A 144179-nucleotide genomic window follows, 5' to 3' on the forward strand; every position below is an offset into this window, starting at 1 on the left:
GTCTCCTACCTACCCGGTTCCAAGAACATCAGGGCGGATGCCTTATCACGGCAGTACTCCGAGCTGTCCAGGGAGGAGTCGATTCCGACTTCGGTCATACCTCCGAATCAGATCTTGGCCGCCATTCGCACCAGCCTGACCTCTCCCCTGGGTGAGCAGATTTTGGCGGCTCAATCTGGTGCTCCCTCTGGGAGACCCAACGGCAGATGTTTTGTGCCTGAGGAGTTGCGCACTCGGTTGTTGCGAACCTACCATAACTCCAAGACCGCGGGGCATCCTGGAAAGAATCAGCTGTCCTGGGCTGTTTCACGTCTGTTCTGGTGGCCTTCCCTACGTTCCGACATCGCCGCATATGTAGCGGCATGCTCCGTTTGTGCCCAGAGTAAGTCCCCTCGGCACCTTCCGTTGGGCCTTCTGCAACCCATAGCCACCGGGGAGCGCCCATGGTCACACCTGGGGATGGATTTCATTGTGGACCTCCCTGCATCCCGAGGCCATACGGTCATTCTCATGATTGTGGATCGGTTTTCCAAAATGTGCCACTGTGTTCCTCTCAAGAAGTTACCCTCTGCACAAGAGTTGGCCACGATTTTTTCCAGGGAGGTCTTCCGGTTGCACGGTTTGCCCAAGGAGATTGTGTCGGATCGGGGGAGTCAGTTTGTGTCCAGGTTCTGGCGCGCCTTTTGCTCCCAGTTGGGGATTCATCTCTCCTTCTCCTCGGCCTACCACCCTCAGTCCAATGGGGCCGCAGAACGATCCAATCAGGCCTTGGAGCAATTCCTTCGTTGCTATGTCTCCGATCACCAAGACAATTGGGTTGACCTCCTGCCTTGGGCTGAGTTTGCCAGGAACACGGCGGTGAACTCTTCCTCTGGGACGTCTCCCTTCATGGCCAATTATGGGTTCCAACCTGCCGTGTTACCGGAGGTATTCTCTCCCCAGGATATTCCGGCTGTGGAGGATCACCTTTCCGTCCTACGTGCTTCTTGGGTACTGATCCAGAAGTCCCTTGAGGTCTCTGCGCAGCGCCAGAGACTCCAGGCTGATCGCAGACGAGCGCCTGCTCCTTCCTACCAGGTCGGAGACCGTGTATGGTTGTCCACCCGCAACCTCAACCTTCGAGTGCCCACTCCCAAGCTGGCGCCTCGCTTTGTTGGTCCCTTCCGAGTGCTTCGCAGGGTAAACCCGGTAGCCTATGCCCTTGCGCTTCCTCCTGGCATGCGGATCTCCAACGTGTTTCATGTCTCCCTGTTGAAGCCACTGGTGTGTAATCGTTTCACTTCCTCGGTTCCTCGGCCTCGTCCGGTCCAAGTGGGTAATCGTGAGGAGTATGAGGTGAGCAATATCCTGGACTCACGCCTGGTCCGCGGTCGGGTGCAGTTTTTGGTCCATTGGCGTGGTTATGGTCCAGAGGAGCGTTCCTGGGTTCCCTCCGCAGATGTCCATGCTCCTGCCTTGCTCCGAGCCTTCCACGCACGCTTCCCTCAGAAACCGTTCTTTACTCCGCGGAGGAGGGGCCCTTGAGGGGGAGGTACTGTCATGGTCTTACCTTCTTGCTGTTCTCCTTCGTTTGACATGTGCTGGCGGCCATCTTGGTTTCTGGGTTTCTTGTAGCCTCCCACCCTGCGGCTCCTCCTTCCCACTGGGAGGAGCTGGATGCCTAGCTCATATATATAGGAGGTCTGTGGCTTCAGTTCCTTGCTTGGTCCTCCTGTGTTCACATGCTTCTAGACTGCTGCTGCTTCTGGTTCCTGATCCTGGTTTCGTCCGACTACCCTGCTGGTTCCTGATCCTGGTTTCGTCCGACTACCCTGCTGGTTCCTGATCCTGGCTTCGTCTGACTACCCTGCTGGTTCCTGATCCTGGCTTCGTCTGACTACCCTTCTGGTTCCTGACCTCTGGCTTCGCAAAGACTCTGCTTCGGTTTCGCCATCCGCTTGGACTTTTGCTTTACAGCTTTATTTTCAATAAAGCCTTCTTATTTTCACTTATCCCTTGTTGTACGTCTGGTTCATGGTTCCGTGACACCTTTGAAGGAGATCGTTTGATGGTGTTGCTGTGGAGCTCTTGTCCGGCGTGGACTGTCGTGATTGGAAACGCCTTCTCTACTCGTGACTGGATAAGTCTATCTCTGATATAGTTTGTTTGTTGCTGTCTTCCCCTGCTGTTCTCCTAGACATGAGTGATGGTGACTAGTGCTCCCATCGGCCTTTCCCCACTCTAGGCTTGTAAGGGTGACTGAGGGTTTAGGCATCCTGCTCGCCGCACGGGTTCACACCCCGTCTAGGGTATCAGGGCAGACAGGTGCCAGCTTAGGGTTAGTCAGGGGTGGCCATACTATTCCCATCCGTAGATAAGGGTCCCCCTTCCCCTCCGTCTGGTGCGACACGACTGCTGCTGGGGTAGCGGTCGTGACAGCAGTTATATGTTCTAAAACCCTTTTTGGCGTGTATTAGTGGCAAAAATATATATTTGCCGTTCAGAGGTGCAGTTATATGTTCTAAAGCCCTTTTTGGCGTGTATTAGTGGCAAAAAATATATATTATTTGCCTTCAGCAGTGCAGTTATATGTCCTAAAGCCCTTTTTGGCGTGTATTAGTGGCAAAAAAATATATATCATTTGCCGTTCAGCAGTGCAGTGAAAACCGGGACTCATTCGTGATCAAAACGCATCTCCAACATGCCAGACGCCATCGAATGTGAGCATTTGCCCACACAAGTCGGTTACGAAAACGAACTGCAGTCAGGTCCAGACCCCAATTAGGATGACAAGCATGCAAATGAGCTTCCCTGAGACGGTTTCTGAGCAAAAATTCTTTGGTTATGCAAACCGATTGTTGCCGCAGCTGTCCGGGTCGCTGGTCTCAGACGATCATAGAGGTGAACATGCTGGATGTCCTGGGCTGGTGTGGTTACACGTGATCTGCGGTTGTGAGGCCGGTTGGATGTACTGCCAAATTCTCTGAAACACCTTTGGAGACGGCTTATGGTAGAGAAATTAACATTCATTGCACGGGCAACAGTTCTGGTAGACATTCCTGCAGTCAGCATGCCAATTGCACGCTCCCTCAAACGTTGCAACATCTGTGGCATTGTGCTGTGTGATCAAACTGCACATTTCAGAGTGCCCTTTTATTGTGGGCAGTCTAAGGCACACCTGTGCAATATTCATGCTGTCTAATCAGCATCTTGATATGCCACACCTGTGAGGTGGGATGGATTATCTCAGCAAAGGAGAAGTGCTCACTAATACAGATTTAGACAGATTTGTGAACAATATTTGAGTTCAGCTCATGCAAAATGGGAGCAAAACCGAAAGTGTTGCATTTATATTTTTGTTCAGTGTATGTTCTAAAGCTCTTTTTGCCATGTATTAGTGGGGAAAAAGGGCTTATTAGCCGTTGTGTGGTGAAGTGAGAAAATTAGACTTTTTTTAGGTGTTTTAATTTCCTTTATTTATTTATTTGATCTAACAGTATGTCAGACAGAGAAGTGCCAGGCCCTGCACAGGGGAGTGGCAGAGGCCTAAATGGTTATGGCGCAGGCACAAGTCGCAGCAGAGTACCCCTGCATGGCAGCAGGAGTCGCAGCAAGAGGCCTGAGCTCTCGGTGTCATCTAGCGGTCGTGTCTTGACTAGCAACCCAGCAGTGCTTGAATGGTTGAATCGGTCATCCACTTCATCCCAAGTGACATCAGACACCCCCAGCCAAGAGTCAGTGGGTTCGTCTGACACAGCCCTTAGTTGGCATGGCCCTCACCTGTCCCCAACTTGCCTCTGTCCTTTTATGTTCCCTCAGCCAGAGAAGTATTATATGATGTGGGCTCGGCTCCACTATACAGCGAGGATGAGCTACTAGAGGACAATCAGCAGCTACTGGCCAGCTAAGATATGGAGGAGACATCCGCCGCTTCCTCCACTAGGTGGGCAAGTAGTGGTGAGGAGAGTGGTGTGGGAGTTGGTGCTGCAAACTGTCCGGATTCTGACCCAGAGACCATTGAGGAGGACATCAGTGACATGCACACAGTACTCAATGATGATGATGTAGCTGATCGCACTTTGGAGCCGGGTAAATTAGGGGCTTCATCATCATCGGTAGAAGAGGGTGGCAGCTTGCCCATGAGGCAGCGGCGGAGTTGGGAGCGTGGCCGGGAGTCAGCAGGGTGGCAGCAGTAACAGGTCAGGAACCAAACATGCCCGGGGTAGACCACCCGCTTCGCAGGAGCCTACCTGCACGGAAAGTAGTGGTGCAGGGGTTCACGGAAGCAGCGGCGGTAGCAGTCAGTCAGTGTGGAGTGTTGGGGGTAAAATCACCTACTCGGCGGAGTGGCAGTTTTTTGTTAACCCATCAGAGGAGGCGAACATGGCGATTTGTAGAATCTGTGGGCAGAAGGTGAAGCGTGGCCAGGGTGCGAATGTTGGCACCACGGTCCTACATCAACATATGCAGCATCACTATAAAGTGGACTGGTAGAACCGTGGCTCCGATGTGGTGGTCAAGCCTGCCGCAGCAACCGCTGCATCACCCAGTGGCACGCACCTGATTTCATGCAGTCAAGGCTCCACCACCTCAGCCGAAGGAAGCTGTCTGTCCTTTCCATCATCTGCTGGTCCTGATGCTCCTGCTCCTCCTCCTCATCAGTTATTTAGTCAGAAATCAATCACCAAAGCGATTGCTAAGAGACAACAGTATGCGTGCACTCATCCAACGGTGCAGAAGCTTAATGTGCTCCTGGCCAAATTGCTGGTGCTGCAGTCCCTCCCTTTCCAAGTGGTGGACTCTGCACCTTTCAGGGAACTGATGGCTTGTGCCAAGCCGAGGTGGAGAGTCCCAAGCCATCATTTCTTTGCCAAAAAGGCAGTACCAGCCCTGCACACGTATGTAGAACAGAAGGTGGGCCAGTCCTTGAGCCTGTCGGCATCTGCAAAGTGCACGGCAGCGCCGACGTGTGGTACTGTAACTACAGTCAAGGACAATATATGTTCTTTATGGCCCACTGGGTGAATGTGGTTTCTGCACAGTCACACCAGCAACTTGGCCAGGTGAAGACACTTCTGCCTTTACGTTCTCACGCCATTTGTCCTGCGACAATGTTCACCTCTGATTCCTCCTCCTCCACTGTGTCCTCAGCCTCTGCTGTAGGGACAATTCACAGTGCCCCTCCAGCATACCACATGTGCAGAGCACGGCGGTGTCACACTGTTCTGCACCTCGTTTGCCTGGGCGAATGGAGTCACACAGGGGAGGAACTGCTCCGTGTCCATCATCAAGAAATCTAATTCTAACTTTCTCAGTGACAACTCAAAATCTGAACCATGGTGACCGACAATGGGAAGAACAATGGCAAGAACTGGTTGTCAAGCGGTTCCTGAAGTCGTCCACCCATCTGCAAGACATCCTAAAAATGGCCAGGAAACTTTGCATGCACTTCAGCCACTCGTACACTGCAAAGCACACGAATATAAACAATTTCTTGATAATTCAAGCGGACAGGAGTATTCCCCTGTCCAACTTTGATGTCAGCCAGTGCCAGCTCATGCGTGACACCTGCCGTTTGCTCAGGCCCTTTGATGAGGCCATGTTATTTGTCAGTCTCCAGGACTACGGGATGAACAACTTCATTCCACTGCTTCATGTCCTGGAATAGATGCTGGTAAATCTGCCTGGTCAGGGGACTGGAGATGTGGCGCCTAGATCTCACGGCCAAATGAGCCCTATGGGGGCTGAACTGGAGGAGGAGGAGGACATTGGAGCACAAGCAATGTGTAGCGAAATGGGTGGTTTTTCTACACAGGTGACAGGAGAGGAGAAGCAGGAGCACCCAGAGGAGCTACAGGCGATGAGGAAGACAAGGCAGAGGACCCAGACACACCGTCACAGTATGCAGTGGAGATGGAGGCAGGGAGTCCCTCTGAGTCACTTGCACTAATGGCCCAATGCATGCTCACTTGCTTGCGTAGTGACAGCCGAATTGTCACCATTCAGCAGAGTGATGACTTCTGGCTCTCCATCTTGTTGGACCCTCACTAGTGGTCCAAAATCGGGGTCTTTTTTACACTCACTGAGAGGGAGGACAAACTAAACTACTACGTTCCTCTGCTATGGCAGGGTGGGGGAGTAGGACCAATTCCAGCTTCATCAGCAGCAACTTGAGTCTAGAGTCGCTGAGCAGCTTTCTTCACCCGCCTAGTGAAGAAACTACTCACCAGCAGCACATAGACCTGGAGAAGGACCTGAACCAGCAGTTGGTGGCATACTTGGACAGCACCCTGCCACCCCACATTGAAGATCCGCTGGACTACTGGGCAGCCGAACTGGATTCGTGGCCACAACTGGCAGAGTTTGCCCTGGAAAAGCTGTCCTGCTTGGCCAGTAGTGTGGCATCAGAGCGGGTGTTTAGTGTCTCGGGGGTCATAGTTACTCCAAGAAGAACTCACCTATCCACCCAAAATGTGGAAAGACTGACCTTTATCAAGATGAATCAGGCATGGATCAGCCAGGATTTCCACCCACCAATGCCTGATGCATTAGACTAGATAATCCATGATGCCACACCAACACTTTAACAAAAGAGACCGTTTTTTTCTGGCTAACTTCCTCAGCTACTATTCTGATGCTGCCACCCACCTGATGTCACACATCTGATGCCAAGTGCTCCTTCTTTCAACCACCATTCTCAGCTGGTACTGGCATTGCAACCCACCTCCCCACTCTGTCACTGGGTCACTTTGTGGTCTCCTGATGCTGCTGTTACCTCAACACTATGTCACCTTGTCACTCTGTGGCCTCCTGATGCTGCTGCTGCCACCTCCACACTCTGTCATTATGTCACTCTGTGATCTCCTGATGCTGCTGCCACCTCCACACTGTCATTGTGCCACCCAGTGGCCTCTTCCTGATGCTGCTGCTGCCACCTCTGCACTCTGTGGCCTCCTGGTGATGCTGCTGCTACCGCCTTCACACTCTGTCAGTGTGCCACCCTGTGGCCCTTCTCTATACGCTGCTTCTGCTGCCATCTACACACTCTTTTATTGTGTCACTCTGTGGCCTCCTGATGCTGTTGCTGCCATCTCCACACTGTCATTCTGCCTCTCTGTGGACTCCTCCTGATGCTGATGCCCCCTCCAGACTCTGTCATTGGGCTACTCTGTGGTCTCCTCATGCTGCTTCAACCTCACCACTATGTCATAGGGCCACTCTGTGGACTTCTCATGCTGTTCCCTCCCTCCCCACTTCATGACTGGGCCACTATCGGCCTGGTTGACATCATCATTTATTTGACACTTCTTCTGATCTGTCAGAAGGAGGCAAAAATGAGACGCACAACGGATCCTGTCTATGTAACAGCTGTAAGGCCTGCATGACATGGTCGCTATTTTGCATAAGAATTGGCTTATGATTTGGTAGCTAAAGCAGGAGTCGGTACAAAAAACAGAAGACATGAAAATATTCCATTCATGTGTCATCTCTGTTTTGGATCCACTCCAGTTTTTTTTTGCTTTAGCAATACTGATGGATTACTGACCAAATGCTGAACGAGTGAAGGCGTATGCTCCACAGACAGGATCCGTTTTTTTGGGGCATTGTTCTGACGGATCAGATGAAGGGCAAAATAATTAGTGCCATCAACACAAACTTACTGCTGACACCCTCTCCACTCTGTTGGGGGGGCTCTTCTTGTATAAGCGTTTAATAGAACAGGTTCTGTAAACATCTATGTGGAATCAGCTGCCGACGGTGTAAAAGGAGTGCACTTCTTCTTGACGCTAACATTGACCTGTAAGGCTGAGTTCACACTTCCGTAATTTGGTCAGTTTTGGCCCCGTAACTGCCCAAATAAGTGAAGTGTGCAGTGATTCTAAGAGCGACGCCTGTCATCTAAATGTCATACTGACTCACAGTATTGTTTGTCTACCACAGCAGACACCCTATGCCTGTTACTGCAAGGAACAGTGTTCTACACCACTATAAAGGCTCTCTGCAGCCAGGAAATAGCTGTTTTTTAACGCGATTCGCCACAAATAAATTCGGATCGAACCTATTTTTTTTTTTAATTCGGCAAACCGGCTGAATCAATTTTTTTTGAAATTCGCTCATCTTTACTTTACACTGTTTAATTGGCCCCTGTTCTCTCCCAACAGTGTGGCTAATGCTTCCCTATTATATCCATACACTATCTCTAAGCTGTCTCTGAACTGCTCAATGGTAATATTTTGTAAATAAAGTCTTTCCTAATTACTTTCCCTAGGGCCTGTAACGTCTCTCCCTGCAGTAAGTTCAGTGGAAAATGGAGGAGACTGGGCAGAAGGAGACCTTTTTTAGGGCTTTGACATCACAGGGGCTGGCTATCTGCTGATTGGCTGGCTGCACAGCATTATGGGTGATCCCTAGTTCCCGGGCTTCTTGCTTCATCTTTCTAACATGTGCAGCAGCCATTTTAGAAAATAATATGATTCGTTACCACGAAGCGCGAGGAAATTAGACTTTGTGGCAAATCTAATTTTTTCCTAAAATTTAGATCGAATTACACTTAGTCAACTTCGATTCACTGAACTCTAATTCCCATTAACCCAGCAGTTAGGGTGACCACTTCCATAACCCTAAAGAGGGGAACATCACACGCAGGGGAGCACCCAGGAATTTTCTTTAGGGGGGGTCCGAAAGGCAAAAAAATGCGGCATGTGTAGTGCGCTATGCTAATTGAATTTTTCAAAGCCCCCTTTATATTAAAAAATGCAGGGAAAGGGAGTAGTGTGTTGTGCTGATTCTTTTACTTGGCGATTCTAAAAGGCCTGCAGGAAAATAACAATGCGGCCCCGCCAATTATTAAAAGCCCCTCCTACATATAATAGGCCACTCCCAACAAACACTGTACAGCTGACATTCTATAGTTGCGGCCTGTCTCTACACATCATACGGAGAGGGGAGGGTCTGTCCTGGCTGCACTGCCTGCTTATATAACAAGCTACAGCCAGGAAGCTCCTCCGCTCTCCTCCCTCCCCTGATCCTGCTCAAGGCCTGTGGTTCCCCCCACCATCTGCCACCCGCCCGTGGCCTGCTGCCCCCCTTAACCGTCCTCACCCAGCTCTAAATCCTCCTTCTGCAAATGGCAGGGGGAGGAGCCGGAACATCTCCTCTCCTACATAGCACCTCATACCTCTTACATCCAGTGATGTCACCTTTGTTGTAGACGTTCTCTTTCCTCATCTTCTCCATTCAGACCAGACCGCCATGATGATTTTTTAGCCATCTCCCATCTCTGCAGAGATTAACAAACAGACATTAGTTTCCCACATTTCCATCATCTTCACATCTTCTGAACACCCTTTCCTGCCATCCCCAATACGGTGCCCGCTGTGCCCCCAATACTATACTACAGAAACAGTCCCCCTGGAAATACTACTACCACACAGATAGTGCCCCCCTCAACAATTATTGGCACACAGTGCTCTAAAAAAATAACTGCGCCCAGACACTAATAGTATAAAGATAATGTCCCCCAAAAATTATTGTGCTAAGCTGATACTGTGGCAGGGTGCCCCCCAAAGTAACAGGGCTCCCCAAAATAGAAATAATTCTCTGCCAGAGCACACTTAGTAGTAATAATGCCCCTATAGTGCCCATACTAGTAATCATGTTCCTCATAGCCCCCCAGTATTAGCAAAGCTCCGCATAATACCTCCTAGTACTAATAATTCTCCCTACAATATGACAGTACATGAAATACCCCCGCTTAGTGCCCGCTGTTGAGCTAATGTCCCCATAATGTATGCCAGTATAAAATACCCCTATATAGTGCCCCAGTAAATTCCCTCATAGTGCTCCTCTCCCTTCCCCATAGTGTCCCCCATAATATGCCAGTAAAAAATGCCCCTTCTAAGTGCCACCATATGCCCCAATAGTGCTCCACTCTCCATAGTGCCGCTCTCCCCTATAGTGCCTACCATAATGTGCCAGTAAAAAAATGCCCCCTTAGTGACACCAGATGCCATAATGCCCCCATAATGTGCCAATAAGAATAAAGGCCCCTTTAGAGCCCCCACTTCCCCTTAGTGCCCCCAAATAATGCCCCTATAGTGCAACCAGATGCCCCATAGTGCCATTCTCCCCTATAGTGCCCCCATAATATGTCAATAAAAAAAAAGCCCCTTTAGACCCCCCAGATGCCCCCATAGTGCTCCTCTCCCCCATGGTGCCGCCCCATAAAGTTCCACCATATGCCCCAATAGTGCTCCACTCCTCCATAGTGCCGCCCTCCCCTATAGTGCCTCCCATAATGTGCCAGTGAAAAATGCCCCCTTAGTGCCACCAGATGCCATAATGCCCCCATGTGCCAATAAGAAAAAAAGGCCCCTTTAGTACCCCCACTTCCCCATAGTGCCCCCAAATAATGCCCCTATAGTGCCACCAGATGCCCCATAGTGCCGTTCTCCCCTGTAGTGCCCCCCATAATGTGTAAAAAAAAAAGCCCCTTTAGAGCCCCCATAGTGCTCCTCTCCCCCATGGTGCCCCCCAAATAATGCCCCTATAGTGCCACCAGATGCCCCATAGTGCCGTTCTCCCCTATAGTGCCCCCCATAATGTGTAAAAAAAAAAAAGCCCCTTTAGAGCCCCCATAGGGCTCCTCTCCCCCATGGTGCCCCCTAAATAATGCCCCTATAGTGCCACCAGATGCCCCCTTGTGCCGTTCTCCCCATAATGTGTAAAAAAAAGCCCCTTTAGAGCCCCCATAGTGCTCCTCTCCCCCATGGTCCCCCCCCCCATAATGTGCCAGTAAGAAGTGCCACTTAAAAAAAAAAAAAGAGTACCACCAGATGCCCCATAGTGCCGTTCTCCCCTGTAGTGCCCCCCATAATGTGTAAAAAAAAAAGCCCCTTTAGAGCCCCCATAGTGCTCCTCTCCCCATAGGTTGCCCCCAAAATAATGCCCCTATAGTGCCACCAGATGCCCCATAGTGCCGTTCTCCCCTATAGTGCCCCCCATAATGTGTAAAAAAAAAAAAGCCCCTTTAGAGCCCCCATAGTGCTCCTCTCCCCCATGGTGCCCCCCAAATAATGCCCCTATAGTGCCACCAGATGCCCCCTTGTGCCGTTCTCCCCATAATGTGTAAAAAAAGCCCCTTTAGAGCCCCCATAGTGCTCCTCTCCCCCATGGTCCCCCCCCCATAATGTGCCAGTAAGAAGTGCCACTTAAAAAAAAAAAGAGTACCACCAGATGCCCCATAGTGCCGTTCTCCCCTTTAGTGCCCCCATAGTGCCAGCTCCCCCCCTCCAAAAAAAACAAAACAACAAAAATAAAATAAAAAATACACTGATACTTACCTCCATCAGCAGCGATGCGATGCAGGCTCTTCCAGCCTGTGTCCCTGCTGTGTGCTGCCCGGCTCAGGCGCGCGATGATGACGTCATCTCGCCTGAGCCGGCCTCTGATAGGCTGCAGGCATTAGTGCCTGCGGCCTATCAGAAGAACAGGGGAGGGACACGCCTCTCCCTCCCCTGCCGCAGCACAGCACAGGCATCTGTATCGCTGTCCTAAGGACGGCGATACAGATGGATTAGATATGGAGATGAGCGCTTCCACAATGGAAGCGCTCATCTCCTAGTACTCCCACTGCCCCCCCACCACCGCCGCGGCCGCAATTACATCCAGGGCCGCGCCGCCTGTGGTGATCGGCGGTGCGGCCCTGAAGGATTAAAAAAAAAAAAATTTGGTTGGTTGTTCTAGGGGGGGTCCAGACCCGCTGGACCCCCCCTGTAGGTGCGCCACTGATCACACGCAGGACAGTGGGTGACGATACAATACACAGTATGGAACCATCTGTATAACAGCGTCATTCATATTACACTAGAAATCTACCAAATAAATTATAAAAAAAATCGGTGCCTCCTTGTGATATTTAAAGGCCGAGTACTAGTATATTCCAATGCTGGTCTGTGGGTGGCAACACAGCATTGGTATAAACTGAATATTGTATTCTGTAAGAACACGCTTGTAGTTAGCTCACCTGACTTCTTAATTATAGTCCTCTGGGTGCATGGAAAATAGCTGGAAACTTCAAATATGAAGAAATTCATATCCAGCGCTCCTGTAAGCGGTGTAAAATCTTCTATACTTTATTTCAAAACATCAGCATGAATACATCTTTAATATCTTTGCTTATGCGTTTAGATCTTAGTAGATATGCATTACAGAATACAATGATTGTATTATATCACTTAGGGTGACTAAAAAAAGTAAAAGTAAAAAAACACAAATAAAAAAGATAAAAATTAAAATCACCCCAATTTCTCTAGAATTAAAAAGTGAAAAAAAAAAAAATCATCATGGGCATTATCGTGTCCAAAAATGGCTGTGCTATTAAAATATAAACGATGTAATGGGGGGGGGGGGGAAATGGCCAATTCACCATTTTTTCATCACTTCACCTTCCTCAAAATCGTGCATGCTCCAAAATGGTATCAATAAAAAGCACAGCACGTCCTGCAAAAAATGAGCCCTCGCACAGCTCTGTAAACATAACTATAAAAAAAGTTATACAGATCAGAATATGTCAATGTATTAAAACACAAGAGGAAATATATAAATGTGTCATCACTGTAATTGTATTAATCAAGAGAATGAAGGCAGCGGCTTAGTTTTACCACTTAGGAAACACTGTAAAAACAAAACCCATAAACTGTTGAGGAATAAAAAAAAAAATTCCACTCCATTTGGAATTTTTTTCCAGCTTCCCACTACATTGTATTCAATAGTATATGCAGTTAAAAAGTATAAATTGTCCTGCAAAAAACAAGCCCTCATATGGCTATGTGAACGGACAAATAAAAATGTTATGGCTCCGAGAAGGCAGGGAGTGAAAAATGAAAATGCTAAAATTTCTAAATTGCAGGGTCCTGAAGGGGACAAAGGGGGATAATGCTGCACCTGTGCATACAACCTAAAAAGGAACCGATGTTTTCATGTAGATTTAGATTGGCCCCCAAAATGTATTTCTCTGGCAGTCAATAGGCACCTTAGTTCGGCACTAATTATAAGAATTTCAGCTGTGAGCAAAGACTTCAGCAACCATATAAAATCCTTAGACTGCAGGCTGAGTGCATTTACTCAGGTCATGGTACTCCCGAATGACTTCTGATATTCTTTACAAATCACAGCATGCTTTTTATTATACACCTTAGCTAGTGCAGAACCTCATTTTGAATAAAAAAAAAGCCGGAAAAGCTTCTGCCCAACATTTTATTAAATGAAAGAACCTCAACCTTTTCATAAAGAAGGTTTGCGGTATCTGAAGTGTGTATTTTTCTGCTCCTCAGCAGCTGGGGAACAATGCTTTATAAAACTAACTGCAGCTGCTGAAGAAACAAGGACGGCTAGATTTCAGTTAGCCAGTGGTTGCCATAGAAGAAGGTACTTCCTAAAAGCCATCTGTGACAGATTGCTATTGTAGAAAAAGATGGGTAGCGCTGATGTAGCCACACAATTCACTGTATAATCCCCAGACTCTGTGATGACCAGAATGTGATGCTCCGGTTAGATTCGGTAAAATGGCTCCCTGTTTTGCTATTTATTTGCCTATACACTGCTGCCAATAGTTTCTCAGCCCCTCATACTGTTGCGTATCATTTTCTACCTGTATGTTCATGGCGGTATGTATTTTAATGTAATTTTCCTTATCTTGCAGACGTCTTGTGAGAGCTATTTATTTAGAAAGATATTAGAATGTGGGTTTCGATGGGGGAGGGAGTTATCCAGCTGTATCTAATGGAATTATGATAAATTACAGCTCAGTCAGATCTCTTATGATGTGAAATCAATTCCATTTCATTAACCAGTCGTAGCAGCGGCTGGAATGTGAGTTGCCTGAAGCGGAACGTAGAGCCAACAAACACCGAGCCAAAGGATGCTGCAGAGATTAGTCAAAGAGCCTGCGCGGAGCGGCAACATTCAGAATGACATCACCGGTGTCACGTGGTAAATCTGTGGTGACGAGCACGTCTGTAGCTCAGAGTCATCAGGAGACAATGTGAGTTATTACTTGGGCTGTACAATTCCCAATATTATATTGCAATGTATGACCCACACTAAACTTTTCTAAAAACCTTCTTTTAAAATGTTCAAAATTGCCTAAAAATGATTTTTGTAATGTACTTTATTTACCAATAATACTGTTTTATCAAATAGGCTCCCAAAGTACTGGGTGCTATCAGGGTTTAAAAGCATTATTCTAGTAGAGAGCTGACATGTACAGATTTTACAGAGGGTCGCAAGGAACTCTGATATCTGCATCTGACATTAAATTGAGGCCTTTCAGGGGTTAATCAGGGGGGAAAAAAAACACACACTCACCTTATCCATTTGCTTGTGGAGAGGCCGTCGCAGCCATCTTGATTGAAGAAACCTCACCGATGACGTCACCGCACCCAGTCAGTGCAGTGACGATGTCAAGTTGTCACCGTGCACAAGATCTCTGCGGTCTCTCAGCGAGCAAAATGGATTTGGCAAGTATGCTATTTTTTTTTACCGCCATTTCAGGAAAAATAGATTTGTTACCACGAAGCAAGGAAATTCAGCTTCATGACTAATTACATTTTTCCTGAAACTCGAATCGAAGTCAATTAATTTGACTTCGATTCGCTCATCTCTACAAATAATCAATAGAACAGAATGAGGGAGGAACGACTGCAGTAGCCATCATTCCTACCACATTCACTTTGCTTCGGTGCAAACAAGAGATAACATCCATTGGCGCTTACACTGCCTGAACATCAGGTAGGTATCAGGTAACAGAAATGTGAGATAACAGCCCAAACTGCTAGTATTATCCTAAATCCACCCATGTAACAAAGGTCAGTGCTGCAAGATTACAATGCCAGGCCTAAATAATGGGCATCAGCTATGACAATCAGTTTAATATTGCTTAAATGGAATGCATCACCTTAATTCTTTTTTTTCTTTAGAGATTAGTTTTATTTTCCCATAGAAGATTTTGTTATTTTATATTCGGTATATGGTTATGGTGGCGGTCATTCTGCCTGATATGTCAAGGGCATTCATGGATTAGCTTTACATCAGCCACATGGACTTAGTAAACTGGTGTCTGGAGAGGACTCAGCAACTTCTATGGGAGAATGTTCTAGATATACTCTGTGACCTGTGAAGAGGCTATTGCTCAGGGAGTAGATAATGTAAGCTATGATCATTTCTGACTGTGATTAGTGGATCTTGTGTTATTTATATATACCTGTAGGTGTTACTTTTCAATGCACTCCTGTCTGTGATGATAATGAGATGATTGCTAAGAAATGATTGTTATAGAACAGGAAGAGTCACACAATAAAAGGTTCAGTGACTGGTGTGAAAACTGTAGGATTACAATAACATTTTAAAAATTTGTGTTCTGAAAAATATGTCAAACAATAGAAACTTGATTTAACCCTAATATGTACCACAACATACTCTCACACTGGGGTGCGGAGTAAAGAGTATGGAGCAGGCTCATGCACTGAATCTGCTTCATACGTGGTGGGTGCTGGCTGTATAATACAGCAGACACCTGGCCGTAATACCTGGGATTGGTGATGACGCCGATCCCAGTCATTTAACCCTCATATGCCACAGTCAATAAAAACTGTGGATTCGGTGGGGTTAGGCAGAGGGAGGTGGCTCCTGATGCAAAATAGCTGGGCTCCAGTTGGTTGCCATGATAGTCTGGGGCCATTGTAAAGTTCCTAGGTCATGGCTAACTGCCTGAAAAGCCTGCACAAGGCATGGCTTCTCAGACAGGCAGTGCACCAGCAGTCTATGGGACAAGCAATCAGATCACATGTTCAAGTCCCTTAAAGAGACTAAAAATTACATTAAAAAAAGTTTTAAAAAAATAATAAAAATTGAAATAACCCTGGAAGATGCACTGTCTGTCTGAGAAGCCATGCCTTGTGCAGGCTTTTCAGGCAGTTAGCCATGACCTAGGAACTTTACAATGGCCCCAGGCTATCATGGCAACCAACTGGAGCCCAGCTATTTTGCATATAAAAAAATAAATAAAAAAAAAACATAACCGGTATCGCCATGTCTGAACTATTCGAATCTAAAAATAATTTTGTGTGGTGTATGCTGTAACTGAAAAAAATAAATAAAAACACTTAATTCTTTTGGTCTCCTTGTCAAAGGTGAGGGAGTGTGGAGCGTGCAGTCGCACCGGGCTGCTTCCTCTGCAATATTATAAAGCAATGCAGATGTGCTACTGTGTTTCATGATAATATATGATATTGCTAGATATAGCTTTATTACTATTAGAGATGAGCGAAATATGACGAATGTGACGAATTACTATGTTTACAAAGCACATTTCTTTTTAAGTAGTGGGTGCAATGAGAGGGAGCTGCGATTGCGCTGCTCCCCATCACTCTAACCCTGAGATGCCGCTTTCATAGCTGATCGAGGCATCTGACATTAATATTAAAGTGTAAAATAAAAAATAAATAAATAAAATCATACTTACCTCATCCATTTGATCACGAAGAGCTGGCCACCGCCATCTTGATTGAAGATCCAGAGCGAAATCTCTCGCAGCCAGTGATGACATCACCACGTCGGCCGGCGTGGTGACGTCGTACATCACTGTGCACGAGATTTCGCATGGTATCTTCAATCAAGATGACAGCGGCCGACTCTTCGTGCTCAAACGGATGAGATAAGTATGATTTTTTTGTACATTTTTTACTGCCATTTCAGGGAAAATTGATTTGTTACCACGAAGCACGAGTAAATTCGGCTTCGTGGCAAATCAAATTTTCCCTGAAATTCATGGACTTCGATTTGCTCAACACTAGTTACTATACAAATACATCAGTTATATGAATATAACAGTGGACAGTGTAGAGTCATTGCACACGATGGCATAAGATCTTGCACGGGGGTCCGTGCACGGGGGTCCAGGAGTTTCATGTCAAACCTCTGTTACTGTCTATATGAAACATTGATATTGACTATCATAAAAGATACAATCACAATGTCAATGATGAATGTTATACACATTTTTAAATGTCTAGGATGAGGGTCTAAAAGGACAGTTATGGGGATACAATGTGGCTGACAAGAGTACAACACCTAGAACATGCGACTAGTCCGAGTTTTTTTTTTACAGTTTTCACCTACCGTCTTGTTCTTGTGTATCCTGCATTGGTATGGGCAGAGAGTGAAAAAACTGAATGCAATCAGATTATTGGGTTATTTATTCATGCAGACTCTTCACTTGAGAGGAGGAGGAGAGGTTTATTTGTGTGATAATGACCCAATATGGAGGCCAATAAAAGTCACAGGTATTCCTCTGTCAGTAGTCATTGTCTTATTTGCTTCACGCTATACTTCTTTCCATTGTGTTGTAATTGTATGTAATAACTGCCAATAGAAACGCCATACATGTGAATAATATGCATATTAGTGTATTAGAAAAATCCATAAAAACCTTTTGCTGTATATGTACCTGGCAGGTGTCTATGAAGGTTGCATAAATTCCTTTATACAATATTTTAATAGGCTTTATATGTCTATATCAGTAGGATATGGAATGTATCGCCCTCTATATAGAACTCTCCTATCTTTGTTTTTAAAATAGGACATGTTCTATATTATTGCACGACAGCGGAATAAAGTTTGTCCGTGAATGGATCCGCATCCGACCAGCAAAACAGATCAGAAGCGTACAAAAAACAGTCATGTGCATGAGCTCTAAGTTTAACAAACAAAACTTATGACACAATCTCTAATAGTTGAAATCAAATAGATAATAATGTAATATGATTGCAAGGTATACAGTGTATACCACAGGTTTCTAACACCGCTGCTAAATCACTGGAATGTAATAAGCTGTCCAGCTCAGGTCAGTGACATCTCTAGTTGTTGTAAACAGACTCACCATCAGTTCTTCAGTAAAGCCCCCTAAATAGTCACAGCTTCACAGCACTGCAAATATTCAAGAGTGCTAGAGAAATCTGAACTGAATGCTTGAGATCAATTCTTTTAGGACACTATGGGCATCCCATAAGTCACATATCATAAAATATAAAAAATAAATCAAGGACAACAATGTACTCTAAAGTGTAACATAAGAATATAGTTTGAGAAACAAGATATACCTAAAATACAGATCAGTACTGAAGAGGAATTGGCAGTCTATTGTGAGGCTCACTGGTCAGGATTTCAGGACTTTGCTTTTAAATAAAGAACATAGCATAGAAAATTAGAAGAAAATGTTACCAATGTATTCCCTTCTAAGAAGACTTACTGTATGTATTATGTATATACATTAGAAATGACCGAATTTCTTGAAACTTGTTTTGGGACCAATTTGAACAAATCAGTCCAAAAATTCAAATTGGGTCACAATCTACCTGAATCAAAAGTACTCTAATTGGCCTGAAAATTGGTATATGACAATCTGAGGTCTCCTAGAACTAATAATGTTTATCTTGTCTTCCCTCTCTTTTTATATTTTTCAAAATCCCCCCCATCCTTAAAGGGGTTCTCTGGGAATAAAGAAAATGAAAATACTTAAATATTACTTTATTATAAATATATTCCCAAATACCTTGTATTAGTTAGAATGTCTTGTTTGGCCTAGGGAGTAATCATCAGGAGACACAAGATGACTGCCGTCCTATTAGTACACACTGTCCTAATCACACAGGAGGACAAGTAACTGTACTTGCTCCTAGAGGCTCATTTGTATATATTAAAATATTTTTCTCAGCAATGCAGGAACATGTGAACATAGGACCAACACAGATGCCTTCAGCTGCCAAGTGCAAATGTAACAGGTCAGCCAGTGTCATAGGTACAAATCTGCTGAGAGATTCACTTTAATGCAATCACAGCAATAGTAAATAATGTCAGAGTTACACTGCCATATATAGTTATGGGTAAACACAGGGTAGAATGTGTAAACAAACAGCCTGCTTAAAAAAGCTGTATTGTCACATTTGTTATGCTTTAATTAAAAAACATTCCATAAATTGTTCCTTATTGGGCGAAGATGCCTCCCATTGTTAATACACACAGAGTAGTATCAGAAAAAGCAGTGGCTTGTTCTGAACAAGCCCCAAAAATTCTCCTTTTTGGGGGGGAGCAGCAGCAGCATCAGTGTAGTGTGGAACCTCATGGACAAGGTTTGCAGCTGTTTAGGGGTAGAGCTAGTGACAGCAGAGGGAGTAGCAGCTGTGTTAGAATCAGCTGCAGTACAATATGGAACACAATAAATAGACAGTGGCAGTTGCATCAATGGGCTGGAGTCAAATGGCCACTGTCAGCAATGGCTGCTGAAAAAATATTTCTGCACTGCAGGATTTTGTTGATTTCAGTGCATTATATGAAGCTTTCCACACATGCACACTGACTCTTTGCTTCCCCTCTCTGATAAAACCATGACTTTTCTACCTATTAATTCAATCTACTTAACTAAATATATACCTAAATGAACCCCGGAACCTGGTGTCTGTAACTTCTTTCTGCCAGGACACATTGCACACATGTCTGCTCACATGGCAGGCTGAGCACAGACACAGGCTATCCATCAGCCAATCTCCACCATCCTTCCATCCAGGGCCATGTCATCCTCCATCTTCATTCTGCCTTCACTGATTCCCTCCAATTTTCACAGTAAAATGGCGGGTGTCATTTTGCGTGATTCGTTTGAAGAAAAATGTCAAAACCACGGATTCTTTTAGCAGCAGAATTTTTTGAAAATTTTGTAATGAATATCATTTGTTTACAATCAATTTGCTCATCTCTAGTATACATGTATATATATAGTCACATACTGTATTAAAATATTTATGAGAACAACTTCCAAACAATCCATGGAGTAATGAAAAAGATTTTATAGGCTCTGTATAAATTTCCTATGAATAAGCATACAGTATGTGTGTAAAAAAAGGAAAAGTAGACTGTGCCTCACTGGTAACTGGGAATAAAGTGAGTGATTGTAATCTGTGTACATTGCTGCTAAGTGAATACATTTGTAAATATAATTGACAAATCTTAATTTATCGTGCTCTCTTGAAAAGCTAAAAAAAAGGTGTAGCTATTGGGAGAGTGGAGGGTGCAGTTGAATCAGGAACCTGCCATGTTATGGGCCTTAAAAGGGTTTTCCCATCATATACAATGTCGGGCATATCACTAGGATATGCCTCTAGTGTCTGATAGGTGTGGGTCCCACCTCTGAACGGAGCGGAGAAATGAATGGAGGGCGCACTGCACATGCGCAGCCGCCCTCCATTCATTTCAAAGGGGCCGCCGAAAATAGCCGAGCGCTGGCTCGACTATTTCCGTCTGCCCCATAGAAATTATTGGGAGTAGGGGCCGCGCGTGCACGATGCGCTCCCATTCACTTGTATGAGAGCAGCGCTTGGTGGTGGACAGACCGCGGCAAACCCGGGGTCCTCCAGCCACACATCTCCCAGCTCTGTTCTCCTTGTAGGTGCGGGAACCAGAGGTGGGACCCGCACCTATCAGATAATGGGGGCATATCCTAGCGATATGCCCCCAGTGTATGTGATGGGAATAACCCTTTAAGGCTGTTACTACTGCAATATTAGATAAGTAACAACATAGGCACATTATAGTGTTTCATGTTAACATATGGTAATGCAGTAGGTAGACATAGCCATATTACTATACAAATCAGTCATATCTATAAATATACAGTCCTGGTCCATGATCTTGCCAGGGGGCCCTGTAGCTTTAAGTTAAACTTCTGTCACCGTCCATCCTTATGAAATGCTGATATTGACTTTCATAAACAAAAGATCCTTTCACAATATCACAATGCAATGCCTGGAAGTAAAGAGAAAGATTGGCTCCACACAAGTTTCCTGTGAATTTAGAATATACCGTAGTATGTGTGTTTGTGAAATTGGGAGAGTAGACTGTGTACCTCACTGGAGACTGGGACTGATGTGAGAGATTATAGGTCTGATTACATTGCTGCTAAATGAATACATGTGTAAATGTAACTGATAGGGTTGTATTGAGCTGTGGTTCTCTTCTGAATGAAATCTCAACCTAATGTACTAACCTTACTTTGTGGTCCAATAGTCATCATATAGGGATGTCTCTTCTGTATCTTAGTAGTATGTACTAACAGTGATTTAGATTTAAAGGAGTATTCCAGTGTTTTTTTTAGGCGATCATGCAATTTTCTAATATACTGTACATATATTTCACATTCTGCATGCATACCTTTCTTACATCAGGCTGTTTACCCCTAGACAAAGTAGAATGGTATAGCCCATGTATCAGTCCTGTGTAATGTATCTATGCCCTCACTGGAACATGGCATCAGTAAGCAGCAGTGCTACATGACATAGAGGACACTTTCATGTGATAATTAGATAGCACTAATGGTGGAATCGTGATTTTTATTGCGTTTATTACAGTAACTGTATTACCATGTGTATTTACATGGTTGCCTGTCTGTAGGTGATGTTGTAAAATGGCTGCCTGTCTGTAGGTGATGTTGTCACGTTGGCAATAAAGTTTAGTGTAAAAAACACACATACAAATCTGTTTCTGCAGAGACACTGACAGATACACTGAGGTGCTGCTGTAGGTAGTAATAGTATGTATACTGTACATATTCTGCTCCTCAATACACTACTATTTATCTGTCAGGTAACTGGGCCATTAACTGAAATACAGGTCAAATGATACTTGTGAGGGTCACAATGTTTCGTCCTATCTAGCTCTCCTATGGATGCATTTAATAAAGGTCTGCAAACAAAGTTTTGAATAGATGTATATTAGAAAATTGTTCAACATCCTATTCTCTACATAAATACATGTGATAATTAAAACCAGAATACCTCTTAAAATGGGTATTTCCTTCACTAACATAAACCGTAACGTAATCACTGAGAGTCATTATCCAGGGGTACCACCTATCCTGAGAACAGACAGAAAACGTCCTGCATTTTTGTATTCAAGCGAGTCGCTGCTATGCAGAAAAAAAGGTCTGCCTGTTATTCAGAACATAGCCAATCAGGGTGAGCTGACAAACTCTATGATGCTGATATGCCATAACTTTGAATGGCAAGAGCATCCTTTAAGCTTTCCTTCTGCACCTTTCCATATGACTGCCATATATAGAGAGCAGTGTGCATAATCCTGTACCTGTCCATGGTGCTGAATGTAAAACATCTTCACTACCACTTCACTGCGCTATTCTTTTAAAATGCAAGAACAGTGAGTGTTTCATAATTCAGATATGATTCTTTGGAAAACACGCGTTACATTTTTGCTTACCAAAAGTTAGGTCAGTAATAGAGTTGACTGGCTGATCAATTATTCCGCAATCTGTTCACCATTCCTCTGCTCATTTTCTTACATAATACAGTACATATCAGAAAGTCGCTTATTTGGTTCACATAAGTGCTGTTACTTTACTACTTTTGTGTTATTATTCATTTTTTCACCACTTTAAAAAGTGTCATAGACACTGATAACAAAACAGTTATCAATAGAAAACATTAAGGTATCACTTCAAGCTTGTTATAGTATCACCAAGGAATCCTCGTGATGACTGATTAGACTAAAACGGCATAAAGCTGCTCACACAGGATTTTAGACCACCGTAAAGTGGATGTAGACCATTTTCTGCTGTTGGCGTATTTTCATTGACATTGGATATGTTGAATTTTTTTTTAATGACAAACAACAGAGCATTTTCCAATTAGTCAACTTGTGTGTCCTGCTTTTGCCCAGGTCTCAGGACACAGCAGAGATCTATCTGTGCATTGCTGGCATTGTTTAGGTTTTGGTGTTTTTAGCTTTTTTTGTCATCGTTATTCAAAACAACCTTTTCAAATGAACTATTAATTCCAAACCATTCAGAAGACAGTTCTTTAAGATCACTAGGACACCTTAAATGGATTGTCAGCTTCTGACACCCCTTGTTTGTTAGAAGGGTCCTTTTGAACATAAGCTGATTATAGGGTGATTCCCTGCTGGGAACCTCACCGATCAGCTTCAGTATGTGAAAGAACCTGACAGCAAGTGTTCAAGTCCCTTTTATCGCCAACACAAGGGAGAATAAGCATTACATAGCCCCCCTTGAAATCAATGAGCTGTGTGATGCAGGGACATACAGGACAGATATATCCTACAAGTATGCGCTTTTCACTCAAACTATTTGAACAAGGGGCCCACTAATTCTAATGACTGATATGACGCCATTATGAGAGCTGCTTGTGTAACTGCAGTATACTGTAAATATGATATTTAAAAAAAAAGAGATCTTAAACCACAACCAGAGTTACAATTTACACAATAGATTTGTTAGTGAGCGTATTTAATTAAAGGTGTTTTCCGGGACCTTTATTCTGATGACTTGTGGTATCCTCTGGATAGGTCATCAGTATCTGATCTGATCAGCTGTTTAATAAGGCACCGGTGCTCACAGTAGCGCAGTGGCTTTCTCCAGCTTTGCTTAGACCATGTGATGTCACATTCATTGGTCACGTGGCCCAGGCGCAGCTCAGCGGCGATACCATGCACAGCTGCTGTACTATGTACGGCGCTGTGCTTGGTGAGCTGAGAGAAGGGCACAGCGCTACTGCAAATTCCAGTGTCTTCTCAAACTGATGGGTGGGGGGTTCTGGTTGTCAGACCCCCACCGATCAGTGTAAAAGTCTTAGAAAATCCCTTTAATATGCCAAACTTTGAATACAGTAATTTAATAATAATTTATACAGTATTATAATAATTTTTCTAAAAGTCTTTTCTATTTGCAATATGAGATACTCAGGGTTGACTGATACGGGCAATGTGGCAATTGATTTGAAAAGTGTGTGACAGTTTGCTACTTTAAGCAGCTTACGGTGGAGAAACCACTTATGGTATTAAGATCATTACGTGTTTTAATACTGAAGCGAACGCCCCACCACAATGTTTTTCACTTTCTCTAAAACCTCATTTGCTACTCTTAGAAGGGGTGGATGTTTAGCAATGTGGGACACAGGCATATGTTCTGTTTCCTCAGTCTTCTTATGCCTGTCCCGCTGAACCTGTAAAATGTGTATTCAGTTGGTGTATGTGTATATATATATACTGATAGTGATACTTTATTCAAAATAAAAGAAGAAGAAAGAATCAAGACTTAGAAACTTACAAACAATACTATGCAATAAGGGAAATTTCTGCTGGAATTGACCTTTATCATCCTGATAACAAAAATAGATTTTTAGGAACCAAATAATTCATACTAACGTTTGGTACTTACTAAAGGGGACATCCAGGCGTGGCTGCAAAATCTTATGTACAGTAAGTTATCGTTAGGCACTTCTTACCTGCTCTTTATTTCTTCAGTGTTTTTAAGCTACCTTCCTTTATGGCAGAGCTGAGATCAGAGACAGTCTAATGGAATTTGTGGTGGTCTTAAATCCACCTCCTATCCCATGATAGGCTCTGGATGCTCTTCCCCTTGCTTACACTGCAGCTCTGCATGCATATGGTTGTTTCGTATAAGCAAAATGAAGACCATAATGATTATATATAACAAAACATCTAAACCAGAGGTGAAAACTACTATGCTGAGGTACATGAGCCTTGGTTAAAGGGGATCCTGAAAGTCAGTTGCCTTAATATTGTTTGATGAAATGTGTAGCAAAGTATGGGAATATTTGATATATTTGGTTTGTCCTATCTCTCATTTTCCATGGTGAGATGGGGATAAGCACCAGCCATAGAGGGGTAAGGCTCATGTAAATAGCCATGTGGATGGGTGCTATGCTGTTTCTTTAGCTCCCATTAGCGAATGGAAGCTACGCAAATAGTTTAGCATAGCAAACGATGCTGCTTCTGTAACTCCGGGAGTTACGGAAGCCGTGTAGCTTTTCCTGTTATGCTCTTTGTGTACCTCCCATTCACTGTAATGAGAGCTAGGGAAACAGTGGAGCGCCATCCTGTTCGGTTGTTGTTGCCACCTATGGTCTGCACTTAGTCCCATCTTGCCATGGAAAAGGCGGGATGAGAAAAACCCTTTAAGTGCAAATCAGAAGAAAAATAATGTCAATGCCTATATAAATTTCACATGTGTAAGTCTCTGTTCACATTGCCGTTCTGCAATTTCCATAAATTTTGGCAGTACTATTCCTGCTGTCAAAAGAATGGTCGATGGAACTCCTGTTATCAATCGATGTGGTGCACAGGGCACAGTTAGTAGGTGAAGTAATTTGCAATATAGTATATCTGTATTGGTCCATCCCGCAAATTAACAGATGGTGGCCAACGTTTCGGTCCAATCCCAGGACCTTGTTCACGGCCAGGTAAGTAGAAAAAGTATGCGTAATGTAGCGCTTGCGCTGCTGAATGGTGTCGTTCCCCCACTGTATATAACCCATAACATAGTCTTTGGCTGGTAAAGTCTGCAGTTGCTGAAAGTTCCTTTGCTGAAGTCACAATTTACATAAATTAAATTCCCAATTTGGTCACCCACCCTAATATAGTGTAGGATTATTTGGTGTCAGCGGCCTTCTTCCAATAATTTATTTCGCTCTCAAATGAACATTTTTTTTTTCAAAAGTGTTACAGTCTTCATAAAAAAAAAAAAGGTGGTCATTTATTATGTGTTATACAACACTTTTTACATATTTAGGTTGCAGATTTTGTCGTGTTTTGCAACAATCTGTGACTTTAGACTGCTGACACCAATTTTGTGAAGTGGCAGAAAAAGGGGGCGTGGCATGGGCGGGGAAGAGGGCCGGCAGGTCTGTCTCAGTTTATATGGCGTGGAAAATTGCCTTAAACTACGACAGCAAGGGGGCTGGCATAGAATAAAGCATGTCGCACGGCATGTGGCTTCAAGCGCCAAAGTTGTGCCTCTGCATAACTTAGGCGCATCCACCAGCAGCGCAGAGGGATTAAGACCAGAGTATCAATCACTGATCTCAATAAATGTCCCCCTATCTCTGCAACTTAGTAATGCAGCCTCCTATGTACATATATGTAATGTAACAATCTTTAAGGTAATTGTTTACTGGGATTAACTACTTTGTCTCTGAAGAATAACCTTTTTAAAACAAGCCTGTCACCATGAATGTCCAATGCAATCAGCAGGCAGCATGTTATAGAGCAGGAGAAGCTGAGCAGATTGTGCTGTATATACACCGTCGTACAATGAAGGCTGTCAATCATTGAGTAAGACCACCCACTGGACTCCTAAGCCAAGAGAATTTCATGAATACATAACAAGTACCTTTTCCTATAAAGCTATATATCAATCTTCTCAGCTTCTCCTGCTCTATAACATGTTGCCTGCAGATTTCACTGCATCTTCATGGTGACAAGTTCCCTTTAAGCTTTTAAAGGGGTTGCCCCATAAATAATATTCACGTTTTCAAACCAGCACCCGGATCTGAATTCTTTTATAATTGCATGTAATTAAAACATTATTATAGCTACTGAGTTATTCACTGGAATCTATCTGCTGTTTGCTCTATTTCTAATTTCTCTGTCTCGCTCACTGAGACGGCAGCACGTGCTCAGTTCCATCCTTCAACCGCCACTATCTACAGCAGACAGGACGCACTCTCTGAGAAAGGAAATGCCCCCTAGGCTGCCCGCTAGAAATAAATCTAGCTGGGCATCTGGAGCAATGAATGTGGAGATCTCGGGATCCATGTGAGGTACAGTCCTAGTCCCAGTACTAGATTATGTATGATTTATTTTATTTTTTTACATCGATCATGGGATAACCCCTTTAAGTTCAAAAGCTGTTTAGAAACCCAATCTGTGTCAGCAGCGCTCATCACTAAATTGTGGCTCTCAAATAAACAAAATGTCAGCCTTCAACTTAACCTTATCTTTAGTGTCATGAGATGCTCTTCTTTCTGAAATGTCAAACATTCATGAGATCCTCTTCCTTAAGATGTCTGATGTTATACTTCCTACAGAATATCTACAATTTGTGAGCAATGTCTCATTCACAAGTAACAAGTGCAAGAAACAGTGCTGGAATACATAGGAGTTAAAGGATGTATATGGTGAAATGCACTGACGGCAATAGTACAGGACTTCCTCTGTGACTGCTATGACATTGAGCGCTGTTTTATAGCGTCACATGTGAACCATCGCATTGTTTGTCCACAGTGTCTTTCTGTACCAACGGTTGCATAAAATACAATGGTGGTCACCCCTTTTCATATACTGCAGGCTATCTGAAGGTGGGCTCAGATTTAGCACCCAAATTACTTAATTTACCAATTTTTAATGCTTTCACACTGTTTATTTTTGTTTTCAAGTAGAAAAATATTTCTCATACATTCAAAGTGGTACACAAAAGAAAATGAGTGGGATAACGTTTTTTTTTCTGTTTTTCTTCATAGTTTTCGCTCGTATTTTCCGATAGCACCATATCGATACATTCTTAACGTAAACATCCTGAGCACTTTCTTAGAAAGCGAGACCAGAATATATTCATTTTCATATATTTTAAATATATATATAAATATATAAAGAGAGAGAAAGAAAAAAAAAAAAAGAGAATTTGGTGACTCTGTGTTAGCCACTGTGATGGGATGAAATATTTTAGAGTACACTGAGGAGAGTCGGGCATGGCAGGATTTAATAACTGTGTTCACAGATGTAATGATAGACAGGTTTGTGGGAAGAGCAGAAGAAGGGTCTGCAACGCTTCCATTACGATGAATCCATGCAACACAAGGTGCTGTACACTCCTGTGACACTGAATGGGTTATTGTATTATTCATGGAAAGGGCCACTGGAACTCACCTCATTTCTCCAGAGATACATCGTATGATTGAGGTAGGTTCCTCTGACCCTAATAACCTTTGAGGAAACAAAATAAAGTAAAAAAAGACAAAATGTGTATGTGTTGACATTAAAATATGAGTTCAGCTCCCCCATGAATAGTGAATGAATGGAACGATCTAAGAACTACATTTGACAGGGGGTGGCATGGATAAAACCTGTGAATTTCGTGTACAGCTCTCTCTATTTTTGCCCTGATATTTAGTGGAGGTTTGAACTTGTCTTACCAACAGTGATCAGGAGGGCTCCTGAATGCATTAATCTCTGAAAGACAAAGTAGTGAAAGGAAGAGCGGGGATGTGGAAAGATAGGTGCCAAGTGGAGTGAAATGGGATCTAAGGAGATGTTAGGTGTAGACTTGAAGATCATTCTACAACATCTTCACAATGGTGACTATTAACCTTTTTGTTCAGTGGACCTAAAACTTTACCTCTCGTGTGTAAAAACCCTTCATGCATAATTCAACTTAAACCAGTTACATAATATCTGCAATCATTTTATAATACCCTTTCCATTAAAGTACTATTTCCTGATGGCAGGAGACTGTCCTGCTCAAGGTTGAGGTAGCAAGTGAACCTTGTTGTCATCCTTATATAAGGACAATTCACAGTTAATCTAAAATTGGTAGGAGCCTCTGTTGAGGTTGCCACACATTTTAAGACCTAAATGGGAATACTAAATATAGCATAGTAGAATATACAAATATGGCAGCTAAAAGAAGGAGTAGTCTTCAGCCATGGTCACCTTTGGGACTGGTTTGGTCAATGCCACACAGTAAGAAATAAAATTGACTTGCTTGGCCTAGGTGAATTACTTATGAACATTATATTTCATCTGCCATGCTCTTGCCCAAGCTGACAGTTCACCTCAATTTTGTTGGAATATTTTACAGCCAAAATTAGTTTTAAATTTCCTACAAAGTTTTGGGGGAAGAATTTATGTGTTGTAATCTTCTCTTGACTAAGAGACTTTTGTTTATTTGCATGAAAGATTCACTTGACAAATCAATATTTTTTTACTAGTCAGGATTCATCGGTGACTGAATTATCCTTGCCCAGGATGGATCTATCACTGTGACTGACTGCCACCTCTAGAGAAATGTGCATTTCAGCCCTGAAACAGTTAAGTATTGAGAAAAGATTGTACAACAGAGCACCAATTCAATCACAGCAAAGTAAATGAAATATTGATTGAAAGTGTCCCTGAAAAGAGAAAGCCATTAAGAAGGCACAAGAGCCGTGGTGTTCTTCATCCTCTCAGCTCCATCCCCCTTTCTTCAACAAAGCATGAAAATTAAGTGCATTATTCCCAGGAGTTAGGTCTTTGTCCCTGAGCAGATACTGCTGGTGAGGACAGAGATAATGCTTCTGAAAGTGGAACCCCTTCAGTCAGCTTGAGCTGACCTCCATGCAGTTGTGACAGCTTTGCCTAAGCCAAGAGAACTGTTTAAATTATATTCGTCAACGCACATAAAATTTGAGTATTTCCTCATAACCTAAAAGCCCACATTGATGCACATATCCATTATTGGCTTGCATGGTTAATTAAGATAAATACTCTATTTATGGCTGTACCCAAGATGTGGGTACCATCAATGTGAGCACAAACTCCTAGTAGAATCCCTGAGAGTAACCATTGTATTAATCAGCATGGTCACTGTGGCATTCCCTGGGGAAAAAAGCCCTAAACTTATCAATGGCTACATACACAAATAAAAGAAGCCATATAGTAATAATGTATGACTGGCTGCATATTATATCATTCAATATATTATAGGTTCAGGGTATATCTGTGATACAAAATAAATGTATATTTGTATAAAGGAAAATATTCTACCCTGGATACATTTAGTGGGAAGAAGCATTAATGCCTAGGATAGGCCATCAATGTCTGATCCTTGGGCCCTTACAATTAGAAGAATGAAGGGGTCCTGTCATTTATCAGGCATACCCATACTACAGATATCAGGCCCCCACCGATCACACATTGATGGCTTATTCTAGGATAGGCCATTTTTATTCTCAAAAAAAAATATGGTAAATAATGACAATTTCTGTCCACTGGGTATATTGGCCAGACCAGCCCTATGGAAGTGAGTACTTAAGTCTATTCAACAAATACAGATGTGGCAAACATTAACTTGACACTTAGCATGTTAAAGACACAGTTGCAGAAAACCTTAAAGGGTTTCTCCAGGAATTAAAAACAATGAAAATACTTAAATATCATTTTATAATAAATATATTCACAAATACCTTTCATTAATTAGAATGGCTTGTTTTGTCTGGGGAGTAATCATTAGGAGAAATAAAATCGCTGCCGCCCTATTAGTACACACAAAACCTGTCCTAATCACACAGGAGGACAAGTTACTTCTCAAAACTCAGGAAAAGAGCTGCCTCAGCCTCCTCTCTGCTTGTCAGGAATCATGATCCTGAATACAGGTGAATCGTTGTGGGAATGGAGAAGATGAGGAGACATGAGAGGAGGGTGAAGTGTGGCTAATGAACAGCACCTCTTGTATGCAGTCTCCATTACCACAGTCTGTCCTGTCTGTCCTCTCTGTACTTCATGTCTTCTCATGAACTAAATTCCACAGAGATTCAGCTAACGTTCTTATCATCTGTATTCAGGACCATAATCCCTGACAAGTAGAGAGGAGGAGGAGGAGGATGAGTCTGCTCTTTACCTCAGTGTTGTAAAGTAACTTGTCCTCATGTGTGATCAGGACAGGTTTGGTGTGACCTAATGGGACAGCAGCCATTTTGTTTCCCCTGATGATTGCTCCCCAGACAAAATGAGCCATTATAAACAATGAAAGGTATTTGAGAATATACTTATGATAAAGTAATATTTAAGTATTTTTATTTTGTTAATTCCCGGAGTACCCCTTTAACTTGAGTTTATCAATTACTTTTGTTGTGTTAAGTGCAAATTTAAAGGCTATGGACACCTTTGGGGCGATTTTTATGATTGCATTTCAATCATTTCGGGCTAAAAATAATATTTTCAATTGGTCTTTAGTAAAAATGTTCAGCTGTTTTTGAGATACAAAAGTTTTAAAAAAATCTGTCTATATGCAGACTGATGCTCTTGAGTTCCATCAGCTGATGGCTCATATGAAGCCTTATCCCTTACTTCCTGACCTCATGAACACTCATTATAGCTAAACTCTTATCATCCTGATAAAAAATATGCCCTAAATGTGTGTTTATGAGGTCGGGAGATCAGAGATAAGGCTTCACATCAACAGTCAGCTGACAGGACTGAGAAGTGATACTCTGCAAACGGATTGATTTTTAACCCTTGTATCTCAAAAATAGCTGAACATTTTTAATAAAAATTATTTTAACCTGAAATGAAGAAAATGCAATCATAAAAAATTACCCTGAAGGTGTCAATAGCCTTTAAAGTTTGCTGCGACTGTGTATTTAACATGGAAAGCATCACATTAATGTTTGCAATATGTGTAGATATAAAATACAAATTAATTATTGTAAATTTCCTTAAAAAGAAGTGAATGTTTGAGTAGGGAAAATTGTATATAATCATTTGATTTATTACTGGGACTGAATCAGAAATACTCACTGACCTTACCTTAATTTTTTGACTTTGCCAACAACATGAACCAAACTATAATTTTGTATTTCTCAGTTCTTTTTACAAAGAACCCAGCTGTTAAGTTATCAATGCACAACAGACAAAGCGGTGGGTACGTACTGTATGTAGAGAATGAAAAGGATAGTGTCTAGTCTCATGCAATGTGTAGCAGTTAATCCCGTTAGAGCACATGCGTTAAGATGTAATTCTTTTATATAAAGGTTTAGATTCTGTTCCAGCTTCAGTGTCTTATTTTCCTGAGTAAAGTCTTTGCAACGTAATGTGACTTCTTAAGCAGTGTGTATTACAGAATAATTGCCTCTCTGTGAACACTACAAGTATTATATCATATCAATACAACATTAACCACAGGCAGAACAAACCAACACTAGGCCCTTCTCAATGGCAGGAACATGTAACTGAGGTCCTCTGTTATCGGATAAGAGATTGGTGCTTGCTGAATGCGTTTATTTCTTGTCAATCAGGGTCTGAAATAACCATTAGCATTTAAATTTCCTTTTTTTGCAAAGGATCAATTGAGAATTGCTGAGAGCAGCTGAGCGGGCTGGCAGGGTCTCTGTATCCATGGCAATTCCGAGCCAGTCCCAATGGTCCATGCATAGGAGCTCATGCTTGGACGAAATTAGAGTGTGTCAAGGCATAATTGAGCAACTGCCTTACACCACAACTGTGAGCTACAGAGAATCAGAATAGATCTGCGCAGGGATAAATTCTACCTTATAGGAACTCATATTTACTGGAACTTTTCCGTAAGCTTTGAAATCACCAATTAAGGTCTTATAGTATGGCAACTCCACAGGATTTTTTAAGTCCGACCCAAGATTATCTAAAAAGCAAACTGGGCTATGAAAACCGTGTTCTATCAACAATGGAGCAACTCCCTAGTAATGAAAAGTTGCAAGGTCTGCTCACATCTATATACTTAATATCAAGTGCTTTAAGATTGGTTATCACTTGCGAGTGCTGCTTTGAATCCCTTTCCTTGTACTATAGTGCTGAGGAATGAAGGGGTAAGACTGTACAGGAGGGGCTGGGTGCTGAGTCTATGAGTGAAGCTGAGTTAATGGTGATGCTGTAAAGAAGCACATTGTCAAGACATGAATGGGTCGGGCATTCTTTTACAAGACAAAAGCAGCTTCCCATGTTGTTCTTCGCTTCAAGACGTGCTGCTGGATATGATTCGAAATGACAGGCATAGAGACCTTTCTCCGTGAACCACCCCCCACCCCTCTTCCTTGTGGAGAAGTTACAATTGTGGCTCTTTCTGTCAGATTTTTCTAGACTGAGGAAGGAAATGAATCCATTGAATGTACCCAAAAACTACACATAAAAATGGACAATTAACCCTGTCACTGCAGAAGAGGGACTACAATGGAATGTCTTGGAGACCCTCCTGTGCCAGAGACTTACGGGCTGTTGACATGTTGTGCACCTTGTAAAATGACGAGAAGGCACTTAATATTTCATAAAGGTGTGGAATATTATCCGGTCACCTATGATTAGCTACATCTAGGTGGCAATGAATCGGTGAGACCCTTGAGATGTACATGACTGGAATCAATACAGAGAGAGAAATACAAGTTACGACTACTGGAGAAACCTCTTTCAGAATATCTGAATTAATGTGTATTTTGAGGCAACATTTAGGAATGGAGCCACGTGCAATGAAAAAGGCAACATGATGCGTTTGTGCAAATACTAGTCTGACATTTGTTCATGTGCGTTTTTTGGGGGGTAGGGGAAAGAAAGGTGCCTTATTGCCAGGATGGTTTCAACATGCCAACAGTGATGGCTATAAGAGAGTCCATGTAACAGGCTGAAAGGACACTCATCTCTTGCCACACAAAGCCTGAACCGAATGGCACAGGGTTATTTACACTGTGAATGAGATGTATGACTCCCAGAGTCCGTTGGGATAGAGAGATATGACAAAGGGTCGGAAACATTTCCCCCCAAAGTTCCATATAAATAGGTCTCTTAGAAGCCACCTCTCTGCTTCTCACAGCCCTTGATTTTTTAAAGCCTGAAGCAGCTTTTCCTAACATTGTGATAAACTTGCTCTGCTGCCTTTTTTTGCTAAATGAATATGCTGCAATGCACATGGACGCGGAGAACACTGCATGGCTGCTTTTCTCTACAGAGACCTTAACATAACAATAGAAGGACAATGGGAAGGTCTACTGTACATATCTCCTGCTTCTGCCGTCTGACCACACAAGTTAACCAGAAGCAGAGCTCAGTCAGTATTGGATACCACCGACAACATGTCATAAAAGGCTGACGTCTGTAATCCAGCTGGTATCTGGTGACTATAGCAAATGTCTGTAATGCAGCATGTTCATTTTAAAGGAGGAGATCTGAGCATGGAAAGCTGATGACCTGGAGCTCTTGTTGGTGCACCTGCTAACACCAGGACAGTGGGGAAAATAAATCTGATAGGTATTATTCTCTGTTAATGCATTATAAATGAATTGAAACTAGTGACATGCAAGGAAAATAATGAGACGGGAGACAGTGATGGTACATGATGAACAAAGCACATTTATAATGATATGAGTAAATATATTCGCATCATCGGCTAACCACTAGTTACACTGTATTGTCATAAAAACTTACAGAGCTACAGAGACTATTAACGATAAATAACCATTACCAATTAAAACACAGTTGTACGACAGCTTTGCTCTTTCCATTTTAAAAACAAGCAATATCATTCCTTTTTTTTAATATATATCAGTTTTCTCTTTTTGAAAATGTTATTTTTTTCTATAATCAAAGAGAACGTGAAAATGGAAGTAAAGAAAGAAAAGAAAACAAAAAGAAATTGACTTGATCATCAGATTGGAATGGCTGGATCACCCCCAGCTTGAGAAGCCTATGACGCAGCTTGTGAGGATATACAGCGATGCGTCACTAGCCCCTCAGAGGTTGTAGGGCTCAAAACTGTGAACAAAAACTGCACAGGCATAAGGCAGGAAGGTTTTGGGGTAAAGAAACGGATTAGAAGAAGGTTTTAAAATCAATAGATCCACATTTTTCAGTGTCCACCACAGATGGGACACTAATGACTGGTTAAACTAACATGGTGATGAAGGTCTTTTTTTTTTTTAAGTCTAATGAAAAGTAAAACAAAAAGAAAAGAAAAAAAGATCACAGTTCAGAAAGAGAGATGCTGGACGAGAAGCCAGACGAGAGGACATCACAATCATTGTTCAGTTATCAGTTGCACAGGAGGAGCAGCGGAAAATGTCACTGAGTTGGTTATGATGGACGTTATCAATGAATTGAAGTTGAGATGGAAGGAAAACTGTTGTTTGGGAATTTCTCAGCCTGATGATCCAGAGGTAGCCAGCATTTTATTTTTTTATATTTTTTTTTAGTATTATTATTTACTATTTTGTAATTACTGTCTTGTCCATTGAAATTTTTTTTTGAGGTTTTTTTTGTTTTTGTTTACGACTGCATGCATAGCATGAGAAGATGCTGGGTTTATGAACGACCACAATTCTGTGGCTTGGTGGCCCAAATGCAGAGGTTAACATAATGATCTGGCTAGTTGGCACTCAGAAACATGGAGGAGGTGACAAGTTGGAAAACAAAAAAGGCTTACTCTAAAAATAATATTAATAAAATGGCCCTTGGAGGAACCTGCGCTGCGACAGGTAGACACACGACGGAAATGAACACTACCTCAGCTAAACAAGCATGCAGGGAAGTACTGACTGAAGCCGACATAAAGATGCCCCACGGAAAAAGAACATGCAGGTAAACGACCATTGGAGCCTGCGGCGGCTGGTATAGCCTAGCCCCGGAGGGATCAAAAACAGCTAAAAATCACAGATACTGTTCACAGTAAAATCTACATTGACAACACTAAGAGATTGCTAGTGTTAAAATTATACACAATCAGAAGCGTTTTAAAAGGCAACGCCCTCACTAAGTCGTTGCAGATAATGAAACCTCATCAGCTAACAGTTGGCACTTTAAGTTGTCGCGTGTGTGCGTGGTTTGGCTTAGAAAATCCCCAATACGCACACAACACTGCACTACATCTAAAAGGGGAGGATGTTAATGGATCAACTGGTGCATGGCTGGCCAGGTACTATGGGGTCTAATTAAAACCCCAGTCCTACAAACCCCAAATGAAAGCCATTAACATTAATTGTAAACGATTACTGCCTTGTTTAGAGCTTAATTTGTAATAAAAAAAAATATCAAAGCTGGAGGTTGTATGATAGAGAGGAATGCCTTCAAATATTTAGCTGCCACAGCCCCGAACAATGGCAAGTAATAGGTTAACTCATACTGCCATTGTGAATTGTTGCTGAACGTGTGACATTGTTGTCTCTCCAGAGAACGACTGAAAATAAGGTCAACTAAGTGAAGGAAAAAACATGGGTGATTAATGTAATTAAAACAAGATGGGGTGAGAGACTGGGGATTTAAAGGATTTCAGCATGAAGGGGCAGGAGGGAAACCCAATGGAGGAAGAAAACAGACACAGCTCTTGTGAAAACCAAACTTCACCTATCAGAAGAGTTAAATCTGATGGGATCAGTGAGCCATAAATGATAGAAATGTATCCTGGCCAGCCGATATATTCATCGTCATACAGGTTGTTATGAAGACACTGATCTGTAAACTTACGAAAAAAGGTTATTTTTCCACAGTTTTAACCATTTTTAATATATATTTTTACAGTGCTTTTTTTGCAACTATATTGCTTTTAGATTATATATATATATATATATCTCTTTTATGTTTTAATTTAAAACTATTTTTTTTCTTTTTTTTTATTCCAAAACATGTTTTCCCTCATACGCTGCCACCCCAGGGCAGGAAGCATGAGTGAAGTTGGACAGTGCTTTTGATTTTCTTTACTCCCTTTTGTTTTATAGGTAACTCACCCACCCGACCCCCCTGCTGTTTTCCAGCAAAACAGTAGTTCAGTTACAGCGTCACTTAGGACTAATACTGACAACTGTGCGGGTTTCTGAAGGGACCAGCAACACGTGGCTCTGCAGTGCATTACTGGACGCATCAGCCCTCACAGAGATTAAAACCTATGCGTCACTTCATGTTTACATTCAGTTCATTTTCAACTACAACAATGCTGGTAAAATGGCAGGCTTCAAAAACTTTTACTTTTTGACGCGTAAACAATAAAACCTCAACAAGAGAGAGAGAGATAACCTGTCAAAATCCTTCAAATTAACAAAAACTTTTTAAAAAAACAAATAAAAAAACACTAAAAAAATTCCCTCTCTAAAACATCCGCATACATGTATTATTTACAGATGCGCTTTGTCAACACTGTTGCGTTCATTTGCATAATTATATATTAATCCCGACGCGCACTTCCCCTGCCAATAACAAAACGAAACAAAAATAAAATTCAAATAAAAAATAAAATATAAATCGCTCCTGCAAAATACAGTACATCCATGAAAAGAAGAAGGGATAAGGGAGGGACAATTAAGTTAACATCCTGGGAAAGGAAGAAGGACGGAAGTGGGGGTGGGGGGGGGGCAAATTAACCCACTTTCTGTGGGTTGGCTGCCCGAACACCTTGCTCGTAAGTGACTCGTTGCGTGATTAGATACTGGGCAGCTTGTGTGGCGGCTGGTGTGCCTGTTATGGTTACCTTACGGTTTCTGGTACCGGGGACAAACTCCCCTTTTTTGGAAATCTGTATCCTGGCGCCAGTCAACTCCTGATATTCTACCAATGTCTTGCCACCTTTGCCGAGAATGGCACCTACTAGATTTTCTGGCACAGCAATTTCTACTACGTCCTTTGAGCCGTCTGTTGACTTTTCAGTGCCCAAAATGGCGCTAGCAGCTAGTGGGGATGCTGCCCCAAAATATCCATTGGTAGCTGCCGTGGCTGCAGCTAAGCTGCCTAGTGCAAACGTTCCAGCCGCTCCCCCTGCAGTGCCACCACCCCCAGTTGCTTCACTGGCATATGTAGCCAGCAAGTTGGCTGCTGCAGCTGCGGCTGGGTTAGCGCTTGCAGCAGCAGCTGCTAGTGCTCCTGTGGCTGCTGCTTGACTCAGTCCCAACCCTAAAGTGTTGAGGTTGTAGCCATAACTGGCCAAGGTGTTAAGAGCTGATGTAATAGCAACCAGATCATTGCCAGTGAATCCGGATAGAACAGTAGGAAAGGCTGCCACCCCAGCAAGGTTGGCATGTCCTAAAAGCCCTGCCGCTGCAGCAGCAGTAGGTAGAACTTCAGCAGTGTTGGCATATGGAGATCCTGTGGGATTGGAGTTAGCTACAGGTCCGGTGACATTGGCGTAGCTGATGTTCAAACAGCTGCCACTTTGTGGGTCCTCCTGGATCTTCTGCACTATCAGCTCTACAGCTTTGCGGTTTTGTTCTGGCTCTCCGCTTACAGTCACCACTCGTTCTTGCAGATTAATGCCATCTGGTTTTTGGGAAAGCTGTACCCATGCACCAGATTGTTCCATTACTGCCTTCACAGTGGCTCCTCCTTTACCGATGATCAGACCAGCAGTGCTGTTGGGAACGATGATCTTCACCTGTCAGAAGTCAGAAGAACATGTGGAAGAAACCAAAGGAAAAAGAAAGATAGGTGGACATTATATCAATAATAAGAAAAACAGTTGAGTGTGGTGGTGTGTTTGATGAGAGACAATGTCTAAGCAGCATAGTTACTTCACATAGTAGACTGGGACTATTTAATTTATTCATTCATGTCAGACTCAAACAGTGGTCTTCCAAGTTGTGTAGTGCTGCCTCCGATTTTTGACAAAAAGCTATGAAGTGGTATTCTTCTAACATGACTCATATTCGTTCAAGTTACAAAACATTGTTCCACTGCCATATGATTTACGTATTCTGAAATATAACGTTTAGTAGACAGAAACAAAAAGTCTGTTTCTTTGCAATTGTTCCTGTGGTGAATTACTACAGGGATGATACAATATTTCTACTCTACATGATGGTTGATTGCTAATGTGGCTTAAAATGTTCTAAACATCGGAATGTCCAGGCCAGCATGACAATAGGAGACATCACGGTAAAAAGTTAAAGGTTGAGCACTAACCGGGTGGGGAGCAGAGGCAGTACAAGGAGCTACTGACAGGCGCTCGCGGGCAAAAAACACCCATAAATTACAAAATTGCTCACAGGACCAAAAAGCGCAGAGTGTAATTGACTGTAATCTAACACTGTAATGAAATGATTGATCTAATTAGCTCTGCTTGGTTATCAGTAGTGACCTCGGCATGGGGTGGAAGTTGCACGATTGTGCTTGACGCATGCTATGCTTGTAATCAAACTGGAGATCTTGTAGTGATTTGTACTGGGTGTGGAGCAACGTGCAATACTCAAGCAATCTTCAAGGGCCTGGTAACTGTTTATGTGTTCTTTATATCTCAAAGAATAATATATTCACTGGTAAATCACATACCATTGGAACATACTGGGACAATATTACTTGTTGAGTCATATTCTTTCATGTTGTCCACAAAAATAAGGATACTAAAATCATTGTAATAAATTATTTTATGAAGGTAGATACCAGATGCCTCCCCCACAGAACTAAGGAAAACAATTTCAGGATACACTACAACCTGTTAATTCACAAGAAAGCATTCGCTAAAATGCATTTAAAACACTTTAATCACTACTGGATAGTTATTTGTGATAAGAACCTTTCAGAAAATGGAAGCCAGCATATGTGCAGACGACAAGTCTATCACATTTTATTGGACGGAGACTGAAGTTGGCCAACCATCACATGTGTATGGGAGCCTCCTGACTCTCCTCCAACGGGGGATGTCGGGGGAGTGAATGACGGTTTTCAATATGCTAAATCCTTTTGCTTTTGGTGAGATAAGCCAAAAACTGCCTGTGCAGTCTCCCATTACCAACACATGCATGCCTGGCCGAGTGGAGAAGACATGTCCATGGGGGGTTAATCTCATGTGAATGACCGGCTTTAGTCTCATAAGGACAGCTAGTTTAGTGTCTAGATCTGGTAATTGAAAACTCATCTGACTAATCTATTTAGGTCACAAATATGTGTGGTCAACATTGAATCACTAACACTTTACCGGTCTCTGTTTTACACAGAAAACACAAAGTTAATATAAGAGTTGAAATTATTCTAATAAAAAAAAATATAAAAAATTAAAAATAATGAAAACGTTGCAGAAAATAATGGAATTAATGGATCATAAGAAAAATGTTGTAGAGTGAATGGTAATAAATATGTTATACAGCGTAAACTACTGATCCTATACATAATGGACAATATACCGTACAACTAGGTATATATATCACGTGATCATTTCCAAAAATATTAAATTATAAAATTTAATGTAACTTCACTGTAGGATAAAAAAAATTATTCTAAGAAAGGAGATTTGCTACGGCCTTTGGCCTCATGCACACGACCGTTGTTGTGTTCCGTTCCGCAAAATGGAGTTCCGTTGTTCCGTGATCCGTTTCTGTTTCCGTGTGTCTTCCTCAATTTTTGGAGGACCACCAGACATAAAGGAATGTAAAAAAAAGTCTAAGACAGGTTTGCCATGCAAATGATAGGAAAAAAACGGCCGCGGACGAGCGGACGCGGATGACAATCTTGTGTGCCTCCGCGTTTTTTAGCTGTCCCATTGACTTGAATGGGTCCGCGAACCGTTTTCCGCGAAAATAATAGGACAGGTTATATTTTTTTGACGGACTGGAACCACGGATAACGGACGCGGATGGCAAACGGTGCATTAGCCGAGTTTTCAACTAACCCATTAAAAATCAATGGGTCCGCAGAAAATCACAAAAAACGGCGCAAAGGACACGGAATAAAACAACGGTCGTGTGCATGAGGCCTTGTTTACACATCAGTGTTTGATCAGTGATTTCCATTAGTGATTGTGAGCCAAAACTACAGACTACTACAATGAAAGATAGCACATCGGCAATTGATGGCTACCGCAGCCGTTCCGCCATAATTTCGTTCTATTCATTATTAGCAGCACATCTTCCTGTGTAATCATATAATTGGGCATTTTTCATCCTGATGAAAGGTGACATTGAGCCGACGAACACGTGTTTGCTCATTTATTGGCTGCTCCATTACAGGAGCCAACTATCGGGAATGAGCGTTCATATTATAATTGACCCAAAATCGTGCAGTGTAATAGTGCTTTTAGAACAGCTGCAAATCTTTCCATTATACCTTCTCTCTGTGTAGGCTCCATTCCTGATTTGTCTCACAATCACTGATAGAAATCACTGATCAAACACTGACAGTGTGAATAAGGCCTCAGACTGGTGTCTCCAATTTTGTAAAAAGTGTGCTGGAATTAGATGCACTAAATCTATTAAGGCCTCTTTCACATGGACGTTGCGTGTGAGGGCCGGACAAGATGCTGGTGCGTTGCAGGAAAATGCGCGAGTTTTCCGCGCGAGTGCAAAGTGTTCTAATGCGTTTTGCACACGCGTGAGAAAATTTGGCATGTTTGGTACCCAGACCTGAACCCGGACTTCTTCACAGAAGTTTGGGTTTGGGTTAGGTGTTGTGTAGATTTTATTATTTTCCCTTATAACATGGTTATAAGGGAAAATAATAGCATTCTTAATACAGAATTCTAAGTATATTAGGGATGGAGGCGTTAAAAAAATAATATATATAATTAATCTCACCTCATCCACTTGTTCGCGCAGCTCGGCTTGTCTTCTTTCTTCTTCTTTGATGACCTGGGAGGAAAAGGACCTTTGGTGACGTCACTGCGCTCATCACATGGTCCATCACATGGTCCGTCACATGGTCTATGGTGATGAGCGCAGTGCCGTCACCAAAGGTCCTTTTTCTCCCAGGTCCTCAAAGAAGAAGAAAGAAGACAAGCCGGGCTCCGCGAACAAGTGGATGAGGTGAGTTTAATTTAAAAAATTTCTTTTTTAACCCCTCCAGCCCTATTGTACTATGCATTTTGTATTAAGAATGCTATTATTTTCCCTTATAACCATGTTATAAGGGAAAATAAAAAAGATCGGGTCCCCATCCCGATCATCTCCTAGCAACCATGCGTAAAAATCGCACCGCATCCGCACTTGCTTGCGGATGCTTGCGATTTTCACGCAGCCCCATTCACTTCTATGGGGCCTGTGTGGCGTGAAAAACGCACAATATAAATCTTGCAGCGATTTTCACACAATGCACAAGTGATGCGCGAAAATCACCGCTCATGTGCACAGCTCCATTGAAGTGAATGGGTCCAGATTCAGTGCGGGTGCAATGCGTTCATCTCACGCATTGTACCCGCGCGGAATTCTCGCCCGTGTGAAAGAGGCCTAAGAGTCACAGCCCACGCCCCTCAAGCTAAGCCCTGTACCCTTTTCTCGTCACTTTCAAAAAATCATATATTATGGCACACATGTAATGCACATCATAATATCATAATCTGTTACTCTTTTACTCCACTATTGTAGCATAAAAACACTGATAACTCTCGTGGTTTTAATCAACCGTTTATGGCCATCCGTGGAACCCCACATTGCATTGGTTGGTTCTGGATACTATGATGAAGAAGGTAACTAGCATGTGATATCACAGTCACTTGATAATTATCTACAGTACAGACCAAAAGTTTGGACACACCTTCTCATTCAAAGAGTTTTCTTTATTTTCATGACTATGAAGGCATCAAAACTATGAATTAACACATGTGGAATTATATACATAACAAACAAGTGTGAAACAACTGAAAATATGTCATATTCTAGGTTCTTCAAAGTAGCCACCTTTTGCTTTGATTACTGCTTTGCACACTCTTGGCATTCTCTTGATGAGCTTCAAGAGGTAGTCCCCTGAAATGGTCTTCCAACAGTCTTGAAGGAGTTTCCAGAGATGCTTAGCACTTGTTGGCCCTTTTGCCTTCACTCTGCGGTCCAGCTCACCCCAAACCATCTCGATTGGGTTCAGGTCCGGTGACTGTGGAGGCCAGGTCATCTGGCGCAGCACCCCATCACTCTCCTTCATGGTCAAATAGCCCTTACTTTCAAAGTTTTCCCAATTTTTCGGCTGACTGACTGACCTTCATTTCTTAAAGTAATGATGGCCACTCGTTTTTCTTTACTTAGCTGCTTTTTTCTTGCCATAATACAAATTCTAACAGTCTATTCAGTAGGACTATCAGCTTTGTATCCACCTGACTTCTCCTCAACGCAACTGATGGTCCCAACCCCATTTATAAGGCAAGAAATCCCACTTATTAAACCTGACAGGGCACACCTGTGAAGTGAAAACCATTTCAGGGGACTACCTCTCGAAGCTCATCAAGAGAATGCCAAGAGTGTGCAAAGCAGTAATCAAAGCAAAAGGTGGCTACTTTGAAGAACCTAGAATATGACATATTTTCAGTTGTTTCACACTTGTTTGTTATGTATATAATTCCACATGTGTTAATTCATAGTTTTGATGCCTTCATAGTCATGAAAATAAAGAAAACTCTTTGAATGAGAAGGTGTGTCCAAACTTTTGGTCTGTACTGTATGTCAATTAGTACGTCAATCAATATGGAGGTACCATGCAAATTTAGTTTTTTGCTTACAACTGCATCTGTACAGTATGTGTAAAGCCTAATACTGCCGCCGATTACCTGATGAACAAGCAATTGTGATTTTAAAGCATGCCTAAAAAAAACCTTGTTTGCCGGCGGCAGATTGTGCTGTGTATTCACGATCTGCAGGCATCAAACAACTAGACAGCATGGGGACAAGTGACGGGATAACAATCGCTCCTCCCCAAGTTGTGGTGGAGATCGCTGCATGTAGTAGCAGTGGTCTTCTCTGCTAGCGAGCAGGCGATTGCCGGGAAGGAACGCTTCTTTCCTGACAATCGCCTGCAGAATCGGGGTGTCTAATACAGCCCTTACCAAGTCATAACCAATAATTTTGGCCTCAACTGTATTTGAGCAGTCAATTTATAGTAATATGGTTCAACAGTAACCCAAGTTTATTCCTCTGTAAATGGCAAACTAAAGGTTACCTACTGTACAATCTGATCTGTATATTAGCTTTCATAAATTATACTACCCATGATGATGAGCCCTGGCATGTTGATGGAGCTGTGCTCCCTTATGTGGAAAACATGAAATATGGAGAATGGTACTGTACCTGGCTGGCTCTGGAGATGGTCATGGGGTCTGATGAAGAGGACTTGGTGGCTGGTGGTAATGATGACAATGTCTGCAGAACAAAGCAGGGTCAGAAGCAGAATTCAATCAGCCCTAGTAATAAATAGACCCCTTCACTGCCAGCATAGACTTGTTGGAAAATGATGCGGCAAAGACTTTACTGGCACTGAAGGAGCTAGACCAAAGAATAGCGGAGTAAAGTAAAAAAAGTAAAAGCATTCCCAGGAACAGCAAGGGTGAGAGGAGGATGGATGAGATTGGATTAGTGAAATAAATTAAATCAGTTTCAGCAGGAAAGTTAAAAAAGGAACCATAAACCATATACACATGAATCAAAGCAAATTTGTTTCATAGTAACTGTAAGAGAGACATCAGGAAATATCCTTTCTCAAAAATAACACACTTCTTTTACGAGGGCATCTGGAACAATGTTTTGTGAATGAAGGGGGTATCTAACACAGGCTTTGGTGCTAGGTGAAGGACAACAGTAGCATCCACCTAATGCTGACAGCCCTGTAACATTTCATGTTTACGGTGCCCAGGCCCTGACATGGCACAGCTATGTACCTTATGCAATAAATATGAAATAACATTAGTAAATAAAAGGTAAAAATAAAAGGCAACAAGTACTTAAAAGGTTGTCTAGGACTCTCAACTGATGTCCTATCATTAGGACAAGCCAACAATGAAAGATCAGCGGGGTGGGGCAACAATCCCCACAATCGGTGCTGTACAAGTGTCTCTGGGCCTGATACTGAGGCTCAGTCCATCCCAGTGACTGTGGCTACACTCCAGTACCAGGTACAACTACACTGGAGTGTAGAGCACTATGCCTGGGTGAACAATGAAGGGATCTCCTTGTTCTTCTGTTCGATAAAATAGGCCATCAAGGATAGGTCATCAACTGAAATGATCCTTTAACCATAAATATTACTACAAGTAATTTAGTATATTTATGAGAAGAATTTCCAAAACTATGTCTCTCTCTTTGATGGTCAGTAAAGTGACATCAGATTTTACCTCAGATTTTGTCACAGATCTGTGGCAAAATCCATGGTGGATCTTTCTGCTGCCAATCACGTCCCATGTGGGCATACTAAGTATGCTGAAGCTGCCTAATTATGTAACACTAGGTCATCTAGGCCCTTCTAAAATCCTACATCCTTCAGGTATAAATCTGTAAATTTAGGACTGGAATGTCTCGCTGGATCATGTAAGCCTAGTTAGCGGTATTACATCATAATTATTTCACTTAAAAAATTAGCTAGCAAATCACTTGGCTGGCTCTTGTAATGTTCATCCATTTTTGGGGACGTGAATTTGGCTTAGGGCAATGTTGTGAGATCAACGATAATAACACTCAAACCTGGATTTTAGACACATACTTGTTTGATACGGTCTGGATTAACCGTAGTCTGTGGTTGCAGGATGCTGACTGGTTCAGTTTTAGCCACATTCTGTGGCATTTCTCGAATTTTCTCTGCAATGAAGCCATGGACAGCATTGAGAGCTTCTACAGTGCCTTGGATCAGACAGACCCGCTCTGTGGTACCTGTGAACAGAAGGTGATTTATATTAAACATCTCACATTTTTATTAAGACAGAAGAAAGCTACTTGATCAATATGGAAGTAAAGTATACATATATCGGAGGCTATAAGTAGATCAATTTGCAAGTCACATAAACCACGTTATCGTTGATGTATCACTTTTTTTTCTCTAGAAATAAAAAGTCATGGGGCAAGCAATGCAGTTGGCTACCTCATACTGCACATACACAGTCATGGTCCAGACCTCATTTTTCAGAGACCATTTTGGAAATAAAAAAACCCATCTAACTTGTTGCTAAGGGTAATTTCTCCATCTTTCTATTGCACCAATTTTGAGAAATCCTCCCCACAGACCTTACACAAACAGTTTTAATAGTGAGCTAGAACATACAAGTCAATAGATGAACTTCATTAGAAGAAGTAGTTTACAACCAGTTGATGTATAACTTGCGCATACACAGCACAAGGCTGGAAAGGAGAATCACTCTAGCTTGCAGGATGGATATTCTAGATGTATACTTGCACTCAGAGTTTTAGAAAGACAAACACCCTCAATTTCTTTTGCTGGAAAACAGTCAGTGAGTAGAAGAAGAATTATCTACCTTTATTTTAGTGCTTTTTTGCTGCCATAAAGTGGCATAGCAATTCTCAGCGGTGATCCGCACGCCTGCCATGCTGCCAGAGCTGTGGTTACCATTGGTAATAAAAAGTAAAAGCCGTAAATCCATAAACCCAGGGAAAATGTTGTCATGTTTAAAAGCTTTCAGCCTTCATTAGTGTCTAAAAGGAACAGCAGGGTCCTTCATCATCATCACTAAGCTGACAGGACAGAGCGGCGTATTAAAATGCTGCTGAGAAGTGCTCACGTAAAGCCAAAAAGAAAAAAAAAAAGACATGATAAGTACTTCCCGGACCAGAGTATAAATCAGGAGGACATAATATTTGCCAGTAGAGGCATCGCATCCTCTCTTCTGCTGTTATGCCAAATTCAGAGTTTAAATGGTGGGGGACTTGTGAATAAGTAAATGCCCAGAAAACCTACAATATTAGCTAATTACTGGTATATGGGTGTATGTACCATAGACGGGGCGGATTGGCCATAAACCTTACAGGGAAATTTCCCGGTGGGCCAATGCCCAGACGGCCGCCTGGGTCTTCCTCACAGCTGGCCAGTGGACGTTTTTGGGGATGTATTTTGTGCTGCTGGCAGCATTTGGCTCTGTTGGGGCGGTATAATGTGCCAGAATATGGTATTGCTGGCCCTGCCTTCCATCACTTTGGACCCAACTACAAAACTGGGCCACTTTTAGTATTTGTTCCAGGGCCACTTAAAATTCCCAGTCCGCCCCAACCATAGAGGTAGCATTGGGGCAACTTTGAGATCCTTTGAGATAATGGGCCCCCTTCTCACCTCTTCAAAAGCACCATAACATTACCAAAAATAAGAGAGGCAAACGTCTCTCTCCAACATGGGGTAAAAAAATGTGAGACACACAAACAAGAACTACAAAGAAAAAAATATGGGGTTGAGTCAGCACAACCTGCCTGTAGGTGCAGATCACTATGGCGAAATACATATACAAACGGAAAATGCAAATGTGATTGCACACTGCATCCAGCACTCTGCCCTCCATGCTGGATGAGACATTGGTTTATATTTTGGCCAAAGCATAGTAAGCCACTCACCGCGTCAAGGCCGTCTCAATTGAGTGGTCCCTAAAACAAACAAGAACTAGACCTAGAACTAGTGCTGGGATGAGGGGAGCATACCAACACCGAGAAGGACTTCCCGTTTTGGGGCACTTTTTCTTCTAATGTATACCACAGCGTGAATTTATATAGGGAAAAATATGTTTGAGGTTTATATGATCTCCCTGTGCTTGGTGGGTTTCCTCCTACACCAAAACCAAACCGATGACATTCCATGAATCCGGCCCTAGTGTTTGTATAGGCATATGAGAAATGGGATAGATGATAGTGACAATCCATGCACCGATGTTATACTGTATAAGCAAAGGCAATATCATACAAAGCTCATTGCTTCATCGGAGACAACAGGGCTGGATGATACAACGAGAATCGGCGTCTTATGTTCTTCCCTCTACTTCTCTGCTTTCCTTTAGTGTATGTTAAGCAGAACTGCAGGAGGCCTGATCTTAACCCCTTAGTGAACATGCAAAAAAATAATTAAATTGCATTCTAAGAGCTAGAACTTTTTTGTTTGTTATCAATTTACTTGTATGAGGTCTTATTTTTTGCAGGACAAGTTCTAGTTTTTAATGCACCATTTTGGGTACATGTAATGATTGATTAAAGCCAGCTGTTCAGCTAAAAAACCTGTTGTTGATGTCAGTAAATAGTTAGTTTGAGTGCAGTCGGACAAAGTTACATGTCCGAAATGGGACGCATAACGTGCTGGAAATACACTTGTGTGGACCTAGCCTAATTGTACATGTTATGTGACAATTGCTACTCTAGCAGGTTAAAGGCCTTTCATTTTTCTAATGCAGGACTTGCCAGCATTTTAGGTATTGTCCATAGAAAAAGGACCTTAATTGCACGTCTTAGTATCAGCCCCAATCAAGAACACCCATGCTATGCCGGTGAAAGTAAAACTATGGGCCTCTGCCTCAGTAGCAGCTCCAGATGCCTGAGAGCTCATAGGTGCCAATACTGCGTTATTATCATTTAAATACAAATATAATGAAATCTTAATGTGTCGCCCCAACCACTTAAAGACTCCGAGTCCTAATTGTAACAATTAGCAGGCAAATGGAATGTGCTAATTGTTCAGAGTGGCTAATTGCTGGTGTGTGCCCGTCACTGGATGAAAACTGTATTTATCTTGCACCCCAGCCCCCAGACACCATCCTCTGCAGGGTAAATGATAAAGAAGACATTTTTCCCGTGAGATCCTGTATCTAACCACAAGTCTGAACACTTTTTAACGTTTTCTTGGCAGTCAGGTGTTAATGGAGCTGATCTGTAAAGTCGAGCAGCGTAACATATTAGCGTGCATCACTGAATCAGGCTGCCCTTGATAATCTCCTTTAGAATATTACAGCTACATATCTGGTAAAGTTCAACCATAGTGTTAGTTTTCATGTACACGATTACCATGGTGCCATTTCTGATAAAAGAGGGAAGACAAGTCTCCTAAGGTACTTTTCACATCTGCCGAAGTTCTCTGGATCTGGCACTGCTTGATGCAAATGGAATGCCCGCCAGCCCCATTAAGGCTACTTTCACACTCGCGTTTGGTGCGGATCCGTCATGGATCTGCACAAACGCTTCCGTTCAGATAATACAACCCAATGCATCCGTTCAGAACTGATCCGTTTGTATTATCAGTAACATAGCCAAAACGGATCTGTCTTGAACACCATTGAAAGTCAATGGGGGACGGATCCGTTTTCTATTGTGCCAGATTGTGTCAGTGAAAACGGATACGTCCCCATTGACTTACATTGTGTGTCAGGACGGATCCGTTTGCCTCTGCATCATCAGACGGACACCAAAATGCTGTTGGTGTCCGCCTCCAGAGCGGAATGGAGACTGAACGGAGGCAAACCGATGCCTTCTGAGCGGATCCTTATCCATTCAGAATGCATTAGGGCAAAACAGATCCGTTTGGACCGCTTGTGAGAGCCCTGAACATATCTCACAAACGGAAACCAAAACGCCAGTGTGAAAGTAGCCTAAGTGGAGATTCAGGAAAAATGCGGAGAATCAGCTGGTCACAAACCGCTGCACACGGTTTGTGTCCTACAGGTCTTCAAATAGCACAATGTGCTGTATGCATGATAAAAATAAAAATAAATTACATGTGTGACATCAGTTCTAAATACAAAAAAATAACAAAAACCTGTGAAAAGATGTGAGAAATTGTATTTACTTATATCAACACCTTGTAATATACAAAAAAATGTTGCATACTGATGACCTATTCTGATTGGTGGAGGTCTGACTCCCGGCACCCCCAGCGATCAGCTGTTTGTAGAGAACGCAGGTCTCATACTAGGTGTCATTGCAGCTCCTCCATCCCATTCACTTCAATAGGAAGGAGAAGATGGAGCGCATGAGCGCGGGGGTGCCAGGAGTCGTACCCCGGCTGATCAAATATATATGACCTATCCTGAGGATAGGCCAATACAGGAAACCAGACAACGCTTAAATGGCTAAAATAGGGTTTTCACAAAGCTTTCCTAAGCAGTAAAAATGTCTAATTATACAGCTGCTCCTATATCACTGCAGGTTTGTCATTTAGGGGGTTAAGACATTTGGGTGACGACCTCTGTGGAAGCTTTAATGGTGAGACCCCCAAAATTAAGCTGTTATGGGTGGGGGAAGGCTTGGCATATGCTTACTTAGAAATCAGTGGGCAAACTTTTTCCTGCTAAGGGTCTCAGCGCACAAATGAAGCCTTTCCTAACTGTATGTTCTTTGTGGTTCAGGTGATTAAAGGGAACCTGTCACCATGAAAACGCTAAATAATCTACAGCCATAGAGCAGGAGGAGCTGAGCAGATTAATATATCGTTTTATGGGAAACGTATATTTTATTCATTTAAACTCCTGCTCATTCTGGGCTTTCGCTCCTATCAGTGATTGACAGGCTTCCCTCTATGACTGTGAATACAAAGCTAGCTGTCAATCACTGACAGGACCGCCTCCTGGACTTCAAAGCCCAGAGAGAGCAGAGATACAAATGAATACATTAGGAGTTTTCCATTAAACCGCTCAGCTCCTCCTGCTCTATAACATGGTGCCCGCAGCTGAGACTTGTTCAACGTGGTGGGGTCCCTTTAAATGGGTTTCCAGTTTATCTATTTTTATACAACCTATTAGGAAATTCTGAGGTAAAAGAGGGCAATCCTATTTTCAGAATCCTCATCTCTAGACCAAAGTCAATTATAAAGAGGCCTCCTGCTCTGGATGAGCTGCTCTGTCCTGCACTACGCAGAGCTGCTGTTTGATGAGTCATTTCTCCTGTGGTGGCACTTCAGGCGCCCTGAACCCATACAGTTCTTACAGGTTCCACCACAGGTTACAGCTGATCGCTGATGTTTCCAGCAGCGGGACACAGTTTCATCAGCATGTTGTCAAGGGACCTTTCTAATAAGTACAGTCCACTAGATTATACGGTATACGGCGTTATTAAATGAAATGTTTGATAAAAACAGATACCTGCAATGGGTTTAATATTTCTAATATGTTTATTCGAGACACTCATTTATTGTAAAATGATCTCTCACCACGGTATACAAGCCTCATTTGTTCAGACCTCCTGCTGCACTGTACATCTGATACATTCCGCATACTGGATATGCATTTCAAATGCCTCGTTTTCTGGGTCAGCATCATCTTTTTTTTTTTATAAAGAGAAACATTACTTGAATCTGACAGGTTTCCCTATTAGGACCTCGGCGCTTAGGATATCATAGAGGGAGGTCACAGGACCAGATACCACTTTATTTGTCCAGCTTAGACCACTTTTATACAACCTATTAGGACCTTGGCGCTTAAGATATCATAGAGGGAGGTCACAGAACCAGACACCCCTTTATTTGTCCAGCTTAGACCACTTTTATATAACCTATTAGGACCTCCGAGCATAGGATATCATAGAGGGAGGTCACAGGACCAGACACCCCTTTATTTGTCCAGCTTAGACCACTTTTATACAACCTATTAGGACCTCCGAGCATAGGATATCATAGAGGGAGGTCACAGGACCAGACACCCCTTTATTTGTCCAGTTCAGACCATTTTTATACAACCTATTAGGACCTCGGCGCTTAGGATATCATAGAGGGAGGTCACAGGACCAGACTCCCCTTTATTTGTCCAGCTTAGACCACTTTTATACAACCTATTAGGACCTCCGAGCTTAAGATATCATAGAGGGAGGTCACAGGACCAGACACCCCTTTATTTGTCCAGTTTAGACCACTTTTATACAACCTATTAGGACCTCCGAGCATAATATATCATAGAGCAGGGCTGGCCAACCTGCGGCTCTTCAGCTGTTGTAAAACTACAACTCCCACCATTCCCTGCTGTAGGCTGATAGCTGTAGGCAGACTGGGCATGCTGGGAGTTGTAGTTTTGTAACAGCTGGAGAGCCGCAGGTTGGCCAGCCCTGTCATAGAGGGAGGTCACAGGACCAGACACCCCTTTATTTGTCCAGTTTAGACCACTTTTATACAACCTATTAGGACCTCCGAGCATAAGATATCATAGAGGGAGGTCACAGGCACAGACACCCATTTATTAGTCCAGGTTGGACCAATTTTTTACAACCTATTAAGGAATTCTGAGGTAAAAGAGGGCAATCCTATTTTCAGAATCCTCATCTCTAGACCAAAGTCAATTACAAAATGGCCTCTTGCTTTGGAGGAGCTGTTCTGTCCTCATTTGGATGCCATATAATTCCTTGTGCAGTGCAAATGTGTGACTCCCCCCCCCCAGGAGATAGCCATGGGCTTTCTGACATCAGACCTGCAGAGTTTCATTAGTCCTCATTTACAGGAGAGGTCGCCAAGATGGGCAACCCCTTTAATGGAACCTGAGAGGTATGAGATTATTTTGGATCATGAATTGGGGTCCAGGATCACAGACTTGACACATGTATCTATGGTATATTGAATCATTTACCCAGTTACATTTCTGTATTAAGAACACAAGGATAGACAAGTTGTTTGGTTACACGGAAAAAGGTCAGATGGAAGAACCTGAGAGGCTGCAATGCTATAAAAACTGCTCCTGAAAAAAATCCGATCTTTCTTTCTGCCTGGAAGTCATTGGGTTAATGTGTCATGGTGCACTGCGGGGTTTAACTCCTTTTCATGCTTTGATTCCTGCCGTTATAATCTGCCAAATGCCTTAATAATCCCAGATCGAGGGAGGAGCATTTTATTTTAGTACGATTATGCATGCATACATACATGTGGGATGAATACTGGGACACAGATTAAAGAGATGACACCATGATACATATTAATAAATGATTAGAAGTCATTACTCAAGCACAGTGAAGGGAAATGAATGTGCTTTTACTAAATATGCAGTTAAACGTCTTGGATCAAAAGCTAAATTGTTATATTGATGAGTTCTGCTGCATCAAACTGCATGTAATCAGTGATGAGTGGACTTCAGAACCTATCCAGAACCTGAGCACTGGTCCTTCCGGCACACAATGAATGCCTGCAGCCCATACGTGTATATACAGTCCCCGTCCAAACAGGGGGGCATGGTAGACATGATTTGCAGAGTCCAAATCCCTATAAAAAATGTAGAAACTGAATGCAGAATAGCCATATCTGCTCATCTCTAGGCACACGATATGCACAAGAGGCACTACAGCACAGGATAACCTTTGCAAGACTGTCAGGTTTATATATAAGCGGTTCAGTTTACTTTCTAGAATTCTTTAAGGATAAAATAAACTCAAGAAAAATATGGGATCGAGCTATTTTATGATCTCACCCCTAGAGGGAGGTAGACGACATTCACATGTTTAGAAACCAACTTTAAAGGGAATCTTAGGATTCTTGCATCGTCGTGATTCAAGGGCAGCTCTATTGATGAACACATTTGTAGGTTTCCTTATTGTATGTGCAATAAGTCTCTTTTCTTAGGAGCGGGTGGCGCGCTATGTGTTACAATTTTCATGGTATCTTGGATACAACTCAGGAGGGCCAGGCAGCAAAAAAAGAGATGCTTAGACTGGGTAATCGGAGGAGACGTGGGACTGACAGAGCCTTTTGTGATAGTCTGTCAGCCCTGCATCTTCTCTGCCAGCCTTGATAAATATGAAGCCCTGTGACATCACTATGACACTACCAGTTTCCATGGCAACCAGCCGATCGAGCATTGTGTATTTTCAAATGAGTGACAGAGAGCTAAATATTTTATTTCGCTTTCTTGCCGCTGGAACCTGGCCATCACCATGGCAACCAAGTTTCCGCTGCGTGTAGGGTGATCATCGAAGGCCACGAATCCACAGCCTGGCAGAAAATATTTCATTCTGTCGGTTGGACGGCGGCTAGACGCTTCTTGTCCTAGCTAGGGCAGGGCTACAGGACAGCAGTGGTCGTCCTCTCTCTCTGTTCTCCATGATCTGCACTATGGGGCAGATTCATCAGAACTGGTGTCAAGTAGAACTGGCTTAGTTGCCCATAGAAACCAACCAACCAGATTCCACCTTTCATTTTTCAGAGCTCCTTTGGAAAGGTGGAATCTGATTGGTTGTTATGGTCAACTAAGCCAGTTTTCCTTTACACCAGTTCTGATAAAATCTCCCCCTATATCTGTAGTTTCTATAACCTACTATGGAGTATAAACTACCATTCTGGTTATTTCTACCACTAAACACATTTATATATATTAGGAGTGAATATACCACTAAGGCTTTGTTCACATCCATGTTGGAAAAATGGAGTCACATGGACACCAACGGCTCTGGACAGACCCCACTGACCATAATAGGTCTGTCGGGTTTACCTCATGGTATCTGTCATTTTAACAAATTGTGCTTCTTTGTTCAACATTTTTGATGAAGTTTAATGATTCCGACTATTTATTTATTTATTTTTTAACTAGCATAGCGATGTTACTCAGGGTCCGGGTTATACAGATCTAGGATACACCAGCTTCTACATCCACCAGGCTCATATTTGCCCAGAGGCACACAAAGCATTTTCCGGGCCTGTGAGAAGATCATTTGCAGCATCGCATGTCGTCTCACGGACCATTGCTTCTGGGGGAGAATAATGAGGAGCTGATCACAATGCAACACTGCATTGCACTGCGGACATATCGTAGCCTGCGTGCCTCCGCACTCCACATTAAATCAATACACTCTGTAATACCTGATCAGCTTATATCAGCTGCAGGCCGATACATGGGCACCGAAAGTGACCAGTTACATGGAAACAAAATACATTTTCTGAGCAGAAATATAGATGACAAATCATGTTGATAACTGCATCATTCCTGCAGTGAGGAGAAGGGTTAATCATTCTGCGTTCTGGATGATCTGTCCTATATCTGTAGGATCTGTAGCCTGCTGTGGAATGTAAAACCATAGGGAGTTTCAGGGCCTTAGTTTAAGCTGCAGAACGAGAGGAGACAGCTGTTCCTTTCGGAGCAATCATCATCGCTATAAAAATGAGGGGTTGTTCCTTATCTCCCTAACGCAGGCCTCGTTCAAACATTCACTTTCTTATTCTCCGTCCATCTGTGAGGGGGGATGAGAAGCCTTTCTGATGACCCCTGGCCCCACCTGCCTTTACCTTTTATGAACAATTGTGGACCAAAACAGTTTCAATATTGTGAAATTGAATCACTACTATATAATCCCATTAGTGGACAGCAGCAGTGTGAGGGTCTCTGTAATGTAAGGTGGGGGGAATAAAATATAAACATGCCTACACATAAAGCGCTAATTGACAAAGACAATGTAGAACAAACCAAATAACCAAGTGGTATGTTAACAGACCCTCTTTGATATTCAAACTCCCGCTGGGGAAACCAAAATGTACACCTACTGTGGTTAACGCATGTTCAATGAAGTCAGATGGGTTTCTGAACAGCTATAATAAGACTGGAGGGAGACTGTGCTCTACACTGAGGTCCATCAGATGTTCACTTACACTGTATAGAAATATAATATGCTGGATGTGGAGGTCCAGGGCTGGTGTGGTTACACGTGGTCTGCGGTTGTGAGGCCGGTTGGATGTACTGCCAAATTCTCTGAAACACCTTTAGAGACGGTTTATGGTAGAGAAATGAAAATTCATTGCACGGGCAACAGCTCTGGTAGACATTCCTGCAGTCAGCATGCCAATTGCACGCTCCCTCAAACATTGCGACATCTGTGGCATTGTGCTGTGTGATCAAACTGCACATTTCAGAGTGGCCTTTTATTGTGGGCAGTCGAAAGGCACACCTGTGCAATATTAATGCTGTCTAATCAGCACCTTGATATGCCACACCTGTGAGGTGGGATGGATTATCTCGGCAAAGGAGAAGTGCTTACTAAAACAGATTTAACAGATTTGTGAACAATATTTAAGAGTAATAGGTCTTTTGTGTATGTAGAAAATGTTTCAGATCTTTGAGTTCAGCTCATGCAAAATGGGAGCAAAACCGAAAGTGTTGCGTTTATATTTTTGTTTAGTGTATTTTGACCACTAAATATTAAGACCTCACCCATGGAATCAATGTTTGACCAATGAAGAACCGATCCAATGTCTTACTCATTGTTCAAAGAATAGAAAAATGACTCTTAAGCAGGGTACTGGCTCTACTTAAAGAGACCAGTCCTTTGTCGAGACTTACTGGAAGTGCTTCATGGTATGGAGACTTCTTGATAGTGCTCCATGGGAAAACAATATGCAAAGAAGTGTCTCCTGATAAAAAGAGAACCATCTCACTAGCGCTATCTCTTGGAAGTGGCTCCATATGGATGGATATCTGGTCTGTCTATTTTCCCTTGTCATATTCCAAGACTTGCTAAAAAGTAAGATTTTGACTCATAGAGAGCCACTTTGAAGAAGTGGCGATAGTGAGATGGTTCTCTTTTCACAGAAGACATCTCTTTTCATAGGTACTGTATTGAAAGAAATGCGCTAGAAAAATGATCCTACAGCCTGTGGATATTAAAGGCTCATGAATGAGCAATCACTGAATTGACTGTAGTCATCGAATGACATCTTTTTATACAAGGTTGTGGACACTAATCTTTATTTATCCACCCAGGACTGATGGGCTTGGTGTTTGTTACCCCTTTCATGCCAGTTTATGACCCTTGTGCCACCTTCTACCTTCTCTAACAGTGCAGTACATGTCTAATACTATACAGAGAGTTGCCACCTACAAACAAATGGAATGGAACCAAGGTTGAGCTCCAACATCTAAGCTCCCCTCAGATCTTGAATGGTCGGCCCCAGTGGTACGCCAACCTTTGTGCGTTAAAGGGACTGTCCAGCAGTAAGAATATATATATATATATATATATATATATATATATATATATATATAGTTAGCAGTGGGTTAAAAATAAAAATGAAACCACTGCTGTTCCGATGCTGCTCTGGTCTACACTGATGTCCACCTTCTGGATTCAGCTCAGCCTGCAGGAAATGGGAGGAATGGACTGCTCAACTAAACAGTGGCTCTGGCAGGCCACTGCTACAGTCAACAATGGATGAGCAGGCAACTTTTGCCATTTTCTATGTGTCGAGCTGGAACCAGAAAATAAAGAGCAGTGAGTAGCGGAGCAGGGTCAGAGCGACAGTGGAATGGGTGAGGGTGGGTATGGATTCATTTTTTAATTTTGAACTCTCGGTAAGCCATATATAAAAAGGTTCATACTGCTGGACAATCCCTTTTATGTTTCCTGATCTCATAAAGAATCAAGATTTCTAAGGCAAAGCTTTATCTTTCAAGACAGAAATCAGAAAATTGTTGTTCTCTCTATGGCCCCATTTAATCTGGTAAAACAGCTCTGATAAACTGTTTTTATCAGGGGGAGTAGGTGGAGAGTGTCTGTGTGTGGGGGGGGGGGGGAGGGATTGGGGATTTGGGGGACGGGGGGAGGAGTTGGGGATGAGAGGTGACAAAGGTTCACCTGGATGTGGAAGCGTAGAAGTCTGGAAGAGAAACAACCGTGAGGCAGCTCCCAAACCGTAAAGGTTCAGTACACAGCTGTGAAATAGGTAGGAAAATAACGGTTAGTGATGCTGTCCGGAAAACCGTTATTTTCCTACCTATTTCACTCAAACAGTTTTTATGTCAAGGACAATAATTCCCACAGTAAATACATTACACTGTGATACTTTCTGTCTTAGGGATGCCTTTAATTTGAGGTAACTTCATAGGATTAGTTGTCTGTAATTCTACTGTCCAATGGTTTGTAAACTATCTACAGTAACTTACAAGTGTCTGCATGGCCTATACTCCATTTTAGTATCAAAAATAGATCTCAGTTGTAAAAGCATTTGTGACAATTTACATAAAATGTATATGAAAGTTCAAACAGAATGGGGTCAAGTCCAACCCTTTCCTGCTGACAACAGTTAAAGGTAAAGCATATTGCATTTTGCCGTCTTCGCTGCTAAGAGATGACAGTGCTGAGCGGCGCATATGGAAATCGCAATAAGGTTAAACAGACCCATTGCAGTGGTTGAGAGCAGCACTTTGTGGGTAAGTGCTTGAATCTGTCCCTATGGTTTTACTGGATCAATTTTCCAATTAATAAAACAGAAAAGCTTTGAGCGCTTGAGATGCTCTGCTAATGAAACACAGCAATTAAACAAAGTCTTGCATTTAACCCCTTTGGTGCCAAAAATATCATCCTGTCCAGTAAGTGTTCCAGATTTTGAAGAGGAAATGGTTTAGTGTAATTTTAACAAATCCTTCACGCGGTATATAGACTAGACTAAGGACAAGCTTTTACGCCAAACATTGGACTAGTGATAGTGGTAGTAGTAGTTGTGGTAGGTCTAGTGGCAGATTATTATTATTATTTGTTTTACATGAATCTTATTTTCACATCAGAACTTTAACGTTTACTGCTCGCGCTTTAACACCTGAAATTAGACTTATGGAGATACTACAAAACTATATTGGTTGATAAAGGCATAGACAATATAAAGCCATAGTGTATCAGGCTCATCACCACTAAAAGCCATGCGCTATTGTGGGTAAAATGTGGGAGCCCAGCCTTATTATATGTCATTTACACAAGGCAGATTTATTGTAAAGCACAGATACTGATTTCGCTTCTCACCTACACTCATTTTGCATGCAGATTATGGAGCCAAACCTACAAAAAAAGCCAATATACAGCACAATGATAGACAAAAATTATATGTATATATATATATATATATATATATATATATATTATAGCAGAAAAAATTCCACGGCACCTCCAAGGCGTAAAATAAATTCAGGCTTTATTCACCAGACAAGCGACGTTTCGATCCACCTCCTGGGATCTTTTTCAAGCAGTCACTGCTTGAAAAAGATCCCAGGAGGTGGATCGAAACGTCGCTTGTCTGGTGAATAAAGCCTGAATTTATTTTACGCCTTGGAGGTGCCGTGGAATTTTTTCTGCTAAGTATTTGAAGGGGGATTGCCTTCACAGCCGCTGGCACTCCGCCCATATTGTACATAGAGCTGTGCTGCCCAATTGCTATATTTGTTATATATATATATATATATATATACATACAGTACAGACCAAAAGTTTGGACACACCTTCTCATTCAAAGAGTTTTCTTTATTTTCATGACTATGAAGGCATCAAAACTATGAATTAACACATGTGGAATTATATACATAACAAACAAGTGTGAAACAACTGAAAATATGTCATATTCTAGGTTCTTCAAAGTAGCCACCTTTTGCTTTGATTACTGCTTTGCACACTCTTGGCATTCTCTTGATGAGCTTCAAGAGGTAGTCCCCTGAAATGGTCTTCCAACAGTCTTGAAGGAGTTCCCAGAGATGCTTAGCACTTGTTGGCCCTTTTGCCTTCACTCTGCGGTCCAGCTCACCCAAAACCATCTCGATTGGGTTCAGGTCCGGTGACTGTGGAGGCCAGGTCATCTGGCGCAGCACCCCATCACTCTCCTTCATGGTCAAATAGCCCTTACTTTCAAAGTTTTCCCAATTTTTCGGCTGACTGACTGACCTTCATTTCTTAAAGTAATGATGGCCACTCGTTTTTCTTTACTTAGCTGCTTTTTTCTTGCCATAATACAAATTCTAACAGTCTATTCAGTAGGACTATCAGCTGTGTATCCACCTGACTTCTCCTCAACGCAACTGATGGTCCCAACCCCATTTATTAGGCAAGAAATCCCACTTATTAAACCTGACAGGGCACACCGGTGAAGTGAAAACCATTTCAGGGGACTACCTCTTGAAGCTCATCAAGAGAATGCCAAGAGTGTGCAAAGCAGTAATCAAAGCAAAAGGTGGCTACTTTGAAAAACCTAGAATATGACATATTTTCAGTTGTTTCACACTTGTTTGTTATGTATATAATTCCACATGTGTTAATTCATAGTTTTGATGCCTTCAGTGTGAATCTACAATTTTCATAGTCATGAAGATAAAGAAAACTCTTTGAATGAGAAGGTGTGTCCAAACTTTTGGTCTGTACTGTATATATACACACACACACACACACACACACACACAAAAACAGCAAAAAAGAGGCAGCATTCCAAGTCAGGTGAAGGGTGGTGGACCTGCTTTTATTCACCCCAACAGCAATGTTTCAGCCCAACACAATGAAGCCTTTCTCAAGCCTCACCGTGTTGGGCCGAAACGTTGCACTTGGGGTGAATAAAAGTGGGTCCACCACCCTTCACCTGACTTGGAGTAGTGCCTCTTGTTTGCTCTTTTTGACATTTGGACCTAAAGCCAATGGTCTTATAGGATTTGCACCGCTTACTATTAAAGAGAACCTGTCACCGGGATTTTGGTTATAGAGCTGAGGACATGGGTTGCTAGATGGCCGCTAGCACATCCACAATACCCAGTCCCCATAGCTCTGTGTGCTTTTATTGTGTAAAAAAAACAGATTTGATACATATGCAAATTAACCTGAGATGAGTCCTGTCCCTGACTCATCTCACGTACAGGACTCATCTCAGGTTAATTTGCATATGTATCAAATCGTTTTTTTGGACACAATAAAAGCACACAGAGCTATGGGGACTGAATATTGCGGATGTGCTAGGGGCCATCTAGCAACCCATGTCCTCAGCTCTATACCCAAAATCCCGGTGACAGGTTCCCTTTAACAGCGCTGCTGTTTTTTACTCTATATATTGACATACATATATTTATTTTATTTATTTTTATCATCGTGCTGTATATTGTCTTTTTTTAAGTTTAGTTCTGTTATTTTTGCCTTCTTTGTGATTTGGGGCTAATTTGTGGGATTTATAGTACTTCTAAACGAAATGGTTAACACACTATAATGTCCCTTTTTTTCTGTTTGGTTTTTGCACATAGATTATGGAGCCAGTTTATGAATAGTGCTGCAGGTTGACATCGTGTAGATTATAATCAGCATACAGACCGCAGAACACTAACTTTCGTTGTCTCCATTCTGTCCACACCCACAACATACCATACAATAATCTTGCACAATGCAGGTCCACGTCTTTTACTCAGTGCTTGTATGTGAACTTCTGTACTGCTCTGACCCAATAAAACTACAGTTGTCGAGACAGAGTTATGCATCTATGCTGTAGAGTAATGAATGGTCTACCTCTAAAACGCTTCTCTCCCTGGTTTTCCCTCATGTGCCTTGAACTGACAAGAAACCAGCAGGGAAATCTATGCTGTGTCCTTACTACACAGGGGGATCAGTCCCTTGCTGCCTGCTAATACTCAGAGGCTGCACACAACAGCAGGAGCTTTTCTGTCCAGCTTTTGTTGGCGATCTTACTATGGTTGGCCCCAACATGTAGAGCGCACGCTGAGTTCTCAACATTACAAGTCATGGACAAACAGAAAGTGGTAGCATTAATAGAGCACTGTGAAGCAGTAGACTAAGGACACCGTGCACAGGTGTAGTCCTAACTATGCAAAATGTAAGGAAAGCATCTGCCGTGTGTTATCATCATTCAGAATCTAGCTGCACATTATGGAGTCAGGATCCTGAGGAAGCGAAACGCAAAATGCACGTCGGGGTCTGAACCATACTGGTTGGTATTATTTATTCCACTATGTACTCCCTTATGGTCTTGACATTAGGCACTTTACATTTATACTTTACGTGGTAGTTTGATCCATTCCCACTATTTGTTTGCATCTCCGTCTGCAGTTTAGTATATATCAAGGTCATTTTGTGACCAGTAATATCAGATGTATTTCTTATTGTGGGTATGGTGACCTCATACCAGTACCATATGTTTGGGGGTCTGGGGGATTTTTTATGTATAACATACCAGTGGGGTTCAATTTTTTTCCTGTATATGTATGCTGACGTATTTTTTAACATATTTATTTAAGATGTGATTAAAAAAATATATATATTTTATACCAATAGTGGCTGTGCATTGGTTTTGGTGTGGGAGAGTTCATTTGGCTATGCACAGCGCTTACTAAGTTGTGGTTGGAGCTATTGCAATTTGGTGTGTATTGTTACATATCATAGCATATGGCATATTAACAGTCCCCGAGCTCTGGTCTAGGTGTCCAGGCTGCAGGAGCTAAACTACTTACAGGACATGGTAACCATGTATATGCAAACATTTCTTATATATAAGTAGACGTAGTCCAGTTCCAGACAGCTATCAGGAGGCTACAAATTAAATCCTCCTGATATGGCCACCTGTGTGTACGTATTTCATATAGATCTCATGCTTAGAGTACTAAATAGAAATTCTTCATTTTTATTAGTTGTTGTTTTTTTTCTCCAAACATGCAGCATTATTTTTATTGTATCTATTGCATAACAAAAAAAACCTCAAAAATATACATAGAGTACGTTACTGACAGATCCAGTGTTTTCCAGGTTATTTATAGTGTCAGTCTATACTGCTGGGATGGATTTTCCCATTGTCCCCCAAATGAACCTTGGGTATTGATCCTAGCCTTCTGTGTTTAGTCTGTATGTCAGAGTATCATTACAATAAGACAATAATTTGACAGACATAAGCCTAAAAGCGCGTTATGTAATACTCAGTCTCTAAATGTGACTTTCTGCATAACCATTTTTCTTAAGCATCCACAAGGTGGCGCTAATATTTATCTGAAGCCTAGGATCCTAATTTCACAGACTGCATCCTCACCAGCAGATGATCTTTGCAGACCTCCCCTGCCTCCATCTGCTTTCTCGCTGGCTCTCAGCTATTCTCTGCAAGTGTTTTCTCTCAGATTAGAAGATGCCCTACATTCTGCCCTACTTCCCAATGACACACAGAATGCAGCAGAGGATTTGGAGATCTGAGTTTGCACCCTCTGTTCAGCAGAACACACGTGGGAGGCTCATTTAAAATTTAATGAGTGATAAAGGGTAAAGCAGATGTTGTGATGATAAGCCTATTCAAGTAGTCATCAAAGCCACACTGGACATATTGGGCTCTAATTCAGGTATATGTGCAGCTTTTCCCCATAAGATTAAATTATGCTTCAAATACCAGCAGAAGATTTCTGGTATGCTTCAAATACCAACTGAGATTTCTGGTAAAAAAAAAAAAAAAAAACTGAGGAATGACGCACCATGGAGCTTAAAATTGCTATTTTATGGAGAATGAATGTACTACTATAGAAGACACATGAGGAGAGCTTTAAAGGGGTTGTCCCACGAAAAAATAGTCTACAGTTTTTAAACCAGCACCTGGATCTGAATACTTTTGTAATTGTATGTAATTGAAAATTTAGCATAGCCACTGAGTTATTCAATAAAATGTATCTGTATAGCGCCACCTGCTGTTTGTTCTTATTTCTTTGACCTGCTCAATGAGAAGGCCGCACATGCTCAGTTTCATCCTTCAACTGCCTCCTGAGCTGTGATAGGGAGAGCTGAGACACGCCTCCCGAGCTGTGATAGGGAGAGCTGAGACACGCCCCCTGAGCTGTGATAGGGAGAGCTGAGACATGCCTCCTGAGCTGTAATAGGGAGAGCTGAGACACGCCTCTCGAGCTGTGATAGGGAGAGCTGAGACACGCCCCCTGAGCTGTGATAGGGAGAGCTGAGACACGCCCCTGAGCTGCAGCAGAAAAGACACACCCCTTGAGCTTGATCTAAATCTAGCAGAGCAATGACTGTGGAGATCTGTGGATACCGTCAGACTTGTAGAGACACACCCTACTGACAACTGGAATGGTAACCCCAAGCTGTCAATTTATTCATACATTTCCAGGAGGAGTAAAATAGAAACAAGACACATCATTGTTTTCAGATGTTCCCGGATTGTTAATTCATGAGCGATACGGTTACTGAAACAGACATGTCAGGACTGCTGACAGGTCCTCATTAAGGAGAAATATGGAGGAACGGAAAGTTTACAATCCAGTCTTACTCACTATTATGAGGCTCAGAGCCCACCTTATGGAAAACAAGACTCAGAAACCATTAAATGGATTTTGCCTACAGCGGTCTAATACATAATGTATCCCCCGCAGCTGGTAAACTTGCAGTAACTAAAGAGTGTGTCATCCCCTAGAAATGTGTTCATTTTTCTGTTTATATGCGCTCTTGCTCCAGCGAACAATTTAATCTCAGTTACAAGTCCAAAAATGGTCCATCTAGGGTCAGTTACAATAGCCTGCACTCACATGGCAAGAGATGAGGCTAGGGTTAATATTTGCATGTTTGGCATTAAAAATCTAGTTGTATATGTGGAAATGCATTCAGCGGTCATCACACAATCTGCATTATGTGAGTAAGGCAGACCTGCCTGCATGCTTCGTTTCCGTGATCATACTCTATAAGAGGCGAGGCTCCTATGTTCTGCTTTATCCACGCCATAATTACTATCTCATCTTTTAATAAATTATAATTTTAGATCCATTAAGGTGGTTGTCCAGCCTTTTTTAAGTGATGGTCTATCAGAATATGTTTGACATCTCGCACCCCTGACGATCAGCTGTTCTGTTGCTGAAAGTCTACATTGTAGTGCACAGCACTCGTCATTGCAGTCCTGCTTCTATTGAAGTTAAAGGGGTTGTGTTACGAAATCTACATTTTTCAAAGCAGAACCTGGGTCTGAATACTTTTGCAATTGCATGTAATGAAAAATTCTGTGTAGCCAGTGAGCTATTCAATAAAATGTATCTGTATAGCGCCACCTGCTGCTTGTTCTTTTCCTTATTCTTTTGTCCTTCTCACTGAGCTGGTCCAATGTGCCCAGTGTAAATCTTCAACTACCACCAGCCATATGTTCTGTTTGAAGCTGTGGCAGTTACAGGGAGAGAGCTGCAGCAGAAAGGGCACGCCTCCTGAGCTTTCTGCCTGAAGATAATCTAGCCAAGCAACTGGAGCAGTGAATGTGGAGATCTCTGGATCCATGTGAGGTTCTAGCTTTTTTAGAAAGAGACTATATGTACTATATGATGTCTAATTTTCATTTTTTACATCATTCATGGCATAACTCCTTTAAGGAGTTTTTTTTTGTTTCTGGTATTTTTGGCATCAAGAAAGGCACTGCTTTCTTTTCGCTGTAAAAAAATGGAATCCCCAACAAATCCCATTAAAAGTCAATGGGGTGCATCATGGATTTGTTGGGATCCAGTCAAAAACAGATTCGATATACTAGCCTAATATAAATTCAGCTGTTTGCAGTTGCTTACTATTCTGGTTAAAACAAGGCAGAACAAGTGAGGGTCCCAACTCTGCGGCATCCACATGCTGCTAGAGAGCACAAGGACAGGGGTTGGCCGCATAGGACAACGCAATTAACGGGAGTGGTGTGGGCAAGAGAGCTGGCATAGCGTTAAGTCTGTCGCACAACCTGCTCCTCTACATAACTTCAGCGCTTTCTCTGGCAGCGTAGAGGGACTTGAGACCGGTTTGGAAAACAGTGGCCATAAATGGGTTATTCCATGAGTTATGTGAAAAAATTAAGATTAAGACATCATATAACACATGGAAATATCTTACTAACAAAGTCAGAACCAGCCCTATACCTCACATGGATCCAGAGATATCCCCATTCATTGTCCTGCTAGATCTAAATCAAGCTGGCAGCTCAAGGAGGCGTGTCTTTTCTGAAGGAGCTTAAGGAGGCGTGTCTATTCTGCTGGAGCTCAAGGAGGCATGTCTTTTCTGCTGGAGCTCAAGGAGGCGTGTCTATTCTGCTGGAGCTTAAGGAGCCGTGTCTTTTCTGCTGGAGCTTAAGGAGGCGTGTCTATTCTGCTGGAGCTCAAGAAGGTGTGTCTTTTCTGCTGGAGCTCAAGGAGGCGTGTCTTCTCTGCTGGAGCTCAAGGAGGCATGTCTTTTCTGCTGGAGCTCAAGGAGGCGTGTCTATTCTGCTGGAGCTTAAGGAGACGTGTCTTTTCTGCTGGAGCTCAAGGAGGCGTGTCTTCTCTGCTGGAGCTCAAGGAGGCATGTCTTTTCTGCTGGAGCTCAAGGAGGCGTGTCTTTTCTGCTGGAGCTCAAGGAGGCGTGTCTATTCTGCTGGAGCTCAAGGAGGCGTGTCTTCTCTGCTCTCTCCCTATCCCAGCTCGGGAGGCAGTTGAGAGATGAAACTGAGCATTTGCGGCCTTCTTAGTGAGCCAGACAAAGACATATAAGAAAAAGAACGAACAGCCGGTGGCGCTGTACAGATACATTTTATTAAATAATTCCCTGGCTATACAAAATTTTTAAATACATGCTATTTCAAAAGTAATCAGGTGCTGGTTTCAAAACTTTTGAATATTTTTCTTGGCACAACCCCTTTAATAAATTTCCTCCAAAGTGTATATCTTTTTAGGACTCTATCAAGTAAGGACTAGAGAGAAGATTTGTGTTAAATCATTTTATTCACCCAAAATATATAATATATATTTTATTATATAATATTATGTATATGGTAGATAGATAGATGACAAATATAGAAGAATAGCGGGTGTACTGTAGGAGCAGGTTGAAGGAGCACAGGCACACCGTATAATTAGAACAGCATCCTGCCTCTGGCCTACATATCCTATATACCCAGGGAAATGCACAGAGATTTGAGAAGAAGAAAAAACACTATTGTCACTGAGAGTCTAAATTGGCCTGGTCCCCAGGCGACGAGGGAGTACTATAAATAACTTTTTGGTCTGTTTCCATGATTTTCAAGTGTGCAGAAATGTTTGGTATTATTGCTGCAATTGAAGGCCTGAAAGCTTATGTGAATAGCAGAGAGAATAGCAGAAACATTCACAAGAGGGGTTTAAAGGGCTAAGCAGCTAAAATATCTTCTCTGCCTTTCTTACTTAATATGTCCAAGGGGTTGTCTGGGATAATTAATGTAAAGCTCAATATAACAAAAACAAAACCCCTTTTAAAGAGTCAATTTCCTTTGTCATAATGAATACTCCAGGTGAATATAAGAAACTTTGTAATACATGTTATCAGAAAAAGATGCTTCCTCGCCTCTTCACTCTGCCTGCCTGCCTGCTCACTGAAGAATCAGATGACATATAAATCCTGGGACTTCTACTGGAAAATGACAATTATAGTACTACCATGCTAGGACAGTTTTAGTCTGATCGATTAAATTTACCATAAACCGCCTTCACACATAACTAAAAATAACAGAAGAAAATTGCAGAAGAACTGGTAGAGAGAAGTTCCGAGCCTCTTCTGATTTATAGTATAGTAAATGTATTTTTAATGTGGGCTGTTTCCCCAGACTCGATGCTATGTACTTTACTATGCCTGATAACCCAGAATAATTTGCTAATTTGATTCTGTCTACGCTAGATTATAGGGGGGAGGTTCCGAGAATTAAATATTTATCAGCTGTCCTTAGAATAGGTCATGTATATCAGACCGGTGGTCTGACTACTGGAATCTCTGCTAATCAACTGTTGGAAGAGGCTGCGGTACCCGAGTTCTGCAGCCTCTTTGTCAGCCTGTGATGTCACGTCCATTGGTCATATGGCCTCGATCCCATTCAAGTTAATTGGGCAGAGATCCAATAACAAACAGACAATATACAATGTTGAGAGCTGTGCTTGGTCAACTATGAAGAGGCCATAGTACTTGACCAAACGTTGCAACCCCTTCAAATAGATGATTGTCGGATTCCTAGGAGTCGGGCCCTCACCAATCTGATACTGATGACCTATCCTGAGGACAGATCATCCATATTCAATTCCCTATAAACCCCTTTAGGGTATCTTCACACAAGTAGATTTTTCTGATTCAAAGCTCCTCAGGCTTCTGCTGGGTTTTGCATTGTGAATGGGGTGGTCCATATTCTAAGTGAGGCTAATCCACCAGTGGAAACCTTTTCAACAACATGTCCTTTCTTGGCGCATTCTGGAAAACTGGGTAGAAATAAAACCTGCCTGCATGAATGACAGCGTTGGCGGATTCCCATTTCTACTAGATGTTATGAATGAATTGCCATTAGCCTTCAGTAAGTGTACAGAGGGGTGGTAACCAGCTGGGGGGGGGGGGGGTACCTGCACAGACTCACTGTATCCAATCAGTGCTGCCATTTTCAGTCTGTGCAGGTACACCCCCCCCCCCCAACTGGTTACCTCCCCTCTGTACCCTTACTGCAGACTGCTAGCAATTATTCATAACTTCTAGTAGAAATAATAAAGGAATGGCACAACATACAGACCTAAGAATAGATGCTCCAGAACTGTTAGTACGGGGAAATGCATGAAACTTGGCATATCAGGAGCGGTATTTAAAGGGATTCTCTAGGAATAAAGTGTTTTTAGCAAGTGCCCACAGCCTGCCTCTCTAAACAGTAGATTCATACTTACCTGCTATCGATCACTCCGGTCCTCCACTGTGTCCATGTTCCAGTCCCCCGCATCATAGGCATGGTCACATGCTCCACTGCAGTCAATGACTGGCTTCAGCAGTTACATGCTGCTTGTGGCCACCTCACCACTGAAGCCATTTATTGGCTGCAGCGGTGCATGTGACCATGTACATGCTGCGCCGGATGTCAACACTGTGGGGACCAGAACATGGATATAGCAGAGACAGCGCAGAGGACCACAACAGCGGGGAGCAGGTAAGTATGAATCTTCTGTTTAGAGAGGCAGGCTGCATGCACTCTCCCCGGGAAGAACCCCTTTAAAGTAATTGTAAGATACTTATGTGGCTTCTGACAACAGACCTTTTCACTTCGGGAATTTGCAATAAACAGAAACTAGTGTGCACATTTGTACCCTCTGTAACAACCCACACTGCATCCTCTAATCGGAGGGTCACAAATAGTGCTGGATGGGAATGGGGGGCAGACTTGTTAAAAGGAACCTGTCCCTAGCAATCTCCCTATCCAAATGTTTGCTGTGGTTACTTTTTCTTAACATGCAAATTAGGAATTTGGTGCAATGAGGGCATCATCATTGCTCTAGTTGCACCCAAGCTACACTTCTTTCTGAAGCCACCCCTTTTCCTCATGGCCCATTGACAGGGCCAGGCAGTGGCGCAGAAGCTATGGAGGGGCTGGTCACAGAAAGAAGCAGAGCCCGGTGGAACGAGAGCAATGGTGACACTCTCTTTGCACTAAAGGCCTAAACTGCATATTAAGAAAAAGTATCATAACTTGGGAATGGCGCCTCGGATCAACAAAAGAAGAAATGCATTTTAATCAGCTATGTGTCTATGCAAACAGTTGGCTAGGGAGGTTTCTGGTGACAAATTTAAAGAAATTTCTATGAATGCTCTATTAATCTGAATGCATGCTGCAGAAACAACCCCATTTAGATCTATGGAACTAATGTTCAGTGGAAGAAATTTCTGCGACAAATTGGCACGTGTGAATAAATGCTTAATCCGTCTCCATCAATCAGATGCTCTGAGACAGTCCATTATTCAGTGAGTCTGTGCGGTTGGAGAGTGTCAGTTCTTGAGATCTCGGAGGCTTCTCTTTACTATCTACGATTAACTCTCTTTAGTTTTAGGACACATGCATAGTGCATTATCTAGTATAAGCCACATGTTTTATACAGATGTACAGTGGTCATGCTGAATGTGAGGCACTAAGCCCTGCTGCAGTGACAAACTCAGTTCTGCTGCATCTGTGGAATCAGTACACAGTATACACCGGCACAATTACAATGTGCAGGTAAACAGGATCAGGGTATGGTTATATACACACTATTATTGTCTCATTCATGTAGTGCTTAGAAGCTGCATGTTAGGCCAGTAAAGAGAGGACAGGCTCCCTCCGAAATCCTCTATGCGGTCACACCACTACTCATATTACACATTTAGCTCCTGTGGGTGTTTGGAATGGACTCGAATACTTGTGTCATTGTGGAGCAAATTCACACACACAAACAAAAGCAGATGAGAGTGCAGCTGACATCAATACCAGTTATCATACATATCTAAACTTTCCGTGTGTAATTCAGTCCGCACTCCGGTCAGCAGCATGGTGCTCGCATCTAGGGAAGAAGTACCATATAACCGGCACTCACTGTAGCTTTGCAATTCTTCTCAATTTATTGTCACATAAGGAACATGACATGTGACGCGTTTCGGCTCCATCTGAGTCTCGTCCAAAAGTGCATGTTTGAAAAAGGCTCAGACTGAGCCGAAACGCGTCACATGTGATGTTCTTCATGTGACAATAAATTGAAAAGAATTGCAAAGCTACAGTGGTTCCTTTTCTTTGAAAGTATCTAAACTTTGTCACCGCTTCCTAAAAGTGATTAAAGGCATACAGTACTTGACATTTTTTCTCCTAAACCAATTATCAGGCAATTCCTTAAATGTAAATTCCCTAATAGTGTACATAAGAGAACAACAAGGGCATTTCACCTTCTGTTATTTGCCCATATATCCCCAAGCAAACTATGCTCTACCGCTGCTGTGAACTACACCTCCCAACATCCCCCGACAAACCATGGACAAGAGTAGTGCTGTTTGTGGAAAAATACCAGACCCTTACTGCCCCTCATTAATCCTGGACAACTACTTGAAGGGAAGTTCTACGTGATTTCCATAACTCAGATCACAAACAGGGGACACAGGGGTCCTACCTGTCAGAATCTTAAGTTCTCCATGGCTGCCCTGTTTCCAAATCATTCATGTGATTTTAGGGAATTTAGGCAAGACTGTGTCCTTCTCCGTCAACTTCTCACGTCCGTTCCTCATGTTGCACCCTAGGGCCAGATACCAGCCCTCTAAACCTAAGCCAAGCGTGACTATCACATCCAGGCAGGCTTCCTTCTGAAATAGGATGTTTTTTTGTTGTTACAATTTCAGCAGAAGATTTTTCTTGGACATACTTTCAGCATGATGTCAAAACTATGAGGCAATGGAAGTAAAGGATTCTGGGCAACGGGCATGGAGCTTTGATACAGATAAGGAGGAGCCACACACAAGAATGGCCACAAGCCAATGTAATATGCTCTTTGGGTTACAACTTATTATACACCCTTAACTCCTTCCCTGCCCTGAACGGCTACGTACAAAGCAGAAGCTGGGAGATTACTCTTGTCTGCACGGTGCCACGTGGTCTGAATGGACGGCACTGCTTTCTACTTGACGTTACATCTCGGTTTGATCTTCTTTCACAACCACTTCTCACTATCTCTCATAAGAGCAATGTTCTGATGGCCTGTGCTTCATCAGTTGTCCACACTGTCTTCAGAACTGAAAACCAGCTACCTGACACCTCTTTATCTGCAACCATGTCGCTATTCCCAAATCACCCCTCATGTTTCTCTACTATTTAGCATGTGCGAGATCTGCAATCGTCCACACTGGAATAAAGGACTACCGTCTTAGGCTATGTTCACACTGAGTTTTTGGTCTCCTCTTTAAGGGGTTCTCCCATGATTAATGTAACAAATGAAAATCAGACATCATATAGTACATGACTATCTCTTTCTAACAAAGCTAGATCCAGTCCTGTACCTCACATGGATCCAGAGATCTCCACATTCATTGCTCCAATTGTTCTGCTAATTTAATTTCAAGCTGGCAGCTTGGGGCGTGTCCTTTCTCAGAGGGTGTGGCCTTTCTCAGAGGGCGTGTCCTTTCTCAGAGGGCGTGTCCTTTCTCAGAGGGCGAGACATGCCTGCTGCAGCTGGCGGCAGTTAAAGGATGGAACTGAGCATGTGCTTCCGTCTTAATGAGCAGGACAGAGGAATTAGAAAAAGACCAAAAAGCAGATGGCGCTATAGAGATGAGATTTCACTGAACAACTCAGTAGCTGTAATAAATTACACACAATTACATAAGTATTCAGATCCAGGTGCTGGTTTGAAAATATTAGAATATTATTCATGGGGCAACCCCTTCAATGTATATGCAGATCTATACATTAAACTTTTCATGACATGTCTCTTCATCACCCATAGGTCTATAATGGCATCTGTTAAATAGATCACACATGAAATGCTATTGAAAGGCTCAAGACATGTAAAGGATGCCAGTGACGGATGCTATACAGCGCTATCCATTAGCCACAGCCTATCATGTTAAAAAATGGATACATTTAAAATATGTTTTTTTTACTAGACTTTGTGGGATGGAATAGCATAGTCTATGGCACTACTCCATCCTATTTATAGTGGTATACTGAAGTATACCGACCAAAAGCCTGACTAGTGTGCCGCTATGGACATCATGGATATGTCGGGTGCATCGGCAAGGCTATCCTGTTTTTCCACGGTCTTAAATGGCCGGGGAGGACATATCATATGCACATGATAAATGGCCGGGGAGGACATATCATATGCACTACCTATGATGTTTAAAAGTTGGCTAGTAGTTTTTTTGGGGGGCGGGGGGTGGTCACTGTCATCTACTGGTTAACTGACATGAGAACTATCTGCTGTCTACCCCTCATCCTAAGCATGGTGCAGCATAGGAGCAGGTATACCCCGGCACAGCTATGTAGATATCCCATTCAGGAACTTAGTTGCGTGAATATAGGCGGCCATACTAGTTATCTTCCAACATTTCCAATACAGATGAAACTAAGAAGCAAATAAAAGATGACATTTTAACCAAATTGACAGAAGAGTGGAATTTTTTACTTGTTTTTTAAATTAGGTGGAAATGATCTTTAAATGGCTCAAAAAATCTACATACAAAAGAACACAAGGGTAAAAAGAACATTTCCATTCCTTGGGAATGGAATTCGCAGCAAGGAAATGCATTCAGCGCAGCCATAGTGAAGGTAATGAGGGAAGCAAATAAGTAAGCAGTAAATAGTGAAAGGGAGCAAGATAATGGAGCCGAAAACAAAAGGAGAAGAACTGAAAAGAAAAAGGTCACTTGAAAGCAAGAAAGTGAAAAGAGTCCGGAGCACAGATGAGGTAAGACGCGGAGGGTCAGAGACTCGGGATTTGGCTGTTCTGATTGAAGGCATGGCGGTCCAGGGAAGGAAGCCTGGAAAACAGCAGAGGCAAAGCCAAGGAAATGAAGACAGAAAATGCCTTTAGTAACGCTCATGAAACAAGCGCAGGCCGCTCCCTATACAGCCTGGCCAAAGTCTGCGGTCACTGGTTTGTGGCTGTGCTTGTCTTCATATACATGTGTATATACATTCATTATGGCGTGGTTTTAGGAAGGGGGGGTGGAGGGGGTTAAGTGATTGTGTTCTGGCCAGCGTGGGTGTGTCAAGCTCTCGCTCTCGGAAAGAGTGTTTGAAAGCAAAGGCGGTTGCTGTGGATACCCGGTGCTGTGGCACAACTGCTGCCACCTAATAAAAGTTACCAGACGGGGTTTGAAAGGGTTACTCCATGACTTCTCCTGTGGGTGCCACACATCTGCCCAGCGTTATGTAATAGCGCAAACATCTGTCTGTTCTGCATTAACACTGATTGTTTTCTTTCATCATTGCTCAGCCGATCTGCTGGATCAGAGCGTCTACAGCTTACAGGGCCCTCAGCTCAGGGTGGGGGGGGGGCACTCTTTAGAGACTCCCACGGCCAGTGAGTGAGAGGTCACGCCACACTCAGCTTGCACCTGCCATCAACAAGTAGAAGCATTCCACATACTCATCCCATAGCAAACAATATACTCTACATGCTACAACAAAGCCCACAGCTAAGCCCCTTCACATCTATGATATGTAACATATATGGACAAATGGGCACACGTGTAATATTCCCACTAAATCATTTGAAGGGCATCTGTCAGCAGTTTTGTACTGTATGAAACTGGCTGACCTGTTGCATGGGCTCTTGGCAGCTGAAGACATCTGTGTTGGTCCCATGGTCATATCTGCCTGCATTGCAGAGAAAAATGATGTTTTAATATATGCAAATGAGCCTCTAGGAGCAATGGGGGTGTTGCCATTACACCTAGAGACTCTGCTCTCTCTGCAACTGCTGATCCTTCTGCACTTTATTAAAAGGGCCAGGCAGTGTAAATGCCATCACATCTGGCCCTGTAAATCAAAGGGGAGAGGGCACGGCAGTTGCAAATAGATTGAGCCTCTAGGTGTAATGGCGACGCCCCCGTTGCTCCTAGAGGTTCATTTGCATATATTAAAACTTCACTTTTCTCAGCAATGCAGGCACATAAGAACATAGCACCAACACAGATGCCTTCAAATGTCAAGCGCACATGTAACAGGTCAGCCAGTTTCACATGTACAAAACTGCTGACAGATGCACTTTAAATTAAATGGGAATTGCTACCAGGACAAGCTTATTTATTTAGCCTTTATGTTCAGCTAGAGGAGCAAATAACATTCACAAATTAGTTTCTGAAAGCCAATCACGGGGCTAGCAAATAATTTATCACATTGATTTTTGTGTGCCAAGTTGAATCACACAACACTTCCCTGTAGTCCTGACTCCTTAGACCTCTTTCACACAAGCTATATGGAATGTGTCAGAGTCTGTTCAGTGAAAAAAAGAGGATTCTGCAGGCAAGTTTAATTACCTTTGTGTCATTGCTATAAGTGTTCAGTTTTTTTCAGCCTGGATTGCATCTACTTGCCATCAGTTTGTCATGCTCATGAGAAAAAAACGGAAGAATAACGAACAGCACCACTAAGCCACCATCAGTGAAAAACGGACTGTGCACTGATACTGATACGTCTGCTGTCAGATTTTTTTTGTTCACTGACCCATTGACTAGAATGGACTAGTTATGTGTGAAAAACAGATGAAGACAGAACACACTGCGATTTTTCCTGAACAGACAGATGGTCAGTGAAAAACAATGCTCATGTGCAGATACCCATTGAAATGAATAGGCCGGTGTCGGGTCCAGATGCTATCCAATGTAAAAACAGATGTCATCCCGCTGCTGTGAAATAGGGCTTAGGAATAGGACTCTTCCTGTTTCTAAGCAGTCCTAGGGGGTGGGGATTACATTCTCCGTCCCATGAGTAGCCTTTGAATACTGGTGACCAATTCCTGGCACTTCCGTTGATGAGCTGATTGCAGGGGCTGCAGTGCACTGGAACCAATCACAGCTCTGTACACAGAGTAGTGGCCATGACTGGTTCTGAATGGATGAGAGCTGCAGTAACAAGGTACGGGCACTGCCCAGTCAACAGAGCTTTGTCTGCCCCAGGAACCAGCTGACTGGCAGGGTGCCAGGAGTCAGATTGCCACTGATTTGATATTGATAACCTGGCCTAAGGAAATATCATCTATACTAATGTCACTTTAAGACAATGGGCTTAAAATTGTCAGGTCAGTTTGCTTTTACTTCCCACTGAAAAGATAAAGATCATAAAGGAAACATTTTCTATATGACTCTGCCTTATTTTCGACTTCAGTTTTCCTTCTCTTTTCATAAAACATATGCATTTTTTTTTAGTAAATAGGATATAAAAAATATTTTCCCCCTGTATAGAGAGTACAGATTTTCTTCAGCATAAATTATATGTTAGTTTATACGTTACATATTTAGCCCGTACTCAAAAGAATCCATGCTGATTTCCCTCCCCAGTGAGTTACTGACATTTGTTCTTTGGTCTGATTGACTCTAGTTGCTATAGTAACGTCATTACTAAATTGCTTTTAATATGTTTTTTTTTTTATCTTCATAGTGTTTCTGATTCAATTTGGACATAATTCCAAGCCATACAATTTTTTCATAAAATGTACTTTCAGAGAACTGCTTTTTGGGAAATTATTACTTGTAGCTTTGATCTTCAGTTTTCAGAACTATTTTATAGGACATAAAAATATAAATAGATATAAAGAGCTATGCAAATTCTCAAATACACAGTTGAGTCGCATTAATATGAGCACCAGCTAATATTCAGAGTAAGCTCCATGTGCAGCACGGACAGCAGCTGACGGGCTGGGAGTGGCTTGGTCCTGGTAGGTATCTGGAGCCATGCTGACCGCGGTGCATCCCGCAGCTGCTGGAGGTTCCCTAGAACACGATGATCGAGGTGGTCCCACAGATGCTCAGTTGGGTTCATCATGTATGGGGAATTAGGGGGCCAGGGTAGTACTTGGAGGTCTTGGTCATGCTTTTCCAATCAATGTTAGACATTTCTAGCCGTTTAACATATCGCATTGTGTTGCTGGAAGATCCCATCCGCCCCAAGGAAGACAATCGGCATGCATGGGTGTACGTGGATGGATTCACACCCAAATCATTTGGGAGTTCCTTCTACATGGATGAGTGGGCCCATATAATACCATGAAAACAGTCCCCAGATCATAACGCTGCCACCACCAGCTTGTGTTCTTCCAGCAATGGTTGCAGGGTGTTTGTTCTCTGGTGTTTCTCATCTGACACACCAACGTCCATCCATTCGAAGAAGCAGAAAACGTAGCTCACCAGAGAAGGCAACCCTTTGCAAATCAGTCGAGGTCCAATGCCAATACTGTTGCGAAAATTGAAGCCTTTTCTGCCGAGGCAACATTGTTAGCAAAGGTGCAGTGACCATTCGTCTGCTTCGGGGCCCAAGCGGGGTTCGGTAACTGTTGTTTTAGAAACACATCTGGTGGCCCCCTAGTTCATTTTGGTATGAGCTGCTCCACTGTACATTGCCCGACCTTTTCGTAGCCGACGCTCACCTCTCACATGGTGCTCCTCAGTGTCCAAGTCGCTTATTCGCAATGGTGACATTTGTCCACTCACTATACACTTTCACCCCAACAACACGTGAACAGGTCACAAACTGCACGGTTTCAGAAATACTGCCATCCTCGACCTGAAAAACGATAATCATCTGTTTTTCCAACTCTGATCAATCACCTCTTTTACCCATGACAGCAACGAGGGATTTGTGTGCAGACAGCCTATCACACACCTTATATACCCAGATCACCACATGAGCTACGTGCTGCTGACCTTGAAAGTAGGAAGTGGTCATAATAATGAGACCCGGCTGTTTATATTACTGCACTAAAGGCTTGTGAACACTGTGGTCCTGGACATTTCTCACTAGTCTCAGGCCATATATCTCAGGCCATATATTTCAATGGGAAATAAGATTTTTATTTGGTGTCACACTTTGTATCTATTTGCTTCCCTCCATATAAACATCTAAAAACACATGGCATGATGCAAAAAAAATTAAAAGTTTTAATGTATAAGCTCACTGAATTTACAGGGACAGAAAATTCTAAATAGTGGGGATAGAAAAATAAAAAGGATATGCCTAGAATCTTTACCAGACTTAGAAAATATTGGAATGCAAAGAATACTGAGAGGTATGTGCCCAAATGAAATGTGATGTGAAGTTGATACAAAATGAATTATTTTTTCCCCCATCTCCATCAGTCCAGGTAATAAACAAAGAATAACTTTACTGTACTGATCTGAGTTACAGTAGGTATCATACCAAGTTTCACAATTACAAGTTAATTCACAATACTGCTGACTGCTAATTTCTCAGTACCCCCTGCTTGTTCAGTGTCTGCACAGAGTTTGCATTTAGAAACCTCAGTGTTTGAACCTGATGCTGAAGACTACATTTCCAAGAATGCAATGCAGTAGACAACCTGCATTATATGAGCACAGCTAATGTCCAGGATTAAAACAAAAAAGTCTGAGTTTTTCTAGAAAAAACCTTAGGCTTGTTTCACATACATCAGTTGTGCCTGGTCAGTTACGCTGGACACAACGGATATACATGTACTGCACTTCGCTGCACAGATCCGGTCTCCATAAACTGATGGCTACAGACAGAAATACGTAGCATGCACGGTTTTTCTATCTGACAGTATTTGATATCCGGCATCATAAGTCAAACACTGAATATATGTGAACCTTCCCATAGAAAACTATGGGAACCGCTCTGGCTTTAGTTTCCCTCTGGTGTTTTCTGCACCTCGCCAGAGGGGAACTGAGCCGGATCGCAGGATATATGTAAAGCAGGCCTTAGTGGAAAAAAAATGCTATTAGACACCATCTAAAAATGGCTGCATTCATTTTACAGTTTTTGACATTTATCTGAGCAGCTACACTAGGCACCGCGTTATTGTAAGGCTGATTTGTCATAGGAAACAAGAGGCAGAGATCCATATCCCAGGAAAAAAACACCTACTAAAACTTCCATATGTGCTGACGCCAAGCTTTTCTAGAGTCTTCAAAAGGTAAAATCAACCTAGTTAAAACATTCAGATGGCTAGAGATAAAAATGGTTCTGTTAGGCAGATGGTCCAGGTAAGAAATGGGGCATGATACCCATGTCGGCTTCATTTAAAAATCAATTATTGGAAGGACCTGTAGGAGGACAGTTTCTTAAGCACGCCCTGTTGATTTGCCCATGTCATTCACCCTTGTTGACCCTGGCGTGTGTAGAGGAAACATGAGCTCGGCCTCTGTCCCTTGTAACTAGCTATAAAATGAAGTTTGCATGTGCTGATCTGTGACAGATATTCTGTGGCTGCTATCTAAGCAGGTCTCATCCCTTCCACCACTACGAGACCACAGAGAATGCTTTGTGTGTGCCACATTGCAGCGGGAATGACATGTGGCACAGGTGACATCTGTTGCTCTGACCTTATAATGAGAGATATGAGCAGTGGATTTGGCTGGAATTAATTACTCCCTGATCCTTCACAATGCCCAGGGTTGCACCATTTTTAACTCCATATGATACAAAGGATTACCTCTCTTATACGATGTGACAAATACTAGGGGCATGAAGCCCATCAATCCGATGGCAGAGTGACACAGACAGATGGCAGACTCAGTCCAGCTCACTACATAGCATTACATCCATTGTGCCTGAGCTATACTTATACCACAATGTAAGGCAAACAGAAATGATCCCTGAACTAGCACCGTCATTGGGAAAGTATAAAAATAGGTAAAACCACCAATATATACAATCTACAAATGACTGCATCTAACAACAGACATGCATTTTGTCAGTGACAACCATATCCATGGGGCCCAGCATTCAACCCCTGATGTCTGCTGCCCGGAGTAACATGGGTCTTACAGATTTTATTTGTGGGTTTCCCATTCGCTTTTAAAATAACATTAACTCTATTAAGCTAAGCTGAACATGCATGTTAATAGGGGAATTGGAGGACTATCTACTGGCCAACACCTATATCACCGATATATATGGCCAGCTTAACCTGCACAGAAGGGTGAAAAGCTTCCGTTTAGGCAAAGTGGTTGCAGAAACAGTATCAGACGACGGTGACTGGCCCATTAAACACAGTCTGTGTGTCTGCAGGTTCTCCAGGCCCAACCACTGCTCCCCTGACCCGAACTGACTGTATCATAGTGTTTTATGATTCCATCAGTTCATATCTGATTGTAGGTCTTTTGTACTGAACTCACAGTTCAGTACAAGAGACCTCCTACAGTTCAGGACTTCCCACAGGTCCTTCTATACTCACAATTCAGTACAAGAGACCTTCCACACTTCAGGACTTCCTACAGGTCCGTCTGTACTCATAGTTCAGTACAAGAGACCTCCTACAGTTCAGGACTTCCTACAGGACCTTCTATACTCACAATTCAGTACAAGAGACCTTCCACACTTCAGGACTTCCTACAGGTCCGTCTGTACTCATAGTTCAGTACAAGAGACCTCCTACAGTTCAGGAACTCCTACAGGTCCGTCTGTACTTACAGTTCAGTACAAGAGACCTTCTACAGTTCAGGACTTTCTACATGTCCTTCTGTACTCACAGTTCAGTACAAGAGACCTCCTACAGTTCAAGACTTTCTACATGTCCTTCTGTACTCACAGTTCAGTACAAGAGACCTCCTACAGTTCAGGACTTCCTACAGGTCCTTCTATACTCACAATTCAGTACAAGAGACCTTCCACACTTCAGGACTTCCTACAGGTCTGTCTGTACTCATAGTTCAGTACAAGAGACCTCCTACAGTTCAGGACTTCCTACAGGACCTTCTATACTCACAATTCAGTACAAGAGACCTTCCACACTTCAGGACTTCCTACAGGTCCGTCTGTACTCATAGTTCAGTACAAGAGACCTCCTACAGTTCAGGAACTCCTACAGGTCCGTCTGTACTTACAGTTCAGTACAAGAGACCTCCTACAGTTCAGGACTTTCTACATGTCCTTCTATACTCACAGTTCAGTACAAGAGACCTCCTACAGTTCAAGACTTTCTACATGTCCTTCTGTACTCACAGTTCAGTACAAGAGACCTCCTGCAGTTCAGGACTTTCTACATGTCCTTCTGTACTCACAGTATAGTACAAGAGACCTCCTACAGTTCAGGAACTCCTACAGGTCCTTCTGTACTCACAGTATAGTACAAAAGACCTCCTACAGTTCAGGGACTCCTACAGGTCCTTCTGTACTCACAGTTCAGTACAAGAGATCTGTGATCAGATATGAACCGTCTACATCATAAAACACTAAGCTACAGTCAGTTAAGTTCAGGGGAGCAGTGTTCGGCCCGGGAGATCTGGCAGACAAACGGACCGATCACATTTATGTGCCTGAGCCCTTAGGCCACTTTCACAGTGTTTGATCCGTGATTTTCATTAATGATTGTGAGCCAAAACCAGGTGCGGGTTAAAAGCACAGAACAGATGCAAATCTTTCCCTTATACTTTATCTCTGTGTAGCATCCACTCCTTATTTTGGCTCACAATCACTAGTGGAAATCACTTACCGAACACTGACCAAACATTAATTGTGTGAAAGCGGCCTAATTTTTTCTGCAAAATGTCACAGGAAATTACATGGAATCCATGAGCAATGAATTGCATGCAGTCACATTATTTTCTATGGGGTCAACCTGTTGTAAGAACTGCATGCTGGTTGCTGGGGTTCCACAGAGGTTCATTACAGAACTTCTTCTGTGAGCATTTAATTTACTCGTATATAAAATTTTAAAGATTTCTAAGGCTATTATATCCAGCCTCAAGCTGAACACCTCTCCTCTGGTTCTGTTGAATCAAACTTATATCACCACAGAATGCTATGATGAATTAGCAACAAAGAGGGCCCGATGTTATGTCTGGAGCTCGATGGATACATTCATGAGATGACTTGTCAACATAAAAATTTTTAACAACTATCTATAAGTGGTAATCTCCTTCACTGGGACTTACGAATTTGTATACAACTACAATTTGGTACTTAACACTTTCATGTAATTCTTCCTCTTGGGCTATTTCACACTTGCAGTAGCCTTTTATGGCAGGCTGTTCCGGTGGGGGAACAGCCTGCCGGATCCGAGCTACCGCAATTCCACTGTGGTCCACTTCGGCCCTATTCACTATAATAGGGGCGTCCTGGAGGCCCAGCCGCAGAACGGCAAACATGCTGAGAGGCGGCCAGACAAAAACTATATCACGCTGCCTATTATAGTGAATGGGGCCGGAACAGCCTGTCATTTGGTAAAAAATAAAGGCAAATCTCAAATTGCAAATGCAACAAAACTGCATGAAGCCAATATTAGTAGTTTGATCAGGGGCACAGCTATAGTGAATGCAAGGGAAGTGGTTGCACCAGACCCAAACTCAGAAGAGGCCCTCTCAGGAGGAGGACTGAAATATTTTATTGTTGTGGTCCCCTCAGCAGTTGTAGAGCTTGTTCATATGAACGTGTGAAGCCCATGCCTGTGCTGTGGACCGCAAATCTTTTTGCGGTGCGGAGGCATGGAACGGAACCCCAGGAAGCACTCCGTAGTGCTCCCGTAGTGTTCGGTTACGTGCTTCCGTTCCGCATCTCCGGATTTGCGGACCCATTGAAGTGAATGGCCACGGAATGCGGTCCGCAATACGGCAACGGGCATCCCACGTTCGTGTGAACGAGCCCTTATACAAGACTTTATATACAGTGTCATACAGTATATATGTGTAGAAAATGGATCTCAGAGAGCCATCTTGACTAGTCGTAGGAGTGCGGGTTGCTTGGGAAGAGAGGGTTTGTGTGGGAGGGGGGAGGCCCTTTTCAAAAATTTGCAGTGGGGCCCAGTCAGTTCTAGTTACATCACTGCTTTGCTGCAGTTATGTCAAGGGTTAATTCACAGAAGGCAAATTTGATATAGAAGCTTCGGCGACTGTCCCATTCTTCTGAATAAGGCTTGCAGAAATCCATGCACGTGTTGCACTGTTACACTGTGATTTAGGGTCCATTCACACATCCGTATGAATTACGGTGCGGACCCATTCATTTTCAAAGGATCCGCGGAACGGAAGTGCGGATGCGGACAGCACACAGTGTGCTGTCCGCATCCGCACTTCCGTTCCGCAGCCCCCCCAAAAAATAGAGCATGTCCTATTCTTGTCCAAAGACACGGACAAGAAAAGGCATTTCTATTGGGGTGCTGGCCATGTGCGGTCCGGTGTTTTGCGGATCCACGATTTGTGGACTGCAAAACACTTGAGGACGTCTGAATAGACCCTTATGGAATGGATTTTTACAAGATGTCTTTGGTGTAGCTCAGTCCTCCTACACTAATCTAATCCTTCAAATAAGTGACTAAAAGCTGTTTGATGTGATATTCAGTTATATGTAAAATTACGTCTCGTTCTGGTTAGAATTGAGCTGGAATTGTCCCAAAACATCTATAGAGGAGGAGCCCCTTTCATGACATGGCTTTACTGAAATTCCTATAAATATTTATGTAGTTTAATCAATTTAATCAAAAAGATGTCACTGGAAGGTTCCTGCAGCAAATACATTAAATCAACATAATTCTGTGGTGAGTTATTGCCAAAGGTACCAAGTAAGCTCCCTGCATCCCATCAGCCTGTCAGCACTCAAAGGACAATTTATCAAAAGCTTATTCTTGAAATTAACTTACATGTTCAGAAACATTCTTATAGGACCAGTCAAGAAACCGTGTTATCTGCAGGAAAGCTACTTTGAGTCTCTTACCATTTTCAGAGATGCTGCATGGCATGGTAAGTCTCAATTATGAAGGTGTTTTCAAACCCCCTTGGGGTATGTTCATGAATGGTGTATATGCCTCAGATTCTCTACTGCTGCAAAAATATCTGCAGGGGAAATTAACCTAAGGCTTGGATTTAGCATGTCAAATTTATGCTGCAGATTTCATCCTTTGCAATGCATGGCAAATCTGTAGCAAAATTTGGGAAAGATCTACAGGTACCATGCAAATTTTGCCAAGGATCTGTAATTGATTTTGTTGGGGAATCGTGGCAATATAGGCAGTGGCAATTCTGCCCTAATGTGGTCGTACCAAAGTCACGTGACAACATTTCTATAGTTCTACACATGTGCAGAATGGTAAATACAAGACATTATGGTCACGAGATTAAGGACCCACATTTCAGTAAATATATTTGAAAAAATGAAAGATGAACCTTCAATGTAAACCAAAACCTTTTTCCCAATGTTATGTGGAGCAGATATCGAGGATAAACCCAGGCAAACCTACTTCAACCACTCTCAGTCATAATGGGAAATTAGCTTAAACAGGTAGAAGAAAAGAAAGAGTTGTCTGTATCAACCAGCTTATAACTTATTTTGTAATATAAAGTTTGAGATGGATGGCTGGCATCATGGCAGCTATAAGAAAGGTACTTTATTTGGGATAGGTTGAGGGCGACCTGGGGCCCATAACATCTGCACAAAGTTGTGTCATGATCTATCATCCATTGGAACAATACAAACTTCACCGTGATAGCTCCCACAGGGGTTGTCTCCCAAGGCCTCTGCATGACCAATCTACCTAGTTACAAATTCATACATGCCCCTTTACCATGGGGCATACACTTTTGATTAAACCAGCTCATCTTTGACTACCTGGGCTTTCCACAGGAAAGTTACCAGATGTCTGAGCATTTCCACTACAGTTATGCTACATGGCACCCACTAAAATGCTGGAAATAGAGAAGAGTGTTGAGTATGAAGATGTTTTCCATACGGGACAACCCTTTTTAAAAGCTAAACCATTAAACCTCTTTCAGGTGAGGCTGGTGGGCTCCATGTAAGAACAGGGAAATTTAATGTGCAGAGGAAATAAGAATCTAATCAAAAGATTAGGCCATATTATAAGGACCAGTAATATGGAGCTCCCTGACTTCAATGGGCCTATATTATCCTTCAAAGAATGATATAAAATCTGAGAGAAAAAAGTAGCAGCCAATTCTAGTGCATGCTGTACTAAAGAGGACCTGTCACCTCCTCAAAGAGGTCCTACAAGCTGCACCTTTGCACCACAGCTGTGTTTTTCTTTTACTTCTTCATCTCCCATTCTGCTGCTATTGGTGAACCCAACAGCAGAAAACCATCAGGTTAGACGATCCCAAGTGCTCAATATCAATGGCTGAGGCGACATTTCATATACACTGAGCATTCGGGACCTGCAACCTGACAATTCACTGCTATCAGGTGCCAAAACGAAGGGCACCAATGGTGGCGGAATGGGAGAAGCTAGATGTAAAATAAAAACATTGTAGATAGCGATGATTTGGCTTAATAGGTTCTCCAGTCCATTGCAGATGTGAAAAGTCCTCTTCAAGGGGCTTGTCCCACCTGGGACATTTATGGTATATTTCTAGGCTATGCTATAAATGTCAGCTAGGTCCCACTTCTATCTCAAATTGGGACCCCACAGTGAAGGGAGAACAAGATGTGAATGTGTGGCCTCCCTCCATTCACTGCTATAGGAGCTCCAAAAGTAGCAAAGCAAGCTTGTTTGGTTATTTTTGTACGTCCCATAAGTGTAAATGGGAAGGATGCTGTACAAGAGCGGAAGCCATGCTATAGAGATTAGAGTGAATTCCAGGCTGGGTCCTGCTCCTATCTGGTGTTTACAGCATATCCTAGCTATATGCAATAAATGTCCCACCTGGACATCCCCTTTAATACGGATCATTTAGAAATACTCAGCCTCGGAGAATGAAAGTAATCAATTTTACACGTTCCTTTATAAAAACACATCTAACTAATTGCAAAAAAAGGCACTAAATACGTGTGTTTTTACTGTAATACAGGTGAAATGTTAATGTGTTCCACCTGTAAAACTACTGCTTGGGCCACATTAATTTGACACATTTCACCTGTAAAAAACACAATCTCTGTAAGGACGAGGCCACGCGGTCAGGTTTCTGAATGCAGTTTTGGAAGCCAAAACAAGGAGTGAATTAAAGAAAGAGACGTTGAATCTGTACTTTATACTTTCACTCGTGTATGATCCATGCCTGATTTTGGCTTTCACAACTGAATGCAGAACCTGACCACACGGCCGTACCCTAAAAATGCATACGTTTTTATGTGTTTTTGAAAAGTAACACAATAGCAATCTATAAACCCGGCCTTAACGTTTATGGTTTTCTATCTATCCATCTTATTTCATTATGGTTTGAGGACAATTGTATTTAAAGGGTCATTGTGGACTTTCTACCCCCAACAAATTGGTAGCTGCATCCGAACATCTGTCTGTTCTCTGAAACACAAAACAATGAGCAGAATAATCCTGTAGCCATCATTACCATCACAAGAAAGCACCTGTCACGTCGATGAAAAGCCTTCAGTCATTTACTCTTCTCATGATATATATGTATAAGAGGCTACAAGAGTGGTCTGCAATCTGTTCTCCAACTGTTGTAAAACTACAACTCCCAGCAGGCAGCTTTCGGTTGGCGGACCACTGGATTACAGTCTTCACACTGTGTTGTGGTTAGGCCTTCATCTTTAAGAATCTGCAAAGCTCTGAATTAAATGGTTTGTGCAGTGCAAAGATATTGATGACCGATCCTCAGGATAGGTCATCGATATCAGATCGGCGGGGGACCAACTCTCTGCACCCCCACTGACTAGTTGTTTGAAGAGGTCCTGGCACTCGTACGAGCACTGCTGCCTCTTCATAATTACCTGTGTGCCGTCTCTTGTGCAGCGGCTGCGCAGTGTAATTACAACTGCTCGTCCCAGTCACTTCAGTTGTAATTATATTGTGTCGTCTCTACAGGATAGGTTATCAATATAGTAGTACTGCAGTGATTCAAGGATGGTGAAAAAGTAAAGGCCTACAAATTCTGTAGTGTATGGATAAAACATGGATGGTGTGTCTTTTCAGGATAATAAATTTGTGTTGTGGTTAGGGATGAGCGAACTTAGGGTCCGTGGTAGCGAAATCTATAACAGAATTCTTAGATAACCTGAACCTTGTACGCCAAACTTGAAAACACAAGTTTGCTCAACACTAGTTGTGGTCTCTCAGTTATAAAATACTGAGGCCATAATCAATTAAAATGATTAAAACTGGCAACATTTCTCGGACACAAAAAACATAACAATTACAACATTATGGCAGGATAGTATTGCGCTTAAAGCCCTATTAACTTAAAGGGTTTGTCCAAAATATATTTTTTTTAAAAACTTCCCCCAGCCAGCAATTGTGATCAAATAATAAAAGAAGGCACACGCGCCTATTTCATCCCTACTGCCCCTCCGGTCCTCCTCGCCAGGCTTTGCCTGTATACTCCACATGACCAATGTAGCCACACTGTCCAGTGGTTGGCTGCAGCAGTGTCTGGGGTATACGAGCATGCCACCGCTGCAGCCAGGAAACTGAGGTCACAGCTGGATCAGAGCAGTAGCGCTGGACGCGGCTGGGGATAAAACAGGTAAGTATATATTCTTTTCGCACTATCGCTGGCTGGGGGGAATGTTACAGGTGAGTTTGACAACTCCTTTAAATGGAGCTATCAGACACAACCTATGCGCATGAGTACTGCTGCGTCTGGAACAAATATGGCACAACATTTACACGTTTGACAGTGGAGCTAAGAGCTGCACTTCCAAGCAGCAATCTCCTCCACTGTATGGAGACGAGTGATGGCTACTGCTACACGTTCCTCGGTTCTGGTGAGGAGACGACACAAAATGCTGCCCAGAAGCCATGATTTAATGTGCTGCATAAACGATGAGTTCGCCGAATGAATGAGCATTTTGCTCGTTCATCAGGGGATCGGCCGCACCTTTAGGCCGAGTTCACATGGGAATGATTACCTGCGGATTTTTATACGGTAAATCCGCAGGGTTGTACATTACCAGCAAAGTGGATGAGAATATCTGACTTCTCACCCACACGCTGCATTACAAAAAACACAGCGGAAAAGGAGCGGCATTGCGGATGCCGATTTATACAGTGGATTCACCCTCTGCAATGGAGAGGGTGAGATCGGACGGCTTGTCCAAGGTAAAAACCACATGTAACACATACGGTTTTATAAAAAAAAAATTCCCGCTGGATTTTTAGTCCCTTGTGAACCCCACGTTCACATGCTGTGGATTTTGTTGCAGAAAGCAGAAAGCACATTGATTTCTACAAGCCCCATTCAGGTGAATGGAACTGATTTTCAGTCGCGGGAATTCCTGCAATTTTTCTATCTGGAAAAAGCGATCGTACAAACATCGGCGCGACGATTGTGCAGTGTAAACCCGCCTCTGGACAGGATGATGATGTAAGCAGGGAAAAGGTTTATGCCCAATATAACCTGGGGGAAAATGTTCTATAAAATCTAAAAGATTTGTTTTAATTGGGATTGTTAATTAGCGAGTAAAATAGCTGTAATCATGCGAAACGGAATCTGATGGAGCTGTCACTGCTGGCACGGCTGTGGGTTTGTATATATTTATTAATTATTGTGTTTGATTTGTTACACAGCAGATGGAATCGAAGAAAAATCCTGCACCGTTATTACTTACATCCAGTGCCAAAACCAGCTGTGAATGGAGCCCCATCTACACGGCACGAGGGGTCACTGCAAGTGTCACGCATCCTATGGCTTAAGGGATCCTAATATTAACATGCACATAAACTGCTATTCTGTAGGGGCGGGGGAAGGGGGGGTGCCAATAGCCTCCGTCAGCCCCACAGGAAATCCAGCATTCAGCTTCACACGCGGCTCATTAATGACAATGTTTGCAAGGTTGTTTTGTGGATTTTTACTCTCCAACGAGCCAAAGAAAAAAATAAACTTTGCGCTAATTAAACAATTACTACAGCATCAGTGGCAATCTTGAATTAACCAGCCCCATTCACCGTGCCAGACTACTTTGCCAGTGCCCTAGCGAGAGGCGGACGGAGGATCATATGTTTAAAATGCATTGATCATGAATCTGCCAGGCAGGGAAATTGAAGTAGGCCGATACTGCACTTGCTCTCATATGTTTGGCTGTCAGTCTGGGGTGTTGGCTCATATGATAAAAATCTGTATTTCTTAGCTTAGGAAACCAAATGGGAGCCCTGTAATCACACAGGACCACAGACACCGCACAGCGTGTAACAGGGATATTTAACTTGTAGTGCGGTCCCAAATGTTTCCTTACTTTACATTTGTGGTTTCCTAGACGGGGATTAACCCTGTTATTGTCAGTAAGTGTTTCTTAGCAGGCTTCCCTCCGTGGTCTATGCATAATCTAGGTTTCAGATGTAGATAACAGCATGGGACTGATTTACGGTAATATAATGTGCATCCGCATTAACCAGATTAATAGGAGTTATTGACCACCAGGCTCCAAGACATACGGTAAAGCTTATACCACTGCATTTTGGTCAGCGTCTGTAGTCGAATGACCCAGAAGTGTCAAATCGAACCTGCACTTTGAATTTGCCCCTTGTCTTTAGAGCATTTTCTTTTAATGCAATTATCGTATCAGACGTCAAAAACCTAGCTCCGCTACGTATCATATCATAGAGACTTGGTATTGTTAAGTCAGAGCATAATCAATGCAATGGCCTAATATTGAGGACTTTTCCTCAGGATAGGTTGTCATCAATATCGTATTGGGAAAGGTCCGACTTTCAGCTGAAGGGGTAGCAGCTCTCGTGCGAGCGTCGATCCGGTTTTATAATTACCTGTGTGTTGCCTCCTTTGTACAGGCGGCGCGGTGTAATTACAGCTGCTCCATCCTATTCAAGTGAATGTGAAGAGCAGTTGTAATTACGTACACTTTACATAAAAAAGAGCCTGTAAGCAAAAAAAAGCTGATTTTTTTTTTTACCACTTTTTTTTTTTTAACTTGAAGCTACAACCTTCTGATGCACTGCAGTGTATTATGCCAGTTAGAGCAATTCTGACATAATTCCTACTATGGGGGTCATTGTAGGTCCCCGGCTGCTATGGCAACCCCTCAGCACCCTTTGATCATGTCACAGGACCGATGGGGGAGAGAAAGGGATCGAACTCCGATCCTGGCCATTAATGAAGGATGTCTGCTGTTTAAACATAGTTCGCACTTGCAAGTGATAGCGCTAGCACAGCTCTGAGCCCGCACCACCAACGCATCATAATAGTATACTGGGTGTGTTATCTGCCTTCCTGGTGAGGCAAGGCAGAGTAGGAAGGGGTTAAAGAGTTATTCCCATTTTTTTAATGTTATGGCATAAGGTTAGGAGATGCCGCAAAAGGATGACTAGTGAGGGTCCTACCTCTGGAACCCCTCCGGAAAACAAAGGGATTAACGAGGAGATTTATCAGGACTGGTGTTTCTTGATCCCCTTCATTTTGAAGTGAAATGCACCTCATTTCTTAATGCACACCTCTTAATAAATGAGCACATCTCTGACCTTCTGTGTGCCAGAAAGTCACATCGACTTGCGCTATGATTGACTCCCATTTTTGGTGTCATTTATTGTAAATCTGGTCACCGTTCCTTTTCTCGCTATTTCAGAAAAGCGACAAGAAGCTCAAAAAGGCGCAAATCATGTTGCAACTATGATGTGCACCATAAACGATGGGGCACATTTAGTAAGACCGGCGGTTTAGATGCTGGTCTATACCTGAGTTATGAAGAGGCGCCGGCCTGTACATAACTACAGTGGATACCCCGCCACTTCTAAATGTAAGACAACTTCCTAGCTGTCTCACATTAAGACCATTTTCTACTCCTAAAAGAGACGGCCTGTCCCCTTTTTTAGGCGTGAGCGGGGAAGGACCTTTGTGCTGCAGTCTGTGCCAGAAATACACCAAATTTAGGTGTATTTCTGTTTGATAAATGACTTTTTAACGCCATTTTGTGACGTAAAAGGCTTCATGAATTTCCCCCTATGTTCCCCTCAGCATTTCTCCAGTAAAGCAGTGCCCCCGATGTGCAAAGAACTGCTGCACAGCTCCATTCATGTGAATGGAGACTGATTTTATAGTTCTCGGAATGGCAGAAGGCCCAGCTGCACGGCTGTAGATAGAAAATCTGTAAAGGAAGCCTTCATTCTGAGGATCAGTGGGAGTTCTGATAAAATAATGGCATATCCCAGCAATATCATTTCCTTTGGTGGGAAAACCTGCTACCATCTTGTCCATGGACGAAGGATGTGTATCATAGAAGATTACGAAATGAAAGTCTTCTGTTCAGTTCCTTACACTGGATTTATGGGCGTCTGGAGAACCCTAATAGGTTACGGTATTTTAGTTAAAGGTGACGTTGATTGCTTTGTGTAGAAATGCCACACCGTCAACTATATACTGGGCGCAGTGCTGTCACTGATCACTGAAGAAAGCAAATAGGAATAGGGTGACAGGTTGGTAAAAATTCTGCTGGTCTGGCTCCTGCTAAGATCTGTATACAGCCGCTAGTCCCTGCAGATGAAAAGCCGTCATGTATTCGATGGCATCCTGACAGATAGGCTACCTCCCTTCCTTCTTGCCTCATTAGTTATATACCACAGTCCTTGTTCTGTGCTCCATACCAGTTACATTTGCAGACAGTGCCTCGCTTCTTCACTGTCCCTTCCTATGGATCTATGTCACTTGTCATTATATTTGCACAGCTCCGCGTGTTTACAGATCACAGGAAAAAAACTGGCGATGAGGAGTTTAGAAGCAAAATTCGGAAAAATCTGAAAAAAAAATAAATGAGCATTCTCGGCAGGACGTCTCTCTGTCTTGGACATGTAAAACAATTACAGACGGGGAGGAGGAAATAACTGTGTGAGAACTAAGAAAGACGAGCAAAATATCAAGACTCCTCAAATCTTGGCTGTGGCGGCAGAGAGACAATGTCTTCCCAGTGACATCATTAAATCTGCCATAGCATAGAATTGGGGGTATGATTATTTACTGCCTTTTGTGCACGTCTGGCAATGGACTGTTTTAATATATGGCCTAGATATCAAATGAATATTCAGCAATTACTGATGAATATGGATACCGCAGCACAATTTCCCCGTAGACTATGGCCAGTCCGCCCCTGGCCCAGAGATATTTGAACGATTTATGTCTATGAGCAGCCTGAAGCTGGCCATACACATTCAATAACAATGGTTCATCCGGCAGCTATCACTCCAGTCTACCTCCTAACTCCTCCATACACATACATGTGTATGTTGTTAATTAGGAGACAGGAGACAGCCACTTCCAGACACTTCTGGCGGCAGCCTATTACCTAAGAAGCCAAAAGAATTGAGTGAAAACAGCCACTTCGCTCGATGCTCTGTTGGGGGAATATTAGAAGCTTGGGTGCAACATGAGCAAAGGTGATGCCCTAAGTGCACCAAAGGCAAATTTGCATATACAAAATTATCGCAAACAGAGCCTCATATCAACAAAAGAAAAGCAGTGTTTTAATCAGAAAAACCTCAGCTATGTGTCTATGGAAATAGTTTGACAGATTCCCTTTAAGATCCCCATATTATAGAAAAGTTAGCCAAACCAGACAATTTTGGGGTGATGAGCTATCTTATGCACATGGGGACCTCCCAACTTTCTGACAGATGATGTGGAAGATTTTGAATTTCCTTTGTTCTTAGGGGAGATAGACCACCGCTAGAGGTATCTGAGGATGTTTTACTTCCATCTCCCCATTCAGATTGCAAGTATACTTACATACTGTATGTGTTTGGGAGAAGGGCAGGAGGAATAGATGTCTGCCAAATGAACGTTCAGCCAAGAATTACTGTAGATGTACGGGCACATTTAATGCTACACAGAACTTGGTGAAGATGTCCTGGCTACACATTCAGGTGGAGACCAATACAGTGATGGACCCATTGCCACTTGGAATTTGGGGAGGCTGTCAGACTATTTCAGGAGCCAATCTGAAATGTTTAGTGGCCTACCAATAACTAACTCCACCCGGGTTTGTCTAGTTGTGGACTAAAACAGACGTATAACAATTTCACTGTGTACTTCTCTCAGTTCATTCTGACCTCACGTTAAATAAAGAGCATATTAGGAGAATAACGCAATGAAGGGGTTTCATCTTTTAGGATGGAGTGCGTGTAGTCTGACACGTTTATACTGTTTAGGAATTAATACTCTCTGAATTTATTACAGCAGCACAAACACGACTTCCCAGGATAGGAGACGTCAGCCTTTTCCTGCATCTTACAGACAACAAAACAATAGGCACCAATCTCTGGAGAATGAAGAAAGGACTATTGTGGATGGCACAGAACAGAATATGAGAATGGCACACACAGTCCATACAAAACCACTCTGTATATCCAAAATAATCTTACCTAGATCCTATCAGGGACCTATCAAAGTGCAGACGGTGGACCAATGGGTTCTACAATGTTCTAAATTCACATCTACTGTAGGCGTTATCTGGTTAGGTCATCTCAGTTCAGATTGTGGGTCTCCTAGCTGCTGGAAAGCAACAGTTCATACTGATATCAATGTGCTGGACACTTGGCTCTACCTGATAGGGATGGTCCTAGCTGAGAAAGCCCCCTCTGCTCAAACAATAGGGCAAAGGAGAAGTCTATAACATACAACGCTGTAGAACAGAACAATGGGAGGTGGATTTGTGTCTCTTTAAAACAGATTAAAATGGATCGTGCAGCAGATGCAAGCAGGCCATAGTTTTTTTTTTATCATGTTTATAGTAAATAGAGCGCTCTTTCTATTTCTCTATTAATACTTTATCCTAGTCATTTAACAAAAAACAAGTTTTCTCCTAATGGACCAAATATGCTGCATCATTTGCCAAGTTAAGAGAAATATTCTGCAAGGAATGGAAACCGAAGATAAAGTGAACATTTGTCTTCTACCATTAAAATTTTAAGTTTTTGCCATTTTACGGGACCTGGGACCGTGTGCAGAGGGAACGTGTGATGGTGTTCTGAGATGCATCTCAGTAAGGTGATGTATTACAGAGAAGCTCCTAGAAGCGATGCCTTCAGGGTACATCCACATTGGACGAATCTTGTGGTGGAAAATCCAGGCCAGATCCACAGCTAAATCTGCATGAGTGACACACAATTTTGAAGCGCATTTTACCATCTGCACCTCTAAGGGCTCATGCACATGAGCTTGTGTGCCCCGTGTCCATGCTGTGGACCGCAAATAGTGGTCCGTAAAGCACAGGCACTGTCCAAGTGCACGCCGTTTGTAGATGCAGACCCACTGACGTGAATGGGTCTGCGATCTACAAGAGATGGTCCGCACTGCAAAAAATAGAACATGTTCGGAGGCACGAACCGAAATCCCATGGAAGCACATTGTAGTGATTCCATGGGCTTCTGAGCCTCTGCTCCACTTTACTCCATATCTTGAGGATTGCAGACTGCAATATGGGCACGGACAGCCTGCGGTCTTGTGAAGGAGCCCTTAAAGGTAACATTTATTGCAGAAATCTGCATGTCAAGTTGTCACATGACTAATGTAAAAAATGAAAATCACACATCATGATAAAGCTAGAACCAGCCCTGTACCTCACATAGATCCAGAGGCGTCCCCATTCATTGTTTCTCTAGATTTATATCAAGCTGGCAGCTCAGGGGTTGTATCCGTTCTGCTGCAGCTCTCTCCTGATCACAGCTCAGAAGGTAGCTGAAGGATGAAACTGAGCATGTGTGGCCTTCTCAGTGAGCCAAAGAAAATGAGAAAAAAAGAACTACCAGCAGGTGGCGCTGTACAGATACGTTTTATTGTGGCTATGCTAAACAACACTATTCAGATCTAGACGGTGGTTTCAAAATTGTGAAATATATTTCATGGGACAACCCCTTTAACTGTGGCTTTGGTGCAGACATTATCCTCAGCATGTTGATGCTACTGTAAAATGTTGTGGATCTACCACAAAGACGTCTGCGGCATTTCCACCACGTATGGCCATACTGTTAGGGAGGGATATCTCCCTAATACATTATCTGCTGGAACATGGCAAAATGCCGCATGAATCCACAGCTTCAAGCTCGGCCTGTGTCAGCCCCTTAAACCATGGGTGTTGTATTGTGCTGGGGATTCCCGGCGGGTCTCACTCCCATACACTGAAGGGGTAAAGTCGGCAGCATTTCTGTAACATAAATCTGCAGCTGGTCATTTTCCATTCCAGACTTTTTCTGCTACATGTGGATGGCGTTTGCAAACTTGATTAACATTTATTATACTGTAATTTGCTGCAGATTTAAGGTGCGGAAAATACATCACATCTCAACTCGCCCTGAAAGTGTTGAATGTAGACAAATAACACAAACCAGCTATCAGCAAGTACAACTTGACAAATCTATGCATTTTCCAACTGAAAATGGATAGAAATGCACCTGTATGACATAGATTTGTATTGATGTATGGTAGAAGTGCAGTCCACCATCGCGCCATATGCTGAAAAAGAAAAAGGGACTACTTCATGGCAGCCACAAAATGGCTGCTCTATGGGTTGTCATTGCCATACAATTATATGGGAAAATCATGAATCATGAATTTAACAAGACAGGTGTTCTCCTCGCCAGTCTTGATCTCCTGTGCCGAGTGAGATGCGCATCATTTATTAAAAGGCATGTCCTCTGGGCACCAGAAACTAGGGGCTGGCGTAGGCTTGAGCAATCATTTACACCGGATTCTGACGTAAATGATAGTAAATGGGCAGGACGCCAAGCCCCACCACTTTTCTAGAGGAGCACTAAAGGTGACAAATTATTGTGACAAATATGGCATGTTCTTTAATCTGCGTCTTTTTAGCACCACTTTTGTGGTATATAAGGCTTGGCAACTCTCTCCTTCTGTGGTTTTATGCCTCTCTTCTTCACGTATATATTCACACTGGGCATCACAGCAATGTCAGAAGGTTTAGCCTTCATCTCTGTTAATGTCAGATGGTCCGAGTGTTGAGCATCCAAACAGTGAGTTTAAAATGTACAATCTGTTCACTGGGGGGAAAAAAATGACTTTTCATACTAAAAGGCAGGGCTGTAATGTAAAAACAAACCAAAAAGAGCTGTGCTCCGGTGCAATGTGACCTTGATGCGCACATTCACTATTGTGTATTCTAATTGTGCGGTAATACAACTCACAGCTTATTTTGATTCCAGATCCCCCAGCTGGCGCTTAGTGTCACTTCAGCTGTTCGCAGGCCCCCCTCCATTCCCCGCTCCCCCCACCCCCCCCATCCTTTATACAAGTAGCCAGAAATGACATTCTCCCAGCCAAGCGGGGAACCCACACCTACCAAACACACACATACACATGTTCTGAGGCCCACCCAACACCAGGCTTCCTGAGGAAATGAGACCTCATGCATGTCACCCCTTCACTGCCAGGACAACAAGAAAAGGAAAAACGTATTTCTAACCCCTTCATATTTAACAGCCTTCATGACATTTTTTTATTTATTTAGATCTCAGGCACAATATGATTCCAGGCGGTGTCCTAATGCGAGGCAATGCAGTACAGCATCCCTACTGTGTGCCCCTGTGTAAAATCAGAGGCACGGGAATCCATGTGGTATGGTTCCCAAGTATTGCAGTGCCCATGAGTCCTAAGGGAATCCAAGTGATTTTGGAAGGGATTTGTATGGGAGAGTTGGGGGTTTCCCATTTTGTAAGAGTGACATAGATGAAAATGGATTGTTCCCATTTGCAGTTAAAGGGGTTGTCCGAGCTTTTACTATTGATGACCTATCCTCAGGATAGAAAAGCCTGGACAACCCCCTTAAGCCAAATATAAGGCTGAGTTCACATCAGCGTTCAGCCTTTCCGTTCTCCTGCTCCGTTATAGGTGCAGGAGAACGGAAAGAACGGACGGAGCCTACGAGCCCCAAACTATAATGAGGTTCGTTAGGTTTTTGTTCAAAGGAAGATTTTTGAAGCGGAGACAAAAGTTGTTCTTGCAGAACTTTTGTCTCTGCTTCAAAAATTTTCCTCTGACCAGAAACCTAACGGACCCCATTAAAGTCTACGGGGCCCGCAGTTTCCATTGGGCTCAGTTATGTGCCGAATCCGTCCTTTCCGTTCTCCTGCACCTATAACCGAGGAGGAGAACGGAAAGGCTGAACGCTGATGTGAACTCAGCCTTATACAGTCAGGTCCATAAATCTTGGGACATCGACACAATTCTAGCATTTTTAGCTCTATACACCACCACAATGGATGAAACGAACAAGATATAGTTTAACTGCAGACTGTCAGCTTTAATTTGAGGGTATTTCCATCGAAATCAGGTGAACGGTGTAGGAATTACAACAGTTTGCATATGTGCCTCCCACTTGTTAAGGAACCAAAAGTAATTGGACAATTGGCTTCTCTGCTGTTCCATGGCCAGGTGTGTGTTATTCCCCTATTATCCCAATTACAATGAGCAGATAAAAGGTCCAGAGTTCATTTCCAGTCTGCTATTTGCATTTGGAATCTGTTGCTGTCAACTCTCAAGATGAGATCCAAAGAGCTGTCACTATCAGTGAAGCAAGCCATCATTAGGCTGAAAAAATACAACAAACCCATCAGAGAGATAGCAAAAACATTAGGCGTGGCCAAAACAACTGTTTGGAACATTCTTAAAAAGAAGGAACGCAACGGTGATCTCAGCAACACCAAAAGACCCGGAAGACCACAGAAAACAACTATGGTGGATGACCGAAGAATTCTTTCCCTGGTGAAGAAAACACCCTTCACAACAGTTGGCCAGATCAAGAACACTCTCCAGGAGGTAGGTGTATGTGTGTCAAAGTCAACAATCAAGAGAAGACTTCACCAGAGGGAATACAGAGGGTTCACCACAAGATGTAAACCATTGGTGAGCCTCAAAAACAGGAAGGCCAGATTAGAGTTTGCCAAACGACATCTAAAAAAGCCTTCACAGTTCTGGAACAACATCTTATGGACAGATGAGACCAAGATCAACTTATACCAGAGTGATGGGAAGAGAAGAGTATGGAGAAGGAAAGGAACTGCTTATGATCCTAAGCATACCACCTCATCAGTGAAGCATGGTGGTGGTAGTGTCATGGCGTGGGCATGTATGGCTGCCAATGGAACTGGTTCTCTTGTATTTATTGATAATGTGACTGCTGACAAAAGCAGCAGGATGAATTCTGAAGTGTTTCAGGCAATATTATCTGCTCATATTCAGCCAAATGCTTCAGAACTCATTGGACGGCGCTTCACAGTGCAGATGGACAATGACCCAAAGCATACTGCAAAAGCAACCAAAGAGTTTTTTAAGGGAAAGAAGTGGAATGTTATGCAATGGCCAAGTCAATCACTTGACCTGAATCTGATTGAGCATGCATTTCACTTGCTGAAGACAAAATTGAAGGGAAAAAGCCCCAAGAACAAGCAGGAACTGAAGACAGCAGTAGAGGCCTGGCAGAGCATCACCAGGGATGAAACCCAGCGTCTGGTGATGTCTATGCGTTCCAGACTTCAGGCTGTAATTGACTGCAAAGGATTTGCAACCAAGTATTAAAAAGGGAAAGTTTGATTTATGATTATTATTCTGTCCCATTACTTTTGGTTCCTTAACAAGTGGGAGGCACATATGCAAACTGTTGTAATTCCTACACCGTTCACCTGATTTCGATGGAAATACCCTCAAATTAAAGCTGACAGTCTGCAGGTAAAGCATATCCTGTTAGTTTCATTTCAAATCCATTGTGGTGGTGTATAGAGCCAAAACTCTTAGAATTGTGTTGATGTCCCAATATTTATGGACCTGACTGTATGACATGTATATACTGTACTTTATTACACATTAGATATAGCTAAAGGCCATACATTTTACCACAACTACGGTACATAAGTGAGTAAAATAAAATAAATTAGAGCATGCAGTTAGAGCAAAAATACCCTAAAAAGCACATAAAATGCCACAACCAAAGATACACTAAGTGACCAGGAAATAATCCTGTTTTATTCACATGTACCTTCTTTGCAAACCTCTGCCACATTCTGAATTTGGAGATACCCTTAAGTTGCTAACCCATCACTATACAGCCCCACAGCTCTCATACGAATGTAAGTGACGTCAACCAATTTCAGTTAGCTATGACCGTGACAGAACCACCAACCGGTTAGTGACACCTAAGGATTTGGGACCGATACAAATATACAAGCCATGGTTTCCAGCATGGAAGATTCACCTTTTATGTAAATGGACAATTCCTGGGTCAACGGGCAAGGCTTGAGAAAGCAATTCACTGCTGCAAGGCATTAAAAATGAGGCACGAATGTGCCATATATTACAAGTCATTGGCTATGCAGCAGTATAGCGCTTATAGGAAAGGCACGTACGCTTTTCTTGAATATTGGGATTTAATGGAAATTTGACACGGGACACTAGGTATGACAATGTCTAACAAATTTATAGGGTAAATTACTTGGGATGGTGTTATCATAAAAATGCTGCATATATTGATATGGCCCAGGACTGCTATGTCTACTGCACTTCCCCTATAGATGGATATTTCACATTTATCACATGGCGCACAAAGTAACTAAGTTGATGATATCTGTATATAGCATATAGCTGTTTCATTTTTACGATCAGTCTGCTAGGGAATATAATATAAAACAAAACACAAAAAGCATAAAGAATAGAGCAGCGCATGCGCAGGGCATGCCATACAGATATTAATCAGATTCGGAAACATGGCGTACGTTGTTTCAGCTGCATTGTAAATGGATAGCGCTCAATCATGGACATAGATCTTCACTTGGGACTAAAGGTGTCCATACACATTAGACAGGAGGTGGATGAACAGCAGTTGAACAAACAATGGCACGGCCATACACATTGTAGTCCATATTGGCCATTAGTGGTTCATACTGCCCAAAATTTCAATGAAACTGGGTGATGGACAAAAGAGCCTTCCTTCAAAGACAGCTGAACGATCTTTCTTTGAGCAAAAGATCTTTTTATCCGACTATCGGACAAAAATATTAAACACAGAAGACTTCTTCTCAAGCGATAATGCCATGTCATCGATCAGCTAAAACGGTCGTTCGTTGTTAAATCTCAACTGGCGAACGTTCGTTTTGGTTGAAATCATCCTTTTTGATCAACATTAGACCAATAGGTATGGCCACCTTAAGGTTCAGATTGCTGCCCATAGAGCTGTAACCAAATGCAATAGGGAGGGCAGTATAGATGGTGATGCCCACTTGCCTGACAAGCCACCTGCCCTCAAGCTATGTCCCTGCTAAAGGCAACTCGCAAATTCTGCATCTAAGATAAGAGTCATCAACCATACAACAGCCTAGATTACTGGGATTGCCATGGCATGATGCACATAACAATGTCTGAGCCAAGAATACATTTTGGTTCTTGGTGGAAGAACCTATAATGACACCACTCGGATGATCACAGAAAGTTCCTTAAAGGAACACAACAATAGGCCCAGTACTTGGTCGAGCTTGTCAGTCTACCTCTTTAGCATGTGTGCCTATCCCTTGCATGAACAGTTTACTTGGCATCGCTGCAACAATGAGGCCCAGACATGAAGGGAATGTCTGGGGAATGTCTCTCCTCGTTGGCAGGTGACTGCGCGCATGTTCACGAGGTAACTGTCCCTGCGGATGACCCATGGCTGTGAAATTACAGGAATATCCTCACTTCCAGAAGGGGAGTAGAAGCACCCCAAATTTTGGCTGGGTTCCAAATGTCTAAATGAGACACTCAATCTGACTCCTCCGCTCCAAGGGTATATACGAATATAGATAGTAGATATGTGCAAACTCAATGTGTCTGCAGAAGATTTGTTACGCAGAGCAATCGGTTGCCAACCTTTTAATAACGACGTATGACTCACTCATTGTGCCAAGCGTAATGGCCTGCAAAATGCTTTCTATGCAGTTTTTAAACATCAGTTAAATTAAGTTCATGGAATTAAAAAAACTTAATGTATAGTGAAGCAAATTAAGTTATCCATTTCTGTTACACTGGGAGGACAGCGTCTGACATTGCCTTCCTATAGCTGTGAAATATGGGCGACGGCGATTTAATGGAATAAGCGCTTATGCGGACTAATTCGTCCTTATATACAGAAAGGACGAAAATGGAGTGTCTGGTCTTTGGTGTCGGGAAATGTACCTTCTGAGAGAGTCCGACAGGTGCTAGTCAGGCACTCGTATACAAGTGGATCTGTATGGAGTGAGTGTATCGCATGAACGGTATAATTTGGTTACTATGATAGGATGATTACTAAGGGCTGGAATGGCGGTAATTTAATAGCATGTAATATATGAAGTCTTCTAAAATATGGCTAATGGGTAATTGAATATAACAAAAACTGTCAAATAATGAAATGCAATCATCTATAGTATGCAGAGGAATGCAGATGTAGCAGTGCTGGGTTGGTTATTTTAGCTGGTTTTCCATAGGAGTGCAGGCAATAAATTAAATGTATAAAGATGGAGGAGACTTTCACCTGAATGTTCATGTAAACCCTTTATTCTCCTGCGAATGGAAACCAACAAGGGCAAAAATAGTTCCTGCTACAGTGGAAACAAGAGATGGTAACGTCTGTCATACTATTCTGGTCAATTAGATTGTGGCCAGGAAAAGAGGTGTAAAGGCGCAAGTAGGAGGTTCCTGCCACTTCCCTGTTGGATGGAGCATCTCCTCGGGCCCCACAGGTCAGGGTAACTGAGCCCAGCGGCAGCTGCAGTGAAACCAGACACTGTTCCACCAGCCGGGTCCCAATTACCTGCAGAAGCTTTCTAGTTACATACATCGGACCTCTTCCCTTAACACTGGGTTAATGGGCATCGCTGCAAAAGGGGTTAATGTGGACGCCACTCCTCCATTACACTAAGACACAAGGGGCAGCTTCTTCTAGATGTGCACTGGATGAAAGCTGTTAATGAAAGCCTGGGACATGGCGATGAGTGACAGTTCCCAATCCTAAGTCAACGCTGTTAAGGGAGATTTCCGCACTGCCAGATCTCTCTCTCAAATATGCCCTGTCTCATACAAGGGGGACCTCTTCCTAAAGCTAATTACAGTGATTGTGATTGGTTGCTAACCTTACGAAAATATTCACTTTTCAGAAAACTGATCATATAAATAAAAATGCTATTCAGATTACAGTTTTAATGTTGCTGGATTGACTGTAATGTTCTATAAAGAAATAACATGGGTATTTTAAGTTTTTGCACTTTCATTTTTTACTCTAGGCCTTCCCAGAGCCCTAACTTTTTTATTTTTTACTTCATATAAATGTAATAGGGCTTTTTTTTTGCGGGATTTTCTAATGGCACCATCTACTGTTGCATACAATGTAGAGGGGGGATTGGGAAAAAATGCAATTCCGCCACAGTTTTCTGGGCTTCTTTTTTACGGCGTTCTCTATGCAGTAAGACTGACCCATGGCCTTCATTCTCTCAGTCAGTACGATTAAAGAGATACCACATTTGTATTGTTTTTCTTGTAGTCTAATGGTTTTATATTCTGACCCAAAGAAATTATTAATTTTTACGTCTACGGAGCTATGTGTTGGCTCATTTCTTTTCCAGGCTGTACTTTTTATTCATACCATTTCGGAGTGTGTGTGACTTTTTGAACACGTTTTATTAAAAAATTTTGGCGAGGTGAAGCTACAAAGAAACGGTGAATCTGCCATTTTTTTTTCCCCCTCTATGGGATAGATATATATATTTTTTTAAATGATGGTCATTTTGGGATGCAGTGATGCCTATGATGTTTATGTTTATTTTAGGGAAGGGATGATTGCATTTTTACATTCTTTTAATTTTAAAAGGTCCCCTAGGGATCTTGAACATGTGATCATCAAATCACTTCCGTCATAGGCTCCATTGCATTAGCATTGCAGTCTATGAGAAATTCGCTATGTTCCTATGGCGCCCTTCCTCTCTGCACTTGTACTAAATAACCCCTACCGAACTGTGCTGAATGAAAATCCACTCTGCCATCAAACCCATGCAATGATGCATTATCATGTCTGCTGCTTGCTAGATTTGAAGGTAGTATATAGGACACATAACAGATACTGACCCCCACTCCCCCATTATATGGTGTAGATCCCTCTGATCCATCATATTTCGGACCACATATGGACGTTCCAATCCATATAAAACATGCACTTCACCTTGTGAACAAAGAAAAAAAAAAAATTATAAGGCATCTTCCCATTAAGATGCCACAAAATAGTCTAAAGCAAAAGGCAAATCACCCTGGTACAAAATCACCGTTTCACACTTACAGAATAGCAAAAACGTTCGGCAACGAGCCACAAAACCAGACAAATGATGACCTCACTCCGTACATTGAAGAAATACTGCTACAAATGAGAGGGAATGAAAACACGTAAAAAATCCGAGGGGTGGGACGGGCAGATTTGTGAAAGGACATGACTAAGGCTATATGCACGTAGCCTTACACGAATTTTTTGACGTCCGTTTTTCACTGACAGTCAAAAAAACTGCTGTGTGAATAACCCCATAGACCATTGGTCTTAAAACAGACGTGTGATGGCCGTTAAAAAAATGTACATCACATGTCCGTTTTTCACTGTCGTGTGCATGTAGCCTAATGTTTTTCATGGTTTTAGAACCCATTAAAGTAAAAGTCAACCCTTTGATATAAACAAAAGGTCCCAATGCTCAACACGGTCCTGAATGAGAGCCAGACCTAACAGCAAGTCCTGATCTCTGTATGACAAGTTGCTTCTTCTCACTTTCTGTATACTGCTGGCCAGGGCTCAGAGAGGAGCCGCACATAGTCAGGCTTTCTATCAATCTCGCACACCAGGGCTAAGGACACCCGTGATTGTATTACAGAGCTGGCACCGGGAAATGCCTGTGGATGAAGCAGGGTTGTGCAGTGAAGCCTGCCAGCTGTACGTGCGGCCAAGGTAAAATGTAAACTATGAGAGAGAGATGCTATATTTTCTCTCGTTTCCGAAGAGGAAATCGGATGTGCGGTTTGTGATAAACAATACAGGAGTGCGAAACTGGAGAGCGGAGAGAAGAGTCACAGCACGGCTGTCCTTATCTGTGTCCATGTAGAACAGGAGCAGAGTAATTGTGTGACACGCTTCAAGGAACCCTTTCTTATATCTCGGCATATCAGCTTGCACGTAGATCTCAGCCGGTTAATTGTGTCTGCAAACCTTTGTGACCTAGAACGGGCAAACTACTCCTAAAGGGACCGCTCGTGGGGTTACAGTAGGGTCTACAACTTGGCTCTGCACCCTTCCAAAATGGCCGCGTGCTGGAATCACCTGTGCGTCAGTACAGACTTCTTTTGCACATCACGTGACACTCAGAGAGGCTCTCGATAGATTTCTTGGGGTATCGGCGACAGAATTGGAGCAGAGAAATGCTAGGATCACTGTGTCTGACCGAGACTGCGAATCCGAATGGAATGAAATAATGAAATGAACGGCTATCGATACTTGCGAATTGGAAATGTGCTTTCTCCAATAAATTATGAAGGCATGCTACTAACGGAGGATTTTTCACCACAAAGGAAAAAAAAAAAAAAAACATATGTGAGTACGACTGACAAACATATGCATAATGCTGTAATCCTGACAGACGACTTCACACACTCATGTCAAGCACTTTCTAGGAAACTGGAAAGCCTACTGTTTCTAAATCATCTATGGACCATATGTATCTGTATCAAAAGGGGAAATGGGTTTCCTTTACTTTCTATACAGGTTAACACAATATTTTACCAATTTTTATTATTCATTATATGAATATAAAGAACTATCTGACCCTGATATCACCATAGTGTAAAGCCCAACACTGACATAACACCACGCCTGGTATTACCATATATACAGGAAAATAATAGGAATTTGTCATATATATATATTATTTTTAGATATATATATAAGCTTCAGGATCTTTGTCTTTTATGTACTTTTTGCTTAATTAAATGTTCAGTGACTATAAAAGGACTTTTCTGAAATGGCCACAATTGGTTTTCAAATCAATCACCACAATATACCCATGGAAACAAGAGGGTTAAGTCCCGTCCCCCGACCAGCTGTCACAGAGTGAAGATGCATAAAGTGACTTCGTTTTCAATCCTGATTGTCTAAGTAATATGCTGCAAGGCATCTAAAAAAATCACGTACAGGCAAAATTAAAACATTCATTTTTTTTTGTTTTTCTCTTTCAAAATTTCTATTTTCTTTGGTCTTTTGCTTTCTAGCAGGTTTATCTGTTGTTTCCTAAAGGAGATGAACGCTGGACAGAATTGATCAGAGGGAATACGGGACTTGTACACTGCAAAGTCTATGACGTCATTCCTGCGGAACCATCGGTAAGCTGGACATCGAGGCCATCACTGAAGACCCAAGGCTACAGCCATCGGTTCTACCAACTAAAATTTCTATTTTCCTTGGTCTTTTGCTTTCTAACAGCTTTATCTGTTGTTTCCTAAAGGAGATACCACTGGACAGAATTGATCAGAGGGAATAGGGGACTTGTACACTGCAAAGTCTATGACGTCATTCCTGCGGAACCATTGGTAAGACTTCGAGGCCATCACTGAAGACCCAAGGCTACAGCCATCGGTTCCACCAACTAGAGTTTGATATATATTTTTTATAATGTTTGATATTTCTACTTAATAAAAGAACATCAGACACCAAAAATCATGGAATCGTTTGCTGTGAATACGTCAACAGGTTATTATGACCACTAGACCACTGGGTGGGTCCATGGATATCATTTAAAAAGGAGATTTTTTTTTTACATTTTAGGCCAAAAAGGCTCTTCCTAAATGTTACAATGTAGCATTGGGTCTAAATAGCCAGGTATCGGGATTACATCCATGCGGAAAAAAACCAATAGTAAGAACGTGTTGAATCATCTATAAGGTGAAGCACCCTTCAGATGTTCCACTATACAATGGCACCATACCTGTGTCATTTTCAAAATATTAAAAACAATGTAGTCATTTTTACCTGCAGTCCTATGGAAAAACGACAAAACAAATGACCTGGTAATTGACAATGAGCTGCGCCAAATGACAATCTGTATGTGGTAGACACAATGTGCACTATGTATAATCTACAGCACATATCTCTAGCTTCCAGAACAAAACCCTATCTTCCCCCATTCCAGGACATTACTCCCTGCCGCCAAACCCTTGTATTCAGTAATTTGGACGATGTTTTCTAACCACCGGTTTCCTATGATATTGGAGTACATTTAATACAACCTCATGTATAATGCAAGCAATGCTATTTCATTTTCAGCTGTTAAACAGCAAATTCAATTTGGTTGAGCGCTTCTCTGCCAGATATATTACCTTATTAAATTTGAGCAGCAACCCCCCCCCCCCCACGTTATTTTTTTTTTATCTGCTTATGCAGTGAATTCCCATTCTTGATTCTGTGGAAATTCGGATTTTCAGTGATTATATACACACACGCCGATGCGTTATTCTCAATATCTCGTACATGGCGCATTAGCCCAACCTCGATCCAATGAAATCAATGCTAGACCAGGAGCGATAGGGACAGCGGTGCTACACCTTACAGCAGACAGATGACGACGATGATGATGATGATGATGTGTACAAAAGCTGGAGGTGACATTGTATAAACTGCACTAAAATTCCCCCATTAATGAACTACTCCGTTACCAGCGAAAGCAAGTCAAACCTTCATCTGTAAGGAAGGGGTGAAAACGAGTCAAAAAGTCAGACATTCATACAAAACCGCTGTCAAATATGAATAATAGGAAAATCACGGCGACGTAAAAGAAGAATCTGTCTGACGAGAAAGCAGAGGGAAATGAGCAGCACCTCAATGAATGAGATGGTGGGTGGGGGGGGGGGGGTCTCCTTAAAAACAATGTTTTGTCTGGAGGAAAAGAAGCAGCAAACATTTGCATGTCTTTATCTGATTTCTATTTGCAAACACTGGCAGCAGCCGTCTGGTGAACTTTGTCATTTGCATTGACACTTTACACTGAATATCACGTTAGAAAGCCCATTCTGCATATCTAATAAATGGCATTTCACGACAAGTCATAATGACTGAGACCTAATGTGATTAAAATAGATTCTGCTAGCACAGACTGTATATGTGCCTACGGAGTGACACTCGGCCTAGTGGCTTATTACAGTTTATTCCTCATGAAATTCTTTCTAGTGTGAACATATAATTATCTCCGTGACCTTTAACACTGGATTTTACAGGAGGACACCGCAGCCGGAGCAGCCGGAGCAGTCACAGTCCTTACGCAGAATGCGTTTCCTAATGGTGCAAATACTGCTGTATTGTGCTACCGAATCTTACCTAAAATGTGGTCGATGAGCGCATCATATTTACCAGGTAGGGCATGATTATACACCTATTGGGACAAACCGCGACTATCCGATCTATTCACATACAGGGCTACCAACTGAATCCTCCCACAAGGCTATCCAAAAAACAGATGTAGCAGAGCGGAGTTTGTCAGCAGGAGCTCTATAGTTCTACATAGGACTACGTGCGTTTTCTTAAAGCATGCATACCCAAAGACTTAAACAACAAATTCAGCTCTGCTGCATCTTTAGAACCGTAACCACTGGAGGTTAATATGCTGTGAGGTGTAACACAATGATAATGAATAGCTAGGACAGCCACCTTTCAGCTAGCCAACACAGCAAGGGCGAGAGATGCTATTTCAACTGCCCGTCAATCATGGATGAAGGGCTCCTCATGAGACCTGGTATAAGCTTGGTCCTTACCTGGATAAAAATCTTTGGATTTGGACAGCTTGATTGTGGCTCCCGTCTCTTTCTGTAGCTGGACGATGGTCTGGCCACCCTTTCCTATGATAGATCCTGCTGCGTAACTAGGAATGAGGACCTTTAGGAAAAACTGGCCGTCTTCTGCAAAGGAAAAAAAAAGAGTAAAAAAAAAAAAAAGGGAAAAAAAAAATCAACAGTCAGTTCAGAAAACCATGCAAGTCAACGACGACAAAACCCATCATCCCAATAGCTTTCACATAAGGTATAGCAATGCACACATGAATTTATCATTCTTCAACCAAGACTCAGCTACAGTTCAGCCTGTCACGGGGAGAAAATACATGGCAAAGGATGAGTCCAAATCATAAAGCGGTGGAACATGAACGTACATGTGGAGATGAGGCACCCGAAATGTGTGCTCTCAATGAACCCATTACCAAGTCTCACCTCGGAGCAGCATGTTTAATTTGTAAGCATTAAGAGGTTGCCAAGAGAGAGAAAAAATCTCAGTGTAATGTGGAACGACTTCCACGCTAATCCCAATGTATTTCCTTAGCTTCTTTCAATCTCTCATGATCCTCCTATAAGCTTATTAATTAAAGCAGTTTAAGCAGATTTTTTTCCCCTTATTTCAAACTGATCTACAGCTTAAATCACGGTGATCATGGGTGCGCATGGGTCATCGGGTGGAATCGCATGTGCCCGATCCTGGATGAAAAAACTGTAAAAAAAAAAATGCAATAAAAAAAAAAAGACCCCCAAAATACATAAAGCTAGAAAGTAAATATGGAAGGAGCTGAATGAAATGACAGGAAATGCAGGATGTGATAGATTTTTTAATATATAACAAGTCACTGACTTTGCATAACCTCAACATGTTCCAGTAAATATATATCCCTGTACAGTTTATGATAAAAGTGCAGGTCCATGTGTGATTCCTGTGCTGGGAGCATACATCCAAGCCAAGAAAAAACCCACTGATCTTCCTTGCAATTCCTCAGCAAATGCATTCACCTCTGCATCGTTGCATTGTTATGCCTCCAATAGAAATGAACGTGAAGATGCTGGGACACATCACCAGGATGCAGAAGAAGCACCCCCCAGCTCCTGTGAGCTGAGCCTCTCTCTCTCCCCCCCCTCCCCCAAGCTTACAATTAATGATTGGGGGATACAAAAAAAAAAGGCACGCAGTATTGCTCCAGAAAACCCGGCACTCCAGAAAGGGAAGGTTTGACTTGCTAAATAAAAGGATGCCCAGAAACAATGAGAGGGGACCGAGAGGTGCAGCCACTGATGTGCAGCTGACTGGTCTGGTCCCTGCCTCCTCCATGCATCTTCCAGCACTGAGAATTAACCCCTTCCTTCCTGGAGGAGGGTAAGAGATTGCAGTGTTGGTAGCCCTCCATCAGCGGCGAGGTGATTCCTGCTTCAACCCATAAACCGTAACAGCCACGACAACCTCCCTGACATGTGTCTCCAGAAAACAGACCACTGATAACCTACCTGTGAACCCCCCAGAAAACCTTAAGGGGCGTATGCCTGCAGCGTCTTAAGACAAGGTCTATTGAAATGAGCACAGGTTGAAGATGCCAGACATAAATAAAAAACCACAACAATAACAGAAGAAGTCGCCATTTTGACCATAGATTACAAAGGATTTCTTTGGCTGAGACGCCCCATAACATGATAGATATATTGGGGGGTACATTCAAGGCCAGGGGAAGCGAGGAGCTGTCTCAGTAACTACAGTCCACCCCCTTGCAGGACAGCAGCTGGTGCACTCACCTCCAGTGTTGGTCCTCTTCGTGCTCCCAGCCTCCGGCGGGGCTTCCAGGGGTCTTTTTCTTGAGTCTGGGGGGTCGAGGTCTATGGGGACCCCACTGTGGGTCCCATTTTGCTGGATGGGAACTGCCGCCATCATGTTTGTGGGCTGCAGCAGGCTGAGAGTAAAGGGGGACACAAGGGGGGGCCACAGGCTGGGGAAAGAGGGGAGTGAGGGGGGGACCCCACTACCTGCACTGCAAGCACTGCAAAAGGGGAGCCCCCTGGTGCACCTCCAAAAAATACAGACACAGCAATACAAGTAAGAGGGGAAACAGAGACAGAGAAGAGCAAGGCAAAATAAATAAATAAAAGAGAAGCCAGGAGGGGGAGGAAAGGGATGGAGAGAGGGAGAGAAAGAGAGAGCGAAAAGAGGGGGAGGAGTGCAGGACGGTGGGGGTGGCAAGAAAAGGAGAAGGGGGTGATAGAGAAGGATTGGGGAATGAGAGAAAGATAAAGGAGGGAGGGAAGCGGAGAGGTAGCAAGCAGAAAATAAAGCAAGATGGCTGGGACTGAGAAACACAGAGAAGAGGGGAGGGTGCAGAGTGATGGGGAGGGAAGGGGTGTGTGGAGGTAGAGGGGAAGAAGAAGGGCTGAGGAGGAAAGAAAGGAGCGAGAGCGAGATGTGTATGTGTGTGAGAGAAGAGTGCTGCTGAGTGCAGCCTCAGACTTGTTTCCTCGCTTTCTCTCCTCCTCCTCTTCTCTCTTTTGTTTCCTAATAATCCCCCTGCCTGCTGCTCACACTGGCTCTCTGGTGGCTGGCGCTCGCTCTGGTGATCCAGCGCTCTGTCCTCTCCTGGCTGCCCTCAGCAGTGCCTGTGTGCCTTCAGGATGCTGTGGTGGCACATCCCCAGCATCCCACACAAAGGCTCTCCTACCTACACCTACCTATATAGGTCAGCCCTGGGAGCAGGGACTCCAGGCAATCTCCGGCTCCCATGCTTGGGCCAGATGACATTCTCACTTAACACGTTACTTGCCAGATGGCAACCAGCACATAACACAAGTACTGTATTATCATGAGCAGATCATTAATACTATATATATATATATATATATATATATATATATATATGTATATTTATATGTAGTAAATATTACGAATAACCCGACACCATGTCAATAACGCATGCTACCAGTTATATATATATATATCTATAAAGTACAATGCAGGTTATTCTAATGGAATGAATTATAAACAGCTGCAGAACATGTTATAGCTATATACTTCTTATTATTATATATTTATATACCCTCTCCTGTCAGCTATATACTTCTTATTATTATATATTTATATACCCTCTCCTGTCAGCTATATACTTCTTATGTAGGATATGTGTGTGTGTATATATATATATATAACATCAGTGCCATACCCTCTCGTCGCAGCTATATACTTCTTATTTAGGACATGTATATATACAGTATATATATATATATATACACCCTGCCCTGGCAGGTGGATTTTCCACTCAGTTGTATCACTGTACGGTACCCCCATCACCCATGTATGTATATGAATGTATATGACACAGATGGACAGGCCAGGGGCCATGCTGGCTGCCCCTGTAGCAGACACGGTGCGGGGGGAGCGCCGCTCTGCAGCACAATACAAGTCTCAAGTAAACATGCTGGATCCCACTAGGCACAAGGACCTTTGCTGATGTCAGGATCACGTGACCAGCCCCATGACTGGGAGGAGGGAAGCTGCTCATTACAATGCAGCCCTCTCCCGTCACTACAGTGTGGCGTCAGGTGGAATTCATGCACTGACAGCTGGTGATTACAATGCAGGCCCCTCATATTATTAGCCCGGCCGCCATCATTGTGTGGTGACCATAGCAACCAATCCGGCTGCTGCTTTCATTTTATCTGCTCCTTTGAAATGTGAATGCTGCAATCTGATTGGTTGCTATGGGCAGCACAGTGTTGCAGGGATAACTCAGGGGCCTATTCACACAATGCATTTGTGTCTGTGCGCAGGGACTCCTCCTGGAGCTGGTGAGCACAGATTGCAGCCTCAGCATAAGACTCCCTGGCAGGGCTGCCAACCAGAAGTAGCCCAGAATCACGGACAGACAAGAATCACATGTCAGTAGACCCATATACCACCATTTACTGATTAGCTGTAAAATGATAATTACCACCAAAATAATCTAGCAAAGTACCAAAAGCCTAATAAAAATCACCGACACGTCTATTTTTACGGACTGTCCAGCCTACTCCCTGGTCACCATGACAGCGATCACAGAATCACCAAGATCCAGTCCGTTTTTTTGCGATTGACAGGTCGCAGCCACAGCAATTTGCAGGTCGCAACCCACCCCCATTTACTTGTGTTATTTGCGATTCCGGAAGTGCTGCACAGCAATCTTTTGCTTCTGTGACCAAAGTCACCATAGGGATGAGCGAATCGACTTCGGAGCTCCGTACAGTATTAGAAAGTATTGCTTCCGAGTTTGGTATCAAGGTTTTTCACAGTAATAATGAACTCACAAAGTTACTAAACGAAGTCTCGCGAGACTTCACACAGTAATAACTTCGGCTCATCGGAGCCAATACATTCTAATACTGTACAGAGCTCCCTTACAACAAAGATTTATGTGAATCGACTTTGGATGAAGCGTCCAAAGTCGATTCGCTCATCCCTAGTCACCGTGTAGCCCCAGCCTAGGTGGGGGATGATTTTTAATATGGATGTGTGGACAAGACTTAAAGGGGTTTTCCAGGAGTACAGTAATAATGACCTGTCTATAGCATAAGGCTACATGCAAAATAAAGTTGTTTGTTTCCTTGGCCGCTCCGTTTTTTTGACGGATGTCATTTTTTTTGCAGACCGCAAAACACATACGGTCGTGTGCATGTAGCCTAAGTCATCATATATATATATATACAGTACAGACCAAAAGTTTGGACACACCTTCTCATTCAAAGAGTTTTCTTTATTTTCATGACTATGAAGGCATCAAAACTATGAATTAACACATGTGGAATTATATACATAACAAACAAGTGTGAAACAACTGAAAATATGTCATATTCTAGGTTCTTCAAAGTAGCCACCTTTTGCTTTGATTACTGCTTTGCACACTCTTGGCATTCTCTTGATGAGCTTCAAGAGGTAGTCCCCTGAAATGGTTTTCACTTCACAGGTGTGCCCTGTCAGGTTTAATAAGTGGGATTTCTTGCCTTATAAATGGGGTTGGGACCATCAGTGGCGTTGAGGAGAAGTCAGGTGGATACACAGCTGATAGTCCTACTGAATAGACTGTTAGAATTTGTATTATGGAAAGAAAAAAGCAGCTAAGTAAAGAAAAACGAGTGGCTATCATTACTTTAAGAAATGAAGGTCAGTCAGTCAGCCGAAAAATTGGGAAAACTTTGAAAGTAAGGGCTATTTGACCATGAAGGAGAGTGATGGGGTGCTGCGCCAGATGACCTGGCCTCCACAGTCACCGGACCTGAACCCAATCGAGATGGTTTGGGGTGAGCTGGACCGCAGAGTGAAGGCAAAAGGGCCAACAAGTGCTAAGCATCTCTGGGAACTCCTTCAAGACTGTTGGAAGACCATTTCAGGGGACTACCTCTTGAAGCTCATCAAGAGAATGCCAAGAGTGTGCAAAGCAGTAATCAAAGCAAAAGGTGGCTACTTTGAAGAACCTAGAATATGACATATTTTCTGTTGTTTCACACTTGTTTGTTATGTATATAATTCCACATGTGTTAATTCATAGTTTTGATGCCTTCATAGTCATGAAAATAAAGAAAACTCTTTGAATGAGAAGGTGTGTCCAAACTTTTGGTCTGTACTGTATATATACCTGATCGGCTGTTTAAAGAGGCCACAGTGCCACCATGAGTGCCACGTCAGCTTCATACAGCTGGGAGTCAGACCCCCACTGACCTTGATATTGATCTATTCTGGAAAACCCCTTTAATTCCTGAACAGACCGTAAAAATAGGAGACTTCTCCCACAGCCTGTGACAAAAAAATAGAAGCATCCATGATTTTCTTAGGCTACTTTCACACTTGCGTTTTTCTTTTCCAGTATTGAGTTCCGTCCTAGGGGCTCAATACTGGAAAAGAACTGATTAGTTTTATCCTAATGCATTCTGAATGAGGAGCGACGGAACTGCCGGACGGAATCCTCTACCGCAAGTGTGAAAGTACCCTTAGGCCCCTTTCACACGGGCGAGTATTCTGCGCGGATGCGATGCGTGAGTTGAACGCATTGCACCCGCACTGAATCATGACCCATTCATTTCTATGGGGCTGTGCACATGAGCGGTGATTTTCACGCATCACTTGTGCGTTGCGTGAAAATCGCAGCATGCTCCTCTTTGTGTGTTTTTCACGTAACGCAGGCCCCATAGAAATGAATGGGGTTGTGTGAAAATCGCAAGCAAGTGCGGATGCGGTGCGATTTTCGCGCATGGTTGCTAGGAGACGATCGGGATGGAGACCCGATCATTATTATTTTCCCTTATAACATGGTTATAAGGGAAAATAATAGCATTCTGAATACAGAATGCATAGTACAATAGGGCTGGAGGGGTTAAAAAAAATAATTAAACTCACCTTAGTCCACTTGATCGCGCAGCCCGGCTTCGCTTCTGTCTCCTTCTTTGCTGATTGCAGGAAAAGGACCTGTGGTGACGTCACTCCGGTCATCACATGATCCATCACATGATCTTTTACCATGGTGATGTTTAATTATTATTATTTTTTTTAACCCCTCCAGCGCTATTGTACTATGCATTCTGTATTCAGAATGTATTATTTTCCCTTATAACCATGTTATAAGGGAAAATAATACAATCTACAGAACACCGATCCCAAGCCCGAACCTCTGTGAAGAAGTTCGGGTTTGGGTACCAAACATGCGCGATTTTTCCCGCAACGCACCCGCACCTTTTCCCGCAACGCCCGTGTGAAAGTACCCTTAGAAGCTGGAGATCGTTGTGATTGTACTTATCATTCTACAGTTCACAGTCCATGCAGACATCTGTGTTGCATCCATTGTAACTGCCTATCCTTGTCCATAAAACGGACACGAATGGGACTTGGTGCATCTTTTTTGCGGGGCAGGGTTGCGGAACAGATCTACAGATGTGGACGGCACACTGTGTCGAAAAAAAAAAACTATAGGGTTGGCAAGCAACTGGTAAGCACGCTTATGAAGACTGGCATACTGCTCATTGTTGTGCCAGTCCAAGGTTTGGGATATGGCCGCACAGGGCGGATTTGTGTGCAGAAAATGTATTACCGTAGCAGCAAAGTTGATGAGTTTTTAAAAAATCTCGTAAACGCAGGGGCTGTTTGGCCGCAGATTTCATCCTTCACAACGAATAGAGTAAAAAACACAACAAATCTGCCTCAGATTCCACATGTAACTTGGGTGTACCTATAGCACTGCATTCCCCATCACAGAGTATGATAGTATCATAGTGAATGCCTACAGGGTCTTGTATTGAGACACTTTTAAGGCCTCGTCCACATTTCCGTTTTTCACTGATGTGTGCTGTCCACATTTTCCACGGACAGCAAACATAGCCATTGATTTAAATGTATGGGTTCACATTTCAGTATTTTTTATGTAACGTTTGATCTGTGATGCGAACCAAGCACGCCCATTGAAGTCTATGAGTCCGGGAAAATTACAGACACACCACGGTTGGTATCCGTGGTGCATCCATTTTTCACTGAAGACTGATAGGAGATTCTTTGGAAATTAATTTTCGGCTGAGCAACGTCAGTTAATTACAGATGACAAACGGATGTTAAAAACCAACACACGGACCAACCACGGGTCCTTCACGGACATCTTCACGGATGAAACACGTACACTTTTTTCGCAAACGTGTCACTGGAAATGTGGATGAGACCTAATAAGCAAAGTGCATGCCAAAAACCTATTTTTTCCTAGGCGATGTCCGAAGCATCCAGTGGGATTTTTAGAAGGCTTTGTAGCATCATGGTTGGTTTCTTTGCACAAGGGGGCCTATTAATTTGGATGCACCAGGCAAATGGTGCATAGATATTTCTCTCTTTTGCACCAGTCATCACATTTATCAAGAGGGTGCATGCCCTATGCATACTTACCAACTTCATACCAGTGGCGGATCCAGGGGGGGGCAATTGCCCCCACCGAGCTGGCGGCGGCGGGGCACATGGAGATGAACGCTTTCATTGTAGAAGTGTTCATCTCCATAGTCATCTGTATCGCCGTCCTCAGGACAGCGATACAGATGACTGTGCTGAGGCAGGGGAGGGAGAGGCGTGTCCCTTTCCCTTCCTCTGATAGGCTGAAGGCACTAGGCGTCATCGCCCCGCCGCCTGAGCCGTACAGCTCGGGACACAGGCCGGAAGAGGCCTGCATCGCATCGCTCACATGGAGGTAAGTATGTGGGTTTTTTTTTGGTTTTTTTATATATACAATACTTTTACTGGCACAGGGGGGCTGTTATTACTGGCACAGGGGGGCTGTTATTACTGGCACAGTGGGGGCTGTTATTACTGGCACAGTGGGGGCTGTTATTACTGGCACAGGGGGGGCTGTTATTACTGGCACAGGGGGGCTGTTATTACTGGCACAGGGGGGCTGTTATTACTGGCACAGGAGGGGCTGTTATTACTGGCACAGGGGGGCTGTTATTACTGGCACAGGGGGGCTGTTATTACTGGCACAGTGGGGGCTGTTATTACTGGCACAGTGGGGGCTGTTATTACTGGCACAGTGGGGGCTGTTATTACTGGCACAGGGGGGCTGTTATTACTGGCACAGGGGGGGCTGTTATTACTGGCACAGGGGGGGCTGTTATTACTGGCACAGGGGGGCTGTTATTACTGGCACAGGAGGGGCTGTTATTACTGGCACAGGGGGGGCTGTTATTAATACTGGCACATGGGGGGCTGTTATTAAAACTGGCACATGAGGGGGCTGTTAATACTGGCACATGATTGGGGGCACTTTAGGGGCATCTACTGAGGCCACAAAGAAGGGGTATTTTATATGGGGCGCTCTGTACAGTACAATTTTATACTGGGACACATTATGGTGGGTACTATGGGGAAGGGGGGAGAGGAGTACTATGGGGTCATCTACGGGGGCACTAAGAAGGGGTATTTTATACTTGCAAATTATGGGGGACACTGAGGGCATCTACTGGAGCATTTTATACTGGTACATTATGGGGGCACAAGGAGGAAGGAGGGTGTGGAGCACTATGGGGGTATTTACTGGGGGCACTATATAGGGGTATTTTATACTTGCACATTATGGGGGCACTATGGGGATATTAGCTCACCTGGGGGCATTACAAGGGGGTATTTTTTGCACTGTCACATTATAAGGAGAATTATTTCTACTGGGGGGGGGGGGGCATTATGGTGGGTTTTATTACTCCCCCATGGTATGACCCCCTAGTAGCAGCACCATCCTCTCCCTGCTCTGCTATCCCTCTGCCCCTTCTCCAAATCCTTATTATGAAATCTTTCTCATTAGGATAAAACACAACATCAGCTCCACCGAGACCCCCAGCCAAAGTGTTGAAAGTGGCGTCTGAGATCCCCAAAGGCCAAGTCAAGTAATTGTAAGTTTTCATGTGAAATATGTTTGTTATACACACATAGCCTACACTGTGCCACACAGTATACAGTATACCGCTACACTGTGTAGTCTGTTCTATAAGCACCATTGTTTTTTTGGCGGCGGACAGAAAATAATCTGAAAGTGCCCCTCCCGAGACCAGGCTCTGGATCCGCCACTGCTTCATACTTGGTAAATTCGAGACATTGAAGCCCTGCCCCAGGAATATCCCAAACCCACCTGAAAACACCTACTTATGAGCAAGGCTTACATAAGCCCCATGCGTTTTGGCCTTCATTGTGCCTATGGTGTGATGAATGGTGTGTGAGGTTAAACCAATGCCAGGTATTACTTAGCTTTGTTTTTCCGACAGTTTGGCCTCACGACCGCATTTTGTTTCCGTTTTTTTTGCAGATAGGATGCGTACCCATTCATTTCAATGGGTCCGCAAAAAACGCAGACAGCACACCGTGTGCTGTCCGCATTAGTATGTCCGTTCCGTTGCTCCGCAAAAAAAATAGTGCATGTCCTATTTTTTTCTAGTTTGCGGACAAGGATAGGCATTATTACAATGGATCCGCAAAAAAAAACGGATACGCAAAAAAAACGGATGCCATACGGAAAGTCATCCGTTTTTTTTGCGGATTCGCAATTTGCAGACCGCAAAACACATACGGTCGTGTGCATGTAGCCTTTTAGTGTGGTTTCACACATGGCTTTTTTGGCAGTTTTTATGCAGTTTTTTGAACCAAAGCTAGAACTGGATCTTAAGTCCTTCCTTTATACACTGTGACCAAAAAAATCCTGCACCAAGAAGTAGTTGTTGGAATGGAATGAAACTTTCTATGTGTGAATGTAATGATATATGTAAGTGATTACAATATTGGAGCGAAAGGATAGGTTTAGTTGGGGAAACTATACAATAAAAAGGAGGCTACAAGACCCTGTTGGGTCACCTCTAGCCTGGATACAAGATGAGATAGGGTTTGGCCTGAAGGCATACAGGTTCTATACGCACTTGCTTGCGGATGCTTGCGATTTTCACACAGCCCCATTCACTTCTATGGGGCCTGCGTTGCGTGAAAAACACACAAAATAGAGCATGCTGCGATTTTCACGCAACGCACAAGTGATGCGTGAAAATCACCGCTCATGTGCACAGCCCCATAAAAATGAATGGGTCGGTATTCAGTGCGGGTGCAATGCGTTCAACTCACGCATCGCATCCGCGTGGAAAACCCGCCCGTGTGAAAGGGGCCTTAGTGCATTATTTTCAGTGATTTCTTTCATAAATGTAGCCAAGTAGTCACAAGCTGGTTCGGGCCTGTGGCCTACTAGAGCCCAAGATCACTCTGATAGCATAAATGTCCTGTCTCAGGAAATGTGATGTCGTGATTACAATCGCCTGCGCCAAAACACTGATGGACATCAGGCAGCAAGAAGAAGATCAGGCTGCTTGTAATGAAAACGGAGAGAGAGATATTTTTTATTGCCACAAATGGGAATGTTATAACAATGTGGGGCCACAGAAGGGACACAATATATTGAGGGTCACTAAAGAGGACTGTTATATTGTGGGAGCACAAAGGGGGGCATTATATTGAGAAGAACAAAGGGGGGTGTTATATTGAGGGGCACAAAGGGGGACATTGCTATATTGTAGGTGCTCAAATAGGGACATTATATTGGGGCATGAAAGAGGGACATTATAATAACGTGGGAGCATAAAAAGGGGACAATATTACTATGTTGGGGTACATAAAAGGGACATTGCTATACTATGGGGACACAAAAGAGGGACAATATAACAATGTAGGGGCACAAAATGGGGCAATTAAAGCAATGTGGTAGCACGAAAGGGGAACATTATTACAATGTGGGAGCGCGAAAAACGACATATTGAGGGGGACATTGTTATATTGTAGGTGCACAAATGGGGACATTATAACAATGTGGGGGCATAAAAATCTCTGGAGAGGGGCCCAGGTCCAAAATTTGTCCGCATAGTGCATAAAAGTCACGAAAGCTCTACTGATTCAATACCTGCAGAGTCCAAAACTCTTCTGGCAATAACTCCAGCATAAAAACGGTGCACCGGAGTTTCATGGCAGGAGTTTTCATGTCCAAGCAGTTGCATTCAAGCCTTACATCAAGCACAATGCTAAGTGTTGGATGGAGTGCTGTGAACACCCATCCACTGGACTCTGGGGCATTGGAGTGAAGAATCACCCTTCTCTATCTGGCATTCTGATGGACGAATCTGTGTTTGGCGAATGCCAAAAGAACGTTACCAACCTGACTACATTGCAAAGTTTGTTGGAAGAGGGATAATGCTATGGGTTGTTTTTCAGGATTTGGCCTAAGCCCCTTAGCTCCAGTGATTGGAAGTCTTAATGCTTCAGCATACCAAGACATTTTAGACAATTGTATAGTAACATAGTAACATAGTTTATAAGGCCGAAAAAAGACATTTGTCCATCCAGTTCGGCCTGTCATCCTGCAAGTTGATCCAGAGGAAGGCAAAAAGAAAAAACCTGTGAGATAGAAGCCAATTTTCCCCACTTTAGGGGAATAAAAAATTCCTTCCCGACTCCAATCAGGCAATCAGAATAACTCCCTGGATCAACGACCCCTCTCTAGTAGCTATAGCCTGTAATATTATTACACTCCAGAAATACATCCAGGCCCCTCTTGAATTCCTTTATTGTACTCACCATCACCACCTCCTCAGGCAGAGAGTTCCATAGTCTCACTGCTCTTACCGTAAAGAATCCTCTTCTATGTTTGTGTACAAACCTTCTTTCCTCCAGACGCAGAGGATGTCCCCTCGTCACAGTCACAGTCCTGGGGATAAATAGATGTTGGGAGAGATCTCTGTACTGACCCCTGATATATTTATACATAGTAATTAGATCTCCCCTCAGTTGTCTTTTTTCTAAAGTGAATAGCCCTAATTTTGATAATCTTTCAGGGTACTGTAGTTGCCCCATTGCAGTTATTACTTTAGTTGCCCTCCTCTGGACCCTCTCCAGCTCTGCTATGTCTGCCTTGTTCACAGGAGCCCAGAACTGTACACAGTACTCCATGTGTGGCTTCCAACTTTGAGGGAACATTTTGGGGAAGGCCTTTACCTATTCCAGCATGACTGTGCCCCAGTGCAAAAATCAAGGTTGGCCCTCACAGAGCCTAGCTCCATCTAACACTTTTGGGATGAACTAGAACGGAGATTGTGAGTAGGGCCATTTTGTCCATCTTCAGTTTCTGACCTCACAAATGCTTTTCTGAATGAATTGGTAAATGTTATGATCATTTTTATAGACATTCTTCAAAACTGTCTAGTGGGTGCAAATATTCCACCTGCAGTGGCTGTCCAAATTTGCAGGTAATTGTTAAGAGCTTATTTGCTCCAGAGGAGGATGTATGGCCTATAAGTCTCCTTATGCCAATTAAGGCGTTCTGCCCCCAAGGAGAGATAGTATCCCCCAAATCCTGACTCTCACCCAGTTAAGGCAATACTCTCTGCTCTGCACTGCTGTGGGGCAATCAGCCCGAAAGAGCTGTCTGCAGATGAGATGCTGGCTTATTTAATATCCGAGTCATGTCTCAAGGTCTATTTAAAGGGTCGAACATTGACTTATAGGATAGCTGCCTTACATCTGGTGGCATCAGAGGCAGAGCTTGTTAAGAGCTCATTTGTATCCCTTTCTTCCCAGAATTTCAGAGGAGCATGTATAGCCTATAAGGCCCCTTTCACACAAGCGAGTTTTCCGCGCGGATGCAAAGCGTGGCGTGAACGCATAGCACCTGCACTCGATCCTGACCTATTCATTTCAATGGGTTTGTGTACATGAGCTTTGTTTTTCACGCATCACTTCTGCGTTGCGTGAAAATCGCAGCATGTTCTATATTCTGCGTTTTTCACACAGCCACATTCACTTCAGCCCCATTCAAGCAAGTGCGGGTGCGATGCGTTTTTCACTGATGGTTGCTAAGAGATGTTGTTCGTAAACCTTCAGTTTTTTATCACGTGCGTGAAAAACACATCAAAACGCATTGCACCCACGCGGAAAAAACTGAACAACTGAACGCAATCGCAGACAAAACTGACTGAACTTGTTTTCAAAATGGTGCGAGTTTCACTGAACGCGCCCTGAACACATCCGGAGTCTCCTTAGGCCCCTTTCACACGAGCGAGTATTCCGCGCGGATGCGATGCGGGAGGTGAACGCATTGCACCCGCACTGAATACTGACCCATTCATTTCTATGGGGCTGTGCACACGAGCGGTGATTTTCACGCATCACTTTTGCGTTGCGTGAAAATCGCAGCATGCTCCTCTTTGTGCGTTTTTCACGTAACGCAGGCCCCATAGAAATGAATGGGGTTGCGTGAAAATCGCAAGCATCCGCAAGCAAGTGCGGATGCGGTGCGATTTTCACGCACGGTTGCTAGGAGACGATCGGGATGGAGACCCGAACCTTATTATTTTCCCTTATAACATGGTTATAAGGGAAAATAATAGCATTCTGAATACAGAATGCTAAGTAAAACAGGGCTGGAGGGGTTAAAAAAAAATAAAAAGTCATTTAACTCACCTTTATCCACTTGCTCGCGTAGCCGGCATCTCCGTCTGACTCTTTTACTGTCTAGGACCTGTGGAGAGCATTAACTATCGTTTAAGGACCTGGGATGACGTCACTCCGGTCATCACATGGTACGTCACATGATCTTTTACCATGGTGATTCACCATGGTAAAAGATCATGTGACGTACCATGTGATGACCAGAGTGACGTCATCCCAGGTCCTTAAACTATAGTTAATGCTCTCCACAGGTCCTAGACAGTAAAAGAGTCAGACGGAGATGCCCGGCATCGCGAGCAAGTGGATTAAGGTGAGTTAAATGATTTTTTATTTTTTTTAACCCCCTCCAGCCCTGTTTTACTTAGCATTCTGTATTCAGAATGCTATTATTTTCCCTTATAACCATGTTATAAGGGAAAATAATACTATTTACAGAACACCGATCCCAAGCCCGAACTTCTGTGAAGAAGTTCGGGTTTGGGTACCAAACACGCGCAATTTTTCTCACACGAGTGCAAAACGCATTACAAGGTTTTGCACTCGCGCGGAAAAATCGCGGGTGTTCCCGCAACGCACCCGGACATTTTTCCGCAACGCCCGTGTGAAAGAGGCCTTATGCCGATTAAGGCGCTCTCCCCTCAAATTTGTGTAGTCATTGGGTGGGATGGGTTGGGGCCGACACATCACAGATGCCCCATGGAAACCCAGCCTTAGGCTATATGCACACGACCGTATGTGTTTTGCGGTCCACCATATGCAGATCCGCAAAAAAAAAACGGATGACTTCCGTATGCCATCAGTTTTTTTTTTGCGGATCCATTGTAACAATGCCTAAAACGGACAAGAATAGGACATGTTCTATTTTTTTTGCGGGGCTACGTAACGAACATACTGATGCGGACAGCACACGACATTTTTTGCGGACCCATTGAAATGATCGGGTCTGCATCCTATCCGCAAAAAAAACTGAACGTGCACAGAAACGAACAACGTTCGTGTGCATGTAGCCTTTTACTGTATATCTGGCACAATGCGTGGACTCCAGTTTTGTGGCACAAATGAAGCCAGTATATAAGTTGGTCCTTTGTGTGACTTTAAAGCTTCTCCGATGTTTCTAACACAATCTCACATGTTGCTAAATGTGGTGCAGGACCATCACAGCATATTCTTTTTATGTATTTACAATACAAACTGTCCTACTAACATGAATCTAACCCATTGTACTGAATGTTTTGACAAATGCTGGATTTTTAAAACATAAAATACAATTTTTTTTGCTCTAATCCATATATTATATAAAACAATTTCTCCATGTGGTTATTTATTAGGCCTTATTGACACCTCAATGTACATGATGACACCTGTGCCCTTTTTGTGTCGTCCGTTTTCCATGTGCACTGTTTGGGCTCATGCACAAGAACGTATTTTATTTTCCGTGTCAGTTCCGTTTTTTTTGCGGACCGTATGCGGAACCATTCTCTTCAATGGGTCCTCAAAAAAAACATAAGTTACTCCGTGTGCATCCCATTTCCGTATGTCCATATTTCCATCCCGCAAAAAAATGTAACATGTCCTATTATTGTCGGCATTACAGACAAGGATAGTACTGTTCTATTAGGGGCCAACTGTTCTGTTCCGCAAAATACGGAATGCACACGGATGTCATCCGTATTTTTTGCGGATCCGTTTTTTGCGGACCGCTAAATACATACGGTCGTGTGCATGAGCCCTTAGGCTGAAAAGGGAATTTTCAGAACATTTCCTACCAATGGTTTGTGAAAATCACTGACAGAACATGGAAGTTACTTTCGGGGCCTCTGTATGGAGGCCCTGGAGGTCATGACTAGCCCTAGCATCCAGCAAGGCAGGGGTCATGTCTGTGTCACTTATTCCAGTCAAAACCTAGTTTTGATTTCCCTCTCCTTATTAGTTTTCCCTCTCCTGCTTGTTCTTCTGGTTGCGCCACAGCTTTAGTAAAATCCATAAAGTCTTATAAAGTGTCTAATTGTGTTTGCTATCGCCTGTATGTGATGCACCCAATTCGGCGGTCATGCCATAGACATAAATGGGCTTGTTTGGTCTGCACCAAAGAAAACTCTTTGAATGAGAAGGTGTGTCCAAACTTTTGGTCTGTACTGTATATATATACGGCGAGCTGATCTGGCGGGTGAGGGAGCTGCGCCAGATGATCTGGCCTCCACAGTCACCGGACCTGAACCCAATCGAGATGGTTTGGGGTGAGCTGGACCGCAGAGTGAAGGCAAAAGGGCCAACAAGTGCTAAGCATCTCTGGGAACTCCTTCAAGACTGTTGGAAGACCATTTCAGGGGACTACCTCTTGAAGCTCATCAAGAGAATGCCAAGAGTGTGCAAAGCAGTAATCAAAGCAAAAGGTGGCTACTTTGAAGAACCTAGAATATGACATATTTTCAGTTGTTTCACACTTGTTTGTTATGTATATAATTCCACATGTGTTAATTCATAGTTTTGATGCCTTCATAGTCATGAAAATAAAGAAAACTCTTTGAATGAGAAGGTGTGTCCAAACTTTTGGTCTGTACTGTATATATGAATAAATAATTATAAATGCAAAAAATAAATATACAGATACTATTTCTATATTGTACTGTTTTGTCACAGCTTTATTTTGGTGGGATTGTGAGGCCAGAACTTATGGAATTTGTGGAGTTAATACTGAGACGTAGTACCCCACGGGTTCATCTCTTGGAAGTTGGGTTATAATATCGTGCCCGCAGCGGCTCGCTGTGGCAGGCATATAGTTTTCGGAGTTATGTGTTATTATTCAATAAAGCTGTGGCCAGTTTAAATCCCACATGGAGTGTCTGCTTGTTCTTCTGGTTGCGCCACAGCTTTAGTAAAATCCATAAAGTCTTATTAAGTGTCTAATTGTGTTTGCTATCGCCTGTATGTGATGCACCCAGTTCGGCGGTCATGCCATAGACTTCAATGGGCTTGTTTGGTCTGCACCACAGTTGTTAATGCATCTGCCATTTTTCCACTGACTTTATCACTGGATAAGGGCTCATGCACACAAAAGTATTTTCTTTCCATGTCCGTTTAGTTTTTTCTTTTTTGCGGACCATATTCAGGACCATTAATTTTGAATGGGTCAGCAAAAAAACGGAAGTTACTCCGTGTGCATTTTGTTTCCGTATGTCCATACTTCCGTTCCGCAAAAAATAGAACATGTCCTATTATTGTCCGTATTACGGATATGGATAGGACTATTCTATTAGGGGCCAGCTGTTCCGCACACAGACGTCATCCGTATTTTTTGCGGATCCGTTTTTTGCGGACTACAAAATACATATGGTCGTGTGCATGTGCCCTAAACAAGAAAGTGTGAATAAACACATTAAAATCAATGGATCCGTGTGGTGTCCGTAGAGAACATGGACAGCATACATCTGTGATCCACTGACAAGAGTAAACCCCTATGAATAAGTTAAACTAATGAATATTCTTTTCAAGCACAAAGCTGACTAGGCAAATGAATAGCAATAGCTTCCACCTCTTGTGGTGACTATGCTGGTTCCTTATGACCCTGTTCACATTATTCTTTGGGGGCCTTTGCTGGGGTTTCTTTGGCAGTTTCTGAAATTGTTGATGGCAAGAATAGTACAGTCTGCAGAACTTTTCTTCTTATGAAAAATACAGGAACCCTGACAGGTACTATTGGGATCCATTATGGCGTTGCCAATATTTTTTTAAATAAGGATTCTGGCATGGCTGCCATGACTTACCTTTTAAATGGAACAGAGATTGTAGTTTGCAGAAGAAGACAGCTACCAGTCCCCACCAGTAGGACAAGAAGCATTTTCCTCATATTAATGGAGATTATCATAACTTACACAAAGGAAAAGTTAAGGCGTTGGCCTGACCGTAGCAACCTGTTTGGTTGATGCTTTCATTAGCTATGCTCATAAAGGCCAGAACTGACCATGAGTTTATCCTTTGTAATTACAGCAGAATAGAGCAGGCTACAGGTTGGAGAATACTCACCGAGCCCTGACATTCATATAGAGATTTTCCGAATGTGTGAATGAGGACGTTCACTGCACTGCAGTTTGCTGGGGATTTTCCATATGCAATCCAGTGCCACATTTGCATTACATGGTTTTTCATGGCTAAGATTGGAAAATCCTTCATAGGTGATATCCAGGGGGTGGGCAGAGTTACAGAAACAGCTAAGAGGGTTGTGCCACACCATTTTCATAACACCCGTTGCGGAGAATGGGAGTTACACTCATTTCCATATGTCAATAGCGCCTATGTACTTTTAAGGACGTTACCGATACAGTGAAGAACAGCTCACTTTGCTGTTTTTGTAATGCCCCATTTATGGGCCGCATCTGATCCGCATTTTTTGAGGATCCATATTTTGCAGACTGCAAAATACATGCGAACGTGTGAATGTGACCTAAGGGCTCATGCACATGGCCGTAGTTTCTGTCCACATCCGAACCACATTTTTTGTGGATCAGAAGCAGACCCTTTCATTTCAATGGGGCCGCATGTCCATTCTGCAGCCCTGCAAAATGCATTAAGATGCATTTTAACAGTTGAGGTCTTGGTGTTGCTGTATAATGCAGATGTGGATGTTAAAATTCAGCACAATTGCTGCCAGGGAAAACTGGCCATATACGCTACAGGGAAATTTCATGCCAATGCTCATGGGGCTGCGCGAGTCCTCGTCACGGCCGCTTGTCAGGTGCGGTAAATAATGACCTGATGCTCTCAGCATTAATGCTAGGATCATCAGGTACTTATGTACCTGACCAATAGCCACAGGTGCCCTCCTGAATTCAATTGTATCACTGTCCTCAGTATGGTGATAGGGCAGTATTTTATGCTGCCCTGCGGTATTTAGTTCTGCAGGGGCGGTATTATATGCTGAACTATGGTACTGCTTGCTCTGCCTACTTCTGTCCCTGCCTACTTGTGGCTTGTGTTGGCCCTGCCTACTTGTGGCTTGTGTTGGCCCTGCCTACGTGTGGCTTGTGTTGGCCCTGCCTACTTGTGGCTTGTGTTGGCCCTGCCTACTTGTGGCTTGTGTTGGCCCTGCCTACTTGTGGCTTGTGTTGGCCCTGCCTACTTGTGGCTTGTGTTGGCCCTGCCTACTTGTGTTCCCTCAATTCTGTCAATTTGGACTTTCCTACAACTTGGGCTCACTTTCGTTTTTTTTTCAGGGCAACTTTAAGTTCCCAGTCCGCCCTTGATTTCTGTCATCTGATAACATAGTAAGTTGCCTCATGTTCTTTTTTTTTTTACATGTCGCCTTCAAAATTGTATTGTTCTAGATACATATTTCTAGACCTTTTTTCTCTTAAAGGGGTTGTGTGAAATGATCTCACACAAGTCCTCGATTGCTGAAAATACATTGTAAAAATGAGGATATTTTAACCTCTCTCTCTGGCACTTCTCTCTGTGCCCCTGGTCCAGTCCTTCTGCTGTTGTGTGCAGATTGTCTTCAGCGGTTCAGCACTGAGGACAATGATACACATGCATTTTTATTTTATTTTTTGTTTGTTTCTTAGTTTACTCCAAAATATTTTATCTCCTTTTTTTCCAAACACATGGCAATCTCTTATAACACAGAATTGGAGTAAATATTAATACATTTTGTAGGTCCTATTCAGGGAAAATGGTCAGAAACAGGGAACATTTTCCTAATTTTTTCATGTTATGTTTTAAGATAGTTTGTTCAAGAAATAGTATTTAGCCCAAAAATTGATCCTCTAATCTGTCCATAGCGATGCAAAATATGTGTACGTGGTGTAACGTATGACATCACTCCAAAAGCAAAGACCCTATTTTAGCTTCTAGTCTAGTCTAGAAATGCTTTGGTAAAGGTACAAAACTAGATGTGGCCAGGATAGAACAGGCCATGCCTGGTGGGCAGGGGCAATTAGTATATGTTTGGCATAACATATTTTTCAACTAGCATGAAAGCTTGAATACAAGGCCTTGTGTACTTCTGGCTTCTGGGGGAAGGGGCTAGGTCCTTTTTTCTTTTTTAATTGTATTTATTTTATTTTTTATTGTGATGTCATCACTGATGTCATGGGTTACCACAGCAGTGATGTCATCACTGATGTCATGGGTTACCACAGCAACTGTCCGAATGCGGAAGCAGCGCTTCCACATTTGGAAACACAGCACTCAATATGAGTGCTGTTTTTAGGGATTCTGTGACAAAACTGATTATTTCAGTTCCCTGTCACAGCACAGGATCGGGGTGTCACTGTAACAATGGCACTGCGTTCAGGAAACTTACGTAAATTATCCTGCTTCAGGCACAAGGCCCAGTTTATGCAGCCTGTGACTTGACGTGGCGTGGTCATGAAGGGGTTAAATAATTTTTGCCCTTTCACTGCCTCACATCAATTGGGCAGGTGGACAGCAAGCATTAACTTGCTAATTTTGCATAGTGTTAAAAAGGTTTTGTCTTAATGAATACTTGCTACCCCCCAAGGAGAGATGGACTTCTCCTAGTAAAAGGTTAACTAAGTGGTCCACAGAGAATGAGGCAGCAGGTTAAAATTAAGCACCCTAGAGGTTACACTTGTCTCAGTTCCACAGAATCTCACCAAGATACCAATGGACTTAATTTTAATATCATAGTGAAGTTCCAGGGAAAAACTCAAGTCATTTGAAGCCTAGCAGGTCATACCCAGGTTCCAACCAGGTTTTCCATGCAGGCAGAAGTGGATCATAAAGGAATGAAAAATGTAAAAGAAAGATTTGCAGATATTATGTCAAAGCAAACACATACATGGAATACTGCGCCAAAAATGGTATATATAATTTTAATCTTAATGTCACCTCAACCTGCCGACTTTGACAGGACCAGCTGGATATCTAAAGTGCATTACATATTCAGCCACCATTTGTTTGCCAGATGTCAAGGAAAAAAGGATCATGCATGTTGAATTTCAACATGCCAGATCCTGTTGTTCTGCCAAGCGGTATCTGGCAGCAGCTCACTCCACACTCCCCATTCAGAACACATGCATGCCATGCTAAGTCAAAGATGCATATTTATGGGGAGCGGTAGAAGATATCTGCATATGGTCAGCTTCAGTCCTTCAAAGAGTTCCCCAAGACCAAAGAATACATATAATTTCCCTTAGTAAGGATGCCCCGTCTATGTTAGTTTGGCCCATGAGACCACACCATGTATCGTAGATGTCTATGAAATGATTCACAAATGTACATTGTTTTAGTGATTCCATGGATTTACAAGAAACTGAACTTCAGTCAATCTCTGTTTAGGTCTCATTTTTGTACCACATTCGGAATATGTGCCACACAACCAGTAAATATACTCCAAAGGTGCCAATAAATTGTCCGTTTGATGTGATGGCCATTGGAGAATGTGTATTGCGTAGGGCAGCAGCTCTGCAATTTCAGGTGGCTGGACAATCTAATCCAAAAGCTGAGCTTGCCATGACATCACAAGCTGAGTTCTCCAGGTAAAGTAATGAGATGGGAGTTTACCATCCTTATCTATTTAAGTGGATATCCAGCTATTTAAAATATCAGCAGGGATAATGTGTATTATTTACAGCACTTAAGGGTTACAGATGGTAGGTTATTTGCTGCTGTCCTGGAGAAGGAGGCAAGGCAATGGATGAAACGGCTGTCTACCGTCCTCACAACTCTCCTGCTGTTCCATTGTCATGCTCAGGAGGTGGTCAGTAGCCAAAGAAGTTCCATGGTTCTACTTCTGAATAAAAGACAAAGGCCCAAATTCAACCTCTTAATCAATGTAAATGTGTGAATATTACATGGGTGAAAGTGGAAAAAAAATACCCAAGTTGGCCATCTGCCAATTAACTAGGAAAACAAAAAAAATGTCTTTCCCTACCTGGCATTTAGACTACTTTTGCTGGTTCAGACATATTGCACTGCTGAACTGGCCCACTGGAGAATGCTATAGTCAGTCACAGATTGCAATAAATGCCATGAATAATGATGCACACGTGCATAGTGACCCCTTAAGGGGCACCATAGAAAGCATCATTTTAGAACCATATTTTTGTAGGTCCCAAAAGCTGGTTAGATATTGGCATGATATTGAGAGTGCATACTGTGATATCAGATATGTATAACCGATGGATACATGTGTTTAGAGAGGTGATCGGTGTATACTTTGTCAATAAAATGTATTGCACAATTGTTGCTTAAAATTCTGTTTTTGGCCATTTCATATATTTGGGATAAAAATATGATTCAACATCTCTTAGAGCTTGGCTCTGATTGGTGATACAATAAGCTAAAAATACGATGTGTAGATGTATAGTGTCTCAGAAAATTGCATGCCTACTGAGGTAAGCGGTTAAAGAAACATTATTTAGTCCATTAGACCTCCCTTTTCTTCTTTATTTCTCCAGATGGTATGAGCAAAGCGAGTTGTAAAAATAAATAATACTTTTCTATTCAGACTGATTATTTGAAATTAAATATTTAATTAAATTAAATATTTAATTAAACGTAAGAATCTCATTTGTATTTTCAATCTTCCTCATTCCAAGGTCCTTTTATTTTATTGCTTTTCTTTTTGCAATTTGTTAAAATAATACTGTCTTTTTTCCCCATGAGCAAATTAATTTGGGAGCCTTAGAACCATATAGATTTTTAATTTTTAGGCTTCATCATTTCAGTTATCCAGTGGTTTCAAATTTCTCCTTATACATTGCTTTGTTTTTTTTTCCAGAAAAAGTTGTTGCTTATTTGAATGTTTTCTAAGACATTTAAAAAAAAGGTGTATTGTATTGTACAGTGCCATTAAGTAAACAGTGAAAACACGATTTGACAGTGTGCTTTTGCAGTTTTATACTGCTTATCTTAACCCGCTAAATGTAAGCTGTTAAATCTATTCTATGGGTTCTGATGTTTAAAGCGAACACAAGGAGACAAACAGACAGGATGGCACTGCTTCAGCTTCTCTTCTAGTTACGGGAGGACGCTCCCCTTTGCAGCGTTGACATCGGGACTCACAATCGACTTCGGAGGTGCTCAGTAAGAAGATACGAGACGGCACTCACATAAAAGTCCAATATTTACTTTATTAAGGTGCAAAAGACATGCGGGCAGGCAATCAATGCACAGGACACCACACAGGCACCATGAGGCGACGGCCGTTTCGCGTGGATTACGCTTCTTCTGGCCTCCTAACGTGGTGACATCAAATATGTCACTTTTATGCACAAGCACCGCCTTAAGGCCTCATGCACACGACAGTATTTTTTCACGGTCCGCAAAACGGGGTTCTGTTGGTCCGTGATCGTTTTTTCGTCCGTGGGTCTTCCTTGATTTTTGGAGGATCCACGGACATGAAAAAAAAGTCGTTTTGGTGTCTGCCTGGCCGTGCGGAGCCAAACGGATCCGTCCTGACTTACAATGCAAGTCAATGGGGACGGATCCGTTTGACGTTGACACAATATGGTGCAATTGCAAACGGATCCGTCCCCCATTGACTTTCAATGTAAAGTCAGGAGTTAATATACCATAGGATCAGAGTTTTCTCCAATCCGATGGTATATTTTAACTTGAAGCGTCCTAATCACCATGGGAACGCCTCTATGTTAGAATATACCATCGGATTTGAGTTAGATCGTGAAACTCATATCCGACAGTATATTCTAACACAGAGGCGTTCCCATAGTGATGGGGACGCTTCAAGTTAGAATATACTACGAACTGTGTACATGACTGCCGCCTACTGCCTGGCAGCACCCGATCTCTTACAGGGGGCTGTGATCAGCACAATTAACCCCTCAGGTGCCACACCTGAAGGGGTTAATTGTGCGTATCATTGCCCCCTGTAAGAGATCAGGGGCTGCCAGGCAGCAGGGGGCAGACCCCCCTCCCTCCCCAGTTTTAATTTCATTGGTGGCCAGTGCGGCCCCCCCCGGCCCCCCCTCCCTCTATTGTATTAATATCATTGGTGGCCAGTGCGGCCCCCCCGGCCCCTCCTCCCTCCCTTTATTGTATTATCATTGGTAGCCAGTGTGCGGCCCCCCCAGCCCCTCCTCCCTCCCTCTATTGTATTATCATTGGTGGCCAGTGTGCGCCCCCCCCCCGGCCCCCCTCTATTGTTTTAATATCATTGGTGGCCAGTGTGCGGACTCCCCTCTCCCCCCCCCCCCGATCATTGGTGGCAGCGGAGAGTTCCGATCGGAGTCCCAGTTTAATCGCTGGGGCTCCGATCGGTAACCATGGCAACCAGGACGCTACTGCAGTCCTGGTTGCCATGGTTACTTAGCAATTTTAGAAGCATCATACTTACCTGCTGCGCTGTCTGTGACCGGCCGGGAGCTCCTCCTACTGGTAAGTGACAGGTCTGTGCGGCGCATTGCTTAATGATCTGTCACTTACCAGTAGGAGGAGCTCCCGGCCGGTCACAGACAGCGCAGCAGGTAAGTATGATGCTTCTAATATTGCTAAGTAACCATGGCAACCGGGACTGCAGTAGCGTCCTGGTTGCCATGGTTACCGATCAGAGCCCCAGCGATTAAACTGGGACTCCGATCGGAACTCTCTGCTGTCACCAATGATCGGGGGGGGGGGGAGAGGGGAGGCCGCACACTGGCCACCAATGATATTAAAACAATAGAGGGGGGGCCGGGGGGGGCGCACACTGGCCACCAATGATAATACAATAGAGGGAGGGAGAGGGGGCCGGGGGGGCCGCACACTGGCTACCAATGATAATACAATAAAGGGAGGGAGGGGGGGCGCACACTGGCTACCAATGATAATACAATAAAGGGAGGGCCGCACTGGCCACCAATGATATTAATACAATAGAGGGAGGGGGGGCCGGGGGGGCCGCACTGACCACCAATGAAATTAAAACTGGGGAGGGAGGGGGGTCTGCCCCTGCTGCCTGGCAGCCCCTGATCTCTTACAGGGGGCTATGATATGCACAATTAACCCCTTCAGGTGCAGCACCTGAGGGGTTAATTGTGCGGATCACAGACCCCTGTAAGAGATCGGGTGCTGCCAGGCAGCAGGGGGCAGTCATGTACACAGTTCGTAGTATATTCTAACTAGAAGCGTCCCCATCACTATGGGAACACCTCTGTGTTAGAATATACTGTCGGATTTGAGTTTTCACGAAGTGAAAACTCAGCTCTGAAAAAGCTTTTATGCAGACGGATCTTCGGATCCGTCTGTATGAAAGTAACCTATGGACACGGATCACGTACACGGATGCCAATCTTGTGTGCATCCGTGTTTTTTCATGGACCCATTGACTTGAATTGGTCCGTGAACCGTTGTCCGTCAAAAAAATAGGACAGGTCATATTTTTTTGACGGACAGGATACACAGATCACGGCCGCGGATGACAAACGGTGCATTTTCCGAGTTTTCAACGGACCCATTGAAAGTCAATGGGTCCGCAGAAAATCACGGAAAACGGAACAACGGCCACGGGTGCACATAACGGTCGTGTGCATGAGGCCTAACAGACATGCGCAAAGGCAGCACTACAAGAAATACATATAAAATATACAAGACAACAGTCTAATATTAAAGTGCAGCAATCAACAAGAGCTATAAGAAGACACTTAAATCATTACGGTCATTCAGAACCAAAGGACCCAGGGCCCTGGCTTTTATAATCCAACTGGCTTCTTTTCGTAAAAGCTGAGTATGTCTATCTCCCCCTGTTGAAAGAAAGGGGACAATTTTTAGGCCTGAGAATGTCAGTACCTTGGGGTCGCCTCCGTGCATTTCCTTAACATGTTTAATTAGACGCGGACATCCCCTACCCGATGTCACTGATCCAAAATGCTGTCTTATCCTCTCGAATAAGGGTCTAATGGTTTTCCTATGTAGAAGCGACCACAAGGGCACATTATCAGGTACACTAGAAACCTACTATGACAGGTAATTAAATGGTTAACCCTATGCTGCAACCCTCCGAAGCATACCACCCTATACTGGGGGTTAAAACGACAAAATGAACAGTTTCCACATTTGCGATTGCCTTTAGGTAATGTGTCTGGTCTTTTTTCTGAATACCTGCTTCTTTCAAGGTATGGCTACGCCTAAAAGCAATAATAGGTTTGTTCTGTGCCAAGTCTTTCAAGGATTCATCACCGCTCAATATGTCCCAATTCTGATGTATAGTTTTACGGATGGCATCCGCCATCGGGCTATATTTAAATGAGAACATAAACCTATAAGCTTTTGTGTTCCTAGTCTCCCTTTTAGGGCTCTTTTTACCCATTAACAATTCATCTTGGGTAAAAAGTGAAGCTTTTGACATTGCTTTATGAAGGTCCATAAGGGGATAACTTCTCTTCAACAGACGCTTGGGGAGGTCAATGGCTTGGGATTTAAAATCTTCATCCCGGCCATTAATTCTTTTTTTATTTTTTTCTGAAAAAGTTTTTGCTTATTTTAATGTTTTCTAAGACATTGTGCCATTAAGTAAACCGTGAAAACACGATTTGACAGTGTGTTTTTGCAGTTTTATACTGTTTATCTTAACCCGCTAATTAAATCTATTCTATGGGTTCTGATGTTTAAAGCGTATTTTTTTTAATGAAGACAACTCTTGTCTATATGGCCTATTAGGACATATAGACATCAAGACAAAGCCCCCCATTTGGAAACCCTTCTATGAACCAGAACATCTGCAGCTCCAATTCTTTCAAGACCCTTCATTGTATTACTTGAATAGCCTCTCATCTGAATGTCTGCCATATGCATGGCTAGCCGACTGCAGCTTCAGCTGGCAGAATCACCTGTTTGCTGGGGGTCCCATGATCAGCTGATCGCCCCTGCGGCTGGATTTTGAATGTTTCTTCTTCTGATCAGACAACCCTTAACATGATTCCAAACGTGTGTTTATTAGTGATATAGTCACACAAATTAGCTTTATTTCTCAGTAAGTAAAAAAAAAATATTTGACTGATTTATATTTCATAATCATAACATGTACATATGGAGTATGTCTACGCCAGTGTTAGGAATTGTAAGCTGTGCCTCAAAAACCAGGACTGTTAGCCCCGTAGGCCCTGATGGGACAAACCCCATTCTGGGCTGTTGTGTACACAGTACAGGGAGTGCAGAATTATTAGGCAAGTTGTATTTTTGAGGATTAATTTTATTATTGAACAACAACCATGTTCTCAATGAACCCAAAAAACTCATTAATATCAAAGCTGAATATTTTTGGAAGTAGTTTTTAGTTTGTTTTTAGTTTTAGCTATTTTAGGGGGATATCTGTGTGTGCAGGTGACTATTACTGTGCATAATTATTAGGCAACTTAACAAAAAACAAATATATACCCATTTCAATTATTTATTTTTACCAGTGAAACCAATATAACATCTCAACATTCACAAATATACATTTCTGACATTCAAAAACAAAACAAAAACAAATCAGTGACCAATATAGCCACCTTTCTTTGCAAGGACACTCAAAAGCCTGCCATCCATGGATTCTGTCAGTGTTTTGATCTGTTCACCATCAACATTGCGTGCAGCAGCAACCACAGCCTCCCAGACACTGTTCAGAGAGGTGTACTGTTTTCCCTCCTTGTAAATCTCACATTTGATGATGGACCACAGGTTCTCAATGGGGTTCAGATCAGGTGAACAAGGAGGCCATGTCATTGGATTTTCTTCTTTTATACCCTTTCTTGCCAGCCACGCTGTGGAGTACTTGGACGCGTGTGATGGAGCATTGTCCTGCATGAAAATCATGTTTTTCTTGAAGGATGCAGACTTCTTCCTGTACCACTGCTTGACGAAGGTGTCTTCCAGAAACTGGCAGTAGGACTGGGAGTTGAGCTTGACTCCATCCTCAACCCGAAAAGGCCCCACAAGCTCATCTTTGATGATACCAGCCCAAACCAGTACTCCACCTCCACCTTGCTGGTGTCTGAGTCGGACTGGAGCTCTCTGCCCTTTACCAATCCAGCCACGGGCCCATCCATCTGGCCCATCAAGACTTACTCTCATTTCATCAGTCCATAAAACCTTAGAAAAATCAGTCTTGAGATATTTCTTGGCCCAGTCTTGACGTTTCAGCTTGTGTGTCTTGTTCAGTGGTGGTCGTCTTTCAGCCTTTCTTACCTTGGCCATGTCTCTGAGTATTGCACACCTTGTGATTTTGGGCACTCCAGTGATGTTGCAGCTCTGAAATATGGCCAAACTGGTGGCAAGTGGCATCTTGGCAGCTGCACGCTTGACTTTTCTCAGTTCATGGGCAGTTATTTTGCGCCTTGGTTTTTCCACACGCTTCTTGCGACCTTGTTGACTATTTTGAATGAAACGCTTGATTGTTCGATGATCACGCTTCAGAAGCTTTGCAATTTTAAGAGTGCTGCATCCCTCTGCAAGATATCTCACTATTTTTGACTTTTCTGAGCCTGTCAAGTCCTTCTTTTGACCCATTTTGCCAAAGGAAAGGAAGTTGCCTAATAATTATGCACACCTGATATAGGGTGTTGATGTCATTAGACCACACCCCTTCTCATTACAGAGATGCACATCACCTAATATGCTTAATTGGTAGTAGGCTTTCGAGCCTATACAGCTTGGAGTAAGACAACATGCATAAAGAGGATGATGTGGTCAAAATACTCATTTGCCTAATAATTCTGCACTCCCTGTATATTCTAAGGACTGTATTTATTTTGGAGTCTGTTTTTATTTTTGGGTCTGTACTTGTTTTGTTGGTCGGTTTTAAGTCTGTATTAGTTTAGGAGGTCTTTTCTGGGGGTCATTATTTATTTTGAGCTCAGTTCTGAGGTTTCGGGTCTGTATCCTAGGCTATTGTCTATTTATGGTCACATTCTATTTATTTTGAGGCCTGGACTATGGTCTGCTTTAATTTTTTGGAATAGGGAGCTTTATTTGTTTTGTTATGGTATGAAGTCTGTATGTATTAAGTGGTCTGTATTTATTCTGGGGTTTGTATTTATTTTGTATACTTTGATATATAGGTCTGTTTTTTCTGAGATTTGATTTTTTTCGGGGGGGATCAGACCTCTTGCACACGAACGTGTGCTTCCCGTGCTGCGGACCGCAAATTGTGATCCGCAATGCACGGGCACCGACCGTGGGCCAGCCTCATGCGGATCGCGGACCCATTCACTTGAATCGTGTCCGCGATCTGTCCGTTCCGCAAAAAAATAGGACAAGTTCTATCTTTATGCGGAAAAGAAGCATGGAACGGAACCCCACAAAAGCACTCCGTAGTGCTTCCGTTCCGTGGTTCCGTTCCTTTCCGCACCGCATCTCCGGATTTGTGGACCCATTCAAATGATGCGGAATGCACACGGCCGGTGTCCATGTGTATTGCGGACCCGCCCTATACCGGCTGCAATATGGCCACGGGGGACACACGGTCGTGTGCAAGAGGCCTTATACAGAATTTTTTTGCAGAAAACAATATATTATATCTGTCCAGGTCCTTCTGTTCTTATTGCCTGCAGATCAGACGGTATGTTAAATTAACCTTTAACACAACACACCTCAGCATCTCCCTAAGGTAAATTCTGATAAGAAGTCAATCTATGTGCGTGTATATGCCGCATTTGTGTGTGCTTGTTACGAGAATAAGGCCTCTTTCACACGGGCGTCATGTGTGAAGGCCGGAGAGGATGTGGGTGCGTCGCGGGAAAATGTCCGATTTTTCCGCGTGAGTGCAAAGCATTTTAATGCGTTTTGCACGCGCGTGAGAAAAATCGGCATGTTTGGTACCCAGACCCGAACCCGGACTTCTTCACAGAAGTTCGGGTTTGGGTTAGGTGTTGTGTAGATTTTATTATTTTCCCTTATAACATGGGAATGAGGTGACGGTTTTATTGGTACCATTTTGTGAGACATATGCCTTTTTGATCACTTGGTGTTGCACTTTTTGTGATGTAAGGTGACAAAAATAGCTTTTTTTTTACTTCTTTTTTTTTTACGGTGTTTACCTGAGGGGTTAGGTCATGTGATATTTTTATAGAGCTGGTTGTTATGGACGCGGTGACACTTAATATGTATACTTTTTTATTTTATTTCACTTTAACACAATAATAGTATTTTTGAAACAAAAAAATTATGTTTTAATGTGTCCATGTTCTGAGAGCTATAGTTTTTTCTTTTTTGAGCGATTTTCTTATGTATGGGCTAATTTTTTTGCAGAATGAGGTGACGGTTTTATTGGTACCATTTTGTGGGACATACGCCTTTTTGATCATTCGGTGTTGCACTTTTTGTGATGTAAGGTGACAAAAATTGCTTTTTTTGACACTGTTTTTATTTTTTATGGTGTTTATCGGACTGGGTGGATCATGTGATATATTTATAGAGCCGACCGTCACGGACGCGGCAATACCAAATATGTCTATTTTTTTTTTTTCTATTTTTAAAAAAAAAAAATATTCCTTACTTGGGGAATTTTTCATTTTTTTACATGTGAAACTTTTTTTATTTTACAATTTTCGTCCCCCATAAGGTCATACAAGACCATGTTATAAGGGAAAATAATAATGGTCGGGTCCTCTTCCCGATCATCACCTAGAAACTATGCGTGAAAATCGCACCACATCCGCACTACGTTGCGTGAAAAACACAGAATATAGAGCATGCTGCGATTTTCACGCAATGCACAAGTGATGCGTGAAAATCACCGCTCATGTGCACAGCCTCCTAGAAATGAATGGGTCTGGATTCAGTGCGGGTCCAACGCGTTCACCTCACGTATTGCACCCGCGCAGAAAACTCGCCGTGTGAAAGGGGCCTAAGTCTGTCCCTGATTGTCCCTATGAATGTTAGTGTCCACACACTTGTCCTTGCCATTATATATGTACTTAGATTCTGCCAGGCTAGTTGCAGACCAATGATTGGGGATGATGAAGCCTAATGAGGTAAGCAAACTTCTAGGACCAGTTACTCGACTAACTTCCACAGATCATTAAGGATATTACCATTCAACCTTTTACTACCAGTAGTCACTAAAGGTAATATCACATGCAGAGGAAGTTTTCAACTGAGGAAAAGCCCCCAAATACATGGCAAAATCTGAAAGAGCTACCTGGGGGTTTTTACCACCGAATTTTCCATGAATCTGACCACAGATTTTTCCATTTGCATTGCTAAGTGTGGAATCATCTTCATCACAATCCTGCCTAACCTATATACAGTCGTGGCCAAAAGTTTTGAGAATTACATAAATATTGGAAATTGGAAAAGTTTCTGCTTAAGTTTTTATAATACCAATTTGCATATACTCCAGAATGTTATGAAGAGTGATCAGATGAATTGCATAGTCCTTCTTTGCCATGAAAATTTACTTAATCCCAAATTTCATTGGTGTCATTAAAGGACCTGCTGAGATCATTTCAGTAATCGTCTTGTTAATTCAGGTGAGAATGTTGACGAGCACAAGGCTGGAGATCATTATGTCAGGCTGATTGGGTTAAAATGGCAGACTTGACATGTTAAAAGGAGGGTGATGCTTGAAATCATTGTTCTTCCATTGTTAACCATGGTGACCTGCAAAGAAACGCGTGCAGCCATCATTGCGTTGCATAAAAATGGCTTCACAGGCAAGGATATTGTGGCTACTAAGATTGCACCTCAATCAACAATTTATAGGATCATCAAGAACTTCAAGGAAAGAGGTTCAATTCTTGTTAAGAAGGCTTCAGGGCATCCAAGAAAGTCCACCAAGCGCCAGGATCGTCTCCTAAAGAGGATTCAGCTGCGGAATCGGAGTACCACCAGTGCAGAGCTTGCTCAGGAATGGCAGCAGGCAGGTGTGAGCGCATCTGCACGCATGTGAGGCGAAGACTTTTGGAAGATGGCCTGGTGTCAAGAAGGCCAGCAAAGAAGCCACTTCTCTCCAAAAAAAAACATCAGGGACAAATTGATCTTCTGCAGAAAGTATGGTGAATGGACTGATGAGGACTGGGGCAAAGTCATATTCTCCGATGAAGCCTCTTTCCGATTGTTTGGGGCATCTGGAAAAAGGCTTGTCCGGAGAAGAAAAGGTGAGCACTACCATCAGTCCTGTGTCATGCCAACAGGAAAGCATCCCGAGACCATTCATGTGTGGGGTTGCTTCTCATCCAAGGGAGTGGGCTCACTCACAATTTTGCCCAAAAACACAGCCATGAATAAAGAATGGTACCAAAACACCCTCCAACAGCAGCTTCTTCCAACAATCCAACAACAGTTTGGTGAAGAACAATGCATTTTCCAGCACGATGGAGCACCGTGCCATAAGGCAAAAGTGATAACTAAGTGGCTCGGGGACCAAAACGTTGACATTTTGGGTCCATGGCCTGGAAACTCTCCAGATCTTAATCCCATTGAGAACTTGTGGTCAATCCTCAAGAGGCGGGTGGACAAACAAAAACCCACTAATTCTGACAAACTCCAAGAAGTGATTATGAAAGAATGGGTTGCTATCAGTCAGGAATTGGCCCAGAAGTTGATTGAGAGCATGCCCAGTCGAATTGCAGAGGTCCTGAAAAAGAAGGGCCAACACTGCAAATACTGACTCTTTTCATAAATGTCATGTAATTGTCGATAAAAGCCTTTGAAACGTATGAAGTGCGTGTAATTATATTTCACTACATCACAGAAACAACTGAAACAAAGATCTAAAAGCAGTTTAGCAGCAAACTTTGTGAAAACTAATATTTTTGTCATTCTCAAAACTTTTGGCCACGACTGTAGGCTTTGTTTTTGCAGCATGTGGGACTAAATCTATCAAAATATAACATACATATTGTACATAGGCATATGATCAAGACAGAAAATAGCTGGCCACAAGGGGGGAATTCAGATTATATGACACTGCTGCTGTTAATGATTGGCTGCTTTGGCCACATATCGGTGGATATAGCCGAGATAGGAACTAAAGTATTTAACCCCTTATGCAATTTTTTTTTTAAATCGAATTCCAAGAGCTATAACTTTTTTGTTTTTTTTATCAATGTACCTGTATAAGGGCTTATTTTTTGTGGGACAAGTTGTAGTTTTTAATGCACTATTTTGGGTACATATAAAGATTGACTAAAACCAGCTGTTTAGCTTAAAACCCCTTTGTTTACATCAGTAAAAAAGGCGTATTAGTGGTCACTAAGGGTTTTAACTTTTTGTTAAGGGCTCATGCACACGACCGTATGTGTTTTTCAGTCCGCAGAAAACCAGATCCGCAAAAAATACGGATGACATCCGTGTGCATTCCGTATTTTGCAGAATGGAACAGCTGGCCCCTAATAGAACAGTCCTATCCTTGTCCGTAATGCGGACAATAATAGGACATGTTCTATTTTTTTGCGGAATGGAAATACGGACATACAGAAACGGAATGAACACGGAGTAACTTCAGTTTTTTTGCGGAACCATTGAAGTGAACGGTCCGCAAAAATAACAACAGACACGGAAAAAAAATATGTTTTTTGCGCATGAGCCTTAAAGGTTATTGCCAGAAACTGGGAAGACAGACTTAGGCCCCCTGCACATGAACGTGTGCACCCTGTGGTCGTGCTGCAGCCCGCAAAATGCGGGCCGCAATGCACTAACACAGTCCGTGGGGCAGCCGCAGCGGATCGCGGACCCATTCACTTTAATGGGTCCGCGATCCGGCCGTTCCGCAAAAAGATAGGACATGTTCTATCTTTTTGCGGAACGGAAGTACGGGACGAAACCCCACGGAAGCACTCTGTAGTGCTTCCGTAGGGTTCCGTTCCGTGCTTTCGTTCCGCACCATTCCGCATCTCCGGATTTGTGGACCCATTCAAGTGAAGTGGAAAGCCCACGGAACGGCACCCGTGTATTGCGTATCCGCAAATGCGGTCCGCAATACGGCAACGGGAAGCACACGTTCGTGTACAGGGGGCCTTGAGATGTGGCTGACTTAAGCCTGTATTACACCAGGCGATTGTCGGGCCAATCATCACTAATGAGCATACGTATAAACGCTCGTTATCGATGATCTGGCAGTGTAATACCTCCGCAAATGCTCATTCATGGGGCAAGCCAAATCTTTTGACAGATTTAGGCCTCTTTCACACTACCGTATGGCTATTTCAGTGTTTTGCGGTCCGTTTTTCACAGATCCGTTGTTCAGTTTTTTTGTTTCCGTTGTGTTTCCGTTTTGGTTCTGTTTTTCCGTATGGCATATACTGTAACAGTAATTACATAGAACAAATTGGGCTGGGCATAACATTTTCAATAGATGGTTCCACAAAAAACGGAACAGATACGGAACACATACGGATGCATTTCCGTATGCATTCCTTTTTTTTGCGGACACATTAACTTTAATGGAGCCACGGAACGTGAATTGCGGCCAAATATAGGACATGTTCTATCTTTGCACGGAACGAAGATACGGAAACACGGAAACGGAATGCATACGAAGTACATTCCGTTTTTTTGCGGACCCATTGAAATGAATGGTTATGTATATGGACCGTATACGGAACGCAAAAAACGGCCCGCAATACGGAAACAAAAAACGGTAGTGTGAAAGAGGCCTTAAAAATTATTGTTTGCCAGCAGCAGATCATGGTGTCTAATCCCGATCTACTGCCAACAAACAACTGGACAGCATGTGGACCCATGCAGTGGAGGAGATGGCTGCATGTTATAGCAGCGTTCTCCTCCGTTAGTGAGCAATTGCCAGGAAGGGACACCACCAATTAGCAATACATCATCACTTCATTGTTGTATGGAATGTGAACATACAGTTTGTATATTTGATCGCACTAGTAATACAGCACAGTACATGTACGGACAACTCTGAGGACAATCGTTAAGATATCAGTCAACAGTAGTGAACAAAAATGTAAATTTGTATTACTTGTAGTACTTTTATCAAAGCTCATGATCGTATTTTTAATATTTATTATCAGGACAACCCCCTTAAAGAAATTGCCCAAAAAAACAAACACTCTTTTCCATTTGTTGTGTTTGTTTGGTTACAGCTCAGCCTCATTCACATGAATGTAGCTGAGCTGCAGTACCAGACAAAGCCCATCGATAGGAGCGGCACTGTTGCACAAACCTGTTTTTCTAATCCTGGACAGGTTTAATCTGTCTTTTTATCTATTCACATTTCAGTACTAAGATTTGCATTAGTACTAAATAAGCGGATGTCTCTCCTGAAATGTGCATTGACTGTTGCTAGTAGAGCCTTTTATAGTAGTGGCATAGTCAATTGAACTTCGAGGGTCAGTCAGGAGCTCAGTCAGAAACAAGACAGGGTTCAGAGTTAGGGGAGGCACTACAGGTTTTAGGCTGGGTTCAGACCTGAGCATATTCGATATGCGCTTTTTTCAGGCGTTTTTATCGGGCATTTGTATCGGGCGTTTTTAATGGGCGGAAACAAGCAAACGCTCATTTAGGCGCGTTTCCGCTGAAGTCTATGGGCGGGAACGCGCGACAATACGCCCCAAAGAAGCTCCTGTACTTCTTGAGGCGTAGGGCGTTTTACAGTGCGTTCGTACGCGCTGTAAAACGCTCAGGTGAGAACCATGCCCATAGGGAAACATTGGTTTTTGCCTGTTGAGCGTTTTACAGCGCGTAGGAACGCTCAGGTCTGAACCCAGCCTTAGGCATGCTGTCCAAGGGACAGACAAGAGCAGAGTCAGAAACAAGCCAGAGGTCAAGAGTCAGGAGAATTACTACAGATTGCAAACGTGATGTTCAAGGGCCAGACTGGAACATAGATAGATACAAAAAATGTAAAGAAGATAATAGGGAGAAGAAAATAGAACATGGCACAATATACCAATAACTGCCATTGCAGCCATTACAACAGGCTACATGCACACTACAGTAAAAAAAAAAAGAAAGAAAAACGCTGTTAAAAACAGACACAATGCCAGTTTTTCATGGCAATTTTCAACAATGTGTGCATTTTCTGGCAATCTGTAGATCTTTAATGGCTGTTTTGCATCCGTTTTTCATGGCCGTTAAAAATGGATGAATTTTATTGTCTTTTTTTAAAAATAAAATCCTAACTCCTGCAGTATACATAATGTCCCCCAGCAGTAATAATTTCCCCTATCTGGCCGTTAAAAAAAACCATTCCTATGAATAGCCCCATAGACTGCAATGGTCACACACCTGTTTTTCAGTGCCGTGTACATTTAGCCTTAGAACTGTGATCAGCTTGATGGCAGGGCACTCTGATTGGACAAATGGCCAAGCCTCCTGATAGTATGGACGTTACTGCTGGCATCGTGAAAATTCCATCATCGGCAAATTAACCTCTTAGATGCTGTAGTCAATGCTGATTGCAGCATGTAAGTGGTTTACAGAGGGAGGGAGCTCCTTCTCTGACACCAGCTCATTTCATTACCTGATTGAACTTTCTCAACAATTTAAAGGGCCTCTTATTAATTTAAAGGTGTGTCTCAGATGGCACCAGTTGGGCACAACATATTGAGTACTGAAATGTCATATCTGTGGTGCTCACTACACCCCTTCATTAATACCTTGATGGGTAGAGTTCCCAAATTTGGGTAATTTCTTAGGGGGTTCCATTTATTATTTCACCCCATAGCTTCTAAAGTTGTCAGCACAAGATGCGTAGATCACAACATTGAGCCTCAAATGCGCATGGTGCTCTTTTACTCCTGAGCCCTGTTGTATGTCCAAGCTAAAGATTAGGGCCACATGTAGGGTGTTTACAAAACCAGAAAGCACAGCATAATAAGAGGACTTACGTTTCACACTGGCATACACTGGGCACAACATATTGTGCACTGAACTAGCATCTCTATGTAAAAATTTGCGCCGTCTGCTGTGAATTAATTAAAAAAAACAAAAAACTGTGGTGTCAAAATGCTCATTACATCTCTTGGTAAATTCTTTTGAGGGGTTTGGTTTCTAAAACGGGGCCACTTCTTGTTTGTTTTTTTCATTTAACCTCAGAGCCTCTGCAGTTTTCGGCCAGTGCTGTAGAAATCTCCAACCTAGGCCTCAAATGCACATGTGCTCTTTTTCTTCTGAGCCCTGCAGTGTTCCCAAACAACAGTTGACGACCAAATACCATGTGTTGCTGTATTCAGTAGAAATTGTGGGGTCCTTTTTCGCCTGTTACCCATTGTGAAAATAAAAAATCTGGAGCTAAAGCACCATTTTCATAGCCAACTCCTGTGGGGTGACAGCACTCGCTATACCTCTCAATAAATTCTTTGAGGGTGTAGTTTTCTAAAATTAGGAAAATTTTTGGGGATTTCCACTGTAGGGGTACCTCAGGGTCTCATCAAATGTGACCTGGCACCTAAAAACTATTCCAGCAAAATATGCCACCCCAAAAGCCATATGGTACTCCTTCCCTGCTGAGCAATGCGATCTGCCCATGGAGCAGTTTATGACCTCATATGGGTTATTCAGGAGAAAATACCTAAAAATTGAGGGGTGAGTTTTCTCCTGTTAAAATTTGAGCTAAAGCAGCATTTTATTGGAAGAAATTACATTTATAATTTTCATAGCCAAGAGTTTCTAATTTTTATGAAATGTCTGTGGGGTCAAAGCGCTCACTACACCCCTTTGTAAATTCAATTCATTTAGGGGTGTAGTTTCCAAAATGGGGTCCTTTTTGGGGGTTTCCACTGTAGGGATACTGGACCATAGGAGTCAAGTGGGCTTGTGGACATAAGGCGTAGAATCACAACCAGGTGTAGAATGTCATAATATTTATTAGAAGACAACGCGTTTCGGGGTTCAGCGGACCCCTTTTTCAAGTCTGTGAGGCTGCAGAGAGAAGAACACGATCACGGCCGTACGCTGCCGGCATGTGGGGCGTCTGTATCGCAAGCGCACATTGATACAGACGCCCCACGTATGACATTCTACACCTGGCTGTGATTCTGCACCAACCAGTTACTGTTTCCAGTTGGCCTTCATTGTGGTTGCGCCCAATATTGGTGCATCCTAAACAGGTGAGTTTAATAAAACCCATCTTAGTCTGGAGGACACTGTTTATCTGACATAATCACCCTATGAGCGCCTTTCTCTCCCTGTGGACATTTTTTACTGTAGGGATACCACAGGGTCTCATCATGTGTGACATGATGCCTGAAAACCATTCCAGCAAAATCTGCCCTTAAAAGTCAAATGGTATTCCTTTCCTCCTG

General features: G+C 42.9%; 1 protein-coding gene across 1 annotated transcript; it reads right to left on the minus strand.

Moving 5' to 3' along the window:
* Positions 1-36236: 36236 nt before the first annotated feature.
* NOVA1 (NOVA alternative splicing regulator 1) lies at positions 36237-108595 on the minus strand. Its single transcript, XM_040411636.1, has 5 exons — positions 107826-108595; positions 106038-106181; positions 44992-45158; positions 43587-43658; positions 36237-37984 (listed from the first exon to the last, which is right to left on the minus strand). The coding sequence occupies exons 1-5, from the start codon at positions 107959-107961 to the stop codon at positions 36977-36979; spliced, it is 1527 nt and encodes a 508-aa protein (XP_040267570.1). The 5' UTR covers positions 107962-108595; the 3' UTR covers positions 36237-36976.
* Between the last annotated feature and the right edge of the window lie 35584 nt (positions 108596-144179).

The sequence above is a fragment of the Bufo bufo genome, chromosome 11, assembly GCF_905171765.1.
Source record: "Bufo bufo chromosome 11, aBufBuf1.1, whole genome shotgun sequence".
In the NCBI taxonomy this organism is placed as follows: Eukaryota; Metazoa; Chordata; class Amphibia; order Anura; family Bufonidae; genus Bufo; species Bufo bufo.

What these genes read in the sequence shown, in the direction of transcription:
- NOVA1 (XM_040411636.1), bottom strand. Translation starts at nt 107,961, where the DNA reads ATGATGGCGGCAGTTCCCATCCAGCAAAATGGGACCCACAGTGGGGTC. An exon ending in GAAGAGGACCAACACTGGAG is followed by an intron (nt 106,182 to 107,825) that starts GTGAGTGCACCA and finishes TTTCCTTTGCAG; the next exon opens with AAGACGGCCAGTTTTTCCTA. An exon ending in ATCCAAAGATTTTTATCCAG is followed by an intron (nt 45,159 to 106,037) that starts GTAAGGACCAAG and finishes TTCTGTTCACAG; the next exon opens with GTACCACAGAGCGGGTCTGT.